This window comes from Neopelma chrysocephalum, unplaced genomic scaffold (genome assembly GCF_003984885.1).
Source record: "Neopelma chrysocephalum unplaced genomic scaffold, ASM398488v2 Primary Assembly neopelma1_59, whole genome shotgun sequence".
Classification (NCBI taxonomy): domain Eukaryota; kingdom Metazoa; phylum Chordata; class Aves; order Passeriformes; family Pipridae; genus Neopelma; species Neopelma chrysocephalum.
The window spans coordinates 16,852,288-16,989,539 of record NW_020897714.1 but is presented as its reverse complement, the minus strand read 5'-3'; the positions used below and the strand labels follow the sequence as shown (position 1 = coordinate 16,989,539).

General features: G+C 48.1%; 9 protein-coding genes across 10 annotated transcripts in view; 5 read left to right on the top strand and 4 right to left on the bottom strand.

The window, feature by feature from the left end:
• The window catches only part of CSDC2 (cold shock domain containing C2), a 9,097-nt gene extending 5,578 nt beyond the window's left edge, over positions 1–3,519 (top strand). The window contains exons 2-4 of the mRNA XM_027680121.1: positions 782–1,047; positions 1,310–1,432; positions 1,692–3,519. Coding sequence (XP_027535922.1) covers positions 782–1,047; positions 1,310–1,432; positions 1,692–1,854 — 552 coding nt within the window. The 3' untranslated portion in view covers positions 1,855–3,519. The remainder of the gene's footprint in view (positions 1–781; positions 1,048–1,309; positions 1,433–1,691) is intronic.
• A 339-nt stretch (positions 3,520–3,858) lies between these two features.
• Positions 3,859–15,629, bottom strand: PMM1 (phosphomannomutase 1). The gene is made up of 8 exons (XM_027680120.1): positions 15,530–15,629; positions 15,318–15,435; positions 14,391–14,467; positions 14,120–14,211; positions 11,770–11,869; positions 10,892–10,967; positions 8,007–8,122; positions 3,859–7,225 (listed from the first exon to the last, which is right to left on the bottom strand). Exons 1-8 carry the CDS (start codon positions 15,596–15,598, stop codon positions 7,103–7,105), a joined length of 771 nt encoding a protein of 256 aa, XP_027535921.1. The 5' UTR covers positions 15,599–15,629; the 3' UTR covers positions 3,859–7,102.
• Positions 15,630–17,179: 1,550 nt separating this feature from the next.
• On the bottom strand, positions 17,180–35,091 carry DESI1 (desumoylating isopeptidase 1). The gene is made up of 6 exons (XM_027680116.1): positions 34,803–35,091; positions 25,656–25,677; positions 24,694–24,763; positions 23,935–24,044; positions 23,052–23,174; positions 17,180–21,921 (listed from the first exon to the last, which is right to left on the bottom strand). Exons 1-6 carry the CDS (start codon positions 35,074–35,076, stop codon positions 21,828–21,830), a joined length of 693 nt encoding a protein of 230 aa, XP_027535917.1. The 5' UTR covers positions 35,077–35,091; the 3' UTR covers positions 17,180–21,827.
• Positions 35,092–35,407: 316 nt separating this feature from the next.
• XRCC6 (X-ray repair cross complementing 6) lies at positions 35,408–47,715 on the top strand. Its single transcript, XM_027680115.1, has 12 exons — positions 35,408–35,537; positions 35,647–35,756; positions 35,858–35,996; positions 37,710–37,964; positions 38,790–38,973; positions 40,298–40,484; positions 41,692–41,860; positions 42,979–43,140; positions 44,043–44,172; positions 44,873–44,973; positions 46,373–46,486; positions 47,219–47,715. The coding sequence occupies exons 1-12, from the start codon at positions 35,447–35,449 to the stop codon at positions 47,413–47,415; spliced, it is 1,839 nt and encodes a 612-aa protein (XP_027535916.1). The 5' UTR covers positions 35,408–35,446; the 3' UTR covers positions 47,416–47,715.
• A 1,376-nt stretch (positions 47,716–49,091) lies between these two features.
• SNU13 (small nuclear ribonucleoprotein 13) lies at positions 49,092–53,014 on the bottom strand. Its single transcript, XM_027680119.1, has 3 exons — positions 52,876–53,014; positions 51,981–52,101; positions 49,092–50,991 (listed from the first exon to the last, which is right to left on the bottom strand). Exons 1-3 carry the CDS (start codon positions 52,876–52,878, stop codon positions 50,729–50,731), a joined length of 387 nt encoding a protein of 128 aa, XP_027535920.1. The 5' UTR covers positions 52,879–53,014; the 3' UTR covers positions 49,092–50,728.
• Positions 53,014–90,375, top strand: MEI1 (meiotic double-stranded break formation protein 1). Of its 2 annotated transcripts, none has more exons than XM_027680114.1 (31): positions 53,014–53,157; positions 53,413–53,536; positions 55,941–55,991; positions 57,835–57,908; positions 58,696–58,801; positions 59,352–59,555; positions 60,763–60,893; positions 61,401–61,515; positions 62,338–62,454; positions 62,961–63,060; positions 65,595–65,729; positions 66,273–66,387; positions 67,913–68,031; positions 69,062–69,203; positions 70,593–70,704; positions 71,353–71,413; positions 72,641–72,735; positions 73,432–73,606; positions 73,712–73,859; positions 74,426–74,698; positions 77,763–77,928; positions 80,008–80,112; positions 81,713–81,823; positions 82,403–82,584; positions 84,032–84,113; positions 84,583–84,788; positions 85,527–85,608; positions 87,488–87,594; positions 88,423–88,554; positions 88,904–89,013; positions 90,154–90,375. In XM_027680114.1, exons 1-31 carry the CDS (start codon positions 53,041–53,043, stop codon positions 90,197–90,199), a joined length of 3,843 nt encoding a protein of 1,280 aa, XP_027535915.1. In that variant the 5' UTR covers positions 53,014–53,040; the 3' UTR covers positions 90,200–90,375. The 2 variants fall into 2 exon arrangements, with proteins under 2 accessions (XP_027535915.1, XP_027535914.1); XM_027680113.1 differs by having other exon boundaries at positions 66,222–66,387.
• Positions 90,376–90,903: 528 nt separating this feature from the next.
• Positions 90,904–98,856, top strand: CCDC134 (coiled-coil domain containing 134). Its single transcript, XM_027680117.1, has 7 exons — positions 90,904–90,966; positions 95,030–95,147; positions 95,963–96,084; positions 96,308–96,392; positions 96,672–96,853; positions 97,087–97,158; positions 97,506–98,856. The coding sequence occupies exons 2-7, from the start codon at positions 95,045–95,047 to the stop codon at positions 97,629–97,631; spliced, it is 690 nt and encodes a 229-aa protein (XP_027535918.1). The 5' UTR covers positions 90,904–90,966; positions 95,030–95,044; the 3' UTR covers positions 97,632–98,856.
• A 487-nt stretch (positions 98,857–99,343) lies between these two features.
• SREBF2 (sterol regulatory element binding transcription factor 2) lies at positions 99,344–123,591 on the top strand. Its single transcript, XM_027680112.1, has 19 exons — positions 99,344–99,525; positions 103,855–104,244; positions 105,107–105,288; positions 106,470–106,610; positions 108,327–108,548; positions 109,668–109,782; positions 109,976–110,157; positions 110,946–111,138; positions 112,056–112,237; positions 112,922–113,195; positions 114,169–114,338; positions 114,551–114,719; positions 115,260–115,380; positions 116,903–117,012; positions 118,322–118,454; positions 118,973–119,141; positions 120,310–120,495; positions 121,399–121,510; positions 122,179–123,591. The coding sequence occupies exons 1-19, from the start codon at positions 99,444–99,446 to the stop codon at positions 122,397–122,399; spliced, it is 3,354 nt and encodes a 1,117-aa protein (XP_027535913.1). The 5' UTR covers positions 99,344–99,443; the 3' UTR covers positions 122,400–123,591.
• A 2,041-nt stretch (positions 123,592–125,632) lies between these two features.
• SHISA8 (shisa family member 8) lies at positions 125,633–135,276 on the bottom strand. Its single transcript, XM_027680862.1, has 4 exons — positions 134,450–135,276; positions 127,168–127,292; positions 126,923–127,063; positions 125,633–126,435 (listed from the first exon to the last, which is right to left on the bottom strand). Exons 1-4 carry the CDS (start codon positions 134,995–134,997, stop codon positions 126,119–126,121), a joined length of 1,131 nt encoding a protein of 376 aa, XP_027536663.1. The 5' UTR covers positions 134,998–135,276; the 3' UTR covers positions 125,633–126,118.
• Positions 135,277–137,252: the final 1,976 nt, after the last annotated feature.

Here is a 137,252-nt window from a genome sequence, read left to right as displayed (position 1 = left end):
CATGCTGGGGTGCTTCAGCAAGGACAACAGTGCCCACAATTGCTCTGACAGGACACCTCTGAGGAGTTTCTTCCCCTTAGGGCTTTAACCCCTTGCAAACTGCGTGATGCCAGCCAAAAACTGGAGCCTAATGATGGCAGCAACAGGAGGTTGTGCTTGTGTTGTGGCTCACTGAGGTGCTGAATGGGTTTGAGGGCTGCTGGCAGCCCCATCACAGCCTACTGGTGTCCCTTCCTGTTTAAATGTGCCACTGGCTGGGGCTGGAGTTTGGTCCTAAATCCTATAGGGCTGAGGCAACCTCCTCTGCTGGGGAGACCTCAAACCCCTGGCCTTGACCTATCTGTTGTCTCAGCTTTTCTCCTTCACTCTTTTATTAGAAATCTCAGGCTGGGACAAGTTCTCAGAGTCTGAGACTGGAGACCCAGGCATGCTGGCACTGCATGGGCATCCTTCCCAAAATGGTCCCTGCTGGTGGCAGCTCATGTTCCACTGCTTCTTTTCCCAGGCTGTGCTTTTTAGAGACTTCATCTCAAATATATGGGATTATCCTGGTAAATGAGCCACAAACCAGGCTCTTCCCTTGGGATTGATTTGCTGGAACATCCCAGGCTTCCAGGGGCAATTCCTATTGCTGGGGGTTGGTGTCCAATACAGAAGGCTGGCAGCATGCTGCCTGCTCCCACAGATGGCTGGGAGCAGAGGGGCAATTCCTGACAGCAAATTGTCCCTGCCAAAAGCCCCACAGAAGGGCCTGTAACCCCCGCCTCCTTTTGCTCCCCAGGTCACCAGCAGTAGACCCGCACGCCCGGGTGTCCTTTCTCCTGCCGCCTGCCCACCTGCCCCCAAAACGGAGGAGCCTGCTGGTCCCACCATGTCTTCGGACCCCAGCGCCCCACCAGCGGTGCCACCGCTGCACTCTCCCAAGTCACCAGTGTGGCCCACCTTCCCCTTCCAGCGGGAGGGCAGCCGCATCTGGGAGCGAGGCAACCTCCTGCTGCGGGACCTGCCCAGCCCCCTCCCCACCAAGAGGACCAGAACCTACTCGGCGTAAGTACCTGGCTTGCAGGTTTGAGACTGTCCAATTGAGCTAAGCAGGGGCTGTGGTCACCTGCAGTACCTGCAGAGCCCTTTACACTGGTGCACTTTGCCAACGCAGCGCCCGGCATTGCTGCACACACCTCCAAGGGTGCTGCGGGTGGGTGCCATGTGCTCTCCCAGGGGCCATCATGTGTTCATAGCAAACCTCTCCTTGTGCTGCCCCTCGGGTGAGTGCCACCAGTGAAAAATCTCCTTCCCTTTCCTCCCGCAGGACGGCACGTGCCTCTGCCGGTCCCATCTTCAAAGGCGTCTGCAAGCAGTTCTCTCGCTCCCAGGGACACGGATTTATCACCCCTGAGAATGGCACAGAGGACATTTTCGTGCATGTGTCTGAGTAAGTCCCGGGGTTGTGTGGTGCCAGAACACCCCGGGGAAGCCATACCAGCATGGGGCTGGAGACTTGTGGGCTGGGCCATGGATGTCTCCATTGGGTGGGAATGGGGCTCTTCCTGTCCTCTACCCCTCATCACCTGTGGGTTTTCTTTCCCAAGGCACAGCTGGTGGGTTGGGTGCCTTCCTTGGTTCTGGGTGGTCTGGGGCAGGGGTCTGTCTCTTGGTCGCAGCCCCACCATCTCTCCTTTCCTCTCCCACAGCATCGAGGGGGAGTACGTCCCGGTGGAGGGGGATGAGGTGACGTACAAGGTCTGCCCTATCCCTCCCAAGAACCAGAAGTTCCAGGCGGTGGAGGTGGTCCTCACTAACCTGGCGCCGCACACGAAGCACGAGACATGGTCTGGCCAGATCATCGGCTCCTAGGCGCCCGGAGGGCCGCCAGCCACTCAGCCCCATGGAGCAAGCCTGCCCGGCCGCTCGCAGGGGGCGTGGGGGGAGCCGAGGCGGTGGTGGGGCCGGGGCTGCCCCCAAACATGCAGGCGTTTGCGTTCAGTGTCTTTTATAAGGTTACGGTTTCCTTTCTCTGTGTGTGTTTGTAAGTGTCTGTTGAGGGGGACAGGGGAAGCAGAGCCCTCCCTGGCCGTCCCCAGCTCTGGGGGCAGCACCGAGCCCCATGTCCCCTATTCCTTGCCCCCTGAGGCCATGGGGAACAGAGTCCTCCAGCTGCCCTGGGCTGAAGCAGGTGCTGAGAGCAGGAGGGGGCACAGGGAGGCTCATCCTCCTGAATCCCACTCTGGCAAGATGGGCATCCCACTTGGTCCACACTGGGACATGCCCTGAGGCAGGGTCAAAACAGGGCAGTGTGGGATGACAGATCACTGTGCGGGATCTGGGTGTCTGAGACCCATCCCCATCGCTGGCAGCTCACAGCACCCACCTGAGCCACATCCCTCCATCATAAGATCTCAGGTCAGTGGTACCACGAGGAGGTGAGTGACTTATAGGAAGCAAAGATTTAGTTTTACAAGACTAACAGCTGTTGGCAGGGTACTGGGGGCACTTGTTGCTGTGCCTGGGGGGGCTGCACCTGGGCATGGGGCAGGGGGGCACTTGGCACCTCTGTGCTCCCCACCGCTGCTGGGCCAGTAGTGCGCTTTTCTTGGCTCGGTGCTGACATGGTTTTGGGGAGATGGCCGCTTTCTCCTCCTCCCCTTGCCCCCCCCCAGCTCCCTGGGGACCCCTCTTCCCATGCGTGCGCGCGCGTGTGTGTGCATGTCTGTAGCTTGCTGGGGTGGTGAGGGGCTGAGGGGTCTGAGTAGCCTCAGCTGTGGGGCGAGCACAGCCACCTCCTCCCCAGCCTCTCAGTGTAGGCAGGGTCTCGTATACAAAGCACAAACTTAGTTTTTGGTCTTCTCCGCCATACCCTGGCCAGGTGGGCTCCCACAGCTCCAGGGAGGGACAAGGATAATGTGCACTGGGCTGGTCCTGAGCTGATCCCAGGTGAACAGCACCTGTGCTGATGCTCTGGGAATTATCAGCAGGGTTGGGAACAGTGGGGTGCCAGCAGCCCCCCTGAGCAGGGCAGGATGTGATAGCCAGCTCCTGGGGCATGTGCTCAGCGGGAGGTGTCAGCACTGCTGGTCCTCAGCATGGACAGAGAAGGTGTTTGTCACCTTTCCTGCCACCGCTGTTGTTGAGAGGGATAAGCGGGAGAGGAGTGGGGCAGGGCTGGTGCAGTGCAGGACAGCTGGGCCTTGTGGATTTGAGAGGACCACCACATGCTGCCCTAGAGCAGGCTAGTGTGGGGACTGCCCTGGGACCCTCTGACCTATCTCACTGCCAACTCAAAGCCTGGCTCTTCCAGGGGCTGTGGCAACCCTGGCTCAGGCTCCAGGCATACCCAGGACATGCAGTCACCTTGGCCAAGGCAAACTGATTTTTTCTTTCTCTTTTTTTTTTTTTTAAATAAACTAAAACCCTAGACTCGTTGTTGTTGGTTTTACAACTCCAGTGTGGTTCCCGCCTGTCTGACCATGTGTCAACCTTTGTAACATTGGCAATAAACCATTAAAAGTGACTTTCCCATGAGCCCTGCCCATCCTGGCTTTTTGTCCTCTGTGTGTGTGTCACAGTGGGGATGCTGGTGATTCTCTCAGGTAAAGGACCTAGAGCACCCAGGGATTAATCCAGATGTCAGAACAGATTCACCCACCTCCGCACAGTATGTCCTGGGTGGCTGGGAGTGCTCCAGCCTTTGCTCACGGGGAGCACACTGTGAGCCTGGGACGGGAGGCTGGTGCTCACCATGAGGGGTGACCAGGACCGAGGCTGGTCCCTCGCTGCTGTGGGCATTTTGAAGTGTGGCTGCCTGTTATCTGGCTGCCTTTCACCCCCACAGCCCAGCACAAAACACATGCTGCCTCCAACTGCTGCGTGTTGTGGCTTTAATAGGATTGATTTTAATTTTTTTAATATATGTATCTATGTATTTAAATATATTTAACAGTTGGTATCAGCCAGACAGGAGCTGCCCATCTTGCATGGATATGGAGCCACATAGCAAGACAGTCCCGGGCGTGGGGCCTGCCACACCTGCTCACTGTCATGCACAGGGAGAAAACCCCACTTACTCTGTGGGCACCCACCGTGACAGGAGCATCAAAGGGGTCTCAAGGACAGGCATGAACCGTCCCCTAGGCATGGGGCTCCCATCCCTGTATCATCCCTGCCTGCAAAAGCACAGCACAGGCAGCCAGGGCTCTCAGTGGCCCTGCTTGAGCAGGGGTGTGGGACCAGAAATCTCCAGAGGTCCCTTCAACCTCAACCATTCTGCGACTCTGAGACCCTGGGGCTGCCCCAGCTACTTCTGATGCCACCATCCTCCTCCTCCTCCCTCTTGGCCTCTTGGGTCTCCAGGTGGGAGATGCCCTCAACTAGCCCAAGCTTGGTATAAGAGAGAGGAATGGGGAAGGTTCCTGAACTTGATCCCACCCATGCACAAGTGAGCTCCTGAGCTGAGAAAGCAATGCCTGGTGCCTCAAAGGTCATGTCTGTCTCTGCTCTGCTCAACCTGCAACTCCCCCCACCCTGAGGAAGGGACATACTCCCACCAGGAGCAGCCTTGGACAGAGCCTGCCTTTCTCTTCATTTCAGCCCCCATGGCCACCATGGTGCCCCACGCTGTCAGGGCTAGGCCCTGCTCTTCACTAACCGCTAAACTCACTAGAGGTCCAGCTGGCTTTGAGTAGACTTACAGGAAAAAAAAACTCCCCAAGACTCACACATAACTGATCCACAGTGAAACACAGAAGGAGGAACCACAAAACACACAATTCCTCCATGAAGGTTGCAGTGGAGGGCCAAAACCTGTGACCTGTGAAATGGGTACCCTGCATTCAGGCTTCTCCAACAGGTCCTCTTCTCCCACACAGAAATCTTCTCTGGGTAGAAAGAGGAATTTGTGCACTTGTTGGGGATTTCCAGATGCCAGGCAGACAGCTGCACTCATGCAAATGTGATGCATCAGAGATCTGATGTGTTGTAGTTAAGACGTGCAATCAAGTGGAGGAGACAGCACTCCACCAGCACTGGTCATACAGTATCCTTGCTCCTGTGGCCAGGCAGCCACTTGGGACTCTGTCCATGGCAGTGGGGGAGCCCTGCCCTGTGTCTAAAAGCACCAGTGTATCTCACCTGAGGAAGATGGTGGTGCCTTGCTTAGGTGACTTCTCTCTGCAGTCCAGCTGCTAGTGGGAGATGAAGAGCAATGGCAAGGAGAGCAGGAAGAGGAGAAAAAGGGGAGAAAAAACAGGACCAAGAGACAGGGCAGTGCCATACCAGCAGGGATGGGGTGAGAAAGGCTCCTGAGGAGCAATGGTGGGGGGTTTGCATGAACCTCCAGCACTCTCCAGGTCCACAAATGCGTGCCCTGAAGAGCTACAAGCAGGACATCTCCCTGGAGGGGATGGATCCTTCAGCTCCTTTTGAGCACTAAATTGTGACTAGTGTTACCAGTATGGCCACACACCCCAACATAACTGCCGGGAATAAAAGGAGGGAGAAGGTCAAGGGAGAGATGTGGGTTTGCAATCCACGAAGATCCAGGGAGAAGAACAGGACAGGCAACGGCTGCACTAGACACCCTGTCTCCCTAAAGATGACCACGTAAACTGAGTGTGTGGGATGAGACAGGGTGGAAAAGCAAGCTTGGAGGGCACTGCTTGGGGGGTACCTCCATTGGCACTATGAACCATGTCTGGCCTGTGTTGGCCCTCTCTGAAAATATCTCTGGCAGCAGGATGGAAAGCTGAGCACTGGGAAGCAAGGGGACTTGGTCTGTTATGAATGCCCTGGGTAAGGTTGTACACAGACACATCTCTCTAATGAGGACAGACTGCAGGAGCTGGGCCTGTTTAGTCTAGAGAAGACTGAGAGGGGATCTCATTAATGCACATAAATACCTCAAAGGCAGGTGCCAAGAGGATGGTGCCAAACTCTTATCAGTGGTGCCCAGTGACAGGATAATGAACAATGGCCATAAACTAAAACAGAAGAAGTTCCACCTCAACATGAGGAAGAACATCTTTATGTAGAGGGTGGCAGAGCAGTGGAACAGGCCGCCCATGGAGGTCATGGAGTCTCCCTCTCTGGAAACATTCAAAACCTACCTGGATGCATTCCTGTGTAACCCACTCTAGGTGACCCTGCCTTGGCGGGGGGGTTGGACTAGATTATTTCCAGAGGTCCCTTCCAACCCTAACAATTCTGTGATTCTGTGATCTCTGACACCTAATGGACATGGGATTGGGAAGATCATTGGGAAGCCTTCTGCTCCACAGCATGCTCTGCACACACCAGGTGCCAGCATCCTCCAGCCATGCCAGGCAAGGTCTGACTTGAAAATACAGAATAATAATACAGAAAATAAACCCTAGGGGGTTTTGTAAGCTAAAGAGAAGAACTGGTTTCTTCATGCACCTGAGCAAAGTTCAGAGCAGCAGCCCAGTCATTTGAAAGCTATCATTCCCAGGTCACCTGTAGGGAGGGACTGGCACAGTGTAGCATTGAGGGCAAGGACATGGTGACCTCTCCATTAGAATGCACAATGGTGCAACAAGCTGGGATCGCAACTATTCCTTCCTACCACAGGCTTGGAGCAAACAGTCTTCCTTGCCTCTTGCCTTGGAGCAGCTCCCATGAATGTCTGGAGCCTCAGCAGCCTCAGCAGCCCTGGCCCCCTGGGCCAAGGTGCAAGCGAGAGAGAAAGGTGAGAAGCATATTCCCTCATGCAGAACTGTTAAGAGAAACAGAGTGGAAAAGGAGAGGAGAGGGAGCACGGAGTGGACACACACACGCTCTCGACTGGCCCTTTCAAATGCTTTCCAACCACAAAAGCATCTGCATCACCGCCCACCACAGTTGAACTGTCAAGAGAGAAGTTTTTCCAAAGGCGAGGAGGGTCTGGTACCACAACCTCCAGCCACAGATGGGGAGTGCCGAAGGGCTGCTCAGCTAAGGCTCCCTCCTGCCACCCACCCACACTCATGTTACGTCCTCACCAGCTCTGTGAAGTGTTTTTTTGGTCTACCCTGAGCAGATTCCTCAAATCAAGGTGCTTTTCCTGGTGGGGGGGAGAGGGTGGGACTGGGGCAAGGCTGCAAGGACCTGGCAGTCAGCACTCATTTGCTCTTTCTGGAAAGAAGATTTCGCGGCATCGCTGGACCGTGTCTTGGGGGGACTGGACACTGTGTCCCACAGTGCGGGGATCATCATAGATTTCATAGTCGTTCCCTCCCTGCAGGGGAATAGAAAACAGGGACAGCATTAGCAGGGTCTTGCCAGAACAACCTCATCCGTGAATCTGCATTTTGCTCTGTCCTGTGGGGAACTGGGGTGGGAGCCAGCAGCTGGGCAGGCAGGGACCTGGTGGGAAGGGGCAGTCAGGGCTTTGGTGGCCCCAGGGGCTGGGAATTCTGCTCCCTCCCTCTTGCCTCCCCTCTTCAATGTCAGGGGAGGAGCATAGGCAGGATTGGGAAGGTCCCAGACCAGCAAAGCTTGTCCAGGAGCCTGGGGTTAAGCCCTGCCCTGCCTGTGGAGGGGTTAATAGAATGTTACCCCTGTGGATGGGTGGGCGCATTTGGGGAGCAGAGGTTGCCGGCATCTGGAAAGAGCTGAGTGGATGATTAATCTGGAAGTATCATCCTCCACTGCTCTAAAGGGAAGGTGAAGCTGTTTCTGCTGTTGAGAAATCCTCTCCTAAGTGCTGGGGGCTTGTGTTTGGAGTCGTTCAGGCTGCAGGAGTGGCTGCCACCCTACCAAGGATGCTGGGATAAGGAAAGCAAGGCTGAGGTGGACCTGCTTGCCAGCACAGTGAATCCAAGGTGATTTCCCCGTGACCCAGTAGGCCTGCTGCCATCATGGAGACCATCACAAACCACACCACAGGACAGCATCTTCCTCCCTCATGCTAAAGGTCTGTATTGGTGCCGATGGGACCCGAGCCATCAGACCCGTGATAGAGCAGCTCCACGCAGGAGAGAAAGCGGCCATGTGTGGGGCGAGTGGGGAATACTCACAGGGGTCGTCTCATTCCCAAAGAAGTGGATGGTGTCAAATCTCTCGTCATCGAGCACATTGAGGCAGTAGCGCTTGTCCCAGCCCTCTGGGAACACGTCAAAGCTGATCATGCCACCTGCCAGCAGAAGGGAGGGCATCGGGAAATGTCACTGGGAGCTGGCAGGGTCTCCCACCCTGGGATGGGCAGGAGGATGGGAGGGAGCTGGATGTCTTTGTGGACCCACCACTCCAAACAGCAGCCATGAACACCACCAGCTCTGCCTGGATGTTCCTCTTGGCATATGGCTAGGATAGTGGCAGAGGCTGTTCCTATGACAACAGGCTGGAGTGACAGTATGGCTGGGGTGACATTAGCACAGCTTCCCTGCAGGCAAGCAGGAACCAGCAGGTTCCTCCCAAGAGAGGCATCTTTGGGGGAGATCTGGGGTCATGCCTTGTGGATAGCACCAGCACGTTCTACGTCCCAACAGGGGACAATGACCTTGAAGACTGGCACCAAGCTCTCTCCTAGGCTCCTGCCTGGACATCACCGGCCCTTTGAAAACCACTGTTCTGATGCTCCTTAACCATGCAGGGACTGGGAGCTCCCATACACTGTTTCTGCACACTGATAAGGACCTTGCCACAGAGGTACCACGAACCCATCAACATAATTGGGGCACGACCCTGGCCCATCACCTCTTGACACGACCTAAGTGAGGGTTGCCAGCATCTGGAGAGGCACCGACTCAGATGCGGCAAACATACAGAGGTCAGGAAGCTTTCCCAGAGAGTCTGCATGTGGACATGGACACCCACAGCCACCAAGGGTTAACAAACTTCCCAACCCTTGCTCTTAGACCAGGCAGAGTTTACCCCAGCACTGGGCTGCCTTTTGGGGGTGCTTGGAGGCAGCACCTTCTCTGTCCTCTCAAGGTGCCCCACTGCATGCACAGGCTTGTCCCAGCACCAAGACAGGTGACATGTTCTTCTCAAAATAAAGCCTGTGACTTAGGGCACATACATGTTTAGGTCTCGCTCAGAGCCAGAGAAATGGGGATTTGAGCTGGGATGTACATCTCCTTGCTAGTCCAGGTCTCTGCACATCTTATGCAGGCAATCTACAGGAGTATCCCTCAGAAACCCTGGCATTTCACACTCTCCTTCATAAATGATAATCCTACCTCTCTAAGGAAGGTGGTGAGTAGACAGGCACCAATCCCCAGGGTTGCTCAACCATGCAAGTCCTGATGCCATGGTCCTCCCCTCCCTGGTTGTTTTGAGTGTCCCCATGGTTTGGGGATCCCAAACCAAGACTCCTTGGAGCCCGAGGAGCTTGAGCTCGAGCCTGTGTGTCCAGCTTGGAGCAGAGGAACCAGACAGGATGCCCTGGATGGAGCACTGTGATATAAATGGGAGCAAGTGCCCTATGAGCTCAGGGATGGGGATGTCCCCAAGCTTGCAGCAGGATCCAGCATCTGAGCAGGAGCTAAACTTGGTTGACATTATTAAAATCCTTCCTGGTTTTGCATCCAAAGCCATTGACCTGGGAAAAACACTGCCTTTTACTGCATTCCAGCCTTTCAAACAGAACTGGGCAACAAGAAGGGGCTCCTGATGCCAGCTGGAGCAGGTAGAAAATCAAAGGAAGAAGAGGTGGTGTGGAGGACAGCCAGCACTGTCCCTCACCTAGGTAGAGCAGGGGTCTGGAGGGGCTGCAGGGAGATCTCCCACCACCTCTGGGGCTTGCATCCTCCACAGCCAGGGAGAAGGCACATGAAGCCAGCTTGGCAGAAGGCCCCCCTTTCTGTGTTCCCTGGTTTTGGATCCCTGTTTTGCTCCCCACGTTTTCTTTGTGGAGGAGCGAGGGGCCTGCAGCTCCCCTTGTCTTCATGCTTTTACACGACAGGCCTGGGCTCTTCATGGCAGCTTTGCGAAGTCAGAGGAGAAAGGCCGATTGTTTTGCTCTCACACCCCATGCCTGCAGGGACACAGTGGCAGGGACCTTGTCTTTCTCTGCTGTAACAAACAGTGTGTGTCAGTGCTGTGGGCAGCACAGGATGCCCCTGGCAGGATGCTGAAGGCAAGCAGAGGCTCTCAGAGGAAAGCCCTTGAAGGACCAGATCCTTGGTACTGGCCCACGTTGGATGCAGGAGTAGGTGTCACTCGCTGCCTCTCAGCCTCGCCACCCCATTGCCCTTTGGCTGGGCTGACACACGACACCTTATCTCACACCTACCCACCTGCCCTGCAGAGGGTCTTCTTCCAGCATCATCCCCACCACTTACACACCCTCATTTTTCTCCCCATCCTGGCCAGACCCCCAGGATTGCTCAAGCCCCTCCTCTGGTTCCTCACCTTCAGTAAGCTGGCTGTAAGAGCCACACCAAGAAGTGGCCCTGCGAAAGCCCATGGCATGGAGCTGCAAACTCCTTACCCCTGGTCAGCTCTTTTTCCAGGAAGAAAGATGTTTCCCTTGCAGCCCACCTTCCCAAGAAAACCCCAGAGCCAAGACACACATAAGGCTCCTGTCTCATTCCTAGAGAGGAGTGCATGTGTTGGAGCTCTGCTGGCTGCCCTGTTGCTGATGCTTCAGCCAGAACAGACCCTTTGGGCAGCAGTAGGCTCCACAAACTGAAATTAAGGCAGGGATAATGTCATGGAAATCTGCCTGTCCGGCCAATTCCCTGGGAGGCAAATCTGCAGCACGGTTTATTCTCTGCTGTGGCCCTATCATGGATGCAAATGTGATGCCCCTGTGGCAGCTCTCCAGGACTAGAAGCTCCTTCTGCTCTTCCCAAGGTCTCCAGGCTCTTAGAGGGAACAGCTGGGATTCTCGCTCCTCTTTCCAAAAATTTAAGGAAAACATGATAAAGACAGAGCCAAGGAAGCCCCCCCAGCTCACCTCGGGAGAAACGCAGGCCCTTGCCAGCAAACTCCCTCTGCAAGGCTGCCACAAACTTCTCCCGGATCCGCTCTTTCTGTGGAGGATAAGGAGGAAAGAGAAGGAAAAAGGGTTTGAAAAATTAGATGCTGACAGTCTCTCAGAATCCACTGTAACCTGTCTGCTGGGCAACTCTGCCTTATTGTTCTGCTCCCTTCCCACCTGTCCTAGGCCATTTAGCCAACTTGTACCAGTCCTGCCCAGTGTCCAAGTAAAAGGCCATCAGCTCAGTCCATGGGGAAGAGCAGATCCCAGCCTTTCCCTGGCAATGAAATGCAACTGTTTCAGTTTCCTAAAAGGCCAGTTCATAATCCAAAGTCTCCAGTTATGCTTAAAAAGTCTTGCAAGGACCAATTGATCCCTCGACCCCAAGAAAGCTCCCCCAGGCAGAAACTGGTATGAGCATGGGCCAAACGCTCCAGAGACCTGCCCAGCAGATCTGCTGTGGCTCTCTGAGTCTGGAAAGCCCATTAGTTCCAGCTCTGTTGGGGCTGGGAGAGTGGGAGAGAGAAGACAGCTGATGGGCTGTCTTTGGGTACTGTAAATGAGGAAACATGCTGTTAAATAACTGCCTTATTCCCTATGGCTCTCCCACAGCACAGGGAATCCTGCTGGCCACTCCTTCACATTGGTAATCCCCAGTGAAATCCAATTCTTCCATTCATTTATGTCTCCCCTTGGGTTTTCTGACTCTCAGTCCTGTCTCCACCTTGCTGCATATGCACAGCTTGGAGCTGGGCTCCATTCTCCTTGAGAAGGGGGGAAGCACATAAGATCTGAGATGTGTGGTTGTGCAAAACCAGCAAATGGGAGGGTGAGCCCAAGTCTGGCCCGTGTACCTTGTCCAGCTCAGAGAACTCAATTCGCTCTTCTGGGGTGCAGCTTCGTCCGATGGGGGAGATGTTCAGCATCCCGTTGCGAAACTCAATGAAGGTTCCTCTGTGGGTGGGCAAAGGAAGAAGGTTACTGGGGCAGGGAGAGAAAAACAACCTTTACAGGGGAATGACTGCTTAGCAAGGCTCTGCAAGGATGTGCAGGAGGAGAGAAGCCATGCCCGCTCATGGGTGCTTCACACCAGGCAGGGACTAGGCAACAACAACTGCTTAAGATCCCCCTGGGGTGCCTAGTTTTATAAAAAGAGACTGTAAGAGAAAAGGAGTAAACAGTTCCTGTGTGCCCTGGGGACAGGCTGGATGCAAGGAGCTTAAGTGAGGTGATAGGTAATGTTTTCTAATGTTGTGATAACTGCAAGGACAGCTATTGCCTGGCCTGGACCAATTGCCTGATGAGACTGTGGCATCTCCACCCCATGAGGCTTTTAAGAAATACTGTGTGGGCTGTGGAGGTGGCAGTACCTTGGGGCAGTGGAATAGCACAGGTCGGTGTAACTCGCTGCTGATGTCCACCAACAGGCTGAGGAGCAATCAGGCAAATTGTGTCCTCGTGGGCCACAAATCAGGGCCTTCGTATCTCCCATTTAACCCCTGAACCTTTGACTGCAGCTCGTATCCAAGCTTGCACAGACAGCATCCAGTTCCTGCTTGCCACCCTCACCTTGCGCTGGGATCACTGCTCTGCTGCTTCCTCGGTGGGCTGGTTGAAAGCACTGAGCTGGCAGAAAATTGCTACCTTCTTTTCTCTCTGCTATAAACCCAGCTAGTTTTGTTTGCTTGTCAAGGGGCCAGACAGGTATCAGCACTGGTGGGACAGAAACAACAGGGGATGGCAGCACTGCTAATTTGAAAATAGACTGAAACTCTTGTGGAAACCTAGCTGGAGCAGGGAGATCCCCTTCCCTGTCCAGCTGAGGATTCCTTATCACATTTAACCCTCTGATGTCCCTACCAGCCCTGCCTGCTGTTTCTCTGTGATAAAGTGAGTCTTGAGGAAAAACTCTCCCCCTCCTGTCTCGTTACACAGTGAGGAACACCATGGGAAAAGACACACAGGCAGCCACGCCTGCAGCCTGGGAGTAGCATCTCTGCAGCACCCAGGGTTTGGTGGATCATGCCCCAAGCCAAGACTCGGGAGATGTGGGTTAAAGTCCTTGGTTTGCTAGAAATCCTATAAGCCTAAATCCACAGAGCTACTTGGGAGATGAAACTTTGCCAGGTTGTTGGGTAACTAGACAGCAGTGAGGCAACAAAACAGCCTTGAGGGTTCTGGGTCCCAGCACGTGCTTTCAGGGGCCTGTTCAGCCAGCAGTCCTGTTGCAAGGAGCCACCCTAGCCCCTCTCACCAGTCCTTGTATTGTCACGTAGTGACTCATATCAAGCAAATAACTTGGATCACAGTGTAGCAACTTTTACCAGCTTAATCTCGACCCAACAGCTCACCTACTCAGGTTCACTGTACAAACACATGGGGAGAGCAGGAAAAAACCAGCCAGGGCAAGGGGAGGACAGAGCTGCTGTTCCCAACAGCACTGGGTGGCTCATGCATTTGTGAAACTGTGGTCTGAGGTGGGGTTTGACCCTGCATTCAGGCTGGCTTGACTGCAGGCTGCCTCTGAAAGAGGTCCTCCTGCTCTACCCTTCCACCTTCGTGCCATCTGTTCCCTCTCTCTCCTTTCTGTACTAACAGGATGAGCTGATCCAATGGAAAACTACCCTTTTCTGTCCTGGTAGTGGTCTGGTCTTCCTTCAGAGGAGGTGTACCAACTCAGCTCCCCCTCTGGCTGCTGGATATCAAGAGGAAGAGCAGACAGGAACACATGGCTGGGAGCAGGGCAGGGCCAGCCAGTGACACTGGATTAGAAACAGTGTGAAACCGTGTGCTCAGGCACTGGACTTCCCACCTTAAGATCCATTGTTTGCCTGTTTGGAAACTCATAGGACCAATAGTACCTGATGCCCTGACCAATAACAAGCTGGCACCATTGTCCTAAATGGGATACGTGCAGTGGCTGTACTTTGCTTTCCCAAGAGGAAAATCTGAGAGGCCAAAGAACTGGCATTACCCTAAAACATAATGCATACTCTTCAGAACAAAGACCCTCCTCCATTATTTGCCCAGGCTGCCCAGTGGGCACTGAGTGGGACACTGATCCTACACAGTGCCTCTAGATGCTAAGATAAAACTTGAAGCAAGACAAGCTCTGTACTCAGCTGTTTTTATGAGAGCTCTAGAGCCCAGGGCTCCCTAGAATTCAGTGTTATGACTACCATTTGCAAGTGTTTGGACTGTTACCGTTTCTTGGGCAGCTTCAGCAATGCCATGTAGTTGAGACAAAAGTTGATTAGATCCTGCAGCAGCTCTTCCCCCAGGTGGTCCTGAATGGCCTGCATGAAGAGAAAGGGAAGTGAAGAAGATGCCTGACTTCCTAGGAAGCCCACCTAGAAGAGTGGGACATTTAGATCTGACAACTGGGGAGAAGAGGCTGGGTGGGGCAGGCGCCAGTCCCCATGGTGTGCAGGGCACAGGGCAGGAAAGCCATGGCTGCAAAGGGAGCTGGACCTACCTGCTTGGAGACCAGCTGCCCATTCTTGTATTGCACTGTGCCGTTCTCTGCAAAGACGTAGTCAAACTTTTCAATGACTGAGGGGGGAGGAAGCAAAAGAGGAAACATGAGTATTGCCTGGGAAAAGCAGCGAAAAGGATTGGGCTTAGCTGAGTGAGCCATCCTCCTGTTTTCTTAGTACCACACTTTCCACAGCTCCTGTGCTCTGTAAAGGGCCACTGACCATCCTACTCTCCTTGCTTTCCACAAGGTGGATGAGGAGATTATCTTCTGCTCACGGGTGGGGAGCTGACGCACGCAGCGGGAAACGACCTGACCGAGGTCACGGACTGAATCCGTTGCAGGACGAAGATAAGGGCTCCAATATGTCAGGCTTTTAAATACATGCGTGTTACTCTGCTCTCTCCTCTGCCCTCCCCACTGCCAGGCTGCCGGGGTGATGTGGTTACTGGTTATCTAACTCCAGCCCCTCCTGCAACCCAGACACGCAGCACTGGCGACTCAGCAATCAGCCTCAGCCGGGAATTTCTCGGCCTCCCTCCGCTAACGAAGCGGGAGCAGAGCTTGGACCCCAGTGGCGCTGGTTATCCATGCCGGAGAAGGAAAACATGGAGGGAGCAGAGGCTTCTACCCCGTGTCCCCAGCGGAACCTGCCGGAGACCCCACATGGAGCAGCAGGGAGGCAAAAATTGCCGGGGGCTCCTGCCTGCTGTATCGGGGGGTGCAGCTGTAAGAGCCTTGATGAAGCTCGTACAAAACCGACGCTGGAGTCGGCAGCGTGGATCGGAGCATCCCTGCCGGCTCTCCAAAGAGGGGGGGAGCCAAGCAGCAGCTCCGCCTGGGCGCCGCCAGCCTCCCCAGGGGCAGCCTTGGGGTTGGATTTAGGGCACAGGTGACCCCCGGGAGACCTCGTCGGCCGCGTCTCACCTTCGTCCCCGTCCCCCAGCTGCTCGGCTATCTTGGCATAGTCGGAGCCTCCCACCACGCCGATGTGCACCCTCTCCCGCAGCTCCCGCAGGAACGCATCCACCTCCGGCTCGATTTTCTGGAGGGGAAGCAGCGGGTGAGGCCGCAGCCAGCGGGACAAGCTCCGCCACGCTGACCTCGCCCCCGCAAAAAAAGCCCCCGCGCCTCGCTACCTGCCGAGCCGGCGTCAGGGTCCCGTCCACGTCGAAGAGGCACAGCACCCGGCCCCGCGCCGCCGCCATGCCCGCCGCCGGCCCGGGCTCTGCGGGCGGGAGGCGGGACCGCGCCGGGGAGGTGATGGCGGCCGCCCGCCCTCCCCGCGCCCACGGGCGGGACGTGCGGCCGCTGCCTCGGCCCCGCTCCTGTGCCCCCGTGGCTCCATCGCCCCGCCAGTGCCGCCTTAACGTGCCGGGCGTGAACGGCGTCCCCGCTTCAGCTCTCTCTTTAAATCCTTTGCTATAGAGCCCTAACGAGGCACCTGGGAGTTTCGAGGAGGGAGAGTGTGGGGGTGCGTGTTTTCACAGTTGCTGTTATTACTGCAGTGCCCCCCGGAATGGAGGGGCTGTGGGTCTGGATTGAGCTGTCTGGTAAGCTCAGCTCCTCTGCGGGTTTCTAGCGAAGGACACTTCACACTGTCCTAGCAGTACACACTCACCCATTCAGTCCCTGTGCCTCATCTTGCTTTTCCAATAGGATCAGCTATTCATAGCTAATACTTTCACTGGAGAAGTGAAAATACCCTCTGCGCAAAGCTAGTAACTTTTGCTTTGACCTGCTCAAAAGTCATTTAGGATTTAATTAGACCATCTGGTCAGATCATATTCATATAGCTCCATATCATGCTGGCCTGATATGTGACAGTGGACAGCCCCCTACCCACTGCCATCGCCTCAAATAATTCCTGAATTATTTTCCAAAATCAAAAACAACCTAAGTGGAACATTCATGCTTTCTGCTCAACAGTTAGTTTGCATTCCCTTCCCCAATTGTGCTCAGCACTGAGCTAGGTTGGAACTGGGGGGAGACATGTTTTTACTGATTGTTTTTTCCTCAGTATTATTTGTTGCAGGATATTGTGCAATCCCTTTTCCCAGTTCTCCACCAGATTCCTCTCAAAAGGAAGCATCTGGGTGGCTTCACAGATTGGTTTTTTGTTTGTGGTTTATGATTTTCCTGCTCCCACTCAGAGAAAGGGGGGGTGTACAGAAACAATGTTAATAATTTTCATTTACCAAAACATCCTCAGCTACTTTCTGGGGGAGACATTCATTGTCCACTGGCTAATGCCACCAGGACAGCTGTTTCCACACTGTTTCTGCGAGTTGCCTTCACAACACACAGAGTCAGGCAGTCTTGGATGGGTATTACAAGTGTTATTTGCCCCAGCATTGATTTTCTTGCAGAATCACAGCTTCTGGGGCCTTCTAGATTAGACCCAGTTATGGGCTCCTGCCTCTGGAAAGTGGGACTCTTTACTCAGATGTGCTGAAGCTCCCAGAATGGTTTCTCAGCACCCAGCTGCTTTGTATGCAATTGAGCACTGAGTTTTTAGTTCAGTTTAGGATTATGCTCATTTATAGGACTTGTCTAGGTGTGGTTACACATATCATCAGTCAATGAGTGGATGCTTACTCCAGAATATGAATACTTTAAAGTGTGCCTACCACGGCATGCTGACAAGTAAGCAGAGATGCTTTCATGTGTTTGGGGTACTCGAGTACCAGAAGCCAAAGAACTGCTCTCCCACGTAGCAGAACCGTGAGCTAATGCCCAGGGCTCTCAAAAGACAGCTGTGGGGTCAGATACACAGTGAACTCCTAGGGTTTCAGGAATGCAAGCCTTTATTTTCCATAAACCATGGTATGGTATGAGGACGAGACTTCCCAGTCTGGATGAAATAAGCATGGATTTAGGAAAACCTGCCAGCTCACACCTATTTCAACCCTGGCATTGTAGTGTCCTTGCTACCAGGTTCTTGCTGTAGTCCAAGCTGCCCCATGGTCTTGTCTCCTGGCTGCTCCTACCTGCAGCTTTCTTGTCTGGGAGAGACCTCTGTTGCACTGACATTGCTATGGACATCCCAGCCACTCTCCCCAGGCTCAGGTGCATCCCTGTGCTTCGAGGCAGCAGTGCCACCTCGGGGCACTTTCCTGAATTGGGAAGCCTGTTAAAATTCAGTCAGCATTCACATTTTCACACTCCTGCAGTGCCATCAGGTTTATGCTACCAGCAGAGCTTTCCAAAACTTGAACTACCTGCTGTGCTTTCTACAGCTTATTTGTCACACTGCTTTAGAAACTCTCTTCGAGTCAAAACACCTCTCCCAGCACCTCCATGGCCGTTTGGTATCACCCAGTGAGGACTTGGGACATCTTGGTTTCCCCGAGAGCATAAGCCTGCCTTTTGGTGAAGTGCACAGCTGTGTACAGCTTGTTCCTTCATCCAGGTTAGCTCTGAGCAGGGCCACTGTGGCTGTTCTGGTTATTTAATACTTTGCACTTCAACCACTGGATACGTTCGCTTGACTGCCGCTCAGATAGGCAGCAGCTGTCATCAGGAATAAAACCTCTGCTACTAGTAGCAAAGGCGTGTATTTTGTTAGAAGTTTAGAAGGTAAGCTGCTGTGAGCAACTGTCTTATACTCTGTCTAGGGCTGCCAGTAAAGTCAAGGTTTTCCTTTAAATTTTCAAAAAAAATAATTAAAAAAATATTTAATTTAATTTTAAAATACCCAACTGTAGGTATTTTGTGTGGGGCCAGTACTAGTACTTGATAGCAAATGAGCACCACATCTGAGTAACACAGCCCAAAATAACCACAATCATGCATCTTTGTTACAATCTCCTTCTGTTACAAGACCTCTTCTGTATTAGCTGATACAGACTGTTACAGAAACAGCTAACTGTGTGGTTTATCATTTGGATGCCATCAATAAGCATGCAGAAGGCCGAACCAAGCAGAATTAATGTCTTCCCCAGAGCCAGATATTTGGGGCAGTGCTACATAATCCTCACCAATATCTCCTCTGCAGCTTCAGAGGAACCCAGGCATGAAGTCTACTTCTTAGTCTACTGCTTTTTAGCTTTTTCTTTTTTCCATTTTGAAGTAGCAGCATCAAGCTGCTTTTTCCCATGTTTAAACTCTGCTGGGCCTCTTCTTCAGCAGCAGACATTAGACATTTCATTATTGCACATTTAAATGAGCAAGGGGTGTACAAAACCTGTGCTGACAGAACATCTTTGAGCACATCCAAGCTGTGTCAAGCCTCAGGAGTATGATTTTAGATACCACAGTACTTACAGAAGAAAAATTTTTCCAAACTTAAATAAGAATATTGCCTGTGGCCAGTTCAGGAAAGGGCACTAGCCACCACTACTTCCAGTAGCAGTACTTGGCACAAACTGCTTGAACAATTTCTCATCCTGCACTTCCTAGCTGGGATCAGAGTAAAGATGATGACTTCTGGTCAGCTGCATTCGCTGGGCAGCTGTGTGGGCACATGCATTCAAACAGGAAATTTGCTGTATTTCTTTTTATTGTAATAGAAAAAACCCCACAAATAAATCAAAACATCACTTTCTGCCTAAAGACATTATTAACATTTTTAAAATGGCACAGGGGAACCCCAGCAATACAAGACAGAATAGTAAGTGTGGGCAAAAGAGTTCTGTTCCCGTTCAGGGGTTCAGTTTCCCTGCCCCTTTGTCAATCAGCTGGCTGAAGTTCATCACCAACATACACTTACATACACTTCTCAGTCTAGTTTATATTTGGCTGGGTGGAACATTGAGGGCACAGTCCTGCAATTTATACATAACCATCTTTGGAGAAAATGGGTTTCCTAAGAGTCCTACAGGGTACAGGGGTCTTATTACCCAGTAAGACCAAGCAAACAGGATTCCCTCCTACAGCTCTTTTGCCACAAAACACAAGTGTAAGTCTCGAGCCCAGAAGGCCCCCTCAGGACCTCCCTAGCTATTGCAAACAGTATATGGCTGAGTGAAATTTTACCCAGTGATCTTAAAGTAGGAGCATTATCTCTGCAAAGGGGCTGCTCAGGAGGGGAAAAGGCAGATTGCAAAATGCATGGGGTGAATGTCTTCCTTTTCTTTCCTGCCTCCTGAGAGGATGTAAAAAGTCCTGAAGTAGGCAGAAACCATGGCACCAGTGCTTCCACAGGCAGCTGCACCTGAAGTGATAGTTTGCTATCACGCACAGCTGTGCTGCTTGCAGGTACCAGACTAGCATACCTACATGTTGGGCTGCACGGTATCAGCTTGAGTATACCCACTCAACTAAGGAAGCTCCAAGATCTCTAACACGATGTACAATGTTTTGTGGCACAGTCATGTGCATTAAGATGAAAGGCTAGGCTGGTTACTCTTCACAGAATAGGTATGAAAAAAGACTGGAGAGGATACACATAGTAAACAGCAAATCTAAGCTATTGCTTAGCAGAAAACAAACACCAATCCTTCCTCCAGCAGCATTAAAAGGCATTAATAAATGACTTATAGAATGCTTTCTGCAAACAGGACACTTTGAGGGGGAAAGATTGAAAGCTTTTGTATAAAGCAATCTGTACTAACTGCTACCATTATCTCCAAGTCCAGTCCATCAAATGAAATGCTTAAGGAGAAGTTGATGGCACAAGCAGAGAATGACAAGGAAAAGAAGCATCTGGGCTGCAGGGGCCACTGCTGTGCACTGAAAGCAGGTACACAAAAAAACGCAGAACGGACTGACACTACCCTATTTCCATCTGTGCAGTGGCTCCACAAGTTGCAGGGCAACAGAGTATTTGACAGTGATGAAACTGCAGTTTTCCTCTATTCCAACCCCTCAGAAATACAAACCATTACAGTCCAAACAGAGAAATAGTGTGACAAACTTATCAAACTGCATTATTCTGGGAGAAAGAACCCAGCAGAGGAAAGATACCCCCTTTGGGTATGCAGAAAGTTTCCAGTGGAGAAAGTTTGAGATGCAGGACTGAACTTGCAGCAATACTTTTCACAACAAAGCACTGGACAAAGGGCTGTACATTTGCATAGATGCTTTTTCAGCAGCATCTGGGACGTGCAATCCCCATTTACGGAGCATCAGCAATGTTTTGGGGTTCGTCCGATGTCTTTCTTGTATTCTTTCCTAAATGTAACTGCTACAAAATTGTTCAGGAAAATAGTGTATATACATGCATGAAAACAAAACAGTGTGCCTATTCTTTCATTCCCCTGTTCTTCTCCCACTGCAAATAATTGCAAAGCTATAAAAATCTTAAACTAGTAGATGCAGTATTGATACAATCTAAGGACAGGACTGCTTCTGCATGTTTCCCAAAAAACTCAGTTGCTCCACGGAAAGCTTAATTTTACTCTTCCTCATTTTCTTTACATTTGGGGAGACCTAGCACTTATTTCTCTTAAGCAGAGCCCTCTCTGATGTCGCTGACTGCTTTGGAAAGGCCAGCAATATCAATGAAAGTTAGAACTCTTACTGCGTCTGCAACTCGATACTGAAGGCAGAATTGGTCCAACTTATATTATCATGCAGTTGCCATGCTATTCCTGTCTTACTGTACTGTAAGTCTGGTTTAGTAAGGAGAAAAACCCAAGAAAACACAGTTCTTATGCAAAGGTAAATAGTTAACAAGGTTCTGTCTATCTGTTGATAAGCTTACATGCGAGAAAAGGAAACATTTCACTTCACTTTACTTTCACCTGAAATTTGTTTCTACCACTTCTGCTCATGAGATTCTGTTCTTTCAGCTGGTTCTTTCCCATAACTTTTGGATCTGGCATTACAAGCTTCTTGGTAACCTTCAGTTCCAGCCTCCCTGCCACCACAGCAAGTTCCACTGAGTTCCAGCTTTTGAGTGTGACACTGACACATGGTTCAGCTTCATCACCTTTCCCACACAGCTGTGCCACTGCAAATATTCTAATCAGATGAGTTCAGCTTTTCCCGTGAGCAAATAACAATGTCAGTGAAATATGCAGAAGACTAATCCTGGGACACCTTCACTTCCTAGGCTACCAATACTTCCTTTGCCCTTTTTGCTACAGACTTCAGCAAATACCCCCATAATACAGGCAGTGACAGGAGAAAGAAATGCAAGTCTGCAAGGGATGGTTAGGACACCCCCTTATTTACTTCAAATTGTGTGATGGGCCCTTGAATGCTCACGGAATGAATTCCCACTTACCAGCACAGGAGTTACGTAGAAAGTCTCAGCCTACTCGACAAGACAGCCTTTACAAATTAGTATAATGCTATTAGAAATTATGGCAACCCTTCTGGTAGCATTGTCTTACATGCACCCTGATAAATGCTCTCCCTAGGAAATTTTAAAACTTGTCTTGTAACTTCTTCAGAGTTAATTCTGATGGGAAATTATAAAATAGAAATCTGGTAGATTCATGTTTAAAAAGGAAGAGGCCTGCTGAAGCTGGGCACACTCGGTCACTCCTGTTAGCTCTGTCCATCATGTCTGCTGAAGGTATTTCCTCCGGGTGGCTGGATCTGGATGGAGTCCAGGAGGGGCCTTAAAGCTTGTCCAAAAGGTCTGAGAAGGTAAAGAAATAAACATCTCAAATAGTTTACTTGATTAACAACTGTTCCCCTTTACTGCTGAAGCTCACTCACTTCCTAGAGAGTGCAAGCAAACCACCACTGTAGAAGCAAATTTGAAGAACCTCCACTACAAACTTAAGCAAACTAATTTAACATAATAAAGAGAGTTTACTGTTCAATAACTAAGGAACTTAAAATTTATTTAATATAAGCTAGTGCTGAGTCCTAACATGCCTAGACTGCTAATGTGGTTACCACTGTGTCTGAAACTAGCTTTCAGTAATTCATTCTACTTAAGTGTGCAAACAAAATCCCTGTTATGAAACTGCAGTGTTCCATTAAGTACATCAATATTGAGATCTGCCAGAAGAATAGCCTCTAGCTTCCTAAAGACAATGGATCAACAGTCACAGAATAAATCCTGTTGCAATCTGTAGCACCTGGTTATCTTTCCATATGACTCTGTTATAGGTTTTGAGAGATCTAATATGTTGAGAGCCCAGGGCAGCAGACAAGTCTCCCAAATAATGTGCTATACCATTGTTATGAAAAATTAAGATCTACATGATGGAGCTCAAATCAACCCACTGGGATCCTCACTAGCTGAGAGTTTTAAAAAAAGAAGTTGATCTGAATTATCAGGCAGGAATTAATTTCTTCTTTTTCATATCCTCTTTTTCCACCCAGTCCTAGCTTTAAAACTGTAGCATTAATTTAAAAATTACATCTCCCCTGCCTCGTCACAAGCAAGGCTGACACCTCCACTGCAATTACGGTGCTTAGAGAAGTGATCTTTAACACATGTTGGTTTCCTAAAAGAAAAAAACAAACTTGCACTGTTTTCTGAAACTTTCTATGCTTGTCTGGTACATATAAGAGACCATCACAAAATAACTAGTTTAAGTAAAGGCAGAAGAACAACCTTCTCTTGTCTTCTTTGTAAACACCAGTGCCAGTTAGCACTTGTGATACGGCACTGTAAGTGTTCAAGTAAATAGCATCTTCTCCTTAATCCTATCCTGGTTCTTAGGCAGAGCCAGCAGAAACTGGTACTGCTCACTCTGTCATATGTTTAAGCACTAGCATGAAGCAGCTACAGAGAGGAGGAACATCCATACTCACGTGGCAAGAACTTCAGATGGAAGGTCAGTGATGTAGGAAGGGATTTTTCTTCCTGTCAGAAACTGTGCCACTTCATTACTGAAGGTGTTGCAGTTATGTTCGAAGAGGTTATAAGACTCTCCTCTGTGCCACAGAAAAGAAATTGAACCATAAAGACAGACCCAGCAATAAATCTTGCAAGCTGAAAAACTTAGACCCCTAATGAAGAACATCTCCTTACATTAGCACCCCCCTCCCCAAAGAATTCTAAGGAAAATAGGTAAAATGCAGACATCAACTCACTCTCAAATTCAATTGAATCAGGGTGGAAAATGACATCTCTCTGCATCACTGACTTTAATACAATGGGTTTTGGGAGGATAAGTGAGGTCAGGTTTTGTCACTTAAAACCACAGAAGAAGTAATGAGAAATCACAGGAATTATTGACATTGAAAGATAGCCAGAACACTAAATCCTACAATTTTCTATTCTTGTGAGAAGTAGACTCACTCAAGACCTTGCTTTTACTCATGTGAAAGTTGGCAGCTTTACTACACTACTTCACCCATGACTCTTGGGGCAAAGCGCTATTTACTGAGAGATTTCATTTTCCCTGGTGATTCTCTCAAAGGCATTTCAGGCATTATTCGATTTTACAAAAAACAGTGTGAAACACTTCCCACAAGAATGCTTTCCTAGCCTAGCTCAAGGCTGGCACACCACAGGGTTGCCTAGCTGGTAGCTCCTTGTGTATTGGTACATCAGTTCCAGTCTCATATTTGAAGAGTACCAAATAATACACTAAGCAGATAAAAGCTTTGTGAGCTGGACTGGTTTCACAATACCTTCCTCCATTCTGCACTTTTTTGATATACAGATTTTCTAGAACAAGCTGTTACTTACCGGAACATAGACTCCCCCAGAGAGGAAAGATACTCCAGAAAAATTTCTTCAGTGACTTCAGTGTTCCCCAGGTCAACAACTGTGTCCGGGGGGCCAAGAAGTGTCCCTCCCTGTACAAATTAATAGCCAGAAGACAATGTTAAATGATCAGACTGAATTCTTTTGGAGGACTCTACTGAATAGAGCTATTGTAACTTGTCCAGGCACAAAAGGAGGGCCTTCTAGTGTGTTTGTCGAGCAAGAAGATCTGCTCGCCTCCCCTCTCAAGAGAATGAGAAGAACATGCAACTTTTTTTTCAGCTGTTACATTTGGCTCTTTGGGCTGAAAGCTCAAAGCTGTGGCAAAATTCTGCTTTAGAACAACAGCCTATCCATTTTACCTCTCCAAGAACAGAAAGGTCTGAGAAAGCATCATGTTTTTGTTTTGCCTTGGTTTTATTTAATCTTAAAAAGGCTGCATGTAAAACTTAACAATACAGAATTGGACAAAGTGTCACTCTGGTAATGCAGCTGCAGAAGGTGTTCTGGATAGATAGATTCTACCAGAAGAAGCAATCCCCAACCTGTATTCATTTGGGCTTAAACCCACTGTTCATGCTCCCTTTTCCTTAGGTGCCCTGGAAAACCATGGCAAGTAGCTGGCTTCATCCTCTGTCTTAATTTAGAAGTCTCTTGCTGCTTTTCTAAAAGACAGTAACACAAGCACTTCTGAGCAGGTAATCCTATAAAAAATTATCAGAAAATTTAAGTTTAACTTACAGGTGCACAGCTGGAGATTCCTCCACTGCCATAGAAGAATTCATCCTTATGGACTATTATGGAGGTGTGCCTGCCACAGAGAACAAAAAACAGGTGAAACAAAGGAAAAAAGGAAATAGCCCAGCACAGAAATCACCGGTTAATCTATCAGCTCAAGGACATCATGAAGGGAATAACTGAAAGAAAAGGTCAATGTGTTTCTCTGAGTAGGAACAAGATCTGCTGGGACATGAATGGATATGGAAGCAACTATTATCAAGCCTACTGTAACTCTGTAAGCGGTTGCGAAAGAACAGTCTTAGCTAGGAGCCCAGGCATGAGCCTCCCTCAGCTGAGGGTGAAGTCACAGAGACAGACAGAGCTACTTTGCTACCACACTGGCAGAGGTGTATGTCGGAAAGACTTCGGCTGAGAAGCTGGTCAGACAACCACTGGAGATGGATCAATAGAGGCAAAAATGGATGCACTAGGGTTTGGCGTTTTTCTTGCCTTTAAAAGAAACCCAAACCCCTCCTGATATGATATCAAAATTCTTGATATGAATTATAGCAAGCTGGGGTCTGTTTTGTAACCAAATGGAGACAGTGCTCTTACATGCCAGAAGGCCTGTTTCTGTAATACCTTCTTCCCACCTACTCTTTTACTCTCATGTTTGGTCATGCCTGGAATTACATGACAAAGTACTTGGGACAAAGACAACATCCTACCCTTGAAAAAGTGTACAGGTGCACTAACACCACCTTTTTCCGTGGGGTCCACTGAGCTTAGAATGGAGAGGTTTAACTAGCACCTGACTGTACACCATCTTACCATCAATCTGTATTCAGGAACAAAAAGTGCCTTGGTCTCTCTTCCACAATAAAATGTTCTTAAGATCTGAAGCATATATAACCTCATATTGAAAATGCTTCCTACACCACAGTGTTTTACACACGTTATGCAATTTAAATCTAGTCACTTACCAGATGCCATCCAGCTGTTTCCCTGTATGCAGAGAAAAGAAGAGTTAATAGCAACATATTTTCCACATTTCAGCCCACTTTCTGTCAATCAGTTAAGAACCATGCTTAATATTTCATCGTGACAGCAACACCAAAGATTTCACCGGAGAGATGCTTCTAAAAAAACCATAATGCCTTTCAAATGAACTACTCCATCCACATTACTGTTGTACTTTTTCCCTCCAGGCATGCACAGGTGGCAATGCCATCCTATCCTGCCAGTGCTTACCTTCCTTGGGTGCTTTTCTACAGACCAAGAAAGGAAACCTTTTCCTAAAATAGAGTCTTCAGTCAGGACCAGAAGAGCTGATTTTGACGCTGATTTCATAACTGCAGACAGTTGGCCAGCAGAATGCATTCATCTCTCTTTTTCAGTAACTGATGAGAGATCTGACTTGAACATATGATCAGTGGTGATAACCTCTATAATCTATTCCATGGTTTCCTCCTTTCCCTCCCTCCTCCTGCCCTTAAAAATTAGCAGTTTAAGTGGGAACTGGGGTAGAAAAGTGCAGGGTTGAAATTTATACAAGTTATAAAACTCTGTGTTTTGTAGAACACAGAAGCAAAGACTTGCTTCGGGCACCACTAAACTGTGGTGCCTGAACTTCAGGCACCACTAAACTAATTATGTCTGAGAGAAAAAGTCCCTTCCAAAATGTGTTTCCAGTTCCTTAGGAGGGGGGACCTAAATCTCTCTATGCTCAAGATTAAACCTCTTTCCAAAAGGTCACTTTAGGAACTGTTACTGCTGTTACTGCTCTAGGCTCAATTATTTATCATAACCTAAAAGCCTGGTCCCTGGTACTGTGCCCCTTTGGGAGCCTGGAGGCAGCCACTGCATGCTGTGACACATATCACAGATGCTATAACTTTATTTTGTCAGCAAGGTGCACAACATCCAGAAAAGCAGATTTAGAACATAACAACTGTGTGCATACCAACATTTGGTATTCTCTTGAACCCAAGCAGTAGACTGAGTGCTCCTCTGCCACAGGAAAACAATCACTAACACTTTTTTTCCACTCAAGTCTGAAGCAAAATAGGTACCTGCTTCAGACGAGGGTCATGTAAGAGCAGAGGCAGGGAAAAGGCTGTTTTGACAAAAGAGACATCAGTTGAAGCAAGTGCACGTAGTTTTGAAGTAGGTGGACTGATCTGTCACTCCCATGGATCACAGCCAGACAGCAAGCATATTCCCTGTCAACCCGTCACACAGAAACGTAGGTATGGAATAGGATGAAGGCCAAAAGAGAGGAGCAATGATGACAGAAGCAGAGCAGTGTGTTGCAGTATCTTAGGAGCACTTGCTGGCCCTTTAGCATGTCCCACCATTGTGCTCTTCGATCCTTTGGCCCTTGTTCCACACTTTCCCCCACACTCTAGAGCTGCCAGAACCCAGTGACACTGCAGGCTTATCAGCAATACAAGGCAGGATTCAACTTTAGCAGCACCTGCCCTAACTTTAGCAACTGGCCTATGATAGGCTCTACTGCTTGATTTTGCATAGTTACTGTTCTGTGCATCTATAAACAAATTATTATCCATTTGCTCACAATAAATAACTTTTCTGCTAGCAACTTGAACTCTGTCCTTCAGAGTAGAGAAACAAACTGTTTCAAAGGCAATACATACTAGAGTTGTGCCTGCTCTTTTGCATGCTAAATTGAAAGAGAACATCTTAATACTTACTTTCACACACATTTGCAGCAAACAATGATGAAAGGCTTTCCACAGAGTTGCCGCTTTGTAGCTAGATTCTGTATGCAGGTGAAAGAGTTACATCAGATCTGACAATGTCACCAGCGCTGCCAGGACCTGCTCGTGCAATTGCAACTCCTACTTGAAAAGATAATTGCAGCAAAGGGTACCCATTGGGCTGCTCTAGCGAAATTGCAGACAGCAGCTCAAGGGAGGGGACTGTCTCCCTAGTTGACACTTGTGAGACCACATCTGGAGTGCTGTGTCCACTTTTGGATCCCAACAGTACAAAAGACACTGACATACCGGGTTGGAACACCTACTGTATTGAAGAGGAGCGGAGAAAATTGGTCTGTTCATCCTCACGAAGAGAAGTGCAAGAGTCCTTATTCCTGTCTACAAGTCCCTAATGCGTACGGATGAAAGAGACCCTTGTTCTACTCAGAGATGCACAGTGAAAGACAACAGATGCCAGTTGGAAAATGGGAAATTCCCAATACAGTAAGAAGCAGGGAAAAAATTATCATGAAGGTGGTCAAACACACGAACAGGGGTCCAGAAAGCATATGGGATTTCAATCCTTGAAGATACTCAGAACTCAGCTGCTCAGGGCCCTGAACAGTTTGCTCGTCAGCTCTACCATGAGCACAACCTCCAGAGGTCCCTTTTCAACGAAGCAACTCTCTGATTGTATGAAAAAAATCGCAAACAGAATTTAAGAAACAGACTTGGCATTGGACTACAATCCAATCCTTACTGCTACATGTGAAATCTGTAGCAGTCCACAGGCAGCAACTGCCAGGGCAATAACAGAACAGCTTTTGGCAAGTGAAGCTGCCTGTCTTCACAAGGCAGGTCTGTCTGAGGCTGCTCAGCTAGGTCAGTTTGTGCCAAGCACTGGTTTGAAGATCTTAATGAAGCTGCAGACCTGCTATTTCTGCTTGGCTCCTGGAAGTCATTAACCAAGCTGGCATTGTGGAAAACACATGACAGATCTGTAGCACTGATGACAATAAGGCATTCGTGGTAGCTCTCCAGTCGGCTGCAGACAAAATAAAATCCCTTTCTGTCACGGGCAGACTGTGCTTGGTCAAAGGCCATGCAAGTGTCTCCAATGACAACAGTGTTGGAGAATCCCATGCCTAAGAAACCTGCCATTATTTGCCACATATGCATCACCCAGAGACATCTGAGGACAAGAACTTTTGGTATGCTGCTGTAGTGTCCCAGGCTTCAGAGGTGACTGCTGTCATCTCAACTCCAAACTGACCCACAGAAGAATAAGTCAATGGCTACCAGCTTCTGGAGTACTTGGACAGCAATCTTTCCTACTGTTCAGCAAGACTCTCAATGTTGTTTGTCTGTTGCATCATATAAGAGATTATGTACAAACCTTCATGGACACAATCATCTTCCTCCTGAAGTTTTGCCTCTGATGGGTATCCTCCTCTATGACTCTTCTTGCCCTTCTCCCAGACTCAGACACTGCACAGAACAGGTGACAGCTCACCACTATTGCCCCTCCTGACAAGCTCAGGTAGTCAAGGCAGTCTGCACTAAGGAATTATGTCTTGCTTTCTGCTGGACGTTGCCCACTATATACAAAACATGTTGCCCGCTGCCTCTGAAGGCTTCATACACACAACAGCTCCAACAGTGTGACTAAGGAAGGATACAGTATTGTTCTAAGTGCTAAGACACAAGTTGTATCCAGGCCTTCCAGCGACACTTTCCAATAAAGTTCAAGCTTGCCATGAACCTCCCCAAAGAATTCTACAGTGCAATAGGGCTTACATCTCGTAGTCAATTGAGTGGTCTAGAATAAGGGACTGAAAATACCATCTGGGATACTGGGAGACATTATCACATTTCATGCTCTTCAACTCCTTGCCACAACACTCCAAACTCCTGTTGTGCACTGCAGTGTGGGCAGAACTATATGTTGGTACTGCCACCAACACCAACACATTTACTCATAACCTGAGGCTGTCTATAACTATATAGAAAAACCTGTAATTTACACTGGAGCTGTAAAAGCCTTTGCAGCCTTAAACTGCAGGTGTTACCCTTCACTCAATGCCAACAGTAAAACTAATCCAAAGGATGCACATGCTCATAATGCAGAACAGGAATGCCCTGATGGGATGATACTCTTCTGGGCACCTACTATATCTGAAGGGAGGGTGTCAAGAGGATGGAGCCAGGCTCTTCTCAGTGATGCCAAGCAATAGGACAAGAAGCAACAGGCAGAAACCTGAAACACACAGAATGTTCCACCTGAACATGAGGAAGAACTTCTTTACTGTGCAGGTGACTGTGCACTGGAACAAGTTGTCCAGAGAGGGTGTGGAGTCTCTCTCACTGGAGACATTCAAGAACCGCCTGGACACAATCCTGTGCTATGTGTTCTAGGATAGCCCTGCTTGAGCAGGGAGGTTGGACCACACGACCCACTGTGGTCCCGTCCAACCTGACCCATTTTGTAATTCTGTTCATCCAGGTAAAACAGGGAAACAGCAAGATGATCGAGAGTTTGAATATTTCAAGGGACAAATGGCTGTTGAACAGGAAAGGTTATTGCAAATTTAGATGTACACACTTGATCACACAACACTTGGTGCACATGGCCAAGTTATCAGGTATCAGCTTTCCCACAGAAATTGCCTGTGTGCAAGCTCAGCCTGAGGTAAATGTGAAGCAAATCAGCTTAGTTTGATCTGCCTCCATTCCAAGGAAATGCAAGTCAAGCTACCTTGTTTTTGTCATAGACCACAAACATGGACATAAAAAGTTACCATGTTATATCTGTGAGAGTCATGGGTGATAGCTTGCAAGTCTTTGGAAACTTCATAATTAAATCTTTTGGGTGTTTTTTTTTTGTTTGTGGGGATTTTTTGTTTGTTTTATTTGGGTGTGGTTTTGTTTATTTACCTTTTTTTTTTTAACTTGCTGATGTGCTTCATGGCTCTTTCCTGAAAATACTCACTAGAACCTGGGAGGGGATGCCAATTCAGCTTAGATGTGTGCTTAAGCATCTCAAACACTCAACTTGTTTCAATAAGGCACAGTATCATCTGGCAAGATAACAAGTTTTTATATTTGCTATTTTTTTTCTTTATAACATTCATAGCTCAAATACTTTCATGGTGCTTACGTGAGCCAGAAACCTATGAGAAAAATATAACATTCAAATGCATTAAACAATTCCAGGACCCTCAGCTTAGTCAGAGGAATGTGGAAAATAAAGTATTTAGATTTCTTTGTTGTACAACTGATTCAGGAGAGTATAACTGTTTGGATACAGAAGTATTTTGAAAGAAGCAAGTGAGCCCACATAATTTTAGAATACAATCAAACGGGATTACTTCCATGCTTGAATTTATCTGGAAGGCCAAGCACAAGCGAGATTAGATGCTCATCAATCTATTTTACCATTACAGTAATTTGTTCATCTTGAGGGCCAAATAATGTAGATTATTCCTGTGCATTTTAAATACCAAATGAAAGTGGCATTTGTATATTAACCCAAATTATTCGACTGAAGGGCAGAAGAGTTCCAAGACATGAAGGAAGGAATTGTATATGCAGATGAGTATCTAGTTTAACCATTCAGAGTTTAGGCCATCCAACCCTCAGTGCAAGAACGCCTTTTGAGCTGTAAAGTAAAGAAATAATAGGAAGCTCAGTATTTTTATCTATGTTCTGCAATTGATATGCAAGCCCAAGAAGATCATAAAAGACTCTAAAAAAAGCAGTGAACTGGTCTCCTGTGGGATCGAAAGCAATACAGTATGGTCAACCAGCACAGGTATTTCTAGCACTGCATTGCTTTGCATATTGTTGTAATTTTCTTAGACAATCCATTAAGATTCCTGCCTTTTTTCGAATTGAAAATTACCCTAATTAGTGAAGCACTTTCTCCTATGTGCTACCCAGGGTGCTCAACCAAAGCAAAAAAAATACCACCAAAACCTAATGGAGAGGGAGGAGCCTGCTCCAGTTCCCTTCTCCTTGAGATGCCTAGAGAGACCAAGAAATAGGCTAGATTGGGGGAGGGTAATGCACTTGATTTTCATGAAATCCCTAGCAAATGCTTGGAGCAAAGCTGATGGAATCTCACGCTGAAGCAATTCAAAACTGATCAGAACAGACGGAAGAGAGGCAGAGAAATGTGCTGGGCCTGGAAAAAAAGAACAAAGGAGAAGGTACCTCCTTTCAGCAGTTACCTTTTGCTCCAATTCTCTCTGGGCTGTTAAGTCCCTATAGCGGAATGCACCACTTAAAGATTTCAACCAATACATACTCCCAGTCAACTCCACATTAATTCATACTACACTGAGCCAAAGCTGCCGTGGTTAACAAAGCTCCTGGCTCATTCTGTGAGTCACACGACCAATACCCTCAATTACAGGAGAGGAGAACTTTGAGAGATGCAAGACATTTTTCTTTAAGCCCATGATGCAACAGGATTTTAATCTTCCTTAAAGACCTTTGGACATCTACTTCAATATCAGCACTGCAAGCTGAACTGTTTTCTTTTCCTGTTTTCTCTCCACAGAATCAGGGTGGATTACGTTTTCTGTCTTGAAAACAGAAATCTTATTGCATTCAGGTTAACATTTCTTATAACTGGATCATATAGTTGGACAGACAAATGTAGTCACACAATGAACGTGGGGAAAAAAGGGGGAATAGTACCTGTAGAGAAGCTGCATGTAGAGCAACATAAAAATTAAAAGTGCTGTTTCTGATACCAAAGGCAATATTTGGTCATATATACTTCAGAACAGAAATATTCACTGAAAAATTACAGGAAACTTACAGAAAAGTAAGAAGAATAAAAGAGTAGAAAAAGAGTAAACTTGCCAAGAAAAATGAAGATGTGTCCAAGGGACGAGACTAAGTCACTCCAAAGTCTGCTATGAACAGGGCTGTACAGCTCTGCCTTCCAGGTTCATCACTCAAAGGCAACAGAGAGAACTGACACTGAAAGAGTCAGTATAACATTTAGTAGTGAGAGCTGATCCTTGAATGCTGTGCTGACATAATCCACAATACCCTTGGATCCTATCAGCACAACTGAAGACACTGTGCAGTGATGCTCTTGCAGTGGTCAGTCCCGTAAGACAGGATTTATTCCCCTCTGGCAAGGGGACCTGAGCTGCTGATTTTGAGCCTGCTAGAAATTGATTTTAGCACAATCAATTACAGTATTTGTTTTTTCTCTCTAAAACACATGTATTTCAATACAGGCAATGTTACAGAATTATCACTCAAAGCAAAAGCATTGTTTCAAACTTGGCACCAATGGAAAGAGTACCATAAGTAAAGATGACAAACATTTGGCACTAAATCCCTTAAGAAATGCCTTTCTCTTCAATTTCATTGACTTTCTCTGATGATCTACAATTTAAGAACATTGCTGGGGGAAAAAAATGGAAAAAATAGCTATTGACCATCTCAAAGTTGATGTACAGAGAAATAACAACAATTTTTTTTGTTCTTCAAGAATAAAAAAGGTCTACACATGAGAAAAGAGGAGTATTGTCTCCATCACTTTGCTCTTGGGGAGGTTTCCAAAATCACCTGGAGATATGACAGATCTGAGTGTAAATGCACAGAAGACATTTGAAGGAAGTCAGAAAGAAAGAAAGAAACAGCAATTTGTTTTATGGAACCCCATCACTGGATCCACATAATCTCAAATATTCTGCAGTCTGCATTGTCACTGTGACCACGCAGGCCTAGTTGGCCCTGTTCCATGAGCACGTCTGAACTCAGTTAGTTACCAGGCTGTACCAGTGAGCAGCACTTCCCTGGTTACCCAGAGAAGCACTCAGGTTTTTAACTTTCCCTTTTCAGTGCTCAGACTCCTAGAAATTTCGCAGCAAACTGTATCACAAGTGCAAATCTTTCAAGTTGTTGTTTGGGTAGCATAGAAAGCACCAAAAATGAAGCAATGCACTAAGTGTTTTTATGTGGAAGTTCAGAAAGCTACAAGAACTCAAAATTTACTTTGTGGGTAAGAAGAGAGCTAAAAAGCCTTTGCTTGATCCGTGTGAATATTGGGATGGAGATACATACAGTGACAACCCATTTCTGGTGAAGTCTTTGCTTGGACCAACACTTTGAAATAAGACTAGTTAAATTCTGCTCAATTCAAACACAAGTAAATCCTGCATGTACGTAATCTGCATCTTAAGATTTCTAACTCTAAGCACAAGATAAAATATGGCTATTATGACCTAATAGGTGAAAAGTTACTTCCCTAAGGGCTACAATAGAAGCCACTCTGACCACACAAAAGTTTTGAGGTCATCCAGTGCAGGAAATACACATCTCCCAAAGCTGCTGCTGCTGTCTGGCTAACAGAGAACATCACGTATGATCTCTATAATCTTTTCTTCTCAGCTTTGCAGGCCTATTGTTGACATGCATGAAACTTCATGCCAAGAGTTATCTGGACTTTCATTTTAAGCTTGCAGGAAAGCACAGAATCTCTTCGTAGGGCAGATGAGCAAAGTGGCAGCAAACTGTAAACCAAGATTACACAGAACCATCTGTTCAGACAGTGAGCCTGTTGAGAAGTCTTATCCCACATAGACTGCTGGTCTGACACAGGCCAGAGTCTACATATAACAGGTATAAAACACTCTTGTTGCATTCCTAATTCACGCTTCCAAAACTTCAAGCAAAACCTAAGTTTGGTTCGTGTCCCAAGTCCAAGGTTCAGCTGGAAACGCACACATTTTTGACAAGACATAGAGCAGACTCCTACAAACTTTCCGAAGGAGAGAGCGGATGGCTGCACATCGCCAGCTCAGTCCGGCCTCGCCACAACATGGAGCCGCTTGAACTCTGTAACCTTGTAAACAGCGGCCGCCTTTCCTCCAGCTCAGCCTTCCTGCCGAGGCGCCACGGCAGCCGGGCTATCGGGAGCTGAGCTGTCCCTCCCTTCAGGAGCTAAGGAACACTTTTAGTTCGCCTTTAGTAAATACCGCCAGCGCAGCGGCAATGGGCAGATGCGGGAGAAGCGACTGGACCCAGCGCAGCTGGAGCTGCCGCACCGGCCGAGCTGGTCCCGCTGACAGCGGGGACAGGGGCTGCAGCCAAACCCCGCCGAGCCCCCCCGGCCCGGTCCCCGGGCCAGCCTCGCACATCCTGAGCAGTGCTGCGCCCGCTGGCTCCCGCCGCACCCGGTGCGCCCTCAGGGAGCCCTTTCCCGGCGGGCCGCTCCCTCGGGAGCGCGATGCCGGGCGGAGATCGCCACTCCCGGCGCTGGAGGCGGCGAGTTCGGCGCCGTTTGCGGGCACGGCGAGGCTGGGCCGCAGTGGCCGGTGGGGGACGCGAGCGGCTGGGAGGCGGCGGCCCGGACGGGGCGGCGCCGGTGCCCCGCCGTGCTCTTACCCAGCATGAGGGGGCTGAGGCGCCGGGCCATGCCCTTGGACAGGTCGTACACATAGAGCTTCACGGGGTGCAGCGCCAGCGGCTCCTCCATGGGGGCGCGGGCGCGGCCGCCGGGCGGCAACCGAAGCCCCTGCAGACAAGGCGGAACGGCCCCTCCCTCCGGGAAGCGGAGGGGAGCGGGGGGAACAGGTGGCGCCGGTGCCGGTCGCGGGTGCGGCGGCACCAGCCGGGAGGTGACAGACGGGGCGGAAGGGGCGACCCTGTCTGTGCGCATGCGCGGCCACCGCGCGCCGGCCGGGCCGCCCCGTCACTGCGCGGCTCTGTGGGGGGCGGAGCTATGGCTGGGGGGCGGGGCCGGACAAGACCTCCCGTCATTGGCTAAGGCTCGGGGCCGAGAGCAGCGTGGGCGGAACTCCATCCCTCGGCGTTCCCGCTGCAACCAATCCTCGCTGGGGGGAGGCGTGACCACCTGCGGGAGAGGCGGGGTGGAGCGCTTTTCCCCTCTCACCATTGGTCAGTGTGGCTATGGTGGGCGGGGTTTCCCGGTGAGTGGCGGTTGTTTGGGAGTGGGCGGGGCCGGCGTCGCGGGCGCTGCGTCTGTCGCAAGTCGCGCGCGCCCCGCGGGCGGCGGTGCCACGGGAGCTATGGCGGGGTGGGGGTCTTTCTACCGGGGTGAGGGGCCCGAGGACGACGAGGAGGAGGAGCAGCAGCAGGAGGAGGGGGCTGAGGCGGTCGGTAAGGGCCCCTCACCCGCTCACAGAGGGCAGCCCGGGGCCCCGGGCCTGCCCGCGGGGGTCCGTGGGCGGAGGGGTCGCTGCTAAAACTGTTTACTCCCGTTCTATAGCGGACCACAGGTTCGCGGGCCGGGACAGCCTCATCTTTTTGGTGGATGCCTCCAAGGCCATGTTTGAGTCCGACGGGGACGCAGAAACGCCCTTCGACATGACCATGCAGGTTAGGTTCGATGAACTGCTACTTACCAAAGACAAAACTTTCGCACCCTTTACTACGAGTTACTTTTTTCATATTTCACCCTGTGTGCGTTTTTTTTTTAGTGCATCCGGAATGTGTATACCAGCAAAATTATCAGTAGTGACAGGGACCTGTTAAGTGTCGTGTTCTATGGTACAGAAAACAACAAGAACTCAGCAGATTTCAAGCACATCTATGTTCTTCAGGAGCTGGACAATCCAGGTAAAGTTATATGAAGATTGTGTAAAGATGGTGTGAGGAAATTTGTGTAGTAGTAGCATTGTCAGTAACTGATCTCTTTAAAATCAGAGTTATTGGATAAATAAGTTCTTGTTACTGAAATCTGTTGATAGCAGTGGGGATAGATTTAGAAATTTATGGAAATCGTAGAAACTTTGTGAGAACTTAGCTTTTTCTCTTATAGTTGGTTCAGATCCTTTTTCTGTGTCTTCTGTTTTAATGTGATGGTTCACCTGCTGTCTGCTAAACCTAGGAGGATCTCAAGAGAACTCACGAAAGCCCATCATGTGTCTGCTGCACTTCAGAAAAGTGCATGTCCATGCTAAGGCACATGGATTCCAGCTGATGATGAATATCACAGAATGGCTGAGATTGGATGGGATTTCCAACCCTCCTGCTCAAGCAGGGTCAGCTAGAACAGGTGGTCCAACATGCTAGCCTGTTTGGGGTGTTCCATCTCCTGTTCTGCAATTCTCGAATTTCGCTCTTTCGTTTTCTTAGAATGACATAGCATATGCTTGATAACAAGTGCCAATTGCTGAATTGGAAAAGGCAGTAGGAGGAGTGCAAAGAATTGCATGCTAGTGGAGTCTCTTGATGGTGGAGTCTTGTGGGGGGATTTTGGCTACAACTTTTAATAGCAGCCTTTATCTCTGAGGAGGTTTGGTTTAATTTTCTTCACTAGGGGGTGCAGGTTTAATGACGCAGAGGCAGCAAACTGCCATATGCTTCTTGTTCATCCTTTTTCCTCCTCCTTCCCTGCTTACTCCTTTCCCCCTTTCAGAAGCAGTAGCCTCACCATGCTGATAAAAACAGCACAAGTGAAAGGTGAGTATTGTTAAAAAGGAGGAGAATTGTATATTTTCTGCCCCTGGAGAGCAGTGTGCTCTAGAGAAGGAGGAAATACTAGAATTAGTTATTATGGGGTACGTAATTATGAATACTTATGCTATTAATTAAAGGGCAGCTAAGGAGATGAAAATAAAATAGTAAAGGGAGGGGAAGACATTTTCAGATGAGATTTCAAAAGTGCTATGGAGTTTAAGTGAAGGACAAAGAAAGCAGCTCTGCAGAATGCAGTAGCTCCCTTTGTAGCATAGTGGGAGAAAACAGACAATGTGCTGTTAGGCAGGTGAGAAATGGAGTGGTTGGGCCGGAGTAATTGTCAGAGCTGTAACAAGGTCTAAATGTTGCTGTGCTCCCTGTGGTGATCTATAGGGCTGTGTCTGACCTGTGCGTGGATTCTCTCTGACATGAGAGGCAAGGAAGGAGGAGAAGCGCTCCACCTTCCCAGCATGCCGTGGAGATGCCGGGTGTATTTCAGGCTCTTCTCCTTTCTCTGGTGGTGCAACAGTCTGCCGTGCCTCTGCAGCTGGTATCATTGCTGCCTTTCCTGCTGACCCCTTGTCCTTTCAGTGTGAAGGGTTTGCGATACTTTGATCCCTGCCTGTTTCCTTTCCCAAAAGGAAGAGTCCACAGTAGTATCAGGGCACTTTGTGTCCTCTTGGCCCTCGTAGGTGCTTTGTGATACTGCAAATGCTGAACAGTTTTCTCAGCCAGGTGTTGCAAGGGCACTGCCACAGAGGTGCCAGGGACAGTACTTGGACATCAGCAGGACTCCAGGTGCATGTTTAGAAGAGCTCATGGTACATCTTTCAGTATTTCTAATGCATGTGAGTGCTGTTACCTCCTTAGGTGCAAAGCGTGTTCTAGAGCTGGACCAATACAAGGGAGATGAAGGACGAGCACTTTTCCGTGAGAGCTTTGGCCACAATGCTGACTATTCCCTGGGGGAAGCGCTCTGGGCCTGCTCTAATCTCTTCAGTGATGTCCGAGTCAGGCTGAGCCACAAAAGGATCATGCTCTTCACCAACGAGGATGACCCTCATGCCAATGACAGTGCTAAAGCCAAGCTGGCCAGGACCAGAGCTGGTGATCTGAGAGACACAGGTCATTATTTTCCCCTTTAATTTCAGGCAGTAAAACATGTTGTATCCTCGCAGCAGATGTTAACTGCATTGCAATTTTGTGATGGAAAAAGAATGTAAAATCATCAGAACTGGGGAATCTTTCTGAAGTTTTCTGAAAATTAGAAAGTCTGCTATCTGATCTGCTATCCAATAACTAGCACTTATTTTCTAGGATCTCTTCTTCTGCTTTGATAGCATAAATTTGGACATGAGAGGGCCAAGAAAAGCAAACTTTTTGTTGTACCATTTTCCAGGAAGGGAATAATAACACAAAGTTAACACAAAAGAAAAACTACTTTAATAGCTTCATTTTGAATTAGCTGAAGGACATCAACCTGAGCTCAGAGATTAGACATCAAGTGCTTCATTAGTTCAACTATGCAGCTGAGATAACCAGTGTTTTTGGAGTTCAGCAGATGTCCTGGATCTAGTAGCTGTGAGGCTTCCTTAATCCTGAGGCCCTATAACTAAAGGAAAGGGGATTTTCTGAACTCATTACTTACTTCTGTGCTTGAGGTAAGATTATGTTTTATAAGAGCTTGTCAGAGCTGTTTCATACACAGTACTGTCCAGATTCTTAATTAGGGAGGAATGATTTTCCATGCTGCATTATTTTCACTGAAATTAAAGAATGCCTTTTGCCTTTTTCCCTAGAAAATTTTGTATCTGGTGCAGATGACAATTTGGAGCTCATTCTTGCTTAAATTATTTGGGTAGATAAAGCAATCTGGGAGTGCTGAGAAACATAATAATGTAAGAAAAAAGCAGTTTCCGATCCTCCTCTTATCTCTCACATTGTTTCTAGGTATCATCCTGGACTTGATGCATTTGAAGAAGCCTGGAGGGTTCGATATCTCTTTGTTCTACAGGGATATTATAAATGTAGCAGAGGATGAGGACCTTGGGATCCAGCCCAAGGAGTCAGAGAAACTGGAACATCTCATGAAGAAAGTACGAGCAAAGGAGACAAAGAAGCGGGCTTTAGTGAGGTTTGTGCCTAGTTATGATACATCGTTCAGTGGAGGTACCTGATGTCATTTTTAGACTGCGTCTCACCTTCCTCTTCTGAAATTATTGGTCCTTAACGGCATCAGTGCTTACATTCCTCAGTCTTAATTCCTTAGTTCAAGATTGGTGTTTCTTCCATAGCTTGCAAGGATATTTGTCCTTGGTGGATGAGAAGAGCAGAGAGTGAAGCTAGGTCTCCTTTTTTCTCTGTGTGGCATTTCCTGTATTGAGCTTGAAATGATCATTTGTCAAAAAATTATATCATTGCCAAATACCTGAAAATCTGCAACATGGAAAATAGTTTATAGTGCAACCTGATTGAAATGAGGCTTTTTTTTGCTAATGTTAACTTTAAAAAATTTATCTGAATGTGACTAGTAGGTTTTTTGGCCCATTATTAAATAGTTATATGTGGCCGTTCTGTCTAGGCACTGTGGATTCATACAGCCTTGACATTTCTGATCTCCTACTGAAAGATTAGAGATACTTACAGAGGATTAAAGGGATCTTGACGAAGCAGATAGAAAGTATTTTTGGAACCACGTACTTCGTAACAGTTGTTTTTTTAATGAGTGATTTCATAGCAGAATGATGTGGAAGCACGGTAAGGGAATGAACTTCAAGGCCTAGTGTTTATTTTTTTAATAAATATTTTAAAAGTATCCCAAACTGAGTTGCTGCCATTGCCATTCTTCTCCTGCTGACAGCTTTATTTTGCTTTTCTGAGAATGTTTATGAAGTTTTCAAATAATTGAGGAGGAAGAATTTTGTACCTGTGATACCTTTTGGAAGAGAGAAAGTAGCATTCATAGTAATTCACTTTTCTGCTCTCGGAACTTGAAGATGTTTCTGATTTTAAGCCTTTACTTCTGAATTTTTCTCTGACTTCTGATTTAATTTTTTCTTGAATCATGGTATTGTCTTGATGGGGTTCTTTTGGGGGCTTCTTCATTTTGCATGAACAGCTGTGAGAATTCGGAGTTCATGTTACGTTAAGCACAAGTGGGGTACCCAAATGTGAACTTATCCTGTACTCCACTTGAGCATAGCTGCCCTTCCGAGTGAAAAAAAGGTAAAAGAAATATGGTAAATTTTTTGTGTTTAGATGATATTTATGACCAGAAGTGACAACATTGCAAGAATATCTTCATACAAGTGAGATTATGACTCAAGTGATAGTATGTTTCCAAGGATACCTGTGATTTTCCGGGAGGAGAACCGGAGGAAGTCAGAGAAAATAAGTTATCTGTGGAGGTGACTTTCTTTTGCAATAGTGTCTCAAGTCTGTATCTGCTTTTTACACAGGTTAAATCTGTATCTGAGCAATGATCTGGCACTTTCTGTTGGTGTTTACAACCTTATTCAAAAAGCTTATAAGCCATATCCAGTGAAGCTTTATCGAGAAACTAATGAACCAGTTAAAACAAAAACAAGAACGTTTAATGGAAAAACAGGCAGTTTGCTCCTGCCTAGTGACACAAAAAGGGCTCAGGTAACGTATTGATTATGTGCCTTTTTTTTTCCTGTCTCTATGATGTGTGTGGGAGATGCCTATTTTCTTGCTGCTTTTGTTTGTATTCCACTTTCAAGATGAGATGCAGAAATACCTGCATCTCTATGCCCCTGGGGACAGCCTGGTCACATTGTGAGCTCTGTAGAGTAGGAGTGGGTTGTGTCTCTGGCCTGACTGTCAGGGGAAAAGCATAGCTGCTGGTGAAAGTGCACTTAGGAACTCTGGTATTTTCTTTCTTTGAGGCAGAACCAGGTTGTCAGAGCCTGACCTTATGTGACCCTGTGTGATCACTGCTGCTGTTACCTGTTGATTCATTAGGAACAGATTTTGTCCGTTTTGAAGTGTGAATCACAGGGGGAGTTGGAGTGGTTTTGCAAACGAAAGGCATGTTACCTTTGGAGTTTTTTGTTACATTTTTCTTTACTTTGCCTTCCTGCTTGATAGTTTGGCTGATGTAAATTGAATGTCACATTCCATTCAGGCACAGCCTTATTTCAAAGCAGGTTATGCAGTTGCTAGGTATACTGTCACAAGTGCATTTTTTGTGTCCTTCCTTGCTAAAGGCTCTTAAAGGTTTTGTCTTAACATGAAATATTAAGTTTATTTATACTGGACATAGTTTCTTGAAATAAAGTACAGGAGATAAACAGAAAGCTTTGCATTAAGCCCTGATGTCTAACTTCAGCAGTTGGACTATAATATGGTTTTGATTTTGGATGCTTGAGCAATGCTTTAGAAGTGTTGTTTCTTAGTCACTGTTTCTGCCAGGAGTAGGCAGCTGACGTGCATCTGCTGAAGCAAGTTTAGAATTGGGCAGGACCTCTGAAAAGGTCTAACCCAGCCCAGAGCAAGACTCACAAAACCAGGTCAGGTTGCTCAGAGTTTGTTTGGGACAGCTCTGGAGAACATCAAAGATGAGATGTGACAGCCTCTCTGTACCAGGGCTTACCCATTGTCTTAGTAAAGTGCGTTTTGCTAATGTTCAGGTAGACTTTCCCTTGGGATAATGGTCACAGTCTGGGACTTGCCGTTTTGGTGTGCACTAATGACAAGTTTACTCTGTCTTGTTCTATAACCCTCTTTTCAGTAGTGGAAGACAGCACTTGCATCCTCTTCCAATCCCGTACCCTTCTCCCCCAGTTTTCTTTATACTGGCAGCACTATCATCTGCTCTTCCCTGGTGTAGACATATGGAAACCGACAGATTGTGCTGGAGAAAGAAGAAACAGAAGAATTAAAACGGTTTGATTCTCCGGGTTTGTTTCTGATTGGCTTCAAACCACTTTCAGTGCTAAAACAACACCACCACATCAGGCCCTCTCAGTTCATCTATCCTGAAGAGTCCTTGGTGAGGGGTAAGTAAAGATGGTAAGAGAAGATTCACCACCTTGCATTAGGCTAATGAGCTGATTCATTGTGTGTTTGAGTGGGGATCACTGAGTGTAGAAGCTTTGACTAACTTAAAAACTTGCTGTTGTTAAGAAGAACTGAATTAACTGTTACTGCCTTGCTCAGCTGCAGTTATTTGTTGTTCTCTCCAGTAGCAGAAGAGCCAATTTGGCTTCATGTTTCATCCATCATGACAAGCAGCTAAAGATGTAGTTCCAAAACACTTGGTTTTGTCATTCATGAAAGTGGAGGATCCTAGTACCTGAAAAGAAGGCAAAAATGGTTTAAAAAAAACACAGATGAAAAACAAACCTCAAACCAGTGAAAATAATTGCTGTTTTTAAGTCCATATTTGCTAAGACTGGAAACATGATACTCAGGAAGTATAATTAAATTAACAGCACTTTATGGTCTTGTAAAGAGAGAAGGAGAGGATGTTTAGGACTGCTTGTTTTCCCCTTTTTATGTGTATACATAAGTCTACTTATTTAAAAATCCCAAGCTGCAACTATGAAGAAAAAATCTCTAGCTCCTCAACCTACCAGTGGATAAAGTGGGCTGAGTTATGACCAGATGCTTTGCAGCATCTGACTAAAGAAGAACCTTTTTGCTAGCTTCTCCAGCTTTGCAGTTTCCTGACTCAAACACATTACTTATATGTCAGTCTTTTCCTGACCACCATATCTGGTAAAATACAAAGCAGATGTGTGCCTCAGGAGGAGTACTGAAATCTGAATTCTTAGTGTGTTACTTCTGCAAAAAGGTCCTATGATGTGTTGCTACTCTGATATCCCACCAAACAGAAAAAGACTTTGTAGATTGTTGTTTCCAAATTTCACTGTATTTCATTGCTCAGATGCTGGTGATTTTGTTTCTTTCACCAGAGCTCTCTCTGCTCCGTCAGGACAGACACACTGACATTGTCCATTTCAAGGGTTCTGCCTTCCAAAATTCGATTTTTACTTCTGAAGTATTGCAAGCATTTCAAAGAAGTCCCAGGTTTTGAAACTGTAATATCTAGGGTTATATTCCTGAACAGAGGAGGAAAGCTGTCAGTCTGACCAATCTGCTCTTTACTTTGCAGGGAGTACAACACTATTTAATGCCTTATTGATGAAATGCTTGGAGAGGGAGATGATGATGCTGTGCAGATACACTGTTCGCCGGAACACTCCTCCTCACTTTGTGGCCCTGGTTCCCCAGGAGGAAGAGGTGGATGAGCAGAAAGTGCAGATAGCCCCTCCAGGTATGGGAAGGGATGCCTCCTTTCCCTATGCAATTGGATGCAGTCAACATAATGGCGTCCTGTATTGAGTGAAAATAATCTTAGCATCACTCCCCTTAAAACTGGGGAAAGCGCTTTCCAACATCCATTTTCTTCAGTTTTGTTGTTGTAAGCATCTGATGTTGAATCTATTTTTAAAACCCCAGTTGCATCAGTGCTTACTCAGGTATGACCTGGCTACAGTGTTTTCCCTGCCTCCTACATCTTTTTAGCAAATTCAAGGAACTGACATGAAAATTAAAAGCCTTTTTTTCTGTTTGGTGGCTAAGCAGAGTGTCTTTCCTTGAATTTTATTGTATTCTTGAATAGATTTTGAAGTATTAAATAAATAATCTCACATACTGAGCCTCACACCTCATCAGCCGAGTGGGGGATGATTAGGGAGCAAAGGCAGACTCCTGCTTTTTTGCATTTTCTCACCTCTTTAAGTGGAAAATCATCTTTTGGGAGAATGTAAAGTAGGGAAATAAATCTGATTGTGTACAAAGTGAAGCATTTCAGAATAACATGTGGACAATATATAATTTTCAAACAAGTCTTTTTCAAACTCATATTTTGTAAGGTGGGCTAGTTAATCCATGTAAAAAGCAACTCACCAGTATCCAACTCTTAGCTATGCATTTAGTTTGAATCTCTTTTACAAAACCATTAGTGTGATGTTGGTTATATACATTGAGATTGGGATTGTGTGTCATGCTGTAGGTACTGGGAAGTATTATAGATTGCTGTTGTTTACAACAAAACAGCTAGCTGGTTTGGAGTCATCAGACTTAGATAATAACCCTCTTGGTCTTTCCCATAAATTATTGTTTTGAGGCTGGCCTTCTGTATAACTGTTCTCTTGCTCCTTCTCTTCTGTATAGGTTTCCACATAATTTTTCTGCCATATGCAGATGACAAAAGGAATGTTGATTTTACAGAAAATGTGCCAGCCAGTCAAGAGCAGGTGGACAAAATGAAGGAAATAATTCAAAAACTCCGGTTCAAATACAGGTGCGTGGAGATAAATAATGTGGAGGGGAGTGGTATGGGGAAGAAAGCACAACTATTGCTTGCTCTATTGCACACATTGTTCAGCTGTGGTGTGCTGAATTTGATGAGATTTTGATGTATTTTGAGAGAAATTGCTTCTCATTGCAGTAGCTTTGTCCAAACTTTATTCTTAATCAGTCTGGATACCCAGCCACCATAATGCTTTATGTAGCACGTTCTAGAGTTCTTTATAGAATTTCTCTTGTTCTCTGGGCTGTTGTCATTTGTTGCAGAGGTATCACATTTTATTGTGGTTCTGAAACTCTATTGCAGATCAGACCTGGATCGTTTCAATTAGAGCACTTTAGAAAGAAAGCTAGATCATTTTTTCATTATAGCTAGGATAATGCTATGAAGTACTTTATGGGAGAGTTTTTCCTAGATATGTGGAAACCATCATAACTGTTATTAAAGTAGAATGCCACTGTCTCCTTTTGCCTTATCCACCTTTCTAACTCTCACACAGCATTCTAATGTGGTTGATTCATGACAGGATAGTGATTCAGCAGGTAAATTGAAAAGAGGAAAAGCAGTTCTGATGCGATGGATTGTTCTGTGGGAAAGAGGGCAGTTTTATTTTGCAATAAGTTGGTGGTAGATCTTAAGTGTTTTGTCTGTCTTCTTGGCAGCATGCATTGACATTTTGGGGGATTCTTGACAGGACTGACAGCTTTGAGAACCCAGTTTTGCAGCAGCACTTCAGGAATCTGGAGGCTTTAGCACTGGATATGCTGGAACCAGAACAAGCTGAGGATCTTACAAGTGAGAATTATTGGTGGATGTGAAGGGAGGTGGGAGACTGCTGACTTTGTTCTAAGTCAAATATGTGCTACTGCAAACCCAAATGTCTTTTAAAAAATATTTTAGAATGTGTGGTTCCATGATGTAGAATTCTGGATGTGTCCATTCTGAAATACTGAAACCGTACTTTCTAATACTGTCACTTTTAAGGTAGAGAAAAAATTGCTTACTTTACCATCCAAAATGAAAATTGAATCAACTTTTTTCTGTGGTGACAAATGTTTTCTCTGAAATTCCTCTCTTCAAGATTCTCATTAATACTTTAGTCTGATAAAAGGGCAGAATTAAGAGAATTATTCTACTGGGGGCCATTGTGCCACCGTGTGGCTGTGAGAGTTTATTATGTAAGAATATCTGCTCCTGAAGGGGAATTTTTTTTTTAAATTATGTTGTTCTCCTGAAATGGTCTTAACAAACAATCTAGGTCCCTCTGCTAGCTGTCTTAGAAATACATGACAGAAACAGGCTGTTCTGCCTCAAACTACTTGCAACCTTTGATAGTAACCTGTTGTATTTTAAAATTCTGAGACTAGACCTGGTAGCAGTGTAATTAGGGAGAAGATCTTCTATGTCACTTCTACCATGTAAGTTTTGTTCTGCATATATATATATATATATCTGTCTATCTTGCAGGGAAGTGTGTGAGTCCATTACATATGTATAGTCACAGAATAGGTCAGGTCGGAAGGGACCACAGTGGGTCATGTGGTCCAACTTCCCTATTCAAGCAGGGTCATCCTAGAGCACATGGCACAGGATTATGTCTGAACAGTTCTTGAATTTCTCAAGTGAGGAGACTCCACACCCTCTCTGGACAACCTGTTCCAGTGTGTGGTCACTTGCACAGTAAAGAAGTTCTTCGTCATGTTCAGGTGGAACTTCCTGTGTATGAATTCTTGCCCCTTTCCTCTTGTCCTGTTGCTTGACACCGCTGAGAAGAGCCTGACTCCATCCTCTTGACACGCTCTCTTCAAATACTTACACACATTGATAAGGTCCCCTTTCAGTCATCTCTTCTTGAGGCCTAACAGGCCCAACTCTCTCAGCCTTTTCTCGTAAGAGAGATGCTCCTAGTCCCTTCATCATCTTTGTTGCCCTCTGCTAGACCTGCTCCAGGAGCTCTATACCTCTCTTGTAGTGGGGAGCCAAGAACTGGACACAGCACTCCAGGTGTCCAAACTCTTCATATTACCAAGAGCTGTAAACTTGTCATTTGGGAATAGCGTAACACAGGTATTTGCATTTTGCATGCTTGTAAGACACTTGCAGACAAGTTATTACAGAAGCACAACTGTATCTGGTCATGGCCTTATTTAGACTTTCCTGTGTTTGAGAGAGCAAATCTTTTATCTTTTGCCAGTGCCAAAGTATGAACAGATGAACCACAGGCTGGGCAACCTGGTAGAGGAGTTTAAGCAGCTGGTTTATCCCCCTGACTACAATCCTGAAGGGAAGGCTGTAAAGCGAAAACAAGGTAAGTAACGGTAGTGCAGACACAAAACATAGTGTCTGTATGTGCAAGAATTCTCTTTACTGATCTCCTCAATGAAGTGAATTTATATCCAGTGTTGATTCTTAGAGAGTAGAGGATATTGTGGTATCTAATCGGAGAACTGCTGGAATGAGAAACTGCAGAGTGAAGTATAGGAAGTAATGTGGGTAAATGACTGCAAAATATGTATATATAATTTTAGTAACTTTTTGCTTTATGATAGAGTAGTAAAATCATTCATACTTTCAGTTTGTGTTGGTGAGGGAGCAGACTTTTATGCATGGGCAGTTCAGCAAGTCCAAGATGGGCATCTTTAGGGCTCAATGTGTGAGTAATGCTGAAGTACATGTGTAGTTTGGGAGTCTGAAATTCTGCATAAAGTGGGATTTTGTCAGTTAGCTGAGTTCCCTGTGGAATCATTGCATTCTGCTGTCTCCATGAGAATCCCTTAAAAGTTTCATTTGGAGGGTGATCTTTCCATCAGAATACAAAGTTTCACACTTCAGTTAAGATCACTCCTATCAATTAAATATTTACTACATGACTTACCTAGTGACACCTATTTCTTAAAACAAAACATGGAAACCCATGAATGTGTAGCCGTTAAAGTACCATGTGCTAATGGCCATTAACTGTGGTATGTATAAGAAATGTTGATGTCTTTCTATGAAGAAAGTTTTAAGGATCTTTGTGATCTAAAATTTATCTTTCTAGCTTCTGATGACCAAACTGAGAAGAGGCCCAAGGTAGAAGTCTCAAAGGATGAGCTGCAGATTCATGTGCAGAAGGGCACTCTGGGCAAGCTCACTGTACCTATTCTGAAGGAGGCATGCAGACTTTTGGGGCTGAAGGGTGGAGGCAAGAAGCAGGAACTCATGGATGCTTTAATTGAATACTTTAAGGAGCGTTAAGCGTTAAGGAATGGAAGGCCCTAGTTGACTTCTGTCTGCTTGGAATGTTGGTTATCTTTTGTGGATGCTGTGTCTGTTTAATCCTGCTATGAAAGAGAAGGCAACTAAATGTTGCTGTATCTAGCAGTGGAGAAACTTTTTACTCATAGTTGTGAAACATCTCTGCAAAGTTGGATTCTGTTGACAGTAGCCAAAGGCAGAATTAAATTCCCTGTGAACTCAGGTCACCCACTGTACATGGACAGAGTTGTGCCTTCCTCATTTCTTAATAAAAGTTATTTTGGACTTCTTACTTTGAAACTGACTATACCATGTTTGAATCATAAAGACAGCAAAACTCACTTCAGTGTAAGAAAACAGAATGATCTGTCTTAATGGCATCACGTGAATTCAAGCCAGCAGGTCCAGTCTGTGTGCTAAGAGAGGGTATAAATGTGGTGTATTACTCTTCGACTCTCCAAAACAGCTGGTCAGTATCAGTACTAGTAATCAAATTGGTGTTGCAAAGATTACCAGCAGATCATAAAGGAAAAAAAAGTGATTTCTGGGAAACAGTAGCCAATCCTTTGGGCAAAAAGCTAGCACTTTACAAAGCTGCACAGCCAGGTCTTCCATTTTTAAATTGTAATAGCAGAAGCTGGTTTAAAAAAGGAAAAAAATTGTGTTCCCTAGAAGGCTGCAAGCACTTATCCCAATTAAATTACTGAGATGGCATAGAGCTTTTCCACTTTTGTAGTGAATATGACTCAGACTATTGTGCAGGCTTCTGTACTTGAATCTGTGCTTTAAAAATAGAAAAAATAGTTGTGGAAAGTAGCTGTTAGGTACAATATTTTTACTTTTTTAATCATACTTGCAGAGACAGCAACTGGGGCTATGTTTTGGTTTTCTACCCCTGCCACACCCCACCTGTTTTGCAGTGCAAGATGACTAAAACCAATAAACTGTTGTTGCCCTTGCTCTGTGAAACTACTAATTATTTAGCGAAACTCTTAACCTTATACGGGATGCAAACAGGATACCTGAGGTGTTCATTTTGGTCTGCATAGTGTTTTTAGTGTTCAGAGATTCCTGTCTTTGGCACAAAACTATCGGGCCACTTATTGAAGAGTTAAGTCATATATTAAGGTCATGCTGGTGCTGTAGTGTGGCACATGTCTTGGAGCCAGCTGTGACCCCCCCCTCCTGACACTGTGACTGTTCTAGCTGTGCCAGCACACTGCTTACTCCTACCTCCTCAGCTCCTGGAGAGAGCAGCTAGCCCATGTTGAGCTCTGCAGTGCAGAAGCTATGTAATCTGTTATAATTACAATCCGCCTGCATTATAGTAGTTATTTTTAATAAAGATTTGTCTAAGCAATCAATTTATTTTATCCTTCGGCAAAAAAGTTACTGTAAATGCTTGTTTTAGCAAGGCTTGAATTGAATGCAGTGAAATAGTGAGACTATCCTGTCCATAATTCTGTGAATTTAATTCCGCAAATACCCTTATAAATTTCTCTTCTGGCTTACTAACCCCCTGGCACAGCACATCCCAGGCTTTGGATAATTGTGGCATGTTTGTTCTAGGTTATTAGATCTTCTTCCTGGCTTTTTTTTTAACAGCAGGCTATCACATTAAGCAGAAGTTTAAAAGGGATAATGATGGAAGGCTTCAGAGCAGAAAAAGAAAACAGTTTTGCTTGCTCAAGAATCCTTTATTTCTGCTCCTTTTGTGCTTTGTCTTACATCAGCTGTCTTGGTACAACAGGGCAAATCCTTGGCAAAGCTGTGGTTCTAAACACAACTAGCTCAACAGTCAGCATCAGTAGAAGGGAACAGCAGCCTTTCTAAACCTCATACAATTGAAAGGACTCTAAAAATACTTGTAATAAGTTCACAAGGATTACTGTTATCAGCCATTTACAAAAACATACAGACACGATGTCTTCAGTATTTCATGAGCTGATTTCACCTGCTTGGGATGTACTTACTAAAGGTATGAAGTTAGTGCCTGTGGAAACATTACAGGTAAATTTATTTTTGCCTTCTGCTGTTGCACCTATTGGTGTTACCTGTTGTTGTTTCCACTCTACTTTGCTTTGGCATCGTGCAATAGGAACCAGGTTTGATATGGCCCATTCCAACACAGGGCTTTAGACACTTCTGTTCAGAACAGTAAGTGGATTTATTATACAATATGCATTTAACTAAAGCTAGTTCAATAAAACCACCACTAATCCAGAATGCTGGTGGTGCTCCATGTTTTTCCAGAACAAATGATCTAGCATTCTCTTCTTGAGACACAAGTTGATTTTTTTGAAAAATTACTTGCCGTCTGCTTCCTTGGCTGTGACTTACAGGGTTCATCTTCAGTCAGGTGACCACAGTGCAGTAGCTAAAAAGCATGACATACTTCTTATAATTATCAGCCAGATGTAGGGTACTTGTCAGCCACAACAGGCTGCCCTCTACCATGGGTTTTGTACTTAACTTCTCTAGGAAGCCCAAGCTCAGTGATAACAGTCCATGCAAAGGAAAGTGAAGGAGTATGAATTACTCCACTGCAACAGCCTTTAGGCAACCTCTGAGTAGTTTAGTTGTACAAGTAGAAACATTCCAGTTAGTTGCAAATGCTTCACCAAGGGAATGACAATTATATTTAGCTTTGTCAGCATTTTTATTTTTTTCTTAAAAAGTCAGTACTTAAAAATAATTGAGATAAGACATTTCCCCTTGTGTACTGCCATAAGATTTCTGTTCTCCATACATCTCTTAGAGAAGTCTTGTGTCTGGTTTCAAGAACAAGGACTGTGCTATAAGTACCAATCTTGGCTCCATCTGCTGCTACACAGTAGCTGCTGCCCGCCTTATACACGGCCTACAATGCCCTGTCACTTAAGGTGGGAAACCCACAACCCTTTTCCTCAGCAGCCAAAACTGTTCGGAAACACAGTTACTCACACCTGTTAGAGGCTGAAGCTTAGCAGAAATACTTCAATGCAGAGAAAGCTGATGGGTGGGTTAAAGAAGCCCTGAGCAGGCAGACAGGGAAATAAGGGCAGCGGGGGACTTTTTCTTTCTTTTAAACATAAAAGAGGATACAGTTTTACGATCACTTTTTAAGAAGTAATACAAGGAGAATGAATGTGTTGGGGTAGAATAATAGAAAAGTGGGGAGACGGGGCAGAAATGCTAAGAATTAAACCATTATTAAACAAAAATGTGGCATTTTGAAGCACTGATATCAAAACTATCATCTCAACTGAAGCTAAACATTAATGACCCCTAACTTCCACTTTCCTGTTCCACACACATTTAAACTCATGGGCACTTAGACCAACAGTCTTTCTATAGCTTGCTGGACAGACTGGATCTGAGGCTTTAGCTGTGATCCCTCCTTGATGGTGATGGAACAGGCGATGACAGGCCGGGAAACACCACACGCCCGGCCCAGGGCTTGCTTGGACCGCACAAATACATAAGGTACGTTCTTGTCCTCACAGAGAAGAGGGAGGTGCAGGATGATCTCCAAGGGCTCTGCATCTGCTGCCATCACAATGAACTCCGCAATCCCTCTGTTCAGTGTTTTGGTGGCTGTAAAAGAAACAGAAGAGTCAGTCTAGGTCCTTCTGGAAAGCACATCTAATGAAAAACAACTTTAGAAGATGCTGAAATTGGTATCAGTGGGAAGGAGAGCTCAAGGTAGCATGAGGACAGCCAAAGGAAAGTGGCAGCTGTAGGGCCAGGGAAGGGGTTATTCACAGGGCTGCTGGGGTGCTGTGCCCAGCACTGCCATCAAGTGCAGTGGAGAGACTGACAAAGGAGCAAGGCCAGCCCAAGGCTGCTGATGGGTACGGGGCTGGAACCCACCACGAGGGGAGATTGAGGGAGCTGAGTTGGTTTAGCCTGGAGAAGAGAGGGCTGAGGTGGGAGTGGTGGCAGCATGGCTGCTGTCTTCTACTTCAGGGGGATTGCAGACAAGATGAAGCCACACTGTCCTTGTGAGTGCACAGGAGAAAGCACAAGTTGCAGACTGTGACTGTTGCCTCAGTGAGATTCCAAGGGCATAGTGTAATTTTATATCCGCCATGCCGTGAGAGGTGTTTAAGCCATGGGACATGGGTCCTAAGAGAATACTGAGTTTCCATCCTTAGGGATTATGTTTTTTTAAAAAGTTTGACTAAGCAAAGCCCCAAGCAACTGTGAAGGGAGCCACTCTCTGAGCAGGTTGCACTAGAGGTACCCTTTAAATGCAAATCATTTTATGATTCTGAAGTGGCTAGACATCTGGTAAACCCAGTGCCACACCACTGAAGTATGCACGATACAGGACATGCACCAGGAACACAATTTGGGAATCTACCAGAATCGCATATAAATGTTGAAAAGATTACAACTTAATTCTGTCCCTGAGTATTGCTTAAGCAAGCTTGAAGGAGGAGGAAAAAGACACACACTTGCAATAGCCAGATCAATATAGAATGAGTGGTTCACAGCTACAGAGAAAAGACAATCTCTATCCACAGCATCTCACAAAATCCTTGCAGTGACTTCTAGCACACTTTGCAACACACAGGTCTCACCTTCATTGGCTCCCTTGCGTAGCTGCTTATAGTTGCAGGATTGCTGCACAAGATCCAGCAGTGTTTTGGTGAGCTGTGCATCAGCCAGCGGGTAAGCTTTGGGATTCACTTCTGCCTCACTCTAGAGAAAGAAAGAAGTAGTAAGTATTACAACAGGAGCAAAGGGGGCTTTGTTCTGAGCAACACTGCACAGACATCATATCCATCACATATACTGACTAGTGGAGTCATATCACTGCTCTGCACATGTAGCAGAAATGCCACTGCATTTTACTTCTACAAGAAGGGTTCCTGTATCAAAGTAAAGGGGATAAATAAGAAACACATCCCTCACATCAAAGTAAAGAGCATCTCTACTCACACATTCACACCCTACAAACCAGCAACAGTGAACTTACAGGGCAGTCTTCAGGCGTTCGCTACCACAAAGACTACATAAAACGAAGCGTTTCAGTGCACAAATTAACAATCTGACATATATTTTAAAGAAACTCCCAGGAGACCACGTATCAGGTTTATTTCCGCAAATCAGAAATAGCTTCTAAACGTGACCATCAGTGGTGGGACGGAACAGCAGCGAGGTCACAAGCGATGTTCGCCGGCGCTGGCAGAACCGCGGCCCGTCCGGCCCCCGGCACGGCGCGGGGGTGACCCAGACGCCGGGTCTCCCGTCACCAGGTGCCCCCAGCACCGCCAGCGCCGCGAGTTCCCTCCCGCCGCCACCAGCCGCACCCCGCCCGGCCTCCACGTGCTGCCCGCCGCGCGGCCGGGGAGGTGGCGACCCTCCGCCCCAGGCCCCCCGGAGGAGGAGGGGGAGGACAAGGAGAAGGAAAAGAGAAGGAGAAGGAGGAAGAGGAGGAGGCGAAGGCGGAGGCCAGGCCCCGACGCCACTCACCATGGCCGCGGCGCGTTCGCTGCTGTGTGCCCGAGCGCGCTGCGGAGGAAGAGGCGGGAGCGATCCCGCCGCCGCCGGAAGGGAGGCGGGCCCGGGGCGGCCCCGGCGCGGAGCCTCCGCCCACCCCCAGTAGGGCGGGGCCGGGCGTGCGTCCCGGCAGCTGGGATGGCGGTGGGGGGCGCGGGGCCCTGCGGTGGGCACGGGGTGCGCTGGGCGCTGCCGCTCCGCCCGCCGCTCTGCCTCGCCTGCACCGTGGAGACCTTGGGCGACGGCAGCGCCTCGGTGGGCAGCGCCTACCCCGCCGCCCCTTCCCCTGCGCGGCCGGGCCGCGGAGCGCCTCCTCAGCGGCCCCCGCCCCGCCGCCAGGGCTGCCGCTCTCCTGCGCTGCGCTTGCGGCTGGGGCGCGGCCGGGGTGGCCCTGGGCCAGGCCTGTCACCTCAGCACCGGGCCCTGATGGCCCTTTTTTCCCCCCGGGGTGGTGGGAGCAGCGCAGGGCTCGGGCCCAAGGGCTGACGGGCTGCTGTCTTTGATCCGTAGCTGGTGCGCAAGAAGCATGTCCTGTCCCGTCTCCAGGATGCCCTGGCCTGGCAGGCGCTGCCAGTCGTCCAGCTGCTGGCACCAGACGAGAGGGTCTGCATGCATTTGATAGGAACTCTCTTTGGTAAGAGCTCTGCTGAGCCCTAGTGCAGCAGCAGGGAGGAGGCAGTTACATTTTGTTAGAGGTGTGAAACTTCTCCACATTTGAAACCAAAAAAAAAAAAAAAAACAAGCAAAAGAATACTGACGTGCCTACCTCTTCCACCATTCTGTTAGGTATGTCATTACTCCCTGGGGAAAGCTGCCTGTCACTGATTTAGAATAGATTAATTAATTTCTTCATTCCCGGAGGAATAGGATTGGCATGTTCATAAAGCTCTTGCAGCTTTCTAAAGTATCTAGACATATCTGTAAAGTTTCTTTCTGGAGAACAGGGGGTACCTGGCCTATGACTCTTCCCTGAATGCCCTCCATTCCAGTCTCATGCCTCAGGGTTTTCTCATCGTGCTGAACTGTGGAGTTCTTTGAAGATTCATATAGAAATGAAAGTGTGAGGTTAAAAAGGTGCTGCAGGATTTAATATTGAATCTGCAAAATGCAAATCTTCATTGTGGGTTTTCACACCATCACTTTAAATCTGTACAAATCCTGTAGCCATACGACTGTAATACCTGCTTCTTTCTGGTGGGTCAGCCTTACAGCAGAATAGTGTCAGAAAATGCCTTTCCAGTAACAGTCTCTGTGATCTTGAACATCTCTTACTGGTTTCTGTTTGCATAGCAGTGGTGTGGGAAACATTTTGAAATGCCATCTAAAATCTTAGATGGAGAAGAAATAATGGTCCAAATGAGGGAACAGTAAGGCAGGAAGAGAAAGGTGGAGGATATGAATATGAGTGCCTTCAAAGAGCAAATATACCAAATTCCTTTAATTCCACTATCTCATTTGCATATCACAGATAGTTCTTGTTCTTTGGGTGAGAGTGACTTACAAAACCCTTTCCCTGCCTTGAAACACTGAATAATTCAAACAGTGTTTTCCTGGTTGATTTCCCACAAATTGTGTTTTGCATGTTTTGGAAGCATCTTTGTTAGAAACAGAACTTTGTGCAGGTTTAGTTCTCCCCACTGCACAAATTTTATGGAGTGCTGTCTGCACACATAATCCTATAGAGAAGTGAAGAAAGTGGTGCTTATAGCCAGTTCAGCTCTACATTGTATGGCCCTAACATGAAATACCCCAGAAGACAGGGGAACTGTGCTTGCATTTCAATGCTCTTGTCTGCTTTTAAATAATTCTCTCTCTAAGAAGCTTTGTAATTGGGTGGTTTGAGTACAGCTTTGGGATTTTACTGTACTTGGTGTAACTCCTAGAGCAATTGAAATCTCAGTCTAAGCTTGGGGCTACAAACAATGGCATGTACGTTTTGCGTAGTACTTGGATGAACAAAGGATCATTTGGTGCAAGAGTATAAGAGGGACCCACCAAAAGTTTGAGCAGTGCTGTGGAGGAAGTATTAATAGTGAATTCAGGAAAATACATTCTTTTTTTTGAGAGAGATTATTGGGATAAGCACAGGCAGAAGAAAGAGGGTTAAGAGAAGAGAGATGTATTGTGTATCTCTTACATATGAGAACGTGGCGAATTTCATGAAGCTAATAATGCAACACTCCCTAATGCCGTATGCAAATAATTTCTAGAATTACTAAGGATTGGGCAGATGAGGAAGGAAATAAGTAATTTATTCACCTGTCATAACATTGCTTTCGTTGGTCAAATTTCCAAGAGATCATGGAGTCTTCAGAGGAGAGGTAGTTTAGTTTGATTGGATATGTCAAAACAAGTGGTTTGGTGTGTTAGAAGAGGGGGTCTGAACTTGATGCTGTAGGTACCTGAAGTTGGAAGGAGCTGGGAGGTAGAGTTTCTTGTCTGCTGAGGTGAAACAGGGGTTTATTTTAATATATCCAATCTTATGCTCTCATCGTACAAATAACTTATGGTGTCTTCAAGGTCAATTTAATGTTGGAATAGTTTCCATATACTTTAAACCTGGTGTTCAGATTTGGTTTCAGGTTTTTCAGTACTGTGGAGGGAGAGAACTGTTCATAGTAATTAGTATAAATGGAGGATAGAAAGGACAGAAACTCACGGCTGGGCTGTAACTTCCGTCATTCCAGAGTGTTGTTTCAGATGTATAATATTGGATATACACAGTGAGATGTGGCAATGGCAGTAGTTACGTATTCCCTGACATAGGTGGAGCCATTGACTTCAACTATAAAGTACATAAAAGATTTGCAAGAGAACCAAATGCCTCATGTCCTTGTGTCCTGCTTATGGAGGCACCTTTTGCGATACTCCCTGAGAGTATCCACCTTCCCCTGACAAAGTCAGGCCGGTGTCATGAGAAGCAGGGAATATGAAACAGTTCTGAAAAAAATTTACAGCTCTTTCTTACAAGAAGGAATTACAACACTGGTGATACAAGCAGGAATGAACTCCATGACCTATTGTGGTTTATATTTTAGGGATGTTGCATACTGTGGAAGACAGTGGTGCCCTGGACCTGTTAGTAGAAGGTAAGAGACAGATGGCACATCTCAAGTACTGGCAGTTTCTGAACGGAGGATCTGTCTTGTCTGATAACTACAGTGAGATGCTTGGCTTCTACACAGCTTGAATGGGGAAGACCATCTACTGCCTATCTGTGCAACAGTAACAGGCAGTCTGTTCCCATTTTTGGGGGCAGAGGAGTGCATGCAGAATTAAACATTTAACATTTCTCTTACAGGTTCTGTGTGTGCCATGAATTTAGTGTCAGATGGGTAGCAGTGGTAAACAATGACCAAAGTCTCAAAGCAAATGGAAGTCCATGGGATCTACTACTTTCTCCTCAGGACAAGAGGGTATTTGGGATTTAGCTGCACAGGCTGCAGGTTCCTCTTTGTGAGGAGTCCCTAATTTGAAATCTGAAGGAAACATCTGCAGGGCTGACAAAGAAATCTCTGCAGTCCAGTTGACCTTGGGCACCTCTGATGAATCTAGTGATATTAGCAATGCAGTGATGCATTTCATATCCAGCTATGAAAGGTGAAAGGAGGTGTGACAAACTTTATCCAGAGGGGTTTTAGTTTTCAGACACTTGCTTAAAGTGGTGTTGAAAAGGGGAGAAGTCTTTCTGTCATGTTAGCAGTGTGTTGAGAGATGGATGTTCTCAAACAGAGGAATTTTAAATTAGTGTTACTTAACTCTTGAAAGCTTTAAGAGATTCTGAGAGTTTTGGGCAAGAAATGGCCATTAAACCCTCTATAAATCACATGTCTCAAGATATGATTCTGCTGAGATGCACAACTCATTAGCTGAAGTAGTTCTCCTAGATAAACCTCCATTATTGCCCTGGATATACCAAGAAATCGTGAACCCAGAAGTCTCTGGTACTTTTTTTTTGTGATGCTTTTCTAGGATACAAATCGAAAGTGTATGTTTTCCAAATGAGTCATGCCACGACAGCAAGATACATCCAAGACAGCCTTACCAAATCCTGTGGAACAATGTTCTGCACAGTGTCTCATTAAAGGCGCTATTGAAAAAATTTATCTGCTGAACATTCAGGTGCCCAGTTGTAGAAGTACTGGAAGAGGAACTTGCTTCCTGAAACTAGTCTGCTGGTATATGTGTGGAGGCAGAGGCAGCCTGCCAGCATCGGGCAACTCCCTTGTGGTTTGCACATCCCAGGTGATATGCAGCCAGTACCTGGCAAACACCGTTTCTTGTTGATTCCTCTTATTAGGACAGAGCTGACAGAGTTCTTAAAGTTTCAGTGAACCAAGAATAACAGCACTTGGGGCTGAGGAGGTGAACAGCACCACAAAGGTGACTGGAGCCTTGCTTTCTGGTAAGGTATATAGGATAACTGCAGTGGAGTGGAATAGCTGATAGACTTCACTTAATCTCAGGGACAGTAGTAGCTGGAGGAGGAGCTCTGACTTTGAATCTAAGGATCCTCAGAAATTTCAGTTCTGATATCTTCTCTGGAAAGATAAATTTTTTAAAGGCCAGTTTTAATACTGTAGGAAACCTGCTCTCTTCAATGACCAGAAATTTCAATGCTTTTTTAAAGCTAGAGCTTTGTTCCCTTCCAGGTTCCTTGCTGTCGTGATGTTCAGTTTGTTGCTTGCAGTTCATTTCCATGCATGGTTTGTAGTGCAGCCAGAATGGAACTGCTGTAATGGTGCCGCAGAGAGCTTGAGCTGGGCTATCAGAAGTAATAGAGCTGGGAATGCCAATGATACCCTGTTCTCTCAGCACCTCTGCACTCATTTAATTTCTAAGCTCTTTGCTCACTGGTCTGCTAAAGTCCCGTGGAAGATGGATTGTGAGTGCTCTTGTGTGTGTATTACTGATCCTGTTTCCTCTGCCTAGTTCTGGTGCGGCTTGTGGTGGAGCTGAAGTCAGAACAGTACTTGCGGTGCATTTTGAATGAAAGCCAAAAGGAGGTCAGTAAAGATGAATTCTCCTGCCCTTCCTCTCAGTCCTTCAGAGATTGAGAAATTAGTGACCCTGCAAGACTGCAGCTGCTGCACTGGGATGTAGCATCTGCTGCTGTGGGATCACAGAATCATAGAATGGTTTGGGTTGGAAGGGACCTTAAAGATCATCCAGTTCCAACCCCACTGCCATGGGCAGGGACCCCTTCCACTAGAGCAGGTTGCTCAAATCCCCATCCAACCTGGCCTTGGATGTCCTAGTGCCAGCTCCCCTGCTGTGATGTTGGCACTGTTGGTGTCTACCCCAGAGTTTTTCTATTGTTCCCATGATGTATTGCAGCCATATGGCTTCATGATACACTTATGAAGCTATGTGCCTTACTCAGGTTCTTCTTTTCCTATCAGTTTCAGTTATATGAGGAGCCTGTGCCATGGGCTCTTGCTCTCTTCATTCCTAAGTTTAAGATGGTCCCATGGGGTACAAAAAATTGGGAAATAGCAGAAGTGAGAAGAAATTCAGACGGTTCATCTGCTCCTGTAAAAGGTGGAGGGGAAAGAGAGGAAGAGGAGCAAGAAGCAAGAGATCCCTTGAATTAATGTAAAGACATTTTTGAGACTTAATGCTGTGTTCAGGGTTTTCCTGTGTTTTATCCTAAGTGGTGAAGAGGACCCATCTTAGGAAAAGATCCTGTGCTGGGGGATTATGCATCACTGAGAGATTGCTGGTTTAGGTGCATTTCTGCCTTTGGATGTATCCTCATCAGTGAAACATTTTCTTTCTCTGTCTCCTCTACAGCTGTGCAAAGCAACTACCATGAGAAGCAGCCTGCCCACATTCGCTCTCTTGGGCAAGTTGGCAGATGCCATCCCTGGCTTTGCTGATCTACTGGTGGTAGAGCACAGTGAGTAATATGTCATGTCCCACTGAAGAGTGGTTTTCACAGCCCTAATATGCACACGCATGCATTCACTCCCCATTCCCCTGGGTGAATTCATGAAGGTCACACAAGAAGCCTGTCCAGAAGTCAAGAGTGGCATTCAGGCCTCCTGGGTTGCAGGTCAGAACCTTTATAGCAAGCTCATCATCGTGGTCTTAGCCAGCCAGGCAAAAGCAGCCTCTCTGAACTTGGGTTGTGAGTCTGCTTCACAGGCAACATACATTTATTTTTTTTTAGCTTGATCCAGCCCCTGGTGGTCTGGTGAGCAAACTTAGCTGTTTGTGGAGGTAGCCAAGATGATGGATCCTCATGTGGTGAACAGTGAGCTCCACTAGCCTTTATAACTGTGCCTCTGCTCTGAGAGTCAAAAGGTGCTGAGCACATCACCTGATTGTGGCATTCATTCATCTGCATACACCAGTCTGTCCCGGGGGCTTTTGCAAGTTTTCAAGGGAAATAGGTTGGTGCTTTTAAAATGCCAGTGAATGTTTGCCGTTTCTGTTCCTTATCCTAGGTAATTTAGTGGATCATCTGCTGATGGGCTTGATGTACCCAAACGAGGGTATAAAGGCTGCTGTCTGCTACTTGTATGGCAAGCTGTACTCTTCTCCTGTTGGCACAGAACGGCTCTCAGCACACTTCGAAGAAAGGCTGTGTAGTCTCTTCTTGAATACCCTGGGGTGTGCACAGACAAAGGAGCTGCAGGTTAATTGTTTGGGTAAGGCATTGCTGAGAGAAACCTGCAAGGTGCAAGGGGAGGCTTAAAATGAGGAAGAAATCCTTGGCTGGTTTAGACGCTCTAATGTGGGTTGTTCTCTCTAGAGGATCTTTTTGCTGCTTGTCCAAAGCAGTCTATCCTTTCTGTTATTCCATGGCAGTCACATGGACCAGACCTGCTGCTGAGCAGCCCCAGCCCCCTGTTGTCTCTCGAGCCCCACATTTGCCCAGCACTGACTAATCTTCAGAGTCTCTTCAGATCTTGTGCTGTGGCCTGACCATCCCTCAAAGTGTTTGAATGCAAATGCTGTGCATGGGCAGGTGGGTTTTGTAGAGCAGAGGGATGGAGTCTAACAAACAGTCTTCAGATGTGGAGCATCATATTATTTAGGTTAGAAAGATAATGTGGCATATTCTTGCAGTTATGCTTCCAACTACACATATCAGCTGTTGCTGGGGAGCACAATTTCAGCCCTTCTGACATTCCTTGTTTGTAAACCATCCAGGGAATTAATTTTTCTTGTAGGAGGCAAGCAGGAACTGGATTGCTCCTCAGATCATCTGTTCAGCTACTAGAAATGGATGATGATTCCTTTGAAAGTAGAATTCTATAGCTCAGATGATACCCCTTTGAATTTGTACTGACATTACTGATGATTTGCATCAATACTTGTAGCAGTGATCTATACTATTCTTCTGAGGATTTTTGTGTGTGTCTGTATATCCTTTAGCTAAATGCAGTTGTTTCAGTAAGAGCCTGTGAAAATAGAAGGGGAAGATAATGCCAGTTCTCTAGAAAGTGTTTCAGGGAAAATGTCGAGTCACTGGGGTCACTGACTGCCAGGGAAGAATGAAGGTCAAGAGCTCTCCCAAGAAACAGTTTAAGGTGTGGGTACTAGTGAAAGATAATGCAAGTAGAAGGCTCCTGAGATCATGTACCCCTGTACATACATGTCTCTGAGAAGGAACAGAGAGCAGATCAGAGCCAGCAAAAAGCATCAGCAACAAGGGGTTGCAAGAAATGTGGTTCATGGCAGTATCTGGGGACATAGTGAGAACAAGCTCCCTAAACTGGAGGTGAGTGCCTTTGTTAGGAGTGCTGGAAAGGGGAGGAAGTTGGCAACAAATCCTAGCCTGTAAATACTCCTGTGTTAATATAATCCTTACTTTGCCCAGTATGGTGCTCACTCTTGCTCCCCCTTTTGCAGGTTTGCTAAAGGAGCTGCTGAAATCTGACCATTTTGTATCTATTCTTATGAATAATTCAAAGACAGAGGAGGAGACTGAGAACCCAGACTTTTTAGAAGGGGAAAATCCACTGCCACTTGTTCTCAAAAAGGTGATTGCTGAAGTAGTAGTGAATTGTTGGTAGACATAAATAACTTGATGGCCTGTATTGAATCTTCATCTAAGGCATTATATATATATGAGGCAGGGTGTTCTGTTGATAACACCAGCCATAGAGGCTGCAGTGAGAAATGGGGACACCTCTGTAGATCACCTCCTGTTCATTCCTGCATCCTGGAGTGGGGAAAATTTTACTCCTGGCCTCAGATGATTTTACTCATTCACACTTGAGGTCTGATACAGCACTTGCAATGCCAGCATGACTAAGCATGGGGGCAGAGCTATTCTTACTCATCATATCTTCTGTTGTGGTTCTCATTTTGTACTTTTTTTAAGTGTCTTTGTCTCAGTGTTTTGTCTTGCTTTAGCAAGTTTAATTTGTGAAGTATATGCCAAAAGAGAGAATTTATGTTTAAAATTTTAAAATGAAGAGGAAACTTTCCTACTCATAGCTGCATAGTTGACTTCCTCTCTCCTTTTGACTGTCATTTCCCAACAGCTTTTGTTGACCAGAGATGAGATGTTGCAGGCAGCAAGTTCTCACTGTATGGCTGCAGTGCTGGTTCACTCTCCCAGCAGATATGCTCCTGCTTTTATCCGTGCGGACGTTCCAGGTGAAGAGATGCAGTAGCATCTTATTGTTCATCTCCAAGTATCAAAGCCCTCCCTGGCTGTTTGTTTTAGGAATCAGTCTGGTTCCATGATATCCACTGGTGGCACAATGTGTGTGGTGACCATTTGATACCAATAGAAATGGCTAATGTGATTTTAAGAGTAGAAGGGGAGAGTAAGTTTTCATCTGAAAGTATAGAAGCAGCTGTCAACAGGCAGAATGTAGTTTCCACAGTGAGAATTTGGACAAATCCTTGAGGTCAAGATGCTTCTTGCAGGACCTTAGATACAAGCCTAAACGGACTTCAGTTTTATCTCATTCCACTAAATATTGTAAGTTTGCACAGAATTTGGTCTAGGATTTAGCTTTGATTGCAGCTGTGGGAGATGGTTTATTATTTTTCTGTAATCCCAGAAGACAGAAATATTTTCATTATACAAATTCTTTGGGAGATGTAAAAGTTCTGAGGAAAAAAAGATCACTACATCTGTGCTAAAGCTTGCTTAGTGGATTTTCATTTGAACCAGAGGCTAGATTCACAATTCAGCTCCTTCCTGCCTGCTGAGTTTGTGCTAGGAAGGAGCCTGCCCATGGGTCTCTGCTCTCCAGTCACCTTATTTTGAAGACTAGCATAACCCTGAGCATCTACTCCATTCTCCATTCCCGCCATTTCATAATACAGCCGTTCTCCCTGTGGCTGTTGCTATGCTGCCTCCTTTCCTCCTCCTGCCTCTGCTCTGTTCTAGGAGCAGCTGTGCCATGCATGCTGAGAACAGCCTGCCTCTTTACCAGGGTGACCTTATTTGTGTGTATGTGTTTACAGAGTTCCTGTTTGAATGTCTCTTGTGCAAAAGTGAAGTCCTCATCTGGTCAGTGTATTGCTGCCTGCTCCTCCTGACTGAAGAGCGCCTTTTCTTCTCAAAGTGTCACACCGTCTATGGTGAGTCATCAGCTTTTCTGACAGAGTGACTACAGTAATGCTTGTGCCTCTAGCTGAATTTCAACGCTCTACACACAGTCACAATTTCCAGTCAGGATGGATAAAGGACTGGAAATTATTATCTATCAGACATGTTTGTGATGTCCAACATAGCTTGAATTTACAGTGCCATTGTCCTAGTGAGTTCCTGATGAGCATTAATTCATTATAATAACCAGTTATCATGATTGACACTAGCTGAGATACCATTAGGTGTTTCTGTGGACACGCCAAGAGTAGATTTAGGAAGAATGGTTAAATTCCTTCTGTTCTTATGGATTTACCTCTATCAGTGGAGATAAGGCATATTGTCAGGGAGCTGAGTGAAAATTCAAGAATTTTGGACAGTTGTTTCTGTCAGTGAATAATAATTGTTCAAATCTTCCTTCCTTTTATAAACTAGTTTTGTCCATCCTGGAATCTGGGATGTTAAAAGCCTCTCTGTGACTTCTCTTGAACATGTGTAGGCATTGAATCTCTGGTGCGGAGTCTCCAAGATGTCCTGCAGATGAACAATGTGGAGTTGCACAAACAAGGGCTCCTGCTCTTCACCGAAATACTAAAACGGTAAGGGAGTACCCCGACAGGCTTGCACAGGCAAAGTTTGGTACCCTAAAATGGGGGCTGTGGTGCTTTTGCTTTTTAAGGTTTTCTTCTGAGGCCAAATATCTACACACTTCTGGAGCCTTTGTGCTTGAAAGATGATGCTGAACAATTGCACCTCCCTTATTCTTGCAAAGAAGGGCCATCTTGCAAAGATGGTTGTTTCTGAACCTTCCAGCTTGTCCTCTTTGTGCCTGCATCCATCAGTATATCTGCATCTTCCTGCTTCCCTGCCAATCCTGGAGGTGAAATCACTTTTCAGCTGTAGACAGAGCAGGAGGGAAGGTCAGGAAGGTCTAGGCATATGTGAGCAGGCCAGATCCTGCTAAGTGCGCTTCTGTGACAAAACAAAGCATGCAAATTCCATGGCCTCTAGTCTTCTATCATCATCTGAGCTAAATTCAAACCACAAAAACAAATTCTAAGCTGAAATATTAATGTCTTCTGTCACTTTTTTCCTCTTGTTTTCTACTAAGAAATAATATACAGTGGCTTGTTTTTCTTCTGTGCTTCCTGTTCTTGCCTCTATGATCTTGTTCCTGTCCTGTCATGCTAGTGACAGAGTCTTGTTTTTGCCACTTAGTTCCCCCAAGAGAGCCCTTAAGCTGAATTTTGGAAATGTCGTAGTCAATTTTGTAGCAAGTGGCAGGGTAAAAAGGAGAAGAAAAAGCAGCAGTGCTAGAACAGTGTGATGATGCCAGTGTGGGATCTGTCAAAAAGAGAAGCCAGGATGTGGGAAACACTAATTACAGCGTTTATGCTTGTAAAACAAAGAGAACACTCTGTGCAGTTACTCTCATGTTCTTGCACACCCATTCTGTTTCTGAGCTTTGCCTCAGAAATTATGTTTTATTTAAAACACTCTCATAGTGGGGAAAGGGATCTTATGCTGAAACCTCTCCTCTTGGTTTTTGCTTGCAGCTGGATTCTCTTGTGTAAGTGAGCCCCACATTCTGGTGAGGTCCAAGCAGGACATTCTGTTCCCCTTGGCAGTATGTCAGGAATGGTGGGTAGCTCTCCCTGGTGTGCTTCTTGTCTCTCCCATCATAACCAGAGGAGTGGCAGGCACAGTGTGGGGCCCAAAGACGAGAGGTTGCAGGAAGCTACGGGAGTGCTGTCCTTCACACTTTCCTCCCAGGCCCCAAAGACACCACAGTGCACCATACTGAAAGTGGGTTTGTGCATCTTGAATGAGTCAGCAGTACTCCTCCATCCCTTCCTCCCTGCATGAGTCAGTGAAGACTTTTTTCTTCCTGATGTGTTTTACTTCAGAAGGTCAGTGATTAAAGAAAGGAAATACAGAGGATTAATAGAATTACAGTATAAGTAGGAACAAGTTGGAAGTTCAGCACATCACTTATGGCTTGGCTCCTGATGCCCGAGTTCCACAAGGCCTTTTCCTTGCCTTGCCCACCTCAGAGCTTTTTCTCACAGCAGAACATGAGGTTACTGCCAAGTTGGGTTTCCATCCCACTGAGTGACTAAAAAGAGTGTTTTTTCCTCTGTTTCCTTTTTGCCATGTAAGTGGGCTACTAGTGTAATTTCTACTGAAGTTCACTTTTCCATTTGTGTGTGAGAGCATGTGTTCATGGCTTGCTTTAGTCAGGCATGACTGTGAAAAATGAATAACAGGGAATACTGGAATACTTTTGGCTCCCAAGTCTGGCTCCTATCATGCTGTGCTGCTTTTCTTGCTTCACTTCGGAGAGGCTCTCTGGCAGGCTGTTAGTGCCTCTTGTCTGCATGTAGCTGCCTGTCTTCCCCCTGCCCTCCCAACTGTACCTGACTTGCCAGGAGCCAAATGAGCATAGTCTGCCATCTACACAGCTCTGTCCAGTAATGGGATTAATGGCCTGTCATCCCTCTATGCTCTCGTGCTGAAAGCTCAAAGTTGTTGGGGCACAAGATGATCAGATGACCAAAATGCTCACTATGAAGAAGAATTGTCAAAACAGTTGGAGTGTATTTATTTTCCTGATTACTTTTCAAGTTCATGAAGGTTCCTGTCCTTCTGACACCATCTGGCATTAGAAGTGCTACAGGACTGTGAGAGAAGCTATTCTCATGGCATTGTCCCTGTTCTAGGATGGTGATGTTTGCTTGTTTACTCAAGAATATAAGTTGCCAGATGAACCCACAAATGCCAGAGCAGATGGCCTGAGCATAAAGTCCTAGGCACAGAGATCACTGTATTTTGCAAAGCTTGTTTTTCTTGTGCTTTTCATGTCAGTCTTCACTGGAGTAGTCACACAGTTATCCTGTCTGTGGGTTTTTTCATCATAGTAGGGCTTCAGATTGGCTGAAGTTCACTCTTTGTGGCAAACCCTCTACCTGCTCAAATCTGAGAGTGCCTCCTTGAGAGCAGCTGGCTCTGAATAATGAAAGGCATGGCTGGAACCACACAGCCCACCTGTCCATTTGGTGAAATGAGAAAAGGGCACCAGAGTTACCTAAATCTGGCAATATTCTCCTTGCTTACTCTGTTTTCCTCTTCGCAGGCAACCCGTGGAAATCAAATTATTCACAAACCGAGGTGTATGTATAGAAGCCATTGATGTTTTGATGGAGACAGTGAACTGCCCAGTGCTGGAGGTGGCAGTGGAGGCTGTGAGAGCTGTGGCAGCTTTCCTGAGGTAGGCAGGAAAGTATTTACAGGCTTTTCTTCAGATAGATACTTTGATACCATGTTGAGCTCTGCAGCTCCCCTGTGGCTGTGTGGGTGAGCACGCTCTGCCGTGGGACTTGTGGCTGAGGCAGGCGTGGGTACAGCAGAGCCAGCTTCCCACCCACCTCAGAAGGCTTCCAGGGCAATGAAGCTGCAATAGGCAGCAATTCACTGCAGCAAGGACCTGGTGTCCCAGGCAGGCTTGTACGATGGCTGCTGTGGCTTTGTCACTCTGTGCCCCATCCAGATTGATAAGAGCAAGCATAAGACTGGACAGTCATATGCTTCCTGACTGTAGTGGGAACAGACAGTGAGTGCAGTGAGGGTATGTTTGGGTGCACATGTGGATGAAGGCACAATTCAGATATTGTGACCTTACTATGCTGTGCTGGAGAGGTGTGGCAATGGCATACTGACATTAGAAGAGCAATTATTTCTGATGGTGTTGCCTTCCCAGCAGGGAAGTCCCCAGCAGGGGCTGTGCATACTGTCTTTCTCTTGGCTTGTTCAGGAAGGACCACCTGAGCTCCCCTCCAATCCCATATGAAGAGCTGCAGAAGTTGCTGGAGGCAGCACTGAAGCGATGTGCTGACCTTTCCCCACCACAGAGCAGCAAGAGGCATGCAGTAAGTTAAAAGTTGCTGTTGCTTGTTGGTAGGACCAAGCAGGACAGGGTTGATCCTCCTAGCGTGCTATGTGAATGTTGTGTATGTGTTCTATCCTCTTACCTGTTTGGTTCTCTGATACTTCTTTTGATCCTCTTGCCTCAAAACGGTACCAAACTTTGTCTTTGAAGTAGATGAAGATGGATGCTCGGAAATGTTATCTCTAAATCAATGAAGATTTGTGGGGCAGTGCTTGAGCACACTGTTCTCCTTATGTGTCCAGTACTCCAAAGTCATTTGAACTTCCCTTTCTTCACGACTCTGCCTTGTAGGCTGCATTGGTCAATGTATTTTTTTGGCAATGAACATCTCTTGTTTTGCGTTCAGATCAAGAGTGTCATCATATATGCACTGTGATCCCTCAGCAAGGGAGGTGTTAGCTATTCTTTGAACTGTAAATCCTTTCCTGTTCCTGGAATTTGTAGTTAATGTGATGTGGTACTGGGACCTCTGCACTTCTGAGGAGAGCCCTAGTTACAGATGGCTAGTGAAAGACAAGGGCTGAGCCTTCTTGTGCTAGGCTTAGAGCTGTGTAGGTTTAGATCACATCTGTAGTGACAAAAACATATTGTTGGAGTACCAGAGCTCCAAATGCTTGATGAACTATCTTTAGACCCAAGTTCTGTGGTACCAGATATTTGCCTTGTCTGCCCGGAGAAGGCAGAACTGCTTTCTGTCCCATAGGCAGATGCTGGTCAGTTTGTTTGCACACATGCAGAGCTTGGTGTCCCTTTCAGAATTAGAAGCTTCACAGGAAGGAAATTAGGCAGATAGTGAGGATATCCAGACTGTCTTTAAAAGGAAAAAAGGGTCAATGATTGTACCTCTGCTAAGGTATCTCAGCATGAAATGGACAAGGAGTTCTGAACTGCCAGGCATCAGTGTGTAGCTGTGCCCTCCTCTGGTAGTATTTGGAGAAGACCACCACAACAAGTTAAGGCTTAAAAGCAGATTTTGAGTACCAAGTTGTTTCCACTTTGGAGAAATTATTAACTCTGATGCTTCAGTTGGCTTCTGGCTGAACTCAGTAGGATGCTGTGGGAACAAGAGCTAGTGCGTGGATCGTTGCTTAAAAATCTGAGCCAAAGTAGGGAACTTCTAAGATTTCAGTGCTAAGCAAGGAGAACTGTTCAGTGTTGTCTGAAGAGTAATTGGAAGAAAGAAAATTTAAAAAAATACTAAGTTTTCCCATAAGGACTTGAAGGTCCATTAGGTGAGATGTTTAAAACTCAGATGAAATCAAATCATGGCAATACAGGCTGTAAAGACAGGGCTGTACATAAATAGTAACTCTGTCTTCCCGAGGAAGAGCACACAAGCTCTCCAACTCTGCCCTCCCTGGGCAAAACACAGTAGTAAAAAGACAGTTGTGTGAAAGAAGTGAGTGAAGTGAAATCTGTTGTTCCTCCTGCCGCTCGTGTCAGAGAAGAAAGCTATTTTTTCTGAAAGTGAACATAAGATTTTAAAGACTTTTCTCCTTTAACAGGGTGATCTTCTATTCTCGGTGTCTCAGAGTCAACCAGCAAACAGAAATCTCGGCAGAGTCCCTCAGAGACGGTGTCAGTTCTTGCTCAACACCCTGGAAAGTTTCAGAAATGCTTGCAGGTGAGGACAAGTCAGGAAGGTGGGCAGGTGACTAGCGTGTCTCCACATCTGTCCATTCTTTTGCCCTTGCAACTGAGTTCCTCCACCCAGCCCCACCAAGGAAATATCACAGGTGTGTTAAATGCATGGCAATTGTCAGTGAAACAGTGGAGTGAGGGATATGTAGTAATAGTGAAAATTTTGTGACCCGTAGATGTGTCTCCTATGAAATTTGCCTGGGACCTATCAGTTTATTTCATGTCTTTGGGCTTTGAAGGACTGCTTGAAAATTAGCCAAAACTACTGACAGTGTAAGAATTGTTGGAAGGGATGTATGAAAACAGATTCCTGTGCCCTGGAGTATGTGGTCTCACTGCCAGAAGGGATTAACCATTTAACAGATGCTGGCCTTGGATTTGCTCATGGCTGTGACTTGTTACCGCAAATGGGTCTGTAGGCACCAACTTTTCCTGTTTTGCTGGATGAGAGTTATTTGTCACCCTTGGCTGCACAGCAGACAGTGGTAGATGAGTTTGTGTATGAATCAGGATCAGTTGTTAGTTGTGGTCCAGCCAACTTAGTTTTTGCCTTGCATCACTTGTGTTTGGCTTGGCTGAGATAATTCAGTCAGAAGCAGGTATGCCTTTCTGCACTGACCCACAGTTTTGCGATGGTGTTAGGGGGCACTTGGATTCTGTCATGGATTTTAGATCAGCTGAATGGTCCCTTGGCTGATTTTCACAAGGTTTGCTGTATTGTGCACCTGGCTGAAAACCAGTCTTGCCACACTAGGGCTTCCCACAGCAGATGCTTTCTTCACAGAAACTAAATCTTCCTTTCCCAGCTTGTACTGTTGTGCAACCTTGATGACTTTTAATAGCTTCACTCAAGAGGCAACTCTGTGTGATTGCCAGATTCCTGTGTTTCCAACCTATTGAGTGTTTGTGGGTCCTTGATGGTGAAAGTTGTGATGGAAATTCAGTATCTCCTGACTTCCTTTACAGAGTGAGGAGAATTCCTCTCTCCTCTGTGTTCTGCTTTGTGTTTGTAGGTTAGCAGTGGAATTCCAGGGTGACTTCATGGCCCAGGAGAACGCTTTCACTGCCCCCAACTCTGAGAGCAAGGACACACTGAGCAAGTTCTCTGAGTTCCTGTTGAGGATTTGTGACAGTCTCTGCATCCCCATGGTCATGGTAGGGTTTCTTTTGAACTTAGTATGTTCCTTGTGTACCTGGAAAGGTGCTTTCAAGCCCCAAGAATGGGTTGGACAAATGGTTTTTTGGGAAGAGAAAATGTAGAGTAAACCAAGAAGAGCTGTGGCATTTACCACCTCTCTAGAGCCAAATGTGGAATTATACAGTTCATGCAAAAAGGAAATGTATGGTCTCAGAGGGTGGAGAATTTCATGAAGCTTCCATGTAGACGGCAGTGTCTTTCTCCAGACTGTGCAATCCCCATAACCTACCCACCATGCTATCTGATCCATGGCAGCTCTGGATGCTGCAGAAAATGAAGAGTGCCTGAACTGTTGTTTCCCATTCTACCACTTTTCCAAAACTTGCCTGTGTCCCAGAGAGCAGCTGTGTTTTGCATGTGCAATTTCATTTTCACGCTTCTTTCTGGAAGGTACTGATGAGGCTGCCCAGTCTGCACAGCAACTGCACTGTGCTTCACTAAGGCCAGGGACATGATTTAGAAAATAGCAGTGGAGAGTCATGTGTGCTTTAGTGCTCTATACAGGCCTGTCCCTAAGACACTTCAAGCAGAATTGTCAAAACAGCGGAACTATGGTTGGGTTCCTAATGTTTAGTAAATTTTGCTTGTGCTTTGCTACAGGTTCAGGTGTATGGATCCTTGCAGTTGTTGGGAACTTGGGGATGTTTTGATTGGTGTTTTCTTAACCAATCTCTTGGTAGACAAATGCAGTGGCATTGCTGTTCTCCTCCCTGATGTGAGGGTGCAGCGCATGTCCAGTTTGGCAAAGCTGGAGTCAGTAAGCTGTTTCTTGCTCATTGAACTTGCATAAAAATTAATGGACTGTGAGAAAATTGTCCAGTGACCTGCTACAAGAATGAGTTGAGTCATTCTGTTCTAAACAGCGTAGGGGTGGACTTTGTAGAGAGCTGAAATGCCTATGTTTGCCACTGCTCAATGAAACACTGAAGCACAGGTGTTAAGTGTTACTGAAGTCAGCTGAACTTGAATATATGTCCTGTGTAGTATGCCATGCTGGAGAATTAGCCATCTGACCTGTAAGAGCAGTTACTTCCAGGGCAATGTGGGCAATAATGTTAGTCACTGTGGATTAAGGCCTAACTGGTTGCCTGCTGGAATCTGGAAGAAGTTTCTTGTCTGGTGTAATGTCTTGCAGTGTTAGCGCAGCTCATATCATTGGCAGAGGGGAGTGTCAGTTGCATTCAAAGTGCTCTGTGAGCCTGTGTACTTGCTGCCAGACATTTCGGTAAAAGAACTGTTACTCCATTTGTTTGGATTTAGAAATCTAACTTTCTGGGCAGGCAGGAGACCAGAAGGAAGCTGCTGCTTTCACTGTTTATGCACCCAATCTTTTCATCTCTCCACAGAGCTACCTGCAAAGGGCTGTCAGTCTGTCGGTGGCGGAGGTTTTCATCTCAACACTTAATACCCTCTTTACAGTGGTGCCAAACATGCGGAATAAGTTCTCCAAAAAGCTGGGTATGGGGGTAGTGTGGGATCATGTTCTCTGTGCTCTCAACTTAACTGGTGGAACTTGCTGCTACTGCATTCTACTGGGGCAACGAGCTTAACAAGACTTTATGTGGAGGATTATATGACATGTTTATATGAGTAAGAATAGAGTGCACAATCATGTTCAGCAGGATAAAAATGTTATTTGGTCCAGCAATGATGATGGGACAGGTTTTATTTTGGATAAGTGTGTTGTGTCAGCTTTACCCTTCCCTCTGGAATATTCAGAATTGGCTGTTCCTGTAGACAGGGATTATGTTGGAATTGTTGGTGGGATTTTACTATGTAGAAATCCTATTTACTCTATGTATTCCTTATTCTTCACACATCAGAGAGCTGATGTAGACAATTCCTCTGTTCTAAATATGTGAAGTTGGCAAATCTTCACTTCTCCTGAGAAAACAAATGAATCTCAGATATTTCCCTCCAGCCCAACCTCGGAGTAGTTTGCTTTCTGAGAGAAAGCCTAACATACATATTCTTATTGAGATGGCCTGCCCTGTTTACCAGGCTTGTATGGAGGTGTGTGGGGATGGTTATGGGACCTGCCTACTCTTTTCCCTTATCCTACATGTTCTGTGCTCCTTTGACATTTCTGTCTCGCTTTCTGTCTAGCATCCTCCTCCTTCATCCGACTGACACTGGAGCTGAAGGCCAGATTTTGCTCTGTACAAAGGTATTGTGTGTATTGTGAGTGAGTCCAAAATTTCCAGATGGGAAAGCAGATCATGCCTTATCTAATGCACCTGAATAGGCAAGACAGGAGGCTGAAAGACTCAAGAGTGGTTGTATCTTACTGCAAAATGTAAATGATAACTGACAATGGAAAAACTGGATGTGGGAGAAGGGAGAAGCAGTTGGGTAGGGGGCGGATGGATTTACATGGCGTTGTGAGAATTCTGTGCTCCGTCATGAGTTGCACAGACAGAGATAAAGCAACCTGACTTTGGAGTAGTCAGATCAGTGGGTGTTTTGAAAAGAAGCATCAGTAGCACCAGTTCCATCTGAGCTCTGGCTTCCTAGGCACATACTACCACTATTGGTGTGTTCCTCATGGTGTGATAATGTATAAGAAATGGGAGGGAGAAGGAAGACTTCAATAGCAGGCATTGCAAAGCATCTCCTGTAGTGGAGGCTATGATTTCTAAGTTGAGGAGTACTTGGGGAGACACTCTGTAGGTCTGCAGAGATGTTTTACCTACTCTTTCCTGTGACTGTATCTCACTAAAAAGTAAACAAAACACACAGCACTCCTAGTCCAGGTTACTACTGTGGAACTTAGAGTGGGGACATTTGTGCCTGTGTGGTGGAAGTGATCTAGGCCTCTAAATACAGTAGTGGGGGGTGCCAAGGATGCTGTGTTACGGGTGTTGTTTGGTTATGTCCTGTTCTACAAGGAAATCTTTGAAGAGAGAGAAATACCTGGAAGTAGAGCTGTTCTCACCCTTTTAGTTAATATTTTATCATTCTTGAGTGTTGTTCCCTGGAAACACCATTGCTACAAAATCTAACTGGTATTTGCCAGTGGAATAATGTATTGGGAGCTACCCTTAAACACTCCCATTCTCTGCAGTGTTAGGGGTCCTGCCCTTAAAGGACTCCCCATGTATACCAGGCAGGGTGATTGTGAGAGTACCCTGCTGCATTCATATTGGCCCAAGATCCATGAACACCTTCACTGATGTCACTGCACGCACCCGCCACGTTGGTGACCTGACCGTCCTTTGGGAACTCATCATTTTCCTGGAAGCTTAGGCTGCCTCCTTGAGTCTTCTTGTGACGGGGCAGGTGCTTGTATGTGATAATTCAGTAAAATGAGGTCTGGCAGGCAGTGTGTGATATTAGAAGTAGGAAGAGGATGTTTCTAGCCTCCTTCTCTGTATCTTTCTGCTCTTCTTCACAGTAATCCTATCCTGAATCAGACCTGTTCCAGCTTCCTCTGCAACCTGTGCCTGAACCTTTACTCTGCCACAGAGAAAAGGAGAACATCTCAGGAGGGCAAGTTTGGGGAAAGAGTAAAATTGCTTTATGTAGTTTAAGGCCCTGCCACCTTCTGTTTAGGCAATAAGTGGAAAAAAATTTAGAAAAGGACAAGGGAAGAGGGAAGGGAGAACACACATAGCTCAATTTAGAGAATTTTTCCCCAGCTTGTTTTTAAGCTGGTGCAGCAAGTCAGAATGCCTTTTGAAGAGTTTGGAACCCTACCTGAAAGAATGCGTTTCATCTGCCTATGGTTTTGTTTACATGGTGACATTTATTAGCACAACTGTACATGGCTTAATTGAAACAAAATTACTTGCCACACAGTCACCCATATCTGCAGATTAAGGTAATTTTTTCCCCTCTGGTGTACTCTGTAAAGCTTTCCTGTCTACACTGCAACTTTCCATAATAGTTAAGTCCGAAATGAATGAGATGAAAGTTTCCACATCACAAAAGCAACTTTTCCCACTGGCAGTGGTTGGTCACCATACAAGCAGCATCAGCAAAGAACTGGGACCCTCAAACAGAAGTGTCTTTTCGTCCTTAAATTTTCCATTTCCTCCATTAAATCAGGTATCACACCACTATTGATGCCAAATCATAGAGGTATGCTTATTGTATGCAGACTATGGAGTAGTAGGTTGTTCCACTCTTCTTTGTCATAGACATTCCTCATCACTACCTGCCTGCTCATACTGGTTTGATTTCTAGAGCAAGAGGTGTCTGAGCTCCTGCAGAAGGGTCTGCCTCAGTTAAACTACACCATTGCTGAAAGCCTTCTCCTCCTGTCTGAAACCCCTGAGCCTTTCTCTTTGGATCAATCTCTTTGCAGCCACCAACACTGCTTCATACTACTCTTATACTTTGCCTACACCCTTGGGGACAGGTGAGCCAAGAGTATACAAGGCAAGTGGTTTTGTGGCCATTACATGTATTGGTGGGCAAAGCATATCTGATGTTATTGTTTCCACTCCAATCTCCTTGAATGCAGGTTTGTTCCAGATGCAGAATTATTTCTAGCCATAAGAAATTTCCTCCTCTCAGCACAGGACCGTGGAGACTGTCCTCCTCCACACATACTCAGAGCTGCACTTTACCTTCTTGCTGTCTGTCAGGATAAAGGCAAAGCCCTGGACTTGGTAAAAGAAGATTTCATTCCTACCTCTTGGAGCTGTTTTTTGAAACTAAGGTTTCTCCCCACTCCCATCAACCCTCTTGCAGAAAGTATTTTGCAATAGGTGGTGAGTGGTGAATGAGTGAAGAGCGTGCAGTTCATCTACACTCTGGATAGTTAACCATGAAAACCCACAGGGGAATATAGATTTGATGGAATAAACTTGTGTATGTGTGGGAAGTGTAAATGCGTTGGATAGGCTGTGAATTCACATACAGAATATAATAAATTTCGTAGCTTCGGTCTCCTGAACACATCTCAAGCCTCTGCAGCAGGCTTTCTAGTGTTCCCATATGACTCTGCTGCTGCACAGCTTTGAGCTCTGTATAAAGCCTACAAGTTTCTTAGCCTTTGTGATGCAAATAGGCTTCACAAAATGATGTTTAACTGATATATTTGATTGTCTACTTAAAAGGCCATGTGACTGTTTCTCTCAGTAAATTCTCATCATTTCAACTGTTTGATATTCAGTATCTAGTGATTATTTTGTTCTCTCTCCCTCTGCTCCTTTCCCTTTCACACATTTACCAGAGGTCGTTGTGTACCATAAGAAGGATCCTGGATAATCTTCCAGATCTGAGCTTGGTCTATGTCCATTGTCCTCTCCTGCTGAAATTCTTCCTGCACTACCCTGAACTTATGGGGAGATTTGGACACCAAGTCCTCCAACTCTGGTTTTCCTGGGGAGACTGCAAGCAAACTGAGGCTGAAGAACCTGATTTTGACACGTCTGATCAGCCGAACAGTGCTAGCCCATTACTTCCCATTCTGAAAAGCAATTCCAGCATTTTGCTTATTTTACTGGTATGTGACTTTCACAAGGACAGGCTGCTATCCTGGACGTGTTTTATGGGGGTTTCTGTTCTTAAAGCTCTCAGTGATGTTATGAAGCCAAAGATTTTGATAGAAGGGGCCACGTGTGTATACATAGACTTCCACCTGCCAAGGAAGCCTGATAAGGAAAATGGGACTGTGTGTGTGTTATCTTATTCTATGTCATCCATCCACTGTGATAGGAAGGGATCTTCTAAGAGTTGGCTGGGAAGGGATCTGAAGGACCCTGCTGAGGTATGCCATGAAAAACCCTATTCCTTTCTCTATCCAGATGCACAGCTGGGTGCTCCAGATTCTTCCGTGCCAGCCTTTCAAGAAGCTATTTTGCTCATTTGAGAGCAATGCTTTGTTATTGATAGATGAGAAGAGTATGAGGAACAAGAACTTTGAAAAAGCAGTGTGCAGAGAGAAGGTCTTGAGAGCACACCTTTCTGTTTGTTTGGGGGTTTAATTTTGTTTTGTTTTTACCAGAGAGTCTTGTCAGAGATTTTTGCAGTACTCTCGAGTTTTCAGGACTGCAAATAACATGTTTTGTTGCTCTTAAAAGATAAAAATCTTGAGACAGGGAAAATTAATCAATGTGTGAGAGAAAGGGGCCTTAAAGTAACAGACTAGTGTGTTTGCCTTTAGCTGCTGTAATGAGCTCTGTTAATGTGTGTAATCATAACAGAATCCATGTCCTGATGGCTGCTTAGAGGCTGTCTCTCACTGCCACCACTCTCACCTGCCCTGTCACCCCTCCCCATCAGTGGCCACTTGTCCCGCAACTGTTCAGCCAGTCACATATGAAGTATTTGCTAACTTTTCCACACAAGAACATGAGATTTGCCTGTAAGGGCAAAAGCTAAGAGTTGTGATGTTTCTTCTCCAGTCTGTTAGAGAAATTAAAACTAAATATCATTGAGAAGACAAACCCATGTCAGCAAATGGTGAAGAAGCAAGAGGAAGCAGGGTTTGATTCTGAGTGGGCATCCATTGGGCATTACAAACTGGCACGTATTTGTTCTGATCTAAGAGGTTATGAAGTAAATTTTAATATCTGGAGTTACTGAAATGGCTGACAGAAGGGCTCTCCTATAGGGCAGTTCTTTCACAGGGTGATATTGCAGAGTAGATAGCAACATCCATGCATTTGATTCAGTTGCAGAGCATTAGTAAAAGTGATCAATGAGTTTTCATATCAGTACAAATTAAGGAGAAGTGTCCCATGAGACTTGCCCACACTGTCATATTTGGCAGTAGTTCTGGAGCTTATCACTCCATAAACTGAAGCATATGTATACATCACAGGTCTGTCAATAAGCAAAACATAAACAGTGTCTCCTTCCCTTAATGATACAACATTCCTGCTTTCCCTTTCTGTCTTGCCATGTGCTCTTGCAGAAATACATTCATTTGGCTCTATCCCAGTCTTTAAAGTGAATTGTAATAAATCATAGGCTTTGACAACTCACCTTTCAGTTGTGGAAGCGCATACTCAATCTGAATTTAGATGGACTAATAATACAGAGCAATATACTGGGATAAATATACTGTCAGATGTAAGGAAAACTTACAAGATGAATAACCTAAGCCTCAGAATGCACGAGTGAAGTGAAAAGGCCTCCGCATGGTACCGTGAAACAAAAATGTATGTAGTTCCAAGGATGATTTATTTGCTTATCTACTTTTAATAATTGTCTGGATTAGATGTAATTGATGGTTAGTGACATCATCTGAGACCTTGAGCTCCTGAGTAGGAAGGAAGATGTTAACACAATGGTGCATTTACCGGGACCAGGAAGGCTGTGGCCCTTGGTTCATGCCATTCTGTGCTCAGTGTGTTTATCTGGGGGTGAATATGGTTGTGATGACACACTGTCCCACTTGTGTTCTCTATGCTCCAGGTCTGAGGTACTCTCTCAGAGAATAGAGACATTGGATTACATTCCTGAATGTCAGATGAAGCAGATCTATGTCAGCAGAGCCGATTGTGCAGACAGCTTCCTGCCCTTTATTCCTAAAGGTCTCTGATACAGGCAGGATTTAGGCTCAGAACTAGAGAGCTTTTTCTGTCACAGGCAGCCTGTTCTTACTTTGACTGCTTTCCTTGTGTATGGAGTCCCACAGCCATTTCCTCTCTGTCATCCCAGTCTGGATGCATTACTACTGTGTGATAGGGGAAGGCAGCTGGAAAAGGCAGCAGACTGTCCAGTCAGGCTGCAGGCTCAGTTTCCTGTTTACCTCTTCAGCTGTACCATTTGCAGTGCAGTAGCCAGGACTACTGCAGGAAGAGAGGAAAGGTAGTGCTGACATAGTACGTTGAGATGGTCGTATTATGTCAGCGCTACCAGGCATTTTCTGTCTGATATTTATGGAACTGCCTCTGTACACGCTATGCAAGTGAATTTAATGTTAAATACCTTAACATCAAGAGTATGCCCAAATTAAGGCTACTGGCTCTGAGATTCGGTTCAGAGACTGCAGACAGAGCTCTGTAGTCAAAAAGCAGGCATGTGGGATAAGTGCTGTGTACATGACTCTTCCCTTTTCTGTGATTGAGTGATTGCTTGCCTGGTTTATGTCGGTTTCATGCAGTTTAGCTGTTATGTTACTACTGCACATACAAAGCTGCCAGCCTTTTGAAAGTTAGTAACTATGGACTGACTCATAAGCTTGATTTTAAACAAGCATCTTTAATATGCAACCTGATTTTTCAAAACAACTAGATGAGCAGAAGTGCTAGAGGCTCTGTTCTCTTGTTTAGGATCTCACTGTCTAAAACCTTCACCTTAAGTGCATATTACCCCTATAATTACATAGCCAAATACATTCTTTAAATGGGATATTACTCAGAGGTGCCTAACAGACATAAGTCCTTCTCATCTTCAGCCCTTCTCATATTCAGTTTTCTATTTAATCAGGACATACTTAATCTGAATGGTGCTTTATTAGGCTGTTTCCCAAGGCATCGGATTAGCATAATGGTATTAAATAGCAGTGACTTTTGCCTAATCGGGGTAGAAAGGTAACGTGTGTATTTCTTTCCTTACAGGACCTGGTCTGCTCAAGCTCTGTGAAAGTGGCTTGGAAGATGTTGATGACTCTAAGAACCTTCCTGGAAAGAAATGAGGATGTCCTTGTCTGTGACCTCCTCCGGAGCCGATTCCTACAGATTCTGCAGCAGCTGTTGGTAGAGAACAGCTCAGCCACCCTACAAGGTGACCCCACCTCTGCGACTTGGTCTTGCTGTAAGGTCAACTAGCAGAGTAGGTGGCTGAAGGGACACAGTCTGGGATAAAGTGGTTTTGAAGTGCTGAAGTAGCTTCAGTACTTATCTGCATGAGGAAATTTACAAACAGAGCTGTACTGATTTGCTTTCCTCTTTCAGAGATTAGTTTTGAAGTGAGAGTCTTTTTTTCTAATTTATGTTGTTCTGGCTTCAAACTGTGATTGTTAAACCAAGGCAGGGTTCTCATATACTGCCATCAGTGTTCAAATGGAGAGCTGTGCTGGTAAATCTTCCAGCTTGAATAGGGGCTCAGCTGGTGTCTGAAAGACATTCTCTTTTTTGCCTCTTCACTGTACAAAAAAGCTTGGTGTGCCTGAGTGTACACAGTTCTCAGGACAGAAAGACCAGGAGCAGGGGTTGTTTGACTCATTCATGATATTGATCCCCAAACGGGGACTGTGGTATCACCAAATCTCGTAATTCTGTTAAACCTCTCAAAGACAGCAAGGCTGTGACTGGGGGAAATCCCTGTTTTTCTTACTAGCCCTGGCTGTGGCATTGGAATTGTTATCCCACTATGAAAGGTGCTGTGCAAAGCAGCCTGTGAGCTTGAACTGAGGGAGAGAGCAGTGCTAGGATGTCCTTGACCCCTTAAGTTAGGGACCCAGCACAGCTTTTTTTTGTTCCTGAGGGGGCCACTAACACTTTTAACCGCCCTGCTCTGTTTCAGGTGTTTTGCTGTGCAGCATTTGGGATGGAGACAATAAGAGGGGAAATGTTTTTGCTTGACCTCAGGCCAAGTCAGTAAACTGGAGAAGAGGGAAGGGTTGAAAGCTTTAGGCTGCAAGATTAGGATAAAGAAGGCAATGTTGGCATCTGCTAGATCTGATTTTGTTTGAAATTGTGCACATTTGGACTTGCGGTGTCCCTCTGTTGCTGATCTAGGGATGCCAGGGGCTGTGGGGAGGGAGATTGTCCATTTACTATTGCGGGAGTCAGACCTAATTCTCCAAACTACTGGTGATGGAGATAGGACACTGGGCTAGAGAAGCTTTTGCAAGCTTTGAGCCCTTTTGCTGCCACTAATATCCCCAGCTTCTCTTCATACTGCATTTTGAGCTTGTTAACTGAGTTCCTGGCAGGTCCATCCAGGAAGTCAAACACCAGATGTACTCTGGAGACAGACTTCCTTGTCTTGCAGCACACAGGCAGCTCTCTGTGAGGTCTGAGGTAGTTAAGTCCAGGGGATCTGCATCCCTATTCAAACAGTAGCCTGCCCTTAGACAAGAAGGTGGCCCAACAGTGGGACTCCATCAAGAATATGTGAACATTAAAGACACCCATAAATGTTTCCTCCTCAAAACTGAAAACTCCCAAGCTTTTGTAAAAGCACTTTCTGGAGGTGATAGTTGTTTGCTGTAGGTATGGCTGCATACAATATAAAATATTTATCTCTTTACAACACTGCAAAAGAGTGAATAATAGGGAGGGAGTTGCCCTGGGGAGTTGGTGGTCTAAGCAGCCCCGTTCTCACATACAGACCTGCCGTGTGGAGCTCTCACTTTTATTGTCTCTGCTCTGCCCTGTGGGATGGGATGGACAGCATTTTTCTGGTGTCATAAGATGGAGGAGAAGAGATGCTGCACAGCTGGGCTGCTGTCAAAGCATGGGCTGCCAGTGGTGGTCAGATAGACAGGGACTAATGACTTCTAGCATATTAGTGGTATCAGTTTGAAAGTGTGATGACCATGCTCCCTACATGGTTCACAACAGGTGTATATGATCCTAGCGTCCTTTTACCCCTTCTTTTCTAGTTGTTCCTAGAATGATGTTGGCAGGATCCAGGTGTAACTTGGGCCAACCTACAGTGGCAGAAAGGGGGCCTGATCCAGAGGGGACCGTAGAGATGAGAATGAAGTTGGGGCTCTGTGTGTGTGTGTAAAAGGGCAATACTTCCTCTCCTAACCCATCCTCAGTCCTGAGCCAGAAAATTAATAATTCCTGGCACATTTTAAGGCACAACAGTTTAGAGTTAAGTGAAAACCTAAGCTGTCTGTGCCCTTCTTAGCTAACAGTAACCTGCCTGTTTTGCTGAGCCTCCTTTTCCTGGTGCAACTGCGGAGCAAGGGCTTGAGGGAGCTGGACAGCACAGACTTCAAGCTACTTCACCAGGGTGAGTATATGCACCCATGTTCTCCTTGCCTTAAGATGATTAGGGGCTGGCTCTTTGTACTTTGTGAGATGTACCTTGCATTATGGTTATGGCTGCTTTGAGATACTTGTAAAGACCCCTGGTTACTAGTTCAGTCAACAAAACCCAGGTTCTCTTCTTCTTACTTTTACAATACATTTGTTGTCTGAAGTCTCACAAGGTGGCCAAAGTATTCCCCTGACCATGACATGATTTCAGGGTCAGTGACTGTTGTTGGCTTGGCTCATGACAGTATGGCTGATGTGCTTCCTGAATCATCCTTCCCTGTCCACACTTGCTATAACAGTCTTGTGGGGTTCAGATCACAGTCATGTCCTGTTAATCGGCTATCAGGAAACAGCAGCTTAGTGAAACTAGGCTTTCCTTGAAGTGTGAATCCAGAGTATATAGTTCCCTACCAACTGCAGAACTTGCCCAGTCCACCCCAAAGACACAGAAGGCTGTGTTTGTTAACCATAGTGTGACCTGCTGTCTTGTCTGGTGATCCTTACTTGGTGATTTCTTACTTGGCTATTGGAGGTTCATGCAGCCTATGAAAAAAAAGATACTAGAAGGAAATTCAGCTGATCCATCCTCTTATCTCTTCCCTGCTCTGACAAACTGATCTCTCCAGCAGACTTTGAAGGACTGTCCCCTTCAATTTTAAATGTTTCATATCTTGAGGCTGTCTGCGTTGGCCTTGTGAGGAAGCAGTGTTTCTCAGACGTTCGTTAGCCAGGGGAACTGAGGGGTGTGGAAGAACCATGTCCTTTTAATAACAGCATTTTTAGCTGCTGTGATTTCAGAGCAGAGCTCAGATGCTGCCAGTAGTCACAAGCTCCTTTTGCTCTTGCTTTCTGCTCTGTATTTTGCAGCACAACTCTCTCCCTACCCCAACCACCCCATTTATTCCCTCCTTGGCTCCCCAGGCTATGTTCTTCAGGGGTGAGTGTGCAAGACACTATCCTCTAATGAGGCCTATATGAAGCCAGCTCATAGATGGAAGAGGTGTGTTGATGTGTGTTTTTTGAGAATTGCTTACTCAGACTGTATGCTCTTCAAAAGATCTCCTATGACAGTTTTGCTGAGACCTGTAGTCCTGGATTTCTCTCCATAACTTTTACTAAACATTGTTCCTAACTGTTTGGTGTTTACAACAAACATGACACTTTACTCCTAGTGTAAGCAGAGTTAGTGAGAGTGGAGGAGCACAGCTCTCCATGCCATTCCCCAGTCTGGTCGCCATGAGAGACAGTCACATGGCTGTTTATGCTTGTTCTAGTACTGGGATCAAGCTCACACTGGAAACAGATAACTTGAAGTCCATTGCTCTTGGATTCATTACTGCCTAATGTGATTTATGCCCTTTAATATACCTTTTTCTATTCCCCCCTCTCTGTTATCATCTTCCACTGCATGGTCCAATCTAAAGCAAACACTGTAGGGCAGTCATCCGTTCCTTTGTCTGTACCATGCTCTGTTCACTTCTCATCTGAATTCTCTCCCCAGTATCTGACTTCTTCTTGCTGGAAGGTGCTCTGTTAAGCTGGTGTCCTTGTTATTCGTGTTCTTTTGTTTCCAGTCAGTAATCTCTGTGGGAAATGCAGGCCAAGGGACACTGGCCTCCTGCAGCCATCTTTGAATTTTCTGTACTGGAACCTTCATCAGACAACACCTTGTAGTCAACAGAGAGGTGAGGCAAGATTGTATTGATTGCTAAATTAATCTCAGTGAGGTTGTAACTTGGCCATCAGAGACTGTATTCTAACTGTCTCAGCAGGTAAGGTGGATGTTTCTCCATCCAGATGCAGCATTATAATTAACAAAGACCATTTTGTATTTGGGATGCCTTTTTTTAGGTTGAGGGTTTTGGTTTGGTTTTGCTGCCTTCTGATGATTCAAGAATTGGCTGCTGAAAGACAGAAGTACTGTATTTTCTTGTTCAAAGAACACAGCAGTGGGGCATTGGTGCCTAGTTTGAAATATCCTGGTATTGTCATAGTTCAAAAAATTAGACAATAATAGAGAACAGCTCTAACCAGCCTTCCTGCTGTGTTAGCTGAAGGCTGATCATTTTATTAGCTGGCCAAGCAGTTGCTGGTGCTGTGGGAGATGAATACCAGCATAGCTGGACAGCCTTACTCTGATGAGCTGTGGCAGCTGAGGCTGCCTCACTGCAGCATGGGTGTGCTCTGCACTTCTCTTCTGCTTGTCAATCTGGTTTAACCTATGCCATCCCATCACCTTCTCTTATTATGTTTCTCCCTTGCAGCAGTGGCTGTGCTGCTCTCCAATGTGTCCTTGCTAGAACTCCTGCAGAAGGTTTTGGAATGCACCTGGTTGCGGTCCCCTCCCTCTGGACCTGCTTACCTGTCATCTGAAGATGCCTTGCTGTGCTCTGGATGGCTGTTGGTTGCATCCCTTTTGCTTTATCAGCATCGCTACAATACTGAGGTTAGTACCACTCTAGTGTTCAGAGTCAGCACATGGCTAAACCTTAAAAATAAATATGTGTGTGTGTATATATATATATATATATAATATATATATATAATATCTTCATTAGCACAGGAAAGTCGTTTGCTTTGGCCTGGAATCTGATTGCCTTGATTCCTCTTTTGTTATTGTCCACAAGTTATTTCCTGCTGCAAGTTATTCTCCAGCAGGACTGGAAGCTAGCGTGTTGCCGAAGGCTGAGACAGGAATCATGTAAGAGTTAGAGAAGGGCACAAATCCTGGGGGTGAAAGTGCGTACCCAGCCTTCCTGATCCAAATCACTTTCCTCTTTGGGACAGAGCAAAATGTACTTTAAGGCCTTTCTCAAGGAAGACTGGGGGTGGAAGATGTAGCTCCCATGTTGTAAACTGCTTTTTTGATACTAAAATGATAATAGTGAAACAGTCACAATCCAAACCTATTATTGGTAAGTAAGTGTTGAATATTAGCAAGCTCTTATGAATGTGGGCAGCTGTCATTGTATCTGATGCTTTGCAGTCCAACAAGAGAGCTAAGCTGGAGTTGTCAGCTAATAATAGAATTACAACTTTGAGGGAAGCACTTTCGAATGCCAACACAAGGGAAAATATTTCCTTTTGAAGTAACTACCCAAGCCTCTCTTGCTACTGGCTTTAGCAGAAGCCTGAGGATAAACATGGCTCATGCATGGCAGGCTGTTAAAGGCTTTGGCCTGTCAGTTCTCAGATGAGTAACCACTGCCCCTATGTTGCAGCAGCTACTCCTAGCTCTCCTGTTGAAGGAGTGAACCCAGTGGCCTTTATGCCTGCCTTCCCATACCAACTCTCAACCTTACTGAAGAGTTTGAACCCTTCTGGGGCTCTCTCTGAGGCTTCATGGCACTGCTGCTCGATGGCTGCTCTGTGAGGGAAACAGCATATTGCAGACTGCCCTCTCAAGCCGACCTTTCCTGTTTCCCCTAGTTCCCATGTCCCTAACCTGCTCTCCTCCCTTCACCCATGCCATAGTTCCTATCCCTGGGCTCTCTGTAGGCTTCCCAGCTCCAGCAGGCAGGGACAGCTTCTTGCCACTGATGACTTTTGTCTGCCTGGCTCATCAGTCTTGCTGACTGGCTGCTACTGCATGTGCTCAGCAGTCTGACAGCCACATGCCAGAAGGCCTGCAGGGAGTAATGAGAGTGAGACAGACAAGTAAGTTACACTGCGGTTTGGAAGCTGTGCAGGACTGGCAACTGGTGGTGAGTGAAACTTGAGGGCCTAATGATGTAACTCTCCCTTCTGGGTCAGTCTCCTGAAATCCTGTTGCTGTTCCCTTGTTTTTCAATGGTCATCATGGGGTGGCATCTAATGACTGGAAATATGTAAGGGAGATTTTTATCTGGTCCAAACCAGCACCCTTTTTTCTCTTCTATTTAATTCTCCTCTAGGTTCACCAAACACTCTCTCTAGACCTAACAGAAGTCCTCAATGCAGTCATCTTCAGGAATAAGAAGCCAGTCCTGCTCTTAGGTATTTTGCATCTGTTACAGGGATTTGGCTGGAAGCAGCCACTAGTACCATGCAAAAGCAACAAGGGAGAACTGGTGACTATGGAATGGGATGGTGGAGATGCTGGAGGGAATCTGGAATATTTGGTCCATTTGGCATTACTGATCCATAAGTGTGTAACTGGTGGTGAGAAAGAGCAAAAGGGAACTGACTGGAGTTCTGCTGTGTTTGGACAAATCTTCCTTGGAGGTTGGTAGTGACATCTGGAACTGAGTGTGAACTGTGATAGCGTCTCAAGGGAGGAGATGAACATGGGAACTCATGTTGCCATTCCTGTCTGCAGCTGTTAGCAGCTGCCAAACAACTCTGGTGGGCTCTTAAGCTCAAATTTTCTCTCCTCACCCTCTCCCATGCTATTGCACAGGCACCAACACACAGGGCAGGGCAGAGGAAAACACTGACACACACTAATAAGCGTCTCCCTGTCTAGTGAGCATCATGCAGTTCCTGAGAGCTGCTCTGCGCCAGAACTTCTCCTCTTCTCTGCTGGTGATCGCTGGCCAAAACACAGCCCAAGGTGCTACTCAACCACAGCCATCATCATTGCAGGATGCTGCCTTGCACCCCCTTGCCACACAGCAGGTCTTCTCACTTGTTGTCAGTCTGCAGAACCTTTTGGTACAAGTCCAGTTGCAGGTATATAAAATGTGACTTTTGGAACAACACAAGTGTTGGGCTTCAAGCAGGAACATTAACCAGAGGAGAAACCACCCTATTGCAGAATCAAAGGGGTTGCCTGTTTTTTTTCCTTCTGCCTGCATTTTCCACCCCTTACAGACGTGATGAGGAGGAGGGAAAATGCTCTTGCTGCAGTGTAGTGCAGTGAGAAAGAAGGTAAATCAAGCTATGCGGTGCTCCCTGCTGCTGAACTGGGTAGCTGAAATTCTGTGTACTAATGACGGTCTCTGTTTTCCCATCTCCAGCTCTGCAGGGATGCTGAGGTCCATAGGGACAGACATGGGAAAAGTGTAACAAATCCCAGTCCCTCCACTACCCACCAAAAGCAAGGTGCTTTTGTGGGTAGTAAGTGCATCAGCATACATTTAACTTGCTCAACCAATGCTGTGCTCCTGGGGTAATACATCAGTTTACATTTAACTCTCTTAAGCGATGTTGGGCTCCTATCTTTATTTTTTGGAGGCTGTTACTTAATATTTTTTTAGTCTCGGAATAAGTAGCCATGCCTTTGTCTGGCTCCTTGATGTGACAGATAGTTTGGAGCACATTGCATCCCGTGAAGGAGATGAAAGGTGTTAGTTTCCTGTGCTGAATAATCTTCAGATCCTGCCCTTTATGAATTTTCCTCTTGCAATAACTGTTGACTGGGTTTGTTTTTTTTTCTTTCCTTCTTTTTTTCTTTTTTTGGTATTCCAGAAAGACTTGCTTCTCTCTCAGGCTGTGGTTGCCTGCCTGGAAACCTTAGTGGAATACCTGTATGTGAAGAACCAAGATGTTGGTAAAGTCTTCCTGCTCTTTCTTTTTCTGGTTTCCCTCCTGCAGTGATTTTGAGCTCTTTGATCTCTATCCAGTAGCACTCTGGAGCAGATGCTTAATGAGTTTATGCCCAATATGAAAAATTATTTGTATGCCTAAAGTTAATCATGTGCTTTGTGGGGTGAAATCACAGTGCCTGACTCCGCTGGAGGCATGGGCCCTCACTTTGGCTTTGGACACTGAGATGCTTTCCAGAAGGTAAAAAGGCATTCTCCACCCCCATAAGAGTAAAAGGTTTGGGAATGGAAGGAGTATAGGAATAGGCTTTTACTTCCAGGCCAATCGTATCAAACATTTAGACCATAAATATAGTGGGGGAGGATCTGAACGTGATGTGTCTTACAAGAATAATGTTGGTCACAGTTTGGCCCCAAGGGAAGGGAGAACAGGGTACTAGGCAGCCTTAGGGAATGGAAGACAAAAATTCTAGATTTCCAGGGGTGAGTGCTGACCTTGGTTTCCAGAGTCCATGTCAGACCTAATGTATACCATGCTTGCTGTCAGCCTCAAGCCACAAAGTTCAGGTGCTGGCTCTGTTCTTAAACCAGAAAGTTCTCCGCTCGCTTCAGTCATTTAAACACTAAGAGAGAAGGGGATGGAGTGAATGAACACCAGACAAAACACCGGTGGGAGAGATGAAGCGGTTGGATGAAGATGTAATACTGCAGATGAATGACAGCCAGTAGCTGACGGGAGGCTATTAAAAGGCTGTGTTAAAAAAAAAAAGTGGCATTTTATGGGGAGGCTCTGGGATTAAGCTAATGAAGTGCTGCTTCAGCAACAGCCGAACCTGTCACTTTTGCTGCTGTGGTGCTGAAGTTCACAACAGCAATAAGAGGAGTCTCCTTATTCCAAGCTGAATGAGGGTCATAGCTGAGTTTGGCTGAAAAATGCAAGAACGCTGGAAAGAGAGTTTCCTGGACTCTGCCTCTAGGAGTTGATTCATCTGAGGCTTTTTAAAACCCTCTCTCAGTCCAGAGATTTTTCCAGAAGTGCAGAGCAGGCTCAGTGCTGGTACTTTCTTATTTCTAAAAAATACCCCCAAAAATATTTTACATTATTTTTAGTGTTGTTTTCCTATAGAAAAGATTCTTGTAGTGGCAATAGGGAGGTTATGTGACTGCCAGTGGAAAAAAGGCCTTTCTAACACTCTGGTGAGTTGCCATGGTATAACAAGTTTTATCAGCTGACCTGTTGTAGTTGTTTATCCCATACTTTTAACCTGCAATAAATACAAGGTAATAAAATTTTAATTTTAGCATTTAGTGAGAGACTTCATGCCACCACAGACTTATGAGCCTTACCTCATTCATGTTTATCATGTATGTTCCTTAGTAAACTGACTGTTTGCATTGCTGCCATCAGCCTGGCTGGTCCCCACAGTATGCTGTCTGATGCAGATCCAAGCTCAGTTTGTGCAGCTTCCTTCATTCCCCAAAGGGTACTCTGCAGCTAAATAAAAACTGAGGTCAGGAGAGTTGTCCTCATATTGAAACCAAAAGTTATTATTTTTGAAACCCCAGGATAAAGGTATTCCCTTACTATTTTATGACATGCACCCCAGGAGAAGGTTTCTCTTCCTGTACCAGCACAAAGATGGACAAAACGTATTTTCTGCTTTGAAAAGCTATTAAGCTTTTGTCCTTTTGACTAAACTTGCCCTAAGAGTGACAGATTAAAAAGCAAGTAAGAACATAGCAAACTATCCCCTTAGTGTTTCACAGCATGGGGTCTAGAAGAGAAAACTTGGGGTCAGTATTGAAGACTGTCCTTAGCTGGGTTCAGCCTGTCACTTGGGCAGTTTTACAGCTGTCTTTCATTGGCTTCTCCTTCTGTCCCAGCTCTACATGTTGCTTCACAGCCATGGCACCGATTCCTGCTCTTCACACTACTCAATGGGGGCCAGAAGTCCTTTCTGCAGCCAGAAGTTCTCAGGCTGATGACTTTGGTAAGCAGGAGAAGGGCAAGCTGTTCTCCATTTTTCCCAATATGTTGGTACAATGCATGTGGGTCAGTTATTGGAACTTAACCTGCTACACACACCCAATCTCAGATACTGCTGTGGCTTTGTCTGGCACTATATTAGTGACCTATATTAATAATGATACTTTCAAGTGAACTTCCCTTCCACACCCTGCAGAAACTGACTGCTGTTAGCGAGTACATCCTGTTCTTCTGGTGTTTGTAGCATTTATTTATAACATCTAGGACCCCTGGGGGGAGAGAGGAAACCTGCAGAGAACATACAACTGCTGTTACCAGTCAGGGAGCAAGCTGACTGCTTGGCATCACAGCTTGTCTCCCCATCTTCAACCTTACAGACATGACTTTTCAGGGCAGAGAGTTAGCACAATATACTACCTTGCTGTATGTGGGGCCTGTGGGCTAGAGGGGGAATGTGGTCCTACCCAGCAGAAAAACTGAAGATAAAGCCCTCTTGGCAGTGGATGAGAGGAAGGGGCTATTAATGTGAACCTTCCCCCTCCGAATACAAGATGGGTCTGTGAGTATTTGCTGTTTTATTTCAGTTTTAAAAGGTTACCTGATTTATTTTAGTTACTTCTCGACCTAAAACAAAATAAATCTGGCTATAAATCAGAGCACCGTAAACACAGATACTTGCACTGGTTCTATTAGAGGTGGTATAAAAATCAGGCCTGTGGTTAGGGTGTTGCAGCATCCCATTACATAGAAGAGGTCTTTGCAGGTGATGAGTCACTGTTGCAGTCAGTGGGTCTTTCACTATTTAATGCCTCTATTTTTTCCTTTGTTCAAGTTTGTGAGATATCAGAGCAGCAATATTATTTCTCAAAAAGAAATTAGCCAGATTCTTCAGGAGGCAGCAGAAGCCAACTTAGCAGAACTGCCTGAGGCCACATCTTGTGCTCTTCACCTATTCCTTTGTCAGGTAAGAAAGCAGTGACTGCCGAGGAAAATTGGAAGAGAATCCCTAGGCATTTGCTTTAGCCTTTGATGGGGAGCCATAAACTTCCTTTTGAGGAGGCTACAGTAAGATGAAGAGGAATCCTGCAGCTGCTACCTTGGCTACTGCCCTGAGGGGTGTACAGTGGAATCAGAAAGGGAGTAATGCCAGCCACTGCCTAAACTATGTCATCAGATTGGGCAGCCCCTTGATTACCTTCGAGATCAAAGTCTGAAGATTTCATTGCTCTGTGTGGAGATGAGGGAGGGAGTATGAAGGAACAGACCCAACAGTTTTCTGGAACAGTTGGTCATTCTTTCTTCTGACTGCTCAGATTCAGAGCAGTCATTACCAGGTGGAGCCAGTGCAGTCAGGGACCATTCAGACCTTGCTGGATCATCTCCTGGGACAGAGGACCACATGTGTAAAACATCAGGACATTGTGTATCCTTTGCTGGGCAAATGCCTTTGATAGGTGATGTGAGTGGTAGGTGTAACAAAGGTTGGAAGGGATACTTAAACTGCTGTTCCTTCTCTTGTTCCAGCTGAAGGCAAACAAAATTGAAAAACTGAGTGGTTGCTACACTTGACTAACTTTGGGATGAAAGACTTCATCATCTCCTAATCTGAGATGATGTTTGGGAAATGCGGAGACATTTGGGATGAAAGATGGGTCTCTGTGCGAGGCTTGCATTCATCTATAAAGCAGAGGTGGTCTGATGAAAGGGGAGCAGGTTGGGGAGTCTGACTTCAAAGCAGTAACGATCTCTGTATTGATTTTCCTGGAGTAGGAGCAATGAGTTAACCTCTGTCTGCATGCCGGCTACTGCTGGTATGCCCATGAAGTAGTGAAAACCCAAAGATGACTCAGGCACTTTCAAAGTGCAGGGAGCATTTGGGAACCAGTGAGGGGAGTTAGCAAATTTTATTCTGCTTGGCCCTAGAGTTGCCCGCTGAGAACCGAATCCTCCTTTTCTCTGGGGATGGAGTCAGGGGCCACTCCCAGATTCGTTGTGGAGAAAGAGGGGGCCTGGTACAATATTTGGTTATTTCCCAAACTTTTCTTTGCCCTCCTGTTTTCATAATGCTGCATTGCCTTCCCTCAGACATATAGCAGTGATGGAAGTGGCCAGGGCACTGATTTCCTGTTGGTAGGGGGTCTTCCTCCACTGTGGAACACCGTCATCAGCCATGTGCAGGATGTGCACTGGGTGAGGTATTTGTTCCGTGAGGAGTAGCTTGTCTTTGTGCTTACCCCCAATGTGATACTACTTCTCTGTTGTGGGACACTGAGAGGGCAAGTTGTCCTGGTGGAAACCATCCAGATAGTCATGAACAGGGAAGACAAAATCCTCTGGTCAAACTCAAGCTTTGACATCAGTTTTGTTGAGAAAGAATTTTTCTTCAGGTTTACCTACACTGGTGTTTTTCGCATGTGTTGGGAATGTGGCTCCATGGCTTGGGGAGGCTTGGTTTAGTAATGAAAACCTCCTGTCAGTGGTATGTCAAATGTGGGAATTCCCATAGTATGCTGGAGTTCAGCCATGCCTTTCCTTTGGTTTCCACTCATGATGCCAATGACAGATGTCTGGGAAGCGTGGCAGTGTCCCTCTCACACATTGGCAACTGAAATGAGAAGATGCGGTGTGCAGAGCAGAGGAAAAAGCAAGAATGGAGCAGAAGACCCCATCCTGCCATTTATTCCCAGTGAGTAGTAGAGAGAGAAGATGGACAAAGGAAGTAATTTGTTGCTCATTTTGAGAAAAAGGTTTGCTGAAACTCATTTATAAAGTTCTGTTGCTGAAACGGCTCAGTTTACTTTTCTGTGCAGGGTGAGGCTTGGTTGATGCCCTTCAGCTATCAAACTACAGACCTGCCGGGGGAAACGATGGCGTACAGGGATGCCATGGAAGAGATGCTCTGCTCACCCGCCTTGGCTCTTGGCTCTGCGGGATGGCCCCTTAGCTCGGGGCTGGCAGGGGCGGTGGGGGCTCAGCGAGGACCTCGGGGAAAAAGGATATGCCGCGTGTGCCATGGGGCTGAGTAGACTTCTTCCAGCTCACGAGTGACCCCTTCGACTACAGCTCCAGCCCCCACGGTCCTGTTGCCTCCACACCCTCTAAGTGTCCCGTTCCCGTCGGGGCTCTAATTCTCCCTCGCAGAGCCGGGAGAAACCCTCCCACAACGAGAGCGGCCCCGGGGAGGGGAAACCTCCCAGCGCCGGAGGCCCAAGCCCGCGCAGCCCCGCCGGTGTGGGGCCGGTACCGGGGCGGGGCGGGGACTCAGGAAGTGACACGGCGGGGCGGAGCGGGGAAGCGGCGGCGGCGGCAGCGGCATGGTAGCGTAGCGGGCGTGAGCGCCGGCCTCGGCACCCGGCTCCCGGCTCCCGGCCCGCAGGTGAGGGACAGCCTGCGGGGGCGGCGGGGAGCCTTCCCCGTCCCGGGAGTCACAGCGGGGCCGGAGGGCGCTGCCCGGCCGTGGCAGGGCAGGAGGGAAGGGCGAGAGCAGCCCAGGCACCGCTCCGGGGACACGGAGGGGCGGGGGTGGCCGGGAGCGGTCCCCGGGAAGGGCCCTCCTGGGCAGCCGGGGTGGCCAGGGAGCGGCGCGGGCAGTGCGGCCCCGAGGCACTTCGCTGGACTCTGGGTTAAAGGGCTGTGCCCGACGGGCTCTGCCTGCCATCGCCGCCCTGGCCCCGCGCTGGAGCGGCGGGAGGAGCGGACCTCCGCAGCCCGGGGACCTGCCGTCCTGCCCCGAGGGTTCGCATCCCCCATGTGCCGCCTGCTGCGTCCACTTGACACGGCTCCGGATGGGTTACCCGCAGCGCGGTCAGGGTACTGTCGGCTAATCCCGTTTCCACTCCACTGTCCCTGTGTGACTGCCGTTAGATTCAGCGATGCTTGCGGGAGAATCTCCATCTCCCTGTTCCCGCGGCCGCCCGAGACCCTCGGAGTGCTGCTGACCTCCTCCGGCAGGACGGGAGGCACCGGGGTGGGCTGGGAGGGACCCGCTCCTGATGGAAATCACAGCACCCCGCTGGCTTCTGCCGGGGATGACAAACTGTGTGGTGCGTGAGCTCTGGGCTTGGCGTCTGGGGGACTTTGGAGACAAGCAGGTGTAAATGGCCGGTGTTTCAACTGAAGCAGCTGGTCCTGTAAGCCCCACGGGGAACTGTCCGAGCAGAAGTCTGAGCAGCACTGTTTCACTTCCAAAGCTTTTCGCTCAGTTGTGACAAGAGATTAATTCTCATATGGTTGTTGGAGAAGTAGCTCGGGAATGGATTCATGGGGCGGGGAGTTTTCATTTCTTGTTTTGCCACAGTGTGCTCCTGGCACAGGCAGGCTGATGATGCTTTCCCCCCTGCAATTCAGTGCCCTGCGGAGGAGAGGTGGGGGGTACTGCAAAAGTCCCTCTTGAGAACCAAAGCGTGGCAGTGTGGCTCTGCCTTGCAAGCTCATTAAGTGAATAAATCTCAGGGATGCTTGGTTCAGACGGGGCTCTTGCAGGAAAATTTATAAAGTCATTAAAACATTTTAATGGAAAGTACTAACCATCTATAACACGGCATCTGTTGTCATGTCTTTGGAAAAACACATCTAAATTAAGAGGATGGGAGACAGCGAGACAGACTGGTGGGCTTTCTGCTGAAACAGCCAGCTGGCCAGGGCTGTGAGGGAATATTGGTGGAAACTCCTTCCCATCTGTAGCATCAGGCCAGGCCTTGGCTCCCTGGACTGCTCTGGGAGCATGAGGCTTAGCTGTCTTTGGCAGGAATCAGTTCAGCAAGGAGTAGGGAGGGAAGAGAGGAGCAGCTCTGTATTTCCATCTCATCTCATCCCTCAGCAGGTGTGAAGAGAGAGAGTTTGTGGGGAAAGTGTGGAGGAACATCTGCAAGGAGCTTTGGCATTTCTGCATTTACACAGTCTGGCCTGGAGAGGAGGGAATGTCCTCTGCTGTTAAAATGTGGTGAAATGGGCAGGGCAGTAAAGGGAAATAAATTTGAGGTGGTCCCACATGGCATCAGCAACCTCACATTCCCTGTGGGAGAGGGAAACAACCTGGGTCCTGCTTCATTTTTGCTGGGGTGTTTCACTCCTGATGGCCAAAGGCAGTAATCAGCTTCGATGTGAGAATGAGTGCCAGCAGGAAAGGGGTCAGACCAAAAGGTGATGGGCTTCTGGTATGGCGTGGTTCTCCAGTCCTCTGCTTCCAACCTTGTCCCGTGGCACAGTCGTTAGGGCTGGTGCAAGAGGATTTGTAAAGTCATTGAAAACATTTTCATCGAAAACACTGACCATATATACTGCAGCATCTGTAGATCATATCTCTGGAAAAGCCCATCACTGTTCTGAGACTTGGAAGCACCCAGGAAGGCTGGTGGACTTTCTACTGCAGCAACCAGCTGGTTGGCAACTGCTTTGGCCGAGAGCTTCACTTTGCTCTGCTGCTGCCTTGAACAGGGTTTCTTGCAGCTGAACTTCTTCCCCCTTGGAGCGGCCATTTAATATCCTCCGGCCACCCAGCTCCCATGTTGGAAGCAGAGGATGCGGTAGCCCCTGCCCTGACCAGACATGCTGGGGCTGCCACAGGCAGCGTGGCAGAGCTGTTGTGGGCAGCATTTCTACTGTTTGCCTTCCAGCCTGGTCTGGAGGCCACTGGCTGCCTCCAACATCTCTCTCCAATTCTCCATGACCATGGCAAATAACCAGCCTGGTCCTTACGATCGCACGTCCAATCCAAGGGGCAAACATGTCCATGTCCCAGGGAAGTCACACTTTATGCTTTTGAGTTGCTGCACTTCCTCCTCCCTGAGAGCCTGGGAGGGAGTAAGCAGCTGTGGGGGAGAGGGGAGACCCACACCACCTTGCTGAGCCAGGCCTTGGGTCCTTGGGTCATGTTTTTTGGCAGGGTGAAGCAGTCTTCTGGGAGCCGACCAGGCCAGTGGCTTCAGCAGAATATCTGTTTGCCTTGGGCTGAAGAATTTTTCCTTACAGCCTTGGCTTGTCGGTGTGCTTTGTGGAGTTCAGGATGGCTGGAATATGGCTCAATCCTAGCACCACAGTGGGCAGAGGGGACACTCAGACCTGGTGTGGGGGACTTGTGCTGCTGTTCTGGCTCTGCATTGTGTCCGAAACATGGGATGTGTTGTTGAGCCCACACCATGGCCAGCTGTGTCTTCCTCAGTAAAGCTGGTTGTATTTACTCTGATCTGTTCCTTTCCAGGGGTGCCTTTTACAAAGCACAACAGCAAAAAATTCAGAGAGTTTCTCATGTTTGCCCTACGCTGTTCCTCTTCCCCCATTGGGGTTGTGAAGGTGCTTGGCTCGGCCTCAGCAGGTGTATGGCAGGAGCTGCTGCTGATCTTTGCAAGGCTGGGAGAGCTGCTAGTGCTGCCTGCTTTGCCTCTCTCATGGACCCAGGGTTGAACAAATTGTATTAGTTTTGAAAAAGAAAATAAGAAAAAAACAAGAAGGGATTTGTTTCTGTTCCACTGTTAGGGCATTGCAGAGAGAAGTTTGGGCAGGCAGGCGAGCGTGGGCTCAGGAGGTCAGTGGGTCAGAGGGTGAGGTGGCTCTGGTGGCTTTACACATCTGCCTTTACCTCAGGAACAGGGGGCGGCATGGGCAATGCGTCTGAAGGGGCTGCTGCCTCTGTAATTGCCAGTGGCCACTGCTTGACTCAGTGGAAACCTTGTCCCTGCAGAGGGGCCACCACCTCGAGTTCTGCTGCCTGGAGGCTGAGCCTCATTCTCAAGGACCATCTCCCCCGGCCTCTCCTCTGCATGTTGGCTGTGGATGAGGGACCCTCGTAGTCAGGAGCAGCTCTGCCCAACAGCATCTCTGCAGAGCCTCAGACACCACCACCTAGGGAGGGACTTGTTTGGGGCAAGGGGGAAGGTACCACCAGGTCACCCAACTGTTGCTTTTTGGCGTGGGGCCTGCAGCTGGCACCTGTCTGATAGTGAGGGAAAGGGTCCAGGTACCAGCACCCCAAGGGGTGAAGGGAGATGGCTGAGCGTGTCACACCTGGGACTTGAAGGAGATGGACTTCAGCCCATTGGCAATCCTCATCATCCAGCCCTGCTGTTTCAGTTGCTGGGGCTGCTCTAACTCACAAACCCAGCAAAAAGCTAGCTGTTATTTTTGGGAGAACAGGTAGGACTTAATTTTTCTTCTGGGTCAGTGCTGAGTCAGATCCCTGTGGGCCCAGCCAACAATGGAGGCAGGTAGAGAGGAGGAGGAGAGAGACCTCACAGGGGAGAGCAGGCTGGCTGCAGCATCACTCCATGGCTCTGCTCTGGCGACTGTCTCCCTCAAACCCTCATGGGGACAAGGGAGAGGCGGGCAAGGACCCTGATGCCAAGTGCACTTGAGTCCTTGTTGGTCTCGAGTGGTTTGTGTGACTTTTCCTTTTCATAAGTCTCCTCACTGGTTATTGGTTTTGTTGGTCTGTTTTTTTCCAGGTTGCAGTGGCCAACATGGATTTTTTCTTCATCTGCCCTTTTCTGCTGGTGCTGCTGCTATCTCGAGGCAGCTTCGCAGACCTGGAAAAACAGAGGGTAGACTCTGGCTTGGAAATCTGTATCCTCTGCAGCCTGCTCCTTGTGACTCAAATACATGCTCATGCCTACTGAAGCTGGAGCGAGCTCGTGCAGGGAAAGGGTCAGAGACCACAGAAAAGGCACAGGGAAGTGGAAAAGAGAGATTCCAGAAGCACTGGGAAATTGCTGCTTTGCTCTTCTGTAGAGGGGTTTTAGCCAAGCTCCTGGGTTTGCTAGCCAAGTGCCTGGCTCGGTGCAGGAGCAGAAATGGTGGTGGTGCCTGGTGTTCTGCTTTTTCTTTCTGCTCCATCATGCTGGGCAGTGAGCATGTTTCCCAGTCTGCGCTTGGAAGTGGCATGGCCAGCTGGGTGGCAGAGCACGCCTGGGGTCTCAGTGCTTTGGGGTCACCAACTGGGATGGTGGGAGAGGACTTTTGGGCTTGTGGCACTTGGACTCCTCTGTGCCACAGGCATTTATTGCCCATGAGAAGGTGGGCTAATGCAAGCCCTTCTTAGCATGCAGCAGCATCCCCTGGTGAACAGGCAAAGTATGAAAAGATATTTAGTATGTGGAGACACATATGGGGAAAGTGGGAGTTCATGTTCCTCCTCCAGCCCCTCAGCCAGAGCATGGACTGGCAAGTAGAAAGCTCCCCACTTGCTTTCAGCATTGTTAAGGGCCCTGCTGGGGTGTCTGGGCAAGGGGGCTCACTGGAAATCTTTGTTTCATCCTGGCTCAGATGCTTCCTCCCAGCCCTCAGGCACGCTGTAGAGAACTGGGGGGACTGGGATGGTGCAGAGGGGCATGGGAGCCAGAGGTGGCAGAGTGCCAGCAGTACCCTTGACACTATTGCAGATAAGAAGCTGTTTGAGGTTAAGCGCAAGGACCAGATGAACGCGCTGAAGAATCTGATTGAGCTCAATGACGTCAACCAGCAGTACAAAATCATTGACATCATGCTCAAGGGACTCTTCAAAGTGAGCCACAGCACGGGCCGCGCTTGGTGGGGCTGGGAAGGGTGGGCCAAACTGGGGAGGGCTGGGGGGCCTCCATGGGGTCAAAGAGAAGAATTGTGTGGCAGGTGAACTTTAGGACCTGAAGGGAGGATGCTATGGAGCTTCAAAGTGGGGCAGCTGGGGCAGCACTCCAGGGTACAGGGAAGAGCTGGCAAGACAGGGCAGTAACTGAGGGTTCTGGCAGGTGCTGGAAGACTCTCGTGCTGTGCTCATTGCTGCTGATGTGCCTCCCGATGGGCCTTTCCCTCAGGACGAGAAGATAAAAGATGGTAGGTCCTCTCCGGTCTTTACCCCCCCTCCTTTTTTGAGAGCTCTGGTGCATCACAGACATTCCTCCTGGGACTGGCACCGGGGTAGGTACAAAACCCCCATGTATCCAGACCAGACCTGGACTTGACCCTGTCTGTCAGGGACCTTATTGTTGCCTCTGACTAGTTCGTACTGGGGAACCTACCCATTTTAACTCAGCCTCCCCACCTCCTGGTGGGGACATAAGTGCCAGTGGGATGAGGCATGTGTGACGATGGGGTTGGTGGCTGTCCCCACAGCATACTCCCACGTAGTGGAGAATACTGCCTTCTTCGGGGATGTTGTCCTGCGCTTCCCCAAGATTGTGCACCACTATTTCGACCGCAACTCCAACTGGAACAGCCTCATCCGCTGGGGCATCGGCTTCTGCAACCTGACGGGTGTGTTCGAGCAGGGACCCCACTCCCAGGTCCTGCGGCTGGTATGGCTCCTGGTCCCTACTCTGCTGCTTAGGCTGGGGGGTGAGGTTTTTGGGGTAAAAGGAGGGCAGGAGGAGTGTACTCCATGTCTGAGGGCTGTCTTTGGGCTGAGTGATGGGGGAAGAGCATAGAACATAGATGGGGCTGGTGGGGAGGAGGGGATCCTGGTCACAGTAAGGGGAGAGTGTGAGTGGGAGGCACCAGTGCCCGATGTGGTCTCCGCTTTGCTCTGCAGATGGCTCAGGAGCTGGGAATCAGCGAGAAATCGCCCGATTACCGCAATCCCTTTAAAACGGACCACTCAGAGGTAAGATAGCAATGCTGCCAGCTCACCTCATGGGCTTTCTCATCCCCATCGCAGCTCCAGGCAGCTGGCTGGGGAATGGAACAGGTGTCTTGTGAGGAATAGCCAAAACCCCACTGAGGAAGCACGGCTGAAACACATTGAATTCACTGGCTGGGCTGCAGTTGACTTTAGGCACCTGGTACCATCTCCTCTCTCTTGCCCCATGGTCGAGATCCTATTTGCCTCATGCCACATCTGTCCTCAAGCCCCCTAGCACCATGAGGCTTGTGCGTTGGCTTTGGCAGGGGGTTGTGCCTCTGGGAGGCTTTGTGGGCTCCCCATCCTGACCCCTTACTGTCAATCCACAGTTTTTCCCCAGTGCTGACACCTTTCAGAAGGCGCTGAGGGATGAGGAGAAGAGGAGGAAGAAGGAGGAGAAGCGGAAGGAGATCCGCAAGGGCCCGCGCATCTCCCGCTCGCAGTCGGAGCTGTAGTGTGCGAGCGCTTGCGCCTTGCAGTGGGGGCGACACCATTGGGACGCAGAGTGGCTCGCTCCCTCTCGGCAGCCTTTGGCCAGTGCCTGGCGGTCCCCTTTCCGTTTGTGCCGTGGGTTTTGTTTTGTTGCCTTTCCCTTTTGTTCAGTGGAGATTGGGTGGCAGTGCTGGTGGGTTGCCCCAGTGCAGCTGGAGTGGGGTATGCCTTCCCCACAGCTAAAGCACAGACTAAAGGGAAAGCAGTGGGGCTATCCCCTGGGCTGGTTGGGGTACTGCTCCCTGTGGGGAAGTAGGGTGTGGGGGACATGCTGTGCCTGAGGAGCCCAGGGATCCCTCCAATCTGCAGCACACTCTACGCTGAACGTGCCTCCTCCAACATGGGTGAGCTGGGGAGTGCGTCACACCAAACAGCCTCATGAGCAATGCTGCTTCTCTCAGTTTTGGTTTTTGTTTTGTTAAACTGGTGATCTCATTGGCACCCCCCATCCGGCTCTACCTGGTCTCTGCACAGCTGCTACCTCTGCCAGATCAGCTCTCCCCTCTTCCCAGTGGCTCTCTTACCGAGCGACATGCATTTCATTGTTCAGATATAGTTTAAAAGGCCGACAGCATCTGTTCCTGGCCTGATGGCATCTTGTTCTCCTATGCAGCCACCACTGGGCGTTCCCGCAGGGAGGCAAACACACAGTGAATTTTTTGAAGGAATTTCAGTACTTGGCCTCTTTGCAGCCAGTGGGTGTCTGTAGTGCAAGCCCTGCTGATGCTGAAGGTACTGGGGAACCAGCCCCCAGCCGCTGTGAGCCTGTACTGCACCCCATGCCCTGCCCCTGCCATCCTGCCCCCATCCCTCCTCTGCAGCACTGGTTCTCTCTAAGTTAGACTCCAAAGCCTCTTTGGCAGAGGGACAGCCAGATAAGGGCATGTGGGGATAGCAGGGCCGAAGCAGGGAGCGAGCCAGCTGGGGAGCAGAGGTGAGGGGCTGGCCCCGGGACCCGGCACAACCCCCCTGCTGTTTCCCACCATCGCTGATGACCTCGCACCAGAGGAGGCTCTTGCAGAGGGACCATTCCCAAGAATCGGGTGCTCTGTGCCGGGCTGGAAGCATCGCAGCCTTTGGGAAAGGGGAAACGTCCTGAATTTTTAACAGCAGAGCCAAGTCTCTCCAGTGGGGGGGTGGCAGTGGGCGCGAGTTTGGTTTTTTTTTAATAAAATTGACTTTATTTTATTTTGTTGTTTTTTTTTTTTTGAGTAAAAGAAGCGTGGCTTTTGCTCCCGTTCCTGGGGGGAGCAGGTGCGCGCCAGAGGGCGTCGAGGCTGGCCCCCCCAGGAGGTGAGGGTCCGTGGGAGCTGCGGAGGGAAGAACAAACCCCATCCTTTCCCCAGGGGCGCCTTCCACCTGGCCTTCGCACCCTTGAGCCTGGCGGGCAGCCCGGGGTGCGAGCCTTGCCCCAGCCGGGTTCCCCGTGCGCAGAGGAGGAGGAGCGGGTGATGGCGTCGCTCCCACGCGTGTCTGCCGTGCGTGGCCAGGCACCGCCCATCATGAATATTCCAATGAGGGGCGGGCCCGCCCATGCTAATCGCAGCTGCTGATCGCTGACGCGCCATCACACCACGCGCCGCCGCGGCCGCCGATTGGCCGGGGGCGACCTGGTCTCATTGACAACAAACCGCGGGGGGTGCGCGCGCCGGGGCCGCGGGGGCGGGGCCGCCGGGGCTGTCCAAGATGGCGCGGGGTCGGCGGCGCCCGCCGGCAGCGACAGCAGCGGCAGCGTCCGCCTGAGCGCCCGGGGCGGCGGCGGCGGGCCCTGCGCCATGGAGGGCGGCGAGCTGGCCGCCGAAAGCATGGAGACCCTGACCGAGCTGGGCGACGAGCTCACCCTGGGCGACATCGACGGTGGGCGCCGCGGGAGCGGGCGGGGGTGGTGGGGGCTGCTCCCATGGGCTCCCCATGCGTGGTGGGGGAGCGCTCATGTCTCCCTGCGGGCCCGGGGCTGCCAGTGCCGCCCGAGGGGGCAGGACGCGTGGGTGGGGTGGTTCTTGGATCGTGCTGCGTGGGGTGTCCCCCCCCCCGAGCACGGAGTGGGAGCACAGGGTGGCCGCCCTGGCTTGGCCCCTCTGCGTGGGGCGCGCTTTCCGCGCGGGACGGGCTTCCCGTGCGAACGGGGATCCCCCGTCCCGGGTGAGGCAGGCGGGGGTGCGGGGCGCGTCCCGCCGGGCAGCACTCCCCTATCGAGCGGCCACGCGTGTGTCCCCGCGTGGGGCGGGCAGCCCACGGCTGGCCCTGCCTGGGGAGCGCTTCCGTGGGGCTGACCCACGCCTGAGGCAGGCGAGAAAGATGTGATAGCCGCAAGGAGCCAGTGCGGACGTCGGGGGCTTCCCACCCGTAGCCGGCCCGGGAAGGGGTCGCAGAAAGTACTTGGATGTCCCCCTGCTCCTGCCGCAGACCCGCGGGGTAAGCGGCGCAGCCCACGTTCCACTCGTGTTTCATCGCGGCTCTCTCAAAGTAGGCGCTAAATGATGGCCGGAGCTGTGTCGCGACTAGTGGCTGTGGGAGGCCGAGCCTCCAAGCCCTCCGGCACCGAAACAGCTCTAACTGCTTAAATTTCACTTTTTTCACTGTCATCCTAAAACTTCACCGCGTCGCTGGCACAGCTCAGACCCGTGAGAAAATCGCTGTTTTCTGCCGAAGTGCAGCGAAACGAAGCGCCTGCGTGTGACGCTATTTTATATGTATTTTTGGTGACACCAAGCAGCTCCTGAAAAACCTATTTAAAATGTCATTTCTCGGTGCGGTCTCTGCTATAGGCTGGAGACAGGGTCCTGGCTCAGTTAACTGCTCTGCTGGGCTGTAATCCCAAACAGAGCTCAGCTTTGGAGGCGGGAGTGTCCAAAGCATCCTTGTTTAGCCACTGGGAGATAAAATGATGCCAGTGCTTTTAGATTTCTAATTGACATCGATTTGCAGTGTAGCTTGGGGCAAAATTTATACCCCATTTTTCCTTTGTCATATATAAAAGAAGAATATACCTTATAAAAGTGCAAGGGGCTTAGTTATTGGTCATAAAGTTTGATGGTGCTCATCCAAGGTAGTGTTTGCTGTTGTTTAAGCACCATGTAATGAGTTCTCAGGTTGCATACAGAAACAGAGGCGAATTGATGAACTCAGAGATGGCTCTGAACTGAGGTGTGCCCGGGGAGGTGTGATTCAGAGCGATGAGTAACTTAGGAAAACGAGCTTCACTTTCCTCCCCAGCTCCAGGGGTGGATTTTCCTGGGAGAAGGTGGGGGGAAGGTATATGACAATCCTGCTTTTTTTTTTTGTACTCTAACATGGATTTGTCTCAGGGTTTGAAATTTTGCAAAGATTTTCATTTGTTTTTTAAGTTGTCTTGTTGGTGTACCTCTTCCATTCAGACTGAGGGACCCCTCACTGCCTCTTGTGTGGATTTTGATTTTCTGTGGTAGATGCACTGACTGCTGTGGGATCTGTCCCCATACACGGGGGTCATAGCAAGGGTGGTCAGAGGGTCCCACTGCTGGGCTCTGCCTCCTACCCCAGGACAAACTCCTCCACCAACCATGGGCACCTTCCTGTTGGTAGGACACTGCTGGGTAACACCGGAGCACGAGGTTCGAGTTGGTCTTGGATGTGAAGCATGTCAGGGTTCAGGGCAGAGGGGTTATTTCTGTTGAGGTTGGAATCTCTGCTGCTTTTCATTTCTCAAAGCACAGCGTCTCCAGGAGCATGAGGAAGAGCAGCCTGTGTGCTGGAGAGCTGAGCTGCTGCCCGGAAGAGGCAGCTGAAGCCCAGCCCTTGCCTTTCTGCCAGGTATTCAGTCCCTGGGTTAATGAAAGCAACAGAAGCCCTTGGTGGGCTTGGTTTTGTAAAACCTTGTTGACGTTTTTAGCCTTGGGCTGGGCCAGGATAATTTCTGCAGTAACATGTCACTCTGCTTTAGGGGCCGAGACCTCTCCAGCACAAAGGGTGCCGGTGCTCTGGTGACACTGGGTTTATCACTGATGGTTGGTCCTTCAGAAGCAGCTGAGGTTTCTCACAGTGAGTGTAGACACCAAAGGCATTTTAAAAGGCAGAGGTTTAGATTTTGGATGCTGGCTGTTTCTTCTGCGTTATATTTTTTGTGTGTTGTTACTAGGAAAGTTCTTGGGCCCTTTAAAAGAGGTGGGTTTGATTCCCTCCTAGTCTTAATTCTTTAAAATTAATCTTTAGACTTTTTGCATTTAGCCCAAGTTAAGTCTGTAATAAAGATGAAGTTTAACTTGTGAGAGCAGGAGTAGTTTTTTTAATAAGATATTAAATCTACTGCACTGAACACAACGTTCTTTAAAACTCAGTGGTTGAAATTTGGTTCTTATGCTGGAATTTACTAAAATCTCATCCGATTTATGTTTATCCCCCGCTTCCAGTAGTGCTATCTGATAGTGAAATAGCAGTACCATCAAATCAAGAGTTTGAGAAGTAGTTTTTTATCATGTTGAGGTTTATTTGGGATAGCCTCAGCTGCAGTCGGTTGGAGGGTGAAGAGCTATTTAATATCCATCTAGATGTTATGCGCAAGTGTTAATCTTGAAACAGCCCTCCTTGCTCTGGTAATGTTTTATTAAAGCCAGCTGAGGGAATGCATAAAAAAAAAAATCTTTCATTAATGTAGTGAAAAGCAGAGACAAGGCTTTGGTCCAGCTGATCCCTTAGGGTGGCTGCTGCCTCATGCTGGGGGAACTGTGCGTCCCCACTTCAGTGTCAGGTTATGAATAGGTCAGGAGGACACTTCGCCTCCCAGGCTCTTCCATCCAACAGACCTGAGTTCTTAAGAGAAATGTCATGGTCAGTACTTAAACGTGTGTCAGGCTGTGGAGGGATTGCTACTGGAAGGAAAGAGTAATAGTATCATAGAAATATGTTGAAACCTGTGTTGAGGGAGCAAGAAGCTTGGAGGAGGATCCATCCCTTTGCTCTGTTTCAGCTGAAGGAGTGTCAGACAAAGTAATTGGATAATATGTGGGTGGCATTTTGGAGAGGCAAATTAATAGCCATCTTATTGCTGGGACAGCCTCCATAGGAACTTCTTGTGAAAAGTTAACTGCTTCAAACCCGCTTCATAAACCACAGCAGCAATTTCCTTTGGGTTTGTGGATGAGAAAGGTCCTGGTGTAAGGAGCACTTTACCACATTTTTTCCTATAAATCAGAAATCTATTTTCTGCTTCCTAAACCCTTACTTAATATTTTCTTATAAACTCTCTCTTAGGTTTGTGGGTTCCCTCCTTTTTTTCCTACTTCCAGAAAAAAATAAATAGGACTTTTAGAAAACTGTGGAAAAGCCAGTGCAGCATGGGCAGATGCTGGGGTGGGGTAGGATGTCTGGCTCCTCATGCCACTGCCTGCACACAGATCAGGGAAAGCATTCAGGTAGCTTAAGATGCATAATTGGATTAGTGTGGAAGAGGAAGTTCTGCTTATGAACAATGAGCTCTTGGTTGTGAAATTTTCTCCTCTGTGGGTAAGAGCTATAGCATTGAAGTAGGAGCCTTTTGATGTGGGCTGATAAAATCCTGGAGAAGGTGGGATGGAGAGAACCTGCTGTGCAGTGAGTGCAGGCAGAAAACCAAGAGGAAAAAGTTATTTTGGTATTTTAAACACATACGTGGATTTCTGCTACAGTTTTATAAAGTGTTGTTTCCTTTAGTGTTTTTTCCCCAGTTTCTTGTATCCTTGCAACTAAAAGAAAGTTAAGATGAATTCTTATCCTGTTTCTTCATTTTGCAGATTCTTAGTGGGGCAGGAGGGATGAAAGCTCCTTAAAAGTTGTGTGGGAGAGTGGTTAGTGGTGGAATTGTTCAGATGCTTAGTTTCTTCCTTCTGCAAGATTTAGACTGAAGGAGTGATGGAACAAGAGCAGTATTTTAGTTATGTGTTGGAGATGGCTTTAAGTTCTAGTCTGTGCTTGCATCTTGTTTTCTGGGAAAGTGGTATAGGAGAGTCCTACTTCTCCCCCCTGAACGGCAGCAGCAGTGGTGTGCTACTGGCCACCTCTTGGTCTCTCTCTGGAGGTGTTAGGTTAGTGCGATGTGTTCTCTGAAAGTTTTGAAGGACCCAGAGCTCCCTTCTATGCATACACCCCATCATTCCAGTCCTGATACAATGGCAAGTGTCAAAGTATGTGGGCAATAAAATAGTGTTGAACAAATTCTCTTCTGTTTCACAGAGATGCTGCAGTTTGTCAGTAACCAAGCAGGAGACTTTCCAGATCTGTTTTCGGATCCCTTGTGCAGCACCTTCCAGGGCGGCGGCAGCAGCGGTGGCAGTAGCAGTGGGACCCTGGAGCCGCAGTTGCAGCGGTCATACAGCCAGGTGCAGCTCCAAACCTTTCCGCAGCCGCCTGCATCCCCCCAGCTCCAGAGCCTGCCAGTCAAAGCAGCGCAGACGACACCTCCAGCGCCTTCACGCTCAGCCCCTCTCCTTCAGCCCCGGCCCTCGCTCCAGCCTCAGCTCCAGCAGCAGGCCGTCATGATTACACCAACGTTCAGCTCTGCTCCCCAGACCAGGATTATCCAGCAGCCGGTCATCTACCAAAATGCGGCCACAAGTTTCCAAGGTAGCGCTTGTGGTGCTCAGGCTACAGGTGTGCCTGGTGCACTTGCAGTAAATGCATTAGTGTTCAAACTCCAAACACATCCTCAACCACGACAAGCCTGACGATCCTTTTCTTGTGATGTGATCCTTTTCTGTGAGGTGTCCCTTCTCCTGCCTGTGTGGCTTTGGAGTTGGGGAGCATGGAAAGTTGTCATAAATGAGATCTTAAGTGTTTGCGTGTGGCCTCTTGACATAGTTATCTTGCTGTTCTCCTCTGTTATGGCCTTCTCCCCTGTCACTCTTGGGAGGCTTGAGAAAAGGATGTCTTAAAACATAGTTGTTGGCAACCCTGTCCTCCCACTGATGGGTGCACTGGGCAGATTCAGTCTGTCCCACATGGCAATCTGGATTGAAGGCACATTTTATCTACCAGACTCTTGAGTGCAGTACTTGCATTGAGCAGTGACACCTGTAGGGATATTTACCAATGACTGGATCTTCATTTGTGAATGCCAGTTGACTTGATCCTCTTTAGTAAGTGTTGATTCTTTACATGACAAATAGGATCCTTTGGTCCACCAAGATCAGGGAGGGGGAAAGTGCAGGTTGGATGTACAGCATAATGCCACTGTGCTGTCAGACCAAAGGGCTTTGGCTTTATTTTCTCTTAGCTGATCCTCTGTGCCTCCTGGAAAGCTGCTCTTCTAGATGCAGTGTCCTCTTGCAGGAAGCACCAAAGGAACTTCCCAACTTGTGGAATGAGTTTGATGAATGCTGCCTTCTAAGAAGCTCTGGGAAGAAGAGGAGTGATGCTAGAAGCATTTGCAGGCTCCAAAAGGAAGACCTATCTCTGGGCTGTTTCTGACACCTCTTCTATTTTTCAGTTCTCCAGCCTCAAGTCCAGAGCCTGGTAACATCCTCCCAGGTTCAGCCAGTTACCATCCAGCAGCAAGTGCAGACCGTGCAGGCCCAGCGAGTGCTGACACAGGCTGCCAATGGCACCATCCAGACGTTAGCGCCGGCCACGGTCCAGACGGTTGCTGCTCCACAGGTCCAGCAAGTTCCGGTAAGTAAAAGTGTGGAATGATAGAGGGATACAGCAGAAGAAGAAAGTGCTTTTGCAGGTCTGGTTTCCTGGCTTGCCAGGGGAGAGGAGGTGAAACTCGTAGTGCTGGCAATCCTGTCTAGGATTGCCTTTGCACAATATTTTTTAAATGTGAGAGGTATTTCTAGCCAGCCTGTGTCCCAGAAGCATTTTACTTCATGCAGGTTGTGCATGAGAGTCCTTGTTGCAAGCTGTGATGTGACTTCAGGTAGTGAGCAGTGTTCAGAAACTGTTTTCACTAAAACACTGGCTTAACTAAATGTGGTCTAAAGTAATTTTTGGAACTTGGTACTGCCAAACCGGATTGGAAACCTTACTTGAACAAGCTTTCTTTGACTTTTGCCTACTACTTTGCAAGTCCATCACCTCTACCACACGTATAAGGACTGCTCAATACTGGAATGTGTTCTTCCAATTCTTCTGTCACTTTTTTTAATCTTTTTACTGCTACAGCGTCATGTGATTTTGTATTAAAACATACACAAGATTTTTTGACTTAGTGCATCTTTGTATTAAAAAATGTTTGTCTAGGAGACTTGGTATGACAGAGTTGCTCTGGTTCAGTTGTACTGTGCCATCTGTCATGTTCTCTGAGAGTTAGCAAGGTATTTGGAAGAAATAAGAGCAAGCTGTGTTACGGCAGAATAACTTACAGTTGATTTTGATCTGCTTGATGTTTACGGTACAGATCCTTTTGGTGAAATTGTAGGGGGGAAGCTACTATGGGTATTTCCCAAAGCAGACTGCCCTAGCTGTGTTAGATTCTGAGTACTCAGCCAGTTAATATAGGGAGCTAATTATAGGTGTAATTGGAGAGGGGAAGGCAACTTTTCCGTCAGCTCTTTCGTGTTTTTACATACTTGTTTACTTCTGGTGACTGATTTGCAAACCGATGTCCTGGCAGTTCCTCTGCTCCCCGCCCTCCAGTGCTGTCCAGACTGTCTCATGGTCAGAGTTTGCATTAGGGGCGACCAAAAGCATTTAGGTGATGCAGGATGCAAGGAAAGAAATACTCACCCTGCTCTTTTGCCATTCACTGAGTTGTAAAGTAACTGCAACTCTGCCAGTGCCTTACCTCTGGCTATTGAGGTCAGCAGGGAAACGCATGCTCACCCCTTCACCTGTAACTCTTTTCAACCTAGGTTCTGGTCCAACCTCAGATCATAAAAACGGATTCCCTTGTCCTGACAACCCTGAAAGCAGATGGTAATCCTGTTATGGCTGCAGTACAGAACCCAGCGCTGACAGCACTCACTGCTCCCATTCAGACCACAGCTCTGCAGGTACTATATGGATGTTCTTCCCTCCCTCTCCTCACTGATGTCCTTTCCTGTTAAGTAAGAGATTTGAGCTTTAGCATTCTGCAGTAGTGCAGACAGAAGGGGTTTTGAGGGCTGTTCTAAACATGTCCAGAGCAAGTAATACCGTGTTTCTGCCAAGGCTAAACACACAGATTATACTGCTTGGCAGCCTCCCATGGCCAGTAAGCAAAGACCAAGGGCACATTTCTGTTTACCTTTTTCTGGTATTACAAGGAGAGGAATATGACCTAAAAACTCTGTCTGGTTTTTAACTTGAAACTGAAAGCTAACTTGCTCACAGTACCTGTGGAACTTTCTTTTGCCTCTCAGTAGTGTCTAATAGTAGTATATTGAATGTGACAACTAATTAAGCTACTTTTCAGAGGGTGTTTGTGGTGAGGATTTGTTATAATCATTGGAGATGGAAACTGTGCTTCATGGCCTCTGTGCCTCATGGCCTCCACTTTGAGAAACTTATGCCCCCAAAGAAACATTTATTACAGTCTTGTACATTTTGAACAGATATCTCTGTACAAATATTTACTGGGGGAGATAAACTTGGGCTTAGATTTTGATTTGTTTTGCAATAGCATGGTAGGCTTCTTACATACTTGTTAGCAGCCAGGCTAAAACCTTCAATTAACCTGCTTGCTTTTAGATGATGTTTTCACACAAAGGTGAGGTTCTGTCTACCTGAAACATGTTTGAACACATTGAAATTTGGTGGAAATTAGCCAAGGAGAGGTTTAAGACTTAAATTTGCTTATTTGTCAAGTTCCTACTTGAAACGAAATTATTTTTCTGATATCCCCATTAGAAGACTATTTCAGAGTTGAAATTGTTCCTGAAGTTGCTCATGGCTAGTTATTATTACGTTTGTCTTTTGACAGAAAAAACTCTTCTTCTCCATAGCCACCTCCTTGATCCTTGGTGTACTTCAGAGAATACATGTATCTTTCTCAATCTTACTTTGCTGGATTAAGTAGTCTAAACTTTCTTGTACTCCAGCTGTCCTAGAAGCCTGTCTGTGCAACTGTTCCGATGGGATTCATCATACTTCATCTCTGAGTACACACTGCTTTGGTGTATATGGTCTGTAGATGGGTGTCCAAGTCTGAGCTTTTCATGCCGCTGTATATCACTCATTGTCTTAGTTCCTCATCTTAAGGCATTTTTATAGCTTATGGATTTTTTTTTTCTTCATTTAATCAAATTCAAATCCAACTGCATTGGTCAAGCCAAGGTTGTTTTTCCATAATAGAGTCCTTTCTAACATTGTCATTACTAGTTTGGAAGTAGTGTAGCCTTTTGCTGGTTTACTGTCTTAATTTGTCCACAGAAAAGGTGGATTTGGACACTTGGATTGTAGGAACAAAGAGGAGTCTCAGTCCATTTCTCTATTTAAGTGGATGAACAGAGCACAGTATTGGCAGAAGTGTTGATATTCCTGGAGAACAAAAGATGTTCTTATTCCACAGCGACTAGTGTGGGAGCCAGAGTGACAGATTTTTCCTGTGATGCTGTGCCAGTGCTCGTGCCCGCTAAGAAAGACAGAAGGAAATTGGCATCTCACATCTTTTCTGAGCTGTACAAACGTTTTCTGATTCTTCTTTTGTTTACTCCTTTTTCTTTTGCCATCATAAACCTTATCTAAATTGGCTGATTGCTCTTGACACTTGTTACGCGTGGTCTTTGTAGACCCTCGTTGGGAGCAATGGGACCATTTTGACCACAATGCCGGTGATGGTGGGACAAGAAAAGGTGCCTATCAAACAAGTTCCCGGGGGTGTCAAGCAACCTGAACCACCTAAAGAAGGAGAGAGGAGAACAACTCACAACATCATTGAAAAGCGTTACCGGTCATCCATAAATGACAAAATCATTGAGCTGAAGGACCTTGTCATGGGCACAGATGCCAAGGTAAAGATGGGGGATAAGAGCAAATCTGGTATAATAAATACTTTGTCATCAAAGGTGCTCGTTGCTCTACCAAATGAAGCATTTGGGTACACGCAGCTGTAAGTAGCGTGCACACATGTATTGGGATAACACTGATAAGCAACACTTGTGTGATGGAAAGCTTGATAATTGTATTCAGGAAGGGTCACCTGTAAAATACTAATTTTACTATGCTAGTGGTACTGTTTCTTGAAAATAAGCTATACCTTATGCATTTGTTCTTATGTTAGGTCTAACTTAAAGTAGGTAGAATATCCAAATGGATGTTTTGATAACTCTGCCAAACCAGATCTTGCTTAATATGATTTCCTTTTCCATGTGACTGCAGTAGGGATGAGGGTTTACAGAGCTTTCCAATTTATTTCCTTTAGATATTAAGCAGTAAAAACTCCTGCTTGCTCAATTGGAAGCTTTCTTATGCCACGTGTTCAGGGTTGTCCTATTTGCTTGACCTCATGCTGGCGTAGCGGGCAGTGGTATTCTTGATACTTCTGTGATCTCTCTACAAATAAGTGCACTAGTGAAGTCACCTCCTATTGCTGGGTGGAATTGGAAGCTTAATGTTTTTAAAAACATAGGTAATGTACAGCGGCTTCATAGTACTTTCAACTTGTGTTTACAAGATAAACTTGTCCACTGCTGCTGGAAGCAAGTGTTTTCATGGGGATGGCCAAGGCAGTGAGGCAAGAAGGGAAATATTCTCAGAATTAGGCAGTGAACAATAGTCAACAGACAGCAGCTTCTTCTATCCCAGAAGACAACCACTTCATTTACAAACTATGGTACTTTCAAAGGACTATTTCTGGCTGAAACATAGATGCAAACTCTTATAATTTGGATGTTAATCTGTTTCCATTGTACTATTTTATAAGATCTTTGAGAAGCCTCGGTCCTTGTGTATGTTTGATACCTTGCCCACAGAGCATGCCCTGCTGTTAGTTCCTTTGCAGCTGCTGAGAGGTCCTTTACTCCCTTTTCTATCACCACACGATACAAAGGGTTGTGGTATCCCTACAAGCAGGAGTGACCCTTTGATTCTCTTTATATAAACTGCTTTTTGTATGTCTTAATTCCTTGCAGATGCACAAGTCTGGAGTCCTGAGAAAAGCCATTGACTACATTAAATACCTACAGCAGGCCAACCATAAGCTGCGACAGGAGAACATGGTTCTGAAGCTGGCTAACCAAAAGAACAGTAAGTTGTGGAGGCTGTGCAGCAGGGGGGAGGCAGTCAGCATGAATGTAGAATGTATCTTGCAGTCTCTTATCCTTGGCAGAGGTTGCATTGATAGTGGCCAGTGTTACTCCAGGTGACAGAGCAAATCTCAGAGATACTGACAGAATTCAGGATGGAAAAACACATACATAATGCACTCTGATTTTTGCAGAGCTCTTGAAGGGCATTGACCTAAGCAGTCTAGTTGACAACGATGTAGATCTGAAGACAGATGACTTCAACCAGAATTTGCTGCTGATGTCTCCTCCAGCCTCTGATTCGGGATCCCAGGCTGGCTTCTCTCCCTATTCCATTGATTCAGAGCCAGGAAGCCCTCTTCTTGATTATGCAAAGGTATTTATGACTTCAGTTGTCAAATTTAAGGCATCTACTTCAGGGATACAAAAGGGCCAGAATTTAAAATCTCGTTATTCTCAAGAGCGGAACCAGCAGACATCTGGCAAGCAGATCTGTAGGGCTCAGAGATCCTTTGTAAGGATGAGGAAGGTGCATCTGTGTGTTTTATCTTTTCTTAAATGATTGCAACTACTTCCTGAGCTGTATTACCTGAGCCTTACCTTAGCTACAAGAAGAACTGTACTTATCCTTCAGCCCCTGTACAGTCTTTGTGGACTTACAGTGCTTGTTCATGACCCAAGTTGCCCATGACTTTCCAGGATATGAATGTCCAGTGAGTAAAGCAGGAGAACTTGGAAAGGGATGATGACATCAGCTGTGGTTAATGAGACCATAAGTAATCACAGTAACAGAAAGCTGTTAGCTGTCTTTGGCTTACAAGTTTGTTTTGTGGATATCACAGAAGAAGTGGGTCTTCTGGGAGACCCTCAAAAAAGTAAGGCCAGCAAAGGTTAATCTTAGCCTAAGCAAAGGATCCACTTAATAACTGAAATGACTGGTAGCAGGAGGAAGTTGAAGGCATTCAAATATTTTAGCCTTATCTTACTAAGCTATGAAAAACTTTACTGGAGTTCTTGCCGATCTTGAGCTCAAAAGCAAATTTTAAAATGTGTTATGTTTCTCCTTCTTCCCTACCCCTCCCTTGGCATAAATGCTTGTTGTGGTACAGAATGGTAAGCAGTTTTGTTTTCTCCTCTTTTTTCTGCATTCCTATTCATTTGAAGGTTAAAGATGAGCCTGACTCTCCTCCTGTGGCGCTTGGTATGGTGGATCGCTCTCGAATACTCCTCTGTGCTCTCACATTCCTTTGCCTTTCCTTCAATCCACTGACATCCCTCTTGGACATCCGAGGAACCCCGGAGTCTGACAGCTTGGTGCGCCACAGCTCTGGCAGAAATGTGCTGACTATTGAGTCAGGTAACGAACTAGAATAGTTTGGACCACAGAAAGTGTCCAGCCTTATGTGGTCTCCCTAAAGGTCACCTCCAGCTGTGACCGCTGCAGGTCACAAGGTGGACGGTTGCTGTGGTTCTGTAGGATGGTTTTGTGTGTTCAGGGAGTTGTATGACCTTTGTTTAATGGGTGGGGAGAGTAGTAACTACTGGGCTGGGTGTGGGAGGAGAGCCAGCTTGGATCTGGTTCCAGTTTGCATCCATATCCAGCGTTCTTCTTGCATAAAACCAGCCATGGCTCAGTATGGGGAGGTTGAGGTAGCACCCATTTGTAGCCCAGCAGCCTGGGCTTTCGGGATAGACCCTTTAAAGTAGTTCAGGGTGAGGAGCATCCTGCTGTCCTCACCAGTCTTTGAGGCATGTTCCCTTTGTATTTGTTTTTAAGGTAACTGATTTTGTAACTTAATAATGAAGTGTTATTACGCTGTTGCTATGGGCTCTTGCAACTGGCTTGTTTGATACACTTATTCCATAAAATTCATAGGGGAGGGCAGGGGATGCTGTAGGTGTGGGGTCATTTTCCTGACTGGTAAATATGCTTCCTCAGTGTAGCTTTGTAAATTTTATTAAGATAAAAAAATGACTGTGGGTGTATCTTACAGAAAAATCAGAAGACATACTCTGGGGAAACTAGGTGCTGATTCAGTTTTTTTATACATCAGTCTTCTAAAAATAACCATTTAGTTGGAAATGTTGTGGCTTGGAGTTTGGATGAAGAGCTGTTGATACAGGTGCTTCCTGATTTGAAATGCAGTCTTTGCAAAAGCTGATTAAACATGTGGCAAGCATAGGAAGACATCCTCCTGGGTCTGTGCTCATTATGTTGCCAAGCTTTTGGTGTCCAGATTAGCTTTTAACTTTCCTTTTGGATGTCCATTGTAGATGCAGCTGGTTGGTTTGGTTGGATGATGCCCACGCTGATCCTGTGGCTTGTGAATGGAGTGATTGTACTGAGTGTGTTCATAAAGCTACTTGTGCATGGAGAGCCAGTGACGCGGCTACACTCAAGGTCGTCGGTCACCTTCTGGAGGCATCGCAAGCAAGCGGACCTGGATCTGGCACGGGTAAAGTTGACTCATTGTTTTGCATCAAATGCATCTTTTAGATGGGATTTTGGGTAAATGTTGCCTAGTGAGGCAGTGGCTTGGCACTTGCAAGAGCGTGGTATTCCTTGAGTGGACTATCCTGTCTGATTTCAGAGAAGCTGTTGATAGGTTGTCCTGAGCAGATTGCTGTCCTCACTCAACCTAAGTTAGTGAGGCATAGATGCCAGCATTGGAAGAGGCTCCTATCTTCTGTCCTTGTTCCTAGCTACTGCATCTTGTATCAGTTTTTGGCAGCAATATCTTGGGTTTTGTCCAGAATCTGGCCTCTGCTGTGCTGGTCTGTGTGCTGTCCTCCAGCCTCTTGGAAGTCCTCACCATTGTTGGGGCAACATTTGGCTTTTGATATGGGGACCCCAAAACTTCCATGTTGTTTGAGAAGGCAGGAACCTTCTTTCACTTAGTACTAGTGTGTCTCACAGGCAGTGCAGGATCAGAACCATGTGTGGAAGGATATGTTCAGGGCCAGATTTCAAGATAGTGTAAACTGCCATTATGTTTTCTGGCTCTATGATGACTTCCCTCTGCTAAAGATCTTGTCCTGGCTTGCATGTCAGTTTGTCTTGCTCCCAATGCTGAGGAGGTCCCAAAGTGTCTCTGTAATGGTGATTTTTGTAGTTGAACTTTTTGCTGTGTTATTTGCAGGGCGATTTTGCTGCAGCTGCATCAAACCTGCAGACTTGCCTGTCAGTACTTGGTCGAGCACTGCCAGTTTCCCGCCTGGACTTGGCCTGTAGCCTGTCCTGGAACGTGATCCGCTACAGCCTGCAGAAACTGGCGCTGGTGCGGTGGCTGCTGAAGAGGACTTCTCATCAGTGGCGGGCAAGGGAGGCCACTGCAGGCTTCGAGGACGAGGCCAAGACCAGCGCTCGGGATGCAGCTCTAGCGTATCACAAGCTCCATCAGCTCCACATAACAGGTAGGAGCAGAGGCGGCAGATATGCTGTCTAGTTTTGCTGAATGACGAGACTGAGCTGATCCTGGGGGATACAGGGAGAGCACTACAGCCTCTCTTCTGGGATGGCTGCTGTTAGAAATTAGCCTGACAAATTTCAGGAGCCACTTACTGAAACAGGACAGATTCATGCAATCAAAAAACTCCGTAAGAACAGCTGAAGCAACAGCAGTATCTCAAATTATGTTTTCCTGAGTTTGCAGAGGTGGCTGAGAGTCTTTCCTAAGCAGCAGTTGATTCAGTCCAGTCACTTTTTGCTGCTGTTAAAGGCTTGTTTTATCATTGTTACTTGGGAACGTGAGGTGGAAGCAGGGGCTGGGGTTAATTGCTGGGAGAATTGAAATTTCTGAAGCTGTGTACAATTTAGGTTGCCATTTGGTGTTGATGTGCTTTGAAATCCTGCACATGGACTGAGGAAGTGCTTGAATGTTCCTTGTAAATGGTGGGTTTTGCCATTTCCTTGGCAAAGCAGTTTGTAATGTCAGTAAGCTTCTAGCAGATCAGAAATCCAAGCTAAACTTCCTTCTGCGTAATCATTCTTTGTGAATTGTCACCATGACACCAGGGCAGGTGTACTTGTCCTTAAATATCATCTGTGTAGGTACAGGTGTGGACTGCAAAGGAGTTCAGTTTTAAGATAGTGATGAATACAGTGAGATAAAGTTTGCTGATGATTTTATCCTAACTGGCTTACCTATACAGAGTTTTCTTGTGGAAGTGAGGCTGTAGATGCCAGTCTTTATTATCTGTGGAGAGAAGACTTGGTTACTGTTGTTCTGTTGTCTGAATACAAAGTTGGCATACGATGTTGAAAGCTTCTCATATCAACAAGTTCTTGTTGTTTCTTTAGGATAGTAGCCCTACAAATTATGGTAGTATTTAGTAACTGGTACTACTGATTAAAAGTTAACACTTTTTCCTCCTCTTTCTGGTGCAGGTAAACTTCCCTCCAGCTCAGCTTACTCAGGCTTGCACATGGCTTTGTGTGCTGTGAATCTGGCTGAGTGTGCAGAAGAAAAGATCCCACCCAGCACAATGGCAGAAATCCACCTGACTGCTGCAGTTGGCTTGAAAACCCGCTGTGGAGGCAAGCTTGGCTTCCTAGCGGTGAGTTGTCTTCTCCTTTCCCATCACACCTCCAAGAAGAGCTCTAGGAAAGCCAGGAAACTGGCATTGCTGTAGCTCAGGGCATCTGCTATCAGTACAATTATAATATGACTTGCAGTTATGATATGAGCTGTAATTATAATATGATCTTTGTCCTTGGTGGTGCGACTCTTCCCTGGATGCTGTTCTCAATCAGCCTCTCCTTTCCCCAGAGCTACTTTCTAAGCCAGGCTCAAAGCCTGTGCAGCTCAGAGCGTAGTGCCATTCCTGACTCGTTGCGTTGGCTGTGCCACCCCCTGGGACAGAAATTTTTTGTGGAGCGAAGCTGGACGGTGAAGTCGGCTGCGAAGGAGAGCCTGTACTGCACCCAAAGGAACCCTGGTGAGAACTGCTTGTCCTGAGTGTGTGGCCTTCCCAGCGCTTTGAGCCTGGCAGTCTCTCCACTCTTTTATCTGGGACAAAAGTGGGTGTTGTATTTGAGAGAGCACCTTTATATGTCTGCCCTGCTTATGGTTTTGATGGGCCAGAGGGAGCCTGCAGGAGCTAACTTGCTTCTCTATGTATACTGCACTGCATTGTCCTCTTTATGTGCTGGAACACAACCTGGATGTGACCCCAGATGTCTGGGGGGTGACTTTGGAGTGACCAAGGTTTATCCTCCACAGAGCAGTGTCCTCAGTGTTTTGCTGACTGGCTAAAGTGTCAGAGCGATGTTTGGCCAAAGGCTGCAACTTTATAAGTTTTCAGGGCCTTTTTATCCCTTTAATCCACTTAGTCTTTAGAAATCACTGCATTAATTACTCAAGAATTTCCCTCTACTGCTTTTTCTCTTGCTCCTACATTTGATTCTTCTTTTTGGTTGTATTGGGAGGTGTCTATGGCTGCGTGCAAGTGAAATGTTTTGGTTTGATCCTTCTCTAGCGGATCCTATTGCACAAGTCCATCAGGCGTTCTGTGAGAACCTGCTAGAGCGAGCAGTGGATTCCCTTGTGAAGCCTCAGACTAGGAAAGAAACAGCGGGACAAGAGGAGGAGGAGTCATGGTGAGTATATGTGGCACACTGGGGACTGCTGGCTGCAGCAGCAGACTCTATGGCAGAGCTCGTGACCAGTGACTGAGCGCTGGTGGTTAGTCCTTGTTAAAGGCTTGGAATGACAACATAAGTCTGGCCACCTCAGCTTATTACAAGAGTCAGCTCTGCCTCTTTGTATCAAAACCTCTGAAAGCAGGGGGAACCAAAGTGTGGTGGGGATTTTTGGTCTTAGCTGGCATAGTGCTGGTTGATTCTTCAACTGGATGAGTGGCTTTTTCTCTGCTGTGACAAAGTTTAATGTTCAGGAGCACTAAAATTAGTGTGCACCTACCTCTTCTGTAGACCAGGATGTACATCCAGGGCTTTTAGAGCGTGAAAGTCTGTCATGTCAGAGAGTGAACCCACCAGCTTGCTACCTTATCTGAGAGTGTTCTCCTGACTGAAGTGCTGTATTTACTAGCAGTGAAGAATCAAATAAATGCATGGCAAGAGGAGGAAAGATGATGATGGCTGAAGTTGTCATTGCCTCTAAGCTCTGTGACCAAATGAAAGGGGACAATAGGTGGGAAACAGAGCAGCTTTTTGTACTGAACCGTGTCCAACTTTCTCTTGGACTCCATGGGAGGTGGAAGCCCACCTTTTGCTAGTAATTCAGCACTATTTCTAGCTGCTCTCCAGATACGCTGGTGCCAGGCAAATGCTACATAAATACATAGGAAGCTGTGTAAGGATCCTGTCGTCCCCAGAAAGTGTGGGTAAAAACCTCAGATGGGAAGATAACCCAGTTTCCCCACCTGTGTAGGGAAAATGTTGTACATTTAGCTTTGGGGTTTTTTTCAATCTCATGTCTGTTTCCTAGTAGAGAATGAGCAGCACTTTGATGTAATTGCTTGCACAGTGCAAATGCTTGTGATCCAGTGCTGCTGTTGATGAGAGAAGGTAGCAGATTTGTATAAGGCATGTGGATTGTCACTATACTTGTGGAGTCCTGTCTCCTCATGGGAATGACTAGCTTTAGTAATAATACAGCAAGCCTTTTTGTCCCCCTCTTGGGGTGGGAGCTCAAGATCTTCATCTCTAGCCTGTCCCAGGAAATTAGGTTGTTGCTGCATATGCTACTTTCTCTGACCATTGCTATGAACACGTTGTCATTTCCAGTCATACCTATTTGCATATATGCAATCACAGAAGTGTAGTTTGGCCTCTTTTGGAGGCAGTGGTTGAAAAGGAACCTGTTATCAACTTGTAACATAGGTCTGTTCGAGATGAGACTCTTGGGGTTGAATCTAGTTCTGCGCTGGTCTCCTTGCAAGAGGAGGTGTGAGGCTGCCCTTTGCGGAGCATTGCGCTATGCACTTCCACTTACGGGGTGGTCCCTTCAGTCCAGCAGTGTTATGTTACTTGTAGAGCTTGAACTTTCTGTGGGCTTAATGGGGCTGCATTTTTTAAATATGCCTTGTGACCAATGAGCAATGCCTTGGCATCTCTTGTTTGACAGCATAGCTAAGGTCTGCCTTGCTTCTTGTTTCAGTGAGTTCTCGGGTGCCATGGAGTACCTGAAATTGCTCAACTCTTTCTTGGACTCCATGGGAAGTGGAGCCCCGCCCTTTGCCAGCAATTCTGTACTCAAGTCTGCCCTGGGTAAGTCTGGCAGAACTGAAGTTCTCTCCACTGCAGAATCTACTGCTGATATCAGTTCCCTCTCCCTACCATCCCTCAAACCCCAGGCAAGGAGAAATGCAGTCAGTGGAGTGAGGCTTGATTGCATACCAGTGTGGTACACTCAGACTAGAAGAGTGTGATTAAGAAGGCTTGTAAATTTGGCTGTGTGTTGTAATGCTGAGTGCCCAGGTGGGACTGCTGTTATTTGTATTGTTGGGCAATATTTTATTTCCTAGCTGAACCTTGTGCCCTCACCTGAGAGCTCGCTCCTGGCAATGCAAAGCGAGAGGAAGGGTGGAGCATATAAACAAACATACCAACATTGCAGTTGAGGTACAGGAAGGGTTCTTTTCTACCTAATTACCTATTGAACCAGGTTGCCCTTACTTTCACAGTGGCTGTCAGGTGTATTCTTCAGTCTCCAGAGACCTGCAGCCTCTGCTGTAGGCAAGCTCTGGGCATATACTGGGAGGTGCTTGGTTTGGTCCCTTGGTCCCATTATATTTAATGGGACAACAAGGGCTGTAGAATTCCTCTGAGACATGTGCTCATCTGGGCTGAGCTGGTAGCAGGCTGCTGGAGCATTTGTCTTGCTTGGTGTTGGTACAGACTGCACCTGGCAGCTCACCGGGATGCTGGTGCAGCTTTAGACACAGACTAATTATGCTGTACCTAAAATGTGTAGAGCAAATATAGAAGGAAAACTAGATAATTCTTTTTTTCAGGGGTTATTTTTTGGTATAAAGGGAAGTCTGTAATTAGATCAATAGTGTCATGGAATTGAATAGCAGGTCAGAGTAGCAGAGCATATGCCCTTTCACCCTGGATAGGCTTTCGGAACATTTTGAAGGGATGTTAAATAATGGAAGAAATTATATAGGGAACTTGATTTACTGTCTTGATGGTGATTAGTGCCAAAGCTTGGTATATATGAGTGGAGCTGTTGTTAATTTGGGGTGGTGAGTGGAGATCATTGTCAGGAAGGAAGTCAACAGGTTTCTAGACAAGTTGACCAGCTAAGTTCTTGTTGACAAGATGCAAACAGGCCATCTCAAACTCTGCTTGCGGTCAGATGTAGGGTGTTTGCCTGCTGCCAAATTCCTTTGTGTTCCTGCAGCACATTTCAGCATTCACATGGATGGCTGCATTCCTGTGGGATTAGTTTGGGCTCATTAGCATCAATCCCAGTGGAAGGCACTGGCAAGGGCACGTGACACCTGCCTGCTTCTCCAGGAGAGAGGGAGCCAGGTGTCCTCTCCTGGGCTGCAGCTCATGACTTTTTTTGCAGGTCCCGACATGGTGTGCCGATGGTGGTCAGCAGCGGTGGCGATGGCAATCAGTTGGCTCCGAGGGGATGATGCAGCTGTGAGGTCACATTTTGCAGAAGTGGAACGCATGCCGAAATCCCTGGAGATGTCAGAGTGCGTAGGCCTTGTGTGCTTTCCAAACCACTGCTCCTTCTAAACAGGGATGACTCCTTCTCATGCTGTCCTGTAGGATTACACCTGCCTGTGCTCTGGAGCTGCACCTCTCTTGTGCTCTGCGAGTGCCAATGTGCTCAGCAGTTCGTGTGTAGGTCAAGGCTTGCAGACTGATATTAGAGCTGTGGACTGGAAGTGTCAGAAGTGCTTCTTTAGGGATGTCTTGTGGATTTGTTCTAATTGCACAGCCTCCCACCTTCCAAAACCAAACCACAAAACTGACATGCTGATGGAAAGGCTGGTGTCACCATCTCTGTTCTTTTGCACTACAGCATCTTTGCCAGCTTCCTCTCTTTTATCCCATTTATCTGTACAGTCTTTGTAGGTGAGGAACCATTGCCATCTTTTCTGTTTAAGGAATGATGATATCTCTGCTCTTGAAGATGGGAGAGTGAAAGCTGATGCTGTGACAGCATGACATGGTACTGCTTGAAAGCAGCATGCTTTTTCTCTTTCAGGAATGCCCTAGTGAAAGCCACCTTCTATGTGTGTAAAGCCATGCAGGCCTCGCTGTCTGGGAAGGCAGATGGACAGCAGAACTCCCTGGGTCACTGTGAGAGGGCCAGCAGTCACTTATGGAACAGCCTCAACATGAGCGGCAGCATCTCTAGCACAGTCCTCAACAATGTAAGATCTATAAGCCCTGGGATAACATGGTCTGTTGTGGTTGTACAGTTGGTCTTGCTGCAGGTGTGCTACTTCCCCTTTGTATCTGTGTTCTCCATCCATCCATCCATCCTGTGTATCATGGGAGTAGAGGGGAGATTTCTTCTCTTTCCTCACAAAGGGTATTGAAATTGTTCTGCTTCTTCTGTATGGGGGAGCAGAGCTGCAAGTACAACATCATTTCCCTGGACATGGTCTCAGCTCTTGCTCCTCTCATGCCAGTAGCTGTCACCCCTTTCTGGTGCTTTGACCAGTTTAAATTTGGCCCAGGATAGATGGAAAGTATCCATCTCTGTTCTCCAGGTCAAGTTCCTGACAGCTGTAAAGCAGGACCTCACTAAGCTGAGTCTGCTCTGTTTCAGGCAGCACTTAAAGTGTTTGAACTCTCTGTCACAAAAGTGCAACTGTGCTCTGCTACTTGAGTTTGTGTGGGGCTTGTTTCTCTTCTTTCCAGGTTTACCTAAAGCTGGAACTTCCCTCCATGGTGTATGGGACGTGTTTCTGGTCCCCTCCGTTGCTCCTGGGTGGCAGCTGTAGTGCATTGTAGTTGCATTGCATGTTGTGGCAGTGACTGTGCAATGTTTCTGCAGTGCAGTACAGAGGCACTCTCCGTTCGGCAGCATGGGCAGAGCCCTCTCAGAGCCGTGAGCGGTGCTAGGGGGCAGCAGCAGACGGGGAAAAGGGGTTTGGGCAGCTGCCATGTGCCAAGACTACCTCTTTTCTCTGCAGGTAGCAAGGCTGTCTTTGCTGTTTCCCATAGTTAGCATTGCCATTTGGGCGGGAAAGCCTTTGCAGAAGTCTGTGTTCCCATGGGATAAGTTTGGACTCGTTAGCATTGATCCCAGCAGAAGGTGCTGGCAAGGGTGTATAACATTGGCACAATATCACCTTGGCACATACTGTCTTGACCTCTCGATCAAGACATGCTGCTTGAACAAATGGCTAAGTCCTGCTCCCTGTGGTGCATTGTGGTGGGGTGATGCGGTGGGGAGGGCTGGGGAGCCCCCCAGGTGGGCAGGAGGTGCTGTGGCTGCCTTCCCGTGGGCTGTGTCAGCAGCCATGTAGTTTGTTCCTTGCTTAATGGTATGTGTTACTAAGTGTGTGTGCCTGGGCACCCTGGCTCTTGCAGATGATCCAGCTGCTGGCCTGTGACTTGCTGCTCTCTCTCCGTACCAGCCTGTGGCAGAAGCAGGCAAATGCCAGCCAGGCGCTGGGTGAGACCTACCACGCCTCGGCCCCCGAGCTGACGGGCTTCCAGCGTGACCTCGGCAGCCTGCGCAAGCTGGCCCACAGCTTCAGACCCGCCTACCGCAAGGTGACACCTCTCTTGCCCACTCTGGCTTAGCTATAGCCCATCCCAGGGGTTAAAGGGAAGCCATGGAAACATATAGGTGTATGTGGGCTTGAGGGGTTTGGACACTTGGAGTGGGATGCTCTTCCACCAGCAGCCTCCATACTTTCTCTTGATGAGGTGATGAGGGAGGTTCCCATGGGTGTTCAGTGCATGTGGGGAAGTGTCTGCTTTAGGTTCTACGTAGAAAACCATCAGGGCGTGTGTATTGCCAAACAAATACCACGGCATCCTGTCCCTTAAGGCAGCTTCAGACTGGGTCTGTCCCTTGGGGGAGTGGAAGGAGACTTCCTCAGCTGTGTTGGCTCTGCTGAGTAGCTGGAGGGTCAGATGCCTTCTGCATCTGTAGAGTCCAGCTACTTCTCTGGGGGTTTTTCCTCTTCTGTTCAGTTTATCTAGTATTAAACCTCAGTAGAGGATGTATAGTCTAATACTTTAACAAGAGAATTGTCCTGGTTTTGTCCAAACTCTGGATTTCAAAGTTTGATGCTGTTATCAAAGTGCTGCACTAGCAACCTGGGGTGAGACCTCTCCCTGGGGCCATAGTGCCAGGCTTTGCTCTTCCATTTTTCCATCCTGTTCCCTATTCTTGATCCTCCCCCTTTTCAGGCCGCTCACAGTTAGGTGTCAGATTTTTTTGTTGTTGTTGTTGTGGGGTTTTTTTTTGTTCCTCCCCTCCTCATGGTTTCCTTGACCTGCAAATTCCCCAGAGACAGGTGGAAACATGAGGGAGGAGTGTGGAAGTGGGTCTCTGTTGTTGTCAAGGTGTCAGTGCTCTGCTCTTGAAATGCAGTGGCTGAGGAATGACACATGTTCAGCCACAGTATTGTCCCCACCTCTCATCCTCCATCCTGCCTTTCCTTCCAGGTCTTTCTCCATGAGGCCACCGTGCGCCTGATGGCAGGTGCCAGCCCTACCCGCACCCACCAGCTGCTGGAGCACAGCCTGAGGCGACGCACGCCCCAGAGCAGCAAGCAAGGTCAGCCCTGGGGCCTGGGCACTGATCCACTGCCTGTGGGGCAGGGAGGGGGCAGCACTTGGGCAAGGTGTGGGGGCATAGGTGCAAGCTGCAGTGTCTTCTGTGTCAGGATAATGAGCTCCCGTCAGTCTGTGGCTCAGGGCGATGCTTCTGCCATGCTCTCTACAAGCCAACTAATGTGAGCTGCCAGCCCTGGAGGTGTCAGTGAACAGAGTGGAAAACATTTGCCTTCATGCAGCTATACATACACAAAACTTGGCAGTCTGAGGTTTGGGGCAGGCAGTGCAAAGGCAGAAGCTGGGAATCCTAAAGGGAAGAGCCAAAAGATATATGGTGCTGGTTATTAAATCCCTTGCGAGGGCGTAAGGGGAATGGACAAATGTGTGTACCAATGCTGGGATGAGCCCTAGGAAGTGAAGCGAAAGGAACTGTCTGTAGAAGACATGACTGACAGCCCCTACCTGACTCCAGTTCAGACTATTCTATTCTGCTAGCCTAAAGGAGCTCCCTGGGGGTCCTCAGAGTGGCCCTCACTCTTGGCTCAGCCAGGGGTTGCCAGCCAGAGATGCCTGTGCTCACTGGTACCAGTTGAGGGCCTGCATGGTGGGGTTTTGTCATGCAGGTAGTAGCTCTGTTGTGAGCTTTCTCTCTCTCCTGTTTGCACATAGGTGAACTGGATACATTGCCGGGCCAAAGGGAGAGAGCCACAGCCATCCTGTTGGCCTGCCGCCATCTCCCCCTCTCCTTCCTCTCCTCTCCGGGCCAGCGAGCCGTCCTGCTGGCTGAGGCTGCCCGCACTCTGGAGAAAGTGGGGGACAAGCGCTCCTGCAATGACTGCCAGCAGATGATTGTCAAGCTGAGCGGGGGCACAGCCATTGCTGCCTCCTAATGCTGTCTTGGGGCCACCTTGTACAAAGACAGCTTGGTTGACCATCAGCCTGGACTTCCCTTCTGGAGCTTAAAAAAAGTGCTAGGTTAGGGCTGTGCTGGTGGGATTGTGATGGGGTGGGAGGGAGGGTTTTGCTTTTGTTTTTTTTCTAAACTTGCCCCAGGTTTAGCTTTATTAGCTTCCTTGCTTGTTCTCAGGCACTGCAGCAGGAATCTGTCTAGTTGTGGTTTTTGTCACCTTGCCTGGGGCTGTTGGGAAGCTCTGTCCTGACACTGATTTCCCATTCCTGCTCTGGGGAGAAGCTCACAAGCCCAAGGCATAGAGAAGTGGCACATCCTGTGTCTGTCCTCAGGGGTATTTTATTCTCTTCCCAAACACCTCTGCAGAAAGAAGTCTTTGGGGAGGGCAGAGGATCTGCTCAAGCCTTGTCCCACAGGGCTGCTGGGGCTTGAGGATGTTCCCAAAAGAGAGGGGAAGGCACCAACTTTCCTAGAGTTGTGTGTCAGGAAACTGAAGCCCCCTATACCCAACTTACCTAGGTGCTCTGGGAGTATCGCTTGGGGCCAGTACTGCCCAGCAAATTTCTCTACAGTTTTTATACAGGTTTTTTTATAGGAGTGTTCGTGGCTTTACAAAAACATAGGGAACAATGCAGCAGATTTCCCTTCCTCTCTGCTTCGTGCGTCTTTTCCTGTGATAGCTGCCTCCAGTTTTTGGCAGGGGGTGGGTTTGTAGCAGCCTACAACAAGCAAAGCCTGGTAGAAAGCCTTGGCATCCCTGGTCATCTGATGCTGGGTGGCAGCAGAGGTGGACGGGCCGTGCCCTGCATTGGCATGAAGGGTGAATGCTTCTCTGGTGCCTTTTCGTTGATGCAGAAACAATTTTTAGAAACAGTTTTTTATTTTACTCAACTCCCAGTCCCAGAATTTGTCTTCAGGTGTTTCTCCTTACCTTTTCCATCTGCTCAACAGCTCCTGCAGAATCTGGGAAGCACTGGTTCAGGGTGCAAGTCTCCCAGCTTTGTTACCATTGCTATTCTGAGCAGTTTGACTTGCAGGTGTTGAATTGCCTGTGACTTTCCAAGAGGGGGAGGTGGATTTGGGACAGGGAGGGAACGGTTTGCCCTCTTTCTCTCTGCCTTTCCTGTTGCATCTCTCCAAAGAAGTGCAAAGCGGTTGCCCTCTCACACATGCAAATGTGAAAACCAGCCTTTGACCAGCGGGCATTGCTGTTTCTCCCTGTGTTATGGTCAGCGTGTTCTCCATGTTAGCAGCTAGAAACATTTAGATACAGCAGTTCAAACCCATCCTGTCCCAATCAGGCCTGTACTGCCCAACTCCTGCAAAATCAGAACTTGCACTGTTTTGTAAGAAGCTTTTACATGTATCCAGCTTTTGCGTAGGGGTGTGAGAGCTTGAGCTCCTTCAGAATGAGAGGAAAAAGATAGGGGCTTGTGGTCTCACTTTGCACAGGGTCTTTTGGCATCTGTGAGGGGCATTTCATGTGCTACAGGAATTGAGCACAGGTAATCCTAGTCCTGGAGTTGCCTGGCTTCACGAAGATGGAAACTGGGGCCAGGAGAAACCTGTCTCCCAGCAAAGCCTGTTCCCCATGATCGTGATCTGTAGCTGCAGACAAAAGTGCAGGGACCAGAAGATGTTTCCCTCCCTCCCCCACTTTAGTTGGGGAATAGCTGGGAGACACCCAGCTGCAATGGCCGGCAGCCAGAGCTTCTTGTCCTGCTGGCAGGCAGGGGGGTTCCTTGCTTCCCAGGGTTGGTGGTTGGAGGGAAGCTCATTGTTTGAGGGGAAGAGGTTGCTCTCAAGAGTGTCTTTGATCAGCTTCAAGCAGGTATCCTAGGTATGCATAAGAGCTCTTGGGTTTGTACACGTTTTGGTTGCCCATTCCCAAGTTCCCTGGCTTATCAGTGATCCTATTCTGGGAGGTGGATTGCCTCCTCCTGATTTTTGTCCTCTTCAGTGGCTCTCATGCTGTCTTCCTGGTCATGTTTTTTTCCCTGAAATACAGGAACTCCTTACCTGTGGCAACCTCTGAGTTATTTTGCATTTCTCTGGGTCTGCGTGCAACACGTGGGAAGTTTTGTGCTTTAGTAAAATGGGAAGCAAGGCCTTGGGAAAGCAGTGATGCTGAGGTGCCACTTGGTCACTAATGGTGGTCTGAGCCCTGGGGGCTGGGCTGCAGGAAGTACTGGCTGGGGAGCTGGGAGACTGCTGGGCTGAAACCCAGTAGCAAATAGCATGATCCACGGAGGGTCCTAGCATGGCTTATACTTTTCTGCCCCCTCCAGGGTGACGGATCTTTGGCCTGTTTTTTCTACACTGTTTATAAATTTGCTGCCCATCTGTCCCTACGACTTTTTTTACATGTGTGTGTATATACTGTAACTTTTTTGTTTGTGGGTGGGAGAAAATTGTTTTATGGATTATGTGAAGAAAGTCTATTTATCCTCATGGAGTTCAGAGTAGGGATGCTTTGTGATACAAGATGCAACTGGTGGTGGGGAGGTTCCCCAGGGAACATATCTGCTGTCTGAAAATCCTGTTCCAGGGCTCCTGAGCATCTGTTACCTAATAAAGATGAACGTTACCACCACCTCCTACCTGCCCTCTTTCTCTTAGCCCTTTTCATCCCACCCAACAGCTGCTCTTAAGCAGAGGTGAGCTTGAAATGTCCTTTAGAGACATAAAACCTTGCAGGCACCTTGGGAAGCTGTCAGTCCTTTGTCTGGATAACCTGAAGAACAGAGCTGTACAGCTTGCAACAAAAGATGATCCCTTGGTGGAGCAAGTATGGTGTCTACATGCTCCTTTGGAAACAACTCAAGAGGCTGATGGCTTAAGCGAAGCCAAGCAAGGTAAAGCTATGCCAGAAACCTGCAATTTTAGGAGCATCTCTATGGGATGAAAGCTGTTAGCTGACCTTGGTTTAGAATAATGTCCTTTCACTCCATCTCTTTGTTTCTCTGCTCCCCCTGGTAAAACTCTGTCAGAACCATTAAACTTCAGACAGAGGAGATCTCGTTTTTGTGTAGCAGCTCGAAGGGTTTTGCGATTGGGCCTGGAAGCTGTGTTCCCACCATGTCCCCCACTGGGGGGGTTCCCCAGGCCCTGTGGGAGTGGGCTTTGCACTCTGCTGCCCCTGGGGAAGGTGGTGGGGTTTTGGGAGCAGTGTGGAATTCCCCAGCCAAACTATACCAAGGCCATGTGGTTTAATGTATTATTTATTGACAAGGGGGAGGCTGGGGCAGTGGGAAAGGGGAGGCTGGGGAGGGAAAGGGGCTGCTGGGCTTTACTGGCAGCACCGGGCTGGTGCTTTGAGTCCATTGCTCTTCCCCCCACCTGCTCACTGGAGCTAGGTTCAGGGTGCCTGGCCCAAGCAGAATGTGTTCCCAGTCTGTCCAGCATTGGCCTCTGTCCCTTGAGCAGGCTACTGCTCTGCCAGTGTGCTCCCAGCTCAGCCTCTTCATGGGGCAGGCTGAGAATGGCTGAAACTTGTTGCCCGGATGAGACCCCAATGCCTCCTCGATGGTGAAGTGCAGCCAGCAGTCGCCATCCCTGGACGGGAGGCAGGACGGCGCGTCTCCCCCTCTGGCCAGCGTCGCAGTTTACGTAGGTCCTACGATGCTTTGCTCTGGTGGGCTGCCGAGGGCAGCAACACCCAGGTGAGGGGGCAGCCCCAGCCCCTGGCAGTGCTGGTCATCAGACGGTGACCTCAGTCTTGCTGTTGGTGGCGAGGTGCCGGGGGTGCTGGCTGTACAGTGGGGTGGAGGGGCCGAAGGCCTCAGGTGGCCCCTCGGGGCGCAGGGTGGCCAGGCCCGGCCGGTGGGGGCCGCGATGGGGGGCCTCCTCCCAGCCCCCTGGGAAGACCAGGCTCCCTGGCAGCTTGGGGCCCTTGGCCTTGGGCAGGGGGCAGCCCTTGGGCAGCACTGGTGTCTCGGTGGGTGGGAAGGGCAGTGTGCTGGCGGGGGGTGTCTCCAGCCCCCCGAATCGCCTGTAGAAGTCCTCGGAGGCGCTCTCTGTGGGGACAGGGGTGGGATGTCACCCCTGCAGGAACACCCACTTCTGCTGGTTTGGGGGGGACCGGGGAGGGTGCACTGGTTGGGAAGGCTGGGATGGGGCTGTGGGAGGTATCCTGGGTACTGGTTGGCTGGGTAGTGGGGGGGATCTCAGCAATGAACTGGCTGGGGAGTGCAGTGTGTCCATGTGGATCCTGAGGTCTGATGGGGTGGGCAGAGCTTCAGGTCTGTGTGGGATCCTGGGTGACTGGCTGGGAAGTGCACTGGATCCATGGGAGACCCTGGACACTGACTGACTGGGCAGCACAGCAGGCTGGTGGAACAGTGGAGGAGCCCCAGAGTTTCTGCTATGAGCAGTCACCCCAGGAGCCCTGGGAAACTGGGAGGCTTGTCCTGTCCATGCACCCCTGTGAGCCCCATGCCCCTCCCCACTCGTCTTGCTGGGTCCCCCTGCCACCATCCCACCCCACACGCCAGCGGCACTCACCTCCAACCTTGAGGGTGGTGTAGGAAGTGTAGTCTGAGGCTGACAGGGCCAGGCTGCTGGCCAGCGGCAGGCGCTTGCCGTGGCTGTGGGGCCGCCCCAGTGAGGGAGCAATGGCCACTGTATTGTTCAAGGGCGGCTTGTCTGGAGGGGCAGAGGCAGGTGGGGGCTCAGCCACAGGCTGTGCCCTCCTGCTGCCTTTATCCACCCAAGGGAACTTATTTTTCCCCACCACACTAGCACCTTACCTGTGCTGTTTCTGGGGGGCCCCCGAGCCAGCCCCTCGCCCAGTGGGACCTGCACACCCCCCATGAGGCTGTCCATGTTCTCAGAGGGGCTCTGGCCTGGCTGCTTCAGCAGATCTGTCAGCGTCCTGGGAAAGGGATGAAAGGGCTGTTAGGGCAATATCCTGTTCCCCTGGGCCCCCTAATGCATCCCGGCCCTGAATCGTGCTCTTTGGAGGCAGAGCCAGGCAGCCTGGCGCTAGGAAATGGCTGCCGGGAGCCAGGATGCACCCAGGGTCCTAACCCAGCTGAACAGTTAATTGGGATCTGGCTGAGGCTGAGCCCTCCCAGAGCCAGGGTTGTCAGTGGGTGAGGGTGGTGAGGGAGATGCATGGCTTGGAGCGGGGTTCAAGGGTCTGATGCACTGAGACAGAGGAACCTGATCTGATGGCAGCTGGAGCAACACTTTGGGGATGCTTCTTTGGAGTGAGAGCCTGGTGCAGGTGGGGAGAGGAGGCAACACCTCCACTCGAGTCCACATGGAAGACCCTGAGGAAGGGATTAGAGAGGCCACTTGCACCCCTTCGGGGAAGGGGATGAACTAGCGGCAGCCTCTGGCGCAGGCGCTGTCTGTGCATAACACCCTCCTTGTAAGTAACAGCATTAAACATTAAACACCGTTACATAAGATAGAGCCCTATTTCGTTTAACATTCATGGACGGAGATGCTGCAGTCCCACCGCGGTGTGCCAGCAATGTGAGAGCGAGGCATGCTGGCCATGCCAGAGTTGGGGCACAGCAGTGGTGCCAGAGTGGGGCACACCAGTGATGCCAGAGAAAAATACACCAGCAGTGATAGAGGGAGCACAGCAGCAGTGCTGGAGCAGGGCATACCCACCTGCCACTGCAGCCTTGGGCAGCAAGTCCCAGGACAGGTTGGGATGCTCCTGCTGGTGTGGGACTTTGTAATGAGAAGACATGCCATTGCCCCTGCCTTGACCATCCCCGGGTGACTGCAGGAGTGCAGGGGTGTCCACTTGGGGCTTTCTTTTGGCTCCCTAATCCCCAGCTCACTGTCAGTGTGCCTCACGCCTCGAAGGCTGTGGCTGGCTCATAGACGCACACTGGGAGCTGTGGCAGGAGCTGACGGTTAGCAAGTGGTTGGATGATAAAACAGCAGATAAACTCAACATGCATAAATGCAAATGGGAGAGGAAGGGGGGAATAATCCTGACTCGGTAGATGTGTCAGCTCATGGCACCAGAGTGCTCAAAAACCTAGTGAATGTGGTACAGGGAATTGCCAGGAAAGGCAGTGAGAACAAGGGGGAAATCAACGTGTTGTGCCCAGGGGTGTGTATGCTTTTGGGGCCCCTCATTTTCCCTCCCAGTTTGGCTCCAGTCAGTATCACAGGGTGATGGCAAGAGCAAAGCTACAAGGGAAGGTCACTTGCCCTTTGGGTTAATTTCACATCATTCTTGGGAAGCTTTGGGTAGCAACCCCTCTGGGATCACTTAATCTCCAACTGGGCCAAGAGGACAGTCATGGAGCTGAACAAATTGAAATGAGGGAGGAACAAACCCTGGCAGCTGACAGCTGGAAGGCAGCTTAGTGGAAAAGGACCTGGGGATCCTGGTGGACACCAAGTTGACTATGAGCCAGCAGTGTGCCCTTGGGACAAAGGCGCTGAATGGTCTCCTGGGCTGCATTAGGCAAAGTGTTGCCAGTAGGTCTGAGGAGGGTGATCCTTCCCCTCTCCTCAGCACTGGTGAGGCCACACCTGGAGTGCTGGCTCCAGCTCTGGGCTCCTAAGTACAAGCTAGATATGGACATATGGGAGAGAGTCCAGGGAAGGGCCACAAAGATGGGATCAGAGCATCTTTTATATGAGGAGAGGCTGAGAAAGCTGGGACTGTTCAGCCCAGAGAAGAGAAGGCTCTGGGGGATCTTATCAATGTAGGTGAGTATCTGAAGGGAAGGTGCAACAAGGACAGTGCCAGGCTGACAAGAGATGACAGGGGCAAAAGAAATACAGGAAATGCTGTTTAAACAGAAGAAACAACCTTTTTTCCTGCAAGAGTAGTTAAGTGCTTGACCAGGCTGCTGAGGAGGCTGTGCCACCTCCATCCTGCAGCTATTCAAATCCTGCACCTCCCCAGGACCCCTCCTGCAGTGGACTGACTCAACTAGGGTCCAAGCCAGGCGCAAAGAAACTCTGGGCACATGCGTGGGTGGGCAGTGGGCTATGCCCAGGCAGGGCAGGGGGGGGGAGGCAGGTCCCCCAAGGCCATGGGTGTAGACTGTCAACACAGGGAGCTGCCGCCCTGTCAGCTCCCACCTTCCCTGGGGTGCACTGCTCGCTGGCCCCCTCCCCACTGGACGCTGCCTGCTCTTGCCTGTCCCCAGGGCCAGCACTCAAACAGGATTGTTTCAACGGGAAGTTCAATGCGATTTGACCTATTTTTTAAATTATTTTTTCCTTTCCTCGGGTCTATTTATGAAACTTGAGCAATCCTTTATCTCTGACTTCCTCTCCAGATAAATCCGTCAATGCTCTTTCTCATAAACCTGCCCTCTGTGCTGACCACCCAGGGCGTGCGGATGATAACGATTAACAACAGCACGAGCAGCTCTTAATGAGCTATTCTGCCATGGTGAGAAACATTCATGAGCCCTTAGCACCAGCAACACCCGGATTCACCCTGCCCTTGCACCAGAAGTGGTGCCATAGGCTATGGGTGCCAGTAGGTCTCTCTGGGGCTGCACGCCCTCCCTGGCTCATCCCCAGGTGGTGCAGTGCAGGGGAGGTGGACACAGAGGGTGACACCATCCTGAGGAACTGCTGTCTCACCAAACAGGGTTTTGGGAGTTTTATGAGCCTCAGTCTGGTCCTGTGGCTGGAGGGCTTGGGGAAGCTCAGGCCACATCTCCCTAGGTCACCCGATGGTCTGTGGCACCAAAATGGTTCTGAGGTGCAGGTGGAGGAAGGGAACGGAGAGCAGATGTGGCTTTAGACCTACACTGCTTGTCTGCAAAAAGCACAAATGAACAGCACCACTGAGGCCTCCATCCACCACCCTAGCCACAGCTGTGGAGTATGTGAGGCCATGTGTGAGGCAGCCGGCCACCCAGCTTGCCTGAGCACAGCGTCAACTTGGTGGGCATGCAGCCACCTCCATGGCAAGCCTAGTTCTGCCAATGGGTACAACAACTATGCCCCAAACCATCTTGGTGCGAGCCCTGAGACCAAGCAGAGGCAGAGCCAGGAGCAGTGAAGATGGAGGCCAAGAGAGCTCCACGGCAAGAGCCACGCACGCAGCACTCAGTGCTCCTGAGCCATCCCAGGGGAGGTTCCCGTGTGGGAGCAGGACCCAGGATCTGGCAGAACACCCCAGTCCAGGGGCTGACTCACTTTTGGGAGGCCCAAGCCCCACACCTGGCAAGCTCAACAGGAGAGAGGCTGCAAGTCCCTGCAAGGGGACAGGGAGTGAAGTGAGGAGACGAGCGCAGCTTGCAGAAGAGAGGACAGATGGAGTGATGGATGAAGTGATGTTGCCCTGAGCTGGAGTGAACCCCTGGAAGGGACACAGAAGGTGGCAGCCACTGGACGAGCAGGACGATGAGGTTTGGAGCAGAGGCACAGCGTTGCAGGAGACACACAGCATATCATAGCTGCAGGCGGGCTGGCATCCCAGCTGGCCACACCACCTCCATGCCCAGTGAGAGTGTAATCCTCACCTCCTGAGGTGGGGACATTTCCCACGGCTTATGGTGCGTCTACTCAGGGCAAGAGGTGCCCATCTATGCAACTGAGCAGAATGGACACCGTGGGACACCTGCGCAGTGGGGCTGGGACTCTTAGGGATGCTCAGGAAGGCGTAGGGGTAGCAAGGTGTCTTTGCAAAACTGGAGTTGCAGCGTGGGGTAATGGAGCTTGGGCAAATAATTGAGTGGTGGAAGTGAGCCTCCCTAGACATCATGTTCAGTCTAGGAACAGGGCTCCAGGTCTCCCTCCCCACTGAGCTGGATCCCCTCTCATCCCCCAAAGAGCCAGGGCAGCACACCATGCTGCCTGCAAACACTTTTTCTAGGTCTTCACCACCACATGCTACCATCGGCATTGACTGCAGGCATGGCCATGGACTTGAGCATTATCAGAGAAATACCCAGTGCAGTTGGATGCACAGTGGGGCCAAGTTTGGGGAACCCCAAATAGCATGGGGAGACCTAAAGAGTGAAAAGCCAGCACTGCACACTCACCTACTGCAGCTGCCAGGGCACCTGCTCCTGATGGCTGTTTTGCCCCTCTCCAGAATCCTCACTACTCCCCAGGGGCCTGCTCTTTGCCCAACTCTTGCCATAGGGACGTCCGCCCCAGCTATAATCTTGCAATTCCCTCCCAGGAGGTTTTTGGGAGAGGTCTGGGGGATGTGCCTGCTCTCGTGCAATGGGCGCAAACAAATCCTTGCAGTCCCCAAGGACCCAATGTCCCCGGAGATCCGGGGACTGAAGAAAAACACAGGCAGGTGTTCTTGACTCAAGGGTTTGGCCAAGCTAAGCGAGTGCTGGGGATGGATGCCAAGTGTGAGCCGAGCAGGAAGGAGAGGGGAGTGCAGGAGCTGCCATAAGGCCCTGCAGGAGGAAGGCGGATGAGGAGGGGAGGACAAATCAGGTAGCTGCAGTCACTAGAGCACCCACTTCCCTGGGTAGACCAGTACCCAAATCTGTGAGGAGATGCTGGAGGTGGCCAAGGCATGAGGATCTCAGGACAAGATGGATACAGACTCAGGTGTCTCCATGAGGGAGGAGCTAGTGGACTTCCTGCACCTGGTTGCTCTTCCCAGATTTGGACTAGGACCAGAACCATGACAAACAACATCTGGAGGTGCAGAAGTAGTTGACCTTTCCCTCCAAGCAAGAAACCTTGGGGTGGGAGCCAGCAGCAGTGGGAGCCACCCAGGGCAGCACACAGTGCTCCCCAGGAGTGGAAAAAACCCTGGTGGGAGGGAGGGATAGGAATGGAAACCAAGATGACCGTGCAACAGGGAGCTGGCCCAAGGCCATGATGCGGTGCCCAAGGAGCAAATGAGAAGCTCCTACCTGAGGCGCTGGGAGAGAGGCGTGGTGGTACTGCCCACCCCTTGGGCCATGCGTGGATACAGGGACAAGGCAGGTAGAAATAGCCCTGCTCTCTCAGAGGCACCAAAACAAAATGTATTGCGCCAGCTCCCCAGGCTCACAATGGAATGGAGGTGACAGTGTCCCTTTTTTGGATGCCTATGCCATGTACCCAGCCTCTGGCACTGTCTCCATCAGCCCAGCACCAGGGAGGTCATGTCAGCCTGGTGCCTTGCCTGGTTCCTGGGGCTCTGCACCTGATGCACCACTCCTGCCCTGCCAGGGCTTGCCAGTCACCAACTCTGTGGATCCGAAGGCGCTTATGTCTTACACAGAAGGACACAGGTCATGGAAGACGGCAAGACCTCTCCTGACTCCGCTGATGAAGGTGCCCTTCTGATTTTGTCCCACAAAGGTGGGTGAGGAAAACTTGTCTTCTCCCAATCTATATGCTAGTGCACAAAAGATCTGCGGCTTCAGGGAGAACAGGCTCCTTTCGGGAAAATTCAGGCTTGTATGAGCAAGGAGAGGGGACATGGGGAAACACACTGCTCCAACAGCACAGAATTGAGGCTACACACAGAAAAACAGCCCACAGTGAGTGGCAGCAGTTCCACCAGTGTGCCTGGTGATGGGAGAAGGCAAGACCCCATGGCACGGGATGAGGACCCGGGTCTGGGTGTCCCAGGGTCTGACCCCTCCCTAAGCACAGTATCTCATTCCCGGGAGGTGGGGGGGGAGCGACCAAAAAAAGACACGGAGGCAGGCGAGTGGAAGGGGAGTCAGGAGGCTGGCGGAGGCCGTATTGATCCTGTCAAGGTGCCAACGCTTCCTCAGGCAACGCGGGGGGAGGCGCGGGCACGCAGCAGCACACAGCCAGGCTTCCTGCCAAGGAGGGGGCACAGCACGGATCCCCCCAAAACTGCCTCACATGTCTCAGGAGGGTCCTGTGACCCTCCTCCATTCTTCAATATGACCCTCCTCCAAGCAGGGGTGGCCAGCCTCTGCTCCCCTGGGTGGGTGGAAGAAGTAACGTGGATCTGGGTATGGAGTGCAGTGGGTTCGGATGTGGGGTGCAGCACCCGGTGGCTGCCCAAGTCCTAAACAGGCAGGGAAAAAAGGGTGCTCCAGGGGAAGGAAAGAGGGTGTCCATGCTGTGGGTTGCAATCAGGGTGACTCCCTAATGATCCCAGCGATCATCATTTCCTCCAGCCCTGCTTTTTCTTTTTTTAAAAGCTAAAATCCCTTAACAAAATGGCATGAAAATGGGTTTCTCTCCAGACTCTATGTCCTCACTGGGAAGGTGCAAAGTAGAGCCCCAAAATGGGGAGAGAAGCGTGTATCAAGTAGGAAGAGAGGAAGATGTACCGATGGCCACAGCAGCAGGACAGGAGTTGGGAGAGACACAGGGGGTCCTCAATGCCAAAATGTGCCTGACACCTTGACCTTCCCCCCACCAGCCCTGTGCTCAGCCCCAGGAGTGGGCTGAAAAACCAGGGGCTGGAGCCACAGGGTATGGGGTCCAGGAAGAGACTGCCCAACTTTCTGCTGGAGAGTGAGCTCCAAGGAGTGCGGACTCCCCCCCACAAGGGTGATGTCCCACTCTGGTGCACAGTAGCAGACAGCAGGGCACACCCATGCACACACACACAAGCTGGCGCAGCAGCCACAGAGGAGCTGTCTTTGCCACCTCCTCTCCCCCTGCACTGCCAGCGAGGCTGAGACCAAGGGGACTGCAGTCCAGAGTCACCCCATACATAGTCAGACCATAGTTATGCTCCCCTTCCATGGACATTGGAAACCACAGATTGGCTTTGGGGGGGAAAGCCACATCCTGTAGTTCTCATGTCACCCATCCCACTGGCTGGTGGGTTGGCACTCCTGAATCAGGGACATGCCTCCTCAAGAGATGGAGCAGATCATTTTGGGAGGGAATGGGTGTACGACCACCCCTACTTGTGGAGGCTGTCCTGGCTGGCAGTCCTCCCTGCCAGGGCAAGTTGGGGAGCTGCAGTCATCCCACCCCCCTTGTGTCTCAGCATGCCGGGATAGGGGGTTTGGGGATCACCTCACCCTCTTGGCAGTCCTAAGGTGAAGCCAGGGCTCACCCTATGCAATGGGCTGGGAACATGAGCTGGCACCCATGGGGAAACCGAGTGGGGCGGGTGGGGGTATCGGACCCTTTTACCTGGAGACGGTCATCTCTGTCTGGGGACCCTGTGCCTTCTCCAGGCCCAGCTTGGTGAAGATGCCCACCAGCACCATGATGGCCACCACGCCACAGATGATGTAGACGATCATGTTGGTCTTGTCACGAGTGGGGTCCTCGGGGGTCTCGTCCACCCGGGCAGGTGGCTGGCCCGTGTTGACCCAGTTGGGGGTGTCGTAGTTGGAGCAGCCACTCTGGTCCAGCCGCCTGGGCTTGAACTGACAGCAGAAGCGGTACCCGCAGGTCCCGCAGCAGTACTGGTAGATGCCGGCGTTGCAGTTGAACGGCGGGTCCCACTGCCCCATCACGTCGTAGTACCCGCGGCAGCGGTCCCCCCCCGGTGGTGCCGCTCCGGTGGGCGCGGGGGCCGTGGTCTCCGGCGGCGGTGCCTGGCTGCTGTTCCCGCTCTCCCCGGACCCCCCGGTGCTGGGCTCGCCGCTCCACACCCGGCCCGGCTCCAGCAGCACCAGGCAGCAGATACCCACGACGTAGCTCGGCTCCATCCGCCCGCGGCTCCGGGGGGCCATCCGGGCGAGGTGGCGAGTTAGAGCCGCTCGCCCAGGACCGGCCGCATGGCCGCCGAACAGTCCCGGTGGAGGAGAAGCGGGCTAGGGAGGAGGGGGGGCGTAATGGAAGGAAGGCAAACAAGGGTGGAAAAAAAGAAGTGGAGGGGGGGGAAAGTGCGAAGGGACGTACCCCCTCCCCGTCTCTCCCCAGATCGGCCGACGGGCAGAAATTCAAAGCAAAGGGCGAGGCGGGCGGCATGGGAGAGCCGCCGCCTCCCGCCGGCCGGGGAGGGGACGCGGCGGCGGGCGGCGGGAGCGGGCGGGCGGGCCGGGAGCCGGCGGCCGCCCCATCCCCGCGCCTCTGGCCGCGCTTCCCGGCACCGCGGTCCGCCGAGGAGACAGGAAGGAGAGGGAAGAGAGAAGCAGCGAAAGCCCTTCGCACCAGGGCGGGAGGAGCAGGAGGAGGAGGAGAAGGAGGAGGAGGAGGAGTGCAGAGGAGAGAGGGAGGGAGCCGGCGCGGCCAGCGAGGCGCGGGGGGCTCGGCTCCCCCGCCGCCTGACAGCCTCCCGAGGAAACCGGAGAAGGTCCTTCACTGAGTCCTCTGCCAGGCTTCCCGCCGCCACGGGGCGGCAGGACACCCGCCCTCCCCGTCGGGCAGCCGCCGCGAGTGGCCGGGCACGCGTGGCACCCGTCCCACGCTGCCCATCTGCCCCCGAGCACGCCCCACCCCTGCCGCAGGATCCCCACTCGCCTGGGGGGGGGCTGCGAGGCCGCAGGCTGGCACTTCGGGGTGCAGGAGGGGTGTGTACTGGGATGACAGAGCCCCCGGGGTGGTGGGGCGCTCTCCTGCAGCCCCACAGCTAGGGGACATGCAGGAAAGGGGGGAAAGCAACAGCCCCAGTCCCTTGTGAACATCAGAGCATCTCCCAAGGGGAGTTGTGCACGGGGGGCTGCCGGATGAGCGATGTGGGGGGCTACTGGAGCACTCTTAGGAACTCGTCCTCCCCAGAGCTGCAATGATTTTTAGCCAGCCACTAGCTGGCCCCATGTTCGGGCTTCAAAGTCCAGACCTCTCTGGGTGATATGCAGCCACCACTCTGGTCTCTGGCGGAGGCCACACATAAAGGTGGTATTCATCCTCACTGCCCGAGCTCCCCTCCCCAGAAGGGCAGGATTTGCTTTTCCTGCTCTGGGACCATTCCAGCAAGAGCAGAGTGGGGGAAACTGAGGTGCCTTCGGGGCCCCTTGCCCAGCACCAACATGTTGTACAGCCTGAACAAGAGTGGCTGGGGCAAGGGGCAATGTAACACATGGGAGCTGTGGCTGCAGCCTCGTTGTCTCTGGACAGTCCTGAATCCTGCACTAGGGAAGGGCAGCAAATCCAGCATCACCACTGCCTTCTTGGGCATATAATTCCCTCCATGCTTAATGAGAGAGAAGCTGAATACTGCCTTGTCCTTTCTTGCCCTGTTGGAGCTCTAACCTGAAGAACGGGGCTGCCTTTGTGCTGCACAGTGCCAGCACAGGAGATCCCAGCCCCCAGGCAAGGAGTGATACAAAAAGACATTGTAATGATGGAGGTGGGATTAAACAGGTCAGGGAGGCTCAGCTCCGTCTGACAGGTACCTCCAGGACAACACTGAAGCCCCACAGACCAGCCTGTCCCCAGGACCCATGCCTTACCTGCCACACCACAAGTGGCAGGCTGAGAGTCTCTCACAGGATGAAACACTCCGATATCATCCTGCCTGTGCATCATGGCGGTGCAATGTTTCGGGCGGGAGCTTTGCACAAACAGCTTCCCCCCCACAGCAATGTTGAAACACTGCTGTGCTTTGCTCGGAGACGGATTTAGGGGATAAAATATCCTTTCCCCAGTCATCAAGCCTGAGTCCTACAGACCCCCGGCCGCTTCCCATCTGGAGGCTGGCAAAAGTCAAAGACATTGAAAACATGGATGGGGAGAGCAGCTGGAGCCCGGGACATGTCCGATCAGCCCCCAGTGCCGCAATCTAATAGAGATCCATTAGGTAAGGTAGCTCGTAGCCTCCAGAGCTTCCTGAAAGAGATAAAAAGCCAGTGAGGCGGAAGAAAACTGCGCTCCTCCAAAAGCCACACTTTTTCTGGATCTCGGAGGGGCTCCCTGATGAAAGGCCCCATCGCCTGGAAGTTGCAGACTTGGGGGTCGTTAGCACTAATAGCCAACATCAGCATCGGCCTTGAGAGAAGCTGCGCAAGCAAAGTTTGCTGCTGCCCAGGTAATGCCAGCAATCGTT

Excerpts from the sequence above, each read along its gene's own strand:
- SHISA8 (XM_027680862.1), bottom strand. The coding sequence starts at position 134,997 with ATGGCCCCCCGGAGCCGCGGGCGGATGGAGCCGAGCTACGTCGTGGGT. Across the intron at positions 127,064-127,167 it reads GCCCCCCAGAAACAGCACAG|ACAAGCCGCCCTTGAACAAT; the intron begins GTAAGGTGCTAG and ends CTGCCCCTCCAG. Across the intron at positions 126,436-126,922 it reads CACCACCCTCAAGGTTGGAG|AGAGCGCCTCCGAGGACTTC; the intron begins GTGAGTGCCGCT and ends CTGTCCCCACAG.
- MEI1 (XM_027680113.1), top strand. The coding sequence starts at position 53,041 with ATGGCGGTGGGGGGCGCGGGGCCCTGCGGTGGGCACGGGGTGCGCTGG. Across the intron at positions 69,204-70,592 it reads TCTGCATCCCCATGGTCATG|AGCTACCTGCAAAGGGCTGT; the intron begins GTAGGGTTTCTT and ends ATCTCTCCACAG. Across the intron at positions 84,789-85,526 it reads TGGTACAAGTCCAGTTGCAG|AAAGACTTGCTTCTCTCTCA; the intron begins GTATATAAAATG and ends TTGGTATTCCAG.
- DESI1 (XM_027680116.1), bottom strand. The coding sequence starts at position 35,076 with ATGCGCACAGACAGGGTCGCCCCTTCCGCCCCGTCTGTCACCTCCCGG. Across the intron at positions 25,678-34,802 it reads CCTCAGCCCCCTCATGCTGG|GGAAACAGCTGGATGGCATC; the intron begins GTAAGAGCACGG and ends CTCTGCATACAG. Across the intron at positions 24,045-24,693 it reads GAATCTCCAGCTGTGCACCT|GGAGGGACACTTCTTGGCCC; the intron begins GTAAGTTAAACT and ends TAATTTGTACAG.
- PMM1 (XM_027680120.1), bottom strand. The coding sequence starts at position 15,598 with ATGGCGGCGGCGCGGGGCCGGGTGCTGTGCCTCTTCGACGTGGACGGG. Across the intron at positions 11,870-14,119 it reads CTGAAGCTGCCCAAGAAACG|AGGAACCTTCATTGAGTTTC; the intron begins GTAACAGTCCAA and ends GCCCACCCACAG. Across the intron at positions 7,226-8,006 it reads TTGGGAATGAGACGACCCCT|GGAGGGAACGACTATGAAAT; the intron begins GTGAGTATTCCC and ends ATTCCCCTGCAG.
- CCDC134 (XM_027680117.1), top strand. The coding sequence starts at position 95,045 with ATGGATTTTTTCTTCATCTGCCCTTTTCTGCTGGTGCTGCTGCTATCT. Across the intron at positions 96,085-96,307 it reads TGCTCAAGGGACTCTTCAAA|GTGCTGGAAGACTCTCGTGC; the intron begins GTGAGCCACAGC and ends GGGTTCTGGCAG. Across the intron at positions 96,393-96,671 it reads GGACGAGAAGATAAAAGATG|CATACTCCCACGTAGTGGAG; the intron begins GTAGGTCCTCTC and ends CTGTCCCCACAG.
- XRCC6 (XM_027680115.1), top strand. The coding sequence starts at position 35,447 with ATGGCGGGGTGGGGGTCTTTCTACCGGGGTGAGGGGCCCGAGGACGAC. Across the intron at positions 35,757-35,857 it reads CCTTCGACATGACCATGCAG|TGCATCCGGAATGTGTATAC; the intron begins GTTAGGTTCGAT and ends TTTTTTTTTTAG. Across the intron at positions 40,485-41,691 it reads GTGACACAAAAAGGGCTCAG|ACATATGGAAACCGACAGAT; the intron begins GTAACGTATTGA and ends TCCCTGGTGTAG.
- SNU13 (XM_027680119.1), bottom strand. Across the intron at positions 50,992-51,980 it reads ACGCAAGGGAGCCAATGAAG|CCACCAAAACACTGAACAGA; the intron begins GTGAGACCTGTG and ends TTTCTTTTACAG.
- SREBF2 (XM_027680112.1), top strand. The coding sequence starts at position 99,444 with ATGGAGGGCGGCGAGCTGGCCGCCGAAAGCATGGAGACCCTGACCGAG. Across the intron at positions 117,013-118,321 it reads TGTACTCAAGTCTGCCCTGG|GTCCCGACATGGTGTGCCGA; the intron begins GTAAGTCTGGCA and ends CTTTTTTTGCAG. Across the intron at positions 121,511-122,178 it reads GCCCCAGAGCAGCAAGCAAG|GTGAACTGGATACATTGCCG; the intron begins GTCAGCCCTGGG and ends GTTTGCACATAG.